The sequence below is a fragment of the Panthera leo genome, chromosome D3 (assembly GCF_018350215.1).
Source record: "Panthera leo isolate Ple1 chromosome D3, P.leo_Ple1_pat1.1, whole genome shotgun sequence".
NCBI classification, from domain to species: domain Eukaryota; kingdom Metazoa; phylum Chordata; class Mammalia; order Carnivora; family Felidae; genus Panthera; species Panthera leo.
The window spans coordinates 25,913,396-26,027,875 of NC_056690.1; the positions used below are offsets into that span (position 1 = coordinate 25,913,396).

Consider the following 114,480-nt stretch of genomic DNA (forward strand, 5'->3'; position numbering starts at 1 on the left):
CTCTTCCCTCCCTGGGCCCTTCCAGGGGGCCAGCCTGGTCTGGCTCAAGGCGATGAGGGAAGTTCATCCCTCTGGGCGTCAGGAACAGAGGGGCCAGTTCTGATCCCGAGGAACGCGAGCCAACTAAGCCCCCCACCATTGTGTACGTGCGGCTCTGGGCAGAAATGCCCGTCACACGAACACGTTCTATGCTGAACACAAGCTTACTTTTACCTTTGGCTTTGGCCTGTAAACAGACGCATACACATTTCCGGGCCCAGGCTCAAAACAGTCTATCTTGTCTCCTTGTTTTTCCTCCCTCTGCTGCCTGGTGGAAATTTTAGTCTGTTAGACTCTCACCACCCCTCATCCCCCCCACCCCCTTCTCTTGTACTAAAACTTCACTCTTGTTTTTTTTTTTTTTTAAGTTTATGTATGTATGTATTTATTTTTAGAGCGAGAGAGAGCATGAGCAGGATAGGGGCAGAAAGAATCCCAACCAGGTTCCATGCTGTCAGCATGGAGCCTGACGCAGGACTTGAACCCATGAACTGTGAGGTTATGACCGGAGATGAAATCGAGTCAGACGCTTAACCGGTTGAGCTACCCAGATGCCTCTCTCTCTCTCTCTCTCTTTTTTTTTTAAAGCACATGTAGGGGAGGGGTAGAGGGGAAGAGAATCCCCAGCAGGCTCCACGCTGTCAGCACAGAGCCCAATAAAGGGTTCGACCTCACCAACCATGAGATCATGACCTGAACTGAAACCAAGGGTCAGACTCCTCACCGACTGGGCTACCCGGGTGCCCCTTACCACCTCACTTTCTAATTTATTTCCTGAGTGCGTATCATGTGTCAGGCACAGTGACGCTACAGGTCAGTGGGGACACAGAGACCATGAAGTCACAGAGCCCGTTCCCATGAAGCTGGCAGTTGATTGCCTTTCTGTAGGCTCTTCTTCCATTCATAACAAGGACGGGAAGTTAGACCCAAACCTCTGACCAGAAGTCAGGTGCACTTTGTGTACTCTAAGAGTGCCTCTTGAATCTTTTCATCATATGGAGGGGAGAGAGTGAGAAAGAACGTATGCAAAAATTAACAGCAAACACTTCCTAAATACCTACAGCGTCGCAGGTACCGTTGGAGCTTACGTATTTTAACTCATAGATCCTCAACCATTTTGCAGAAGAGGCAACAGGCTCCCAGAGGTGTGGGTGACTTTGCCTGAGGCCCACAGCTGGACGTGGCAGAGCTGAGATGGAAACTCCGGAGCCTGTGTGTTCATTGCATCCCTTGAGCCTAGCACAGGGTAGGCAACCAGTACATTTTTATTAGATCAGTGAATGGGTGAGTGTATTTAACAACTGGCTGGAGAGGAAGAGCATGGGGAAGTCTCCTGGAGGGCACACTTGGGACCTCTAAGTGTTGGCCCATTCATTCCTGCACTCTCTCAAGCTTCTGTGGAAGGCAACTGCTCTGTGCCCATGACGGTGCTTACACTAAAGGACCCTCAAGATACAGGAGGCAGTCTTTTTTTCTTCTTTTTCTAAACGTAATTTATTGTCAAGTTAGCTATATGCTATACAGTGTGCTCTTGGTTTCCGGAGTAGATTCCCATGATTCATCGCTTACATACAACACCCAGTGCTCCTCCCAACAAGTGCCCTCTTTAATGCCCATCATCCATTTACACCTCCCTTCCCCCCCCCCCCCATCAACCCTCAGTTTATTCTCCGTATTTAAGAATCTCTTAAGGTTTGCCTCCCTCTCTGTAGCTATTACCCCCCCCCCCCCCCATCTTCTGGGACGTTTCTAAAATTCCACGTATGAGTGCAAACATGTATCTGCCTTTCTCTGACTTATTTCCCTTAGCATTACACCTTCCAGTTCCAGAAACCTTGTCGCAGATGGCAAGATTCCATTCTTTCTCATTGCCAAGTAGTATCAGGAGACAGTCTTGACCTTCATTACTCCCGCTTGCAGGCAATGTATCCCGGCCCCTCTACCGTCTCACGCTGTTCCTTACAACTACCTACCCAGCGAGCTAGGGCTGTATCGCCATTTTACAGATTTTTAATCTCAGGCTGGCAAAGGGAGTCTCCGTAGGCCAAGGTGGCTCGGCCCCGTTCACACCCAGCGGGCGCGGGAGGGAGGCCCGCGAGGCCAGGAAATAAGCCCTCAGCCATTCCAGGCCCTGGAAATCCCCGCCTTCTTTCTTGCATCTCAGCCCCGCCGCTCTGCAGCCCAAGACGCTCCAGCCTTCGGCTGCTGCCATGGCAACCAGCGCGCCGTTTCCGCTGCTATACGTCATTTCCGGCGCGCCGTCCGAGGGCGCATCCGGGTTCCGGCTGCTGTAGTGGCGCGCAGCTCGCCCAGAGCCGGTATCTGGTTTTGGTCGGCGGGACCCGGGAGAGGTGAGTGGGGCCGGGGCGAGGGAAGGGACGGGGAGCGGAGGGGGGGGGGGTCCCCCGCCAGTGGGAGTGTGCGCGAGGGACCCACTGAGCAGGTTAGGGACCGAGCCCCGCCGGAAGCCTGGCTTCAAGCCCACCTGCTTTGGAGCCTGCCAGCGTAGAACCTGGGGCAAGTTGTCCGACGTCCCCGCGTCTCCTTTCTCTTATCGGAAGGGTGGGGACGCCAACTGTACGTGGTGACTTGATTGCTTACGTTAGATTATCGGCTCGAAGCGTCCGGCAAGTACTTGGTACCTGCCAAAGGCTCTGTAACTCCTAACAGTCCTTTGCTTCTTGCCCCGGGAAGCAGCGATATTACTGACTCCCGTGTGTCTGGGACTCCCTGCCTCCCCTGACAACATTTCCCTTCTTTGCACTGCTGGCTGAGGTTGGGACCAGCTGCACCCAAGCAGTGTGCCAGTGAGTAGAGTAAGCAGGGAGAACTTTGTGGTTGTTTTTTTTTTTTTTTTAATCTTTGAATGTTTATTTTTGAGAGAGAGAGCGGGGGAAGGGCAGAGAGAGATGGAGACACAAAACCCCAAGCAAGCTCTAGGCTCCCAGCTGTCAGCACAGAGTCCGACCCCGGGCTCGAACCCATGAACGGTGAGATCATGATCTGAGCCAAAGTCGGAGGCTTAACCGACTGAGCCACCCAGGCACCCCAAGCAGGGAGAACTCTGTCACAGAAGCGACCGGAAGTAGTGAACTCCTTGTCCCTGAGGGCTGCTTGCAGCAAGCAACTGGTTGGTAAGAATCCCAGTTGCTGTCACAGATTGAATGTATACCATGCAGCGCACCACGCTTGGCACTTCGTGTGTGTTTGATACACACTCACTGAGTACCTGGCAGAGCTGGGATTTGAACTCAGGCTGTGATTTTAGCAGTTTGTTAGGTTCCTTCCCTAATCCCGTAATAGCAATGATGATGAAGCTAATCATGGAGCTACTGTCACAGCTATTGTTCCTTGAGCGTTTTTTATTCTGAGCTAAGTGTTTTTTAAGCACCGTCTTGTTTAATCTGCCTTACAAGGCATTGTAAAGCTTGGTGCAGTAGTAATTAATCCATTTAAAGAAGAGATGTGGGGCGCCTGGGTGGCTCAGTCGACTAAGGGTCCTGAGGGGTAAGGGTCCTAAGGGTCCGGCTCTTGAGTTCAGCTCAGATATTGACCTCACAGTTTCTGAGTTTGAACACCGCTTCCGGAGTTGCGAGCCCCGCGACAGGTTCTGCAGGGAGAGCTCAGAGCCTGCTTGGGATTCTCACTCTCTCCCTGTCTCTGTGTGCCCCTCCCTCCCCTCTCAGAATAAATAAATAAACTCCAAAGAAAATAATTTTATGAGAAAGAGACAGCTGAATCTCATCATCCAGCTCTCAGGAGTTGAATTCTCTGTTGCAGTACACAGATGTCTGTTAAGGTAGTGTTTATAATTACTGCTGCCTTCAGAAGAGGTTCGTGTTTTGGGAGGAAATCTAAGTTTTAGGGTCTCACCAAGTAATATAGTTCAGAAAGCATGTTCTAAAAACAATCACTCCTGGGACCGCCAAGGGTCCAGATACAACTTTCCTCAACAGCAGCAACAACAAAATAATCTGGGATCCCGGAAGATGTCCACCCAGGTTCTGAGGCAATAATAAATAGAGTAACATACGTAGGTATTTTTATGTGGTTTCTATATATATGAGTATGTGTGATGTTTTATGACATTGACTAGGACAGAGAAATAGATGCTTAAGAATCACATACATCGTTGGGACTGGTCTTTGAGAAGCCTTTTGTCCCGCCTGTTTAAATACGGATCATTTCCTAAAATATGTTTTTAATGTCTGCTTTATTGAATTGTAGCGACGATTTTAACAAGCTTTGTGTTTGGAGGACGTTCAAAGGGAGCAAGGAGCGGGGACTCAGGGAAGCCTGCTGCCGCTTCCAGAACTCACCACAAACTCCGCGTGCCTTTCTCATCCCTTCCTTCAGTGACCGGCCATGTCGCTGTCCCACCTGTACCGGGACGGTGAAGGCCACATGGATGATGACGAGGACGAGCGGGAGAACTTTGAGATCACCGACTGGGATCTCCAGAATGAATTCAACCCCAACCGGCAGCGCCACTGGCAGACCAAGGAAGAGGCCACGTACGGAGTGTGGGCAGAGCGAGACTCAGATGAAGAGAGGCCCAGCTTTGGAGGCAAACGGTACTGGGCGCGTGGGGCTGCTTTCCGTTGCTTTAGGGAAGTGGGGGGTGATGGAGAGGGAGTTGGGGGGATAACCACTAAACATACTTCTCTCCTGGCCTTCCTGAGTCCTGGAGCTGCAGCATCAGCCGGGGAGGCCCAGCTTCCTCTTTGGGCTGGAGGGCGGCTCTCTGCTGACTGAACCATCGGCAGGTGTTCAGTGAGCAATTATATGTAGCGGGTCTTGGGCCGCAGGTCCATTCCTTGCCTTCTGAGAGCTCAGACACCAGAGCATGGAGACAGGCTGTGACTGACGACTCACACAGTGCAAGTTTGTGATTGACTTCGGACCTGAGAGAGAGGACGTTTGAGAGGACGTTTGACGTGTTCTGGGAGTCGAGGGAAGAGGTCCCTAGAGAGGCGATCCTTGAGCATATATGACCACAGAGGGTGACGGCATGAGGATACAGAGGTCGTTGAGGGGAAGCACCAGGTATCCACGAGGTATCCGGGTCTGAGAGAGCGAGTGGCTGACGTGGGCGCGCTTATGTTTGGAGGAGACCTTTTGGCGTGCAAAGTTGGCCCGGGGCCCCGGTGGAAGAGGGAGATGTGTGGGGCCGAGACTGGGTCCCTGCAGGCGTGGTGGCGGGGAGATGAGGACTCAGGCTGACAGTCTTCCGCCTCAGCGTGAAGTCACGTGGGCACTGGCCACGAGTCGCCTGACCGGCGTGTGTAGCCAGTATGGGTTTGTCTCTTTGGCCTCGACTGTGGCCTGTAGGCTCCGGCCCTTTGAGACTGTGCCTGTTTCACACGGTCTGGGGAGCCTGGGGGGAAAGAGTATGGAGATCGGTACAGCCCCTTCTCATGTGGCAAGAAATCTAAAAGTGGATGACACATGGCTCAGAGGTCAAGGATTACTTAACCATAAGATGATCGTAGCCAAATAGCCAACATCTGTTGGCGCTTTACTTGTTCTGTGCTTTTTACATGGTTGGTATCATTTACCTGTGAGAAGGGTCCCGTTGTTACCATCCCATTTTCCACATTAAGAAACTGAGGCCGTGATCGCACAGCCAGGCTTTGGGAATCTGGGCCTCCCTCCTGAGTTTGGGCTCTTACCTGACTGCATCTTCTAGAAAAGAATCCTCTCAGTTCTGTTACTGCCACGGGGTCGTGCAGTGACTAGGCTGGTCATCTTATAAAGGGAGCTGACGTTTATGACACTGTAAGTACTGTCCTTGTGACCGTCGTGGTCGGCATCGATACTCGCCATCTCACGGAGTTCGTTTCTTCGTTATTACTTTAGTTTTCACATACAAATGAATGTAATGAACGCGAACTTCTTCTCAGAGTTTGATATAATTGTTAATATACTTTCCATTCATAGAATTTCTTTTACTGTGATGATTTTTTACTAGAATTTTTCTCGTTTGGTTTTTGTATTTGAAATAGCCTCCAAGACACATGGTTTTTAAAATAGCTTAATTTTTAAAAATGTAAAAGGAGGGGCGCCTGGGGGCACAGTCGGTTAAGCTTCCGACTCGCAACCTCGGCTCAGGTCATGATCTCACAGTTCATGAGTTCGGGCCCTGCATCAGGTTCTGTGCTGACAGAGAGGAGCCTGCTTGAGATTCTCTCTCTCACTCTCTCTCTCAAAAATAAGCATTTTAAAAAAATGTAGAAGAAAGTTGGGTTATATCATATTTTGCATTTTTTCCTTTCACTTTTACGAAGACGTAACTGATACACATGCTGTATAAGATGACACTTTGCATTTTTAATCACCCTGACACTGACATCGATAACTGCACCCGCAGAATTGACTTGAACCCAGCAGGTAACATTGTTATTGTGATTACAGGATCTGGGGCCCTTTGGGTATAAGTGAATGTATTGCTCTTTTAAAACGATCCCTGGAGGTCCACCCTAAGGGGTTCCCTGGCCAGCACAGTTTCTACAAGGGATGGCTACGGAAGGTTCTTGACAGCCCCCTGGGGGCCTTGTGTTTGCTCGCAGGGCCCGAGACTACTCCGCACCAGTCAACTTCATCAGCGCCGGCCTCAAGAAAGGGGCAGCAGAGGAGGCGGAGCTGGAAGATTCCGATGACGAGGAGAAGCCTGTTAAGCAGGATGACTTTCCTAAGGATTTCGGACCCAAGAAGTTAAAGACGGTAGCATCTTTGCTTCAGGCTTGTGACCTTAGTAACGTCCTCGGAAGGTCATGCGGCCAGGCATCTGCGGGCGGGGGGGCTTGTGTGGGTTTCTCCTCATGGCGGCAGGTTTCTGCAAGGTGTGACGTGGGCAGCGTGGGCTCTTTGCTCTCCTGACGCACCTCACAGAGCTGGTTTTGGTTTGTGTGACACTTTTTATAATGCTCTGACTGCCAGGCCATTTCCCCATCGTCCGAGTAAGCTTTCTTAGATTTTTCTTTTTTTTTCCCTGTCAACTAAGCTTTGGTTTTGTTTTTTTTTTTCCTCCTCAGGGTGGCAATTTTAAACCCAGCCAGAAAGGCTTTGCAGGAGGAACCAAGTCCTTCATGGATTTTGGCAGCTGGGAAAGACACACCAAGGGAATTGGACAGAAGCTTCTGCAGAAGATGGGCTACGTCCCTGGAAGGGGGCTCGGGAAGAATGCACAAGGTAGGGCGCGGGCACCCTGTAGTCTTGAGGGACGGAGGCAAGGCTTGCTTTTTCTCCTCTCCGAGTCCGTGGAGTCTGCGGCCTGGCCCGCTGGCACCTAACGGCTGTGCTCCTCACGGCTGTGCTCCTCGGCTGTCTGCTTTCTCAGACCCAAACGGAAGCTTGTCTGAGCAGGAGGAAGAGGCTCGGTCAGGCTGCAGACGAGAGGCTTCTTTAAGACTGAGCCTGTTGCCAGCATTTACAAATAAGATAATTTTACCTGACATTTTTGACTTTGTCTGGCAGGAATTGGTTTTAGCTGCCACAGACAGTGCTCGTGGCCTCGGGGAAGCAGTCTCCACCCCCTGTGGTCTTTGGTCCCGATACCCCTTACTTTATGTCAGCTTTCCTGGGCCCTGGAGGCATAGGAGTTTGTAGTCCAGGAATATCCATGAAACATTGTGTGTAGCTTTTTTTTTTTCTTAAGATAAAGAGTTTAGAGCATTGGGTTGTAGGCCCCAACTTTTTTGCTATTTTAAAGTTTATTTATTTTGAGAGCATGTGAGTGAGGGAGGGGCGGAGAGAGAGGGAGAGAGAATCCCAAGCAGGCACCGCACTATCAGCGCAGAGCCTGATGCAGGGCTTGAGCTCACGAACCATGAGATCATGACCTGAACCAAAATCAAGAGTCAGACACTTAACCAGCTGAGCCACCCAGGTGCCCTTTCATGTAGCTTTTTTATGCGCCCTTGTGTGGCCGTAAACTTGGCTAAGCAAATCCCACGTGGGGCCCTCTGTCCGCGCTCAGCAGCCCTGCCTCCTGTCCCCAGGCCCCAGCCCCGTCCAGACAGCTCCTCTCACATGTCCCTGTCTCCTTGACATCAAAGCCGCACAAGCCAAGCACTTGGGTTCTTCCTGCAGGAACCTGCTTTCTCTCTCCTTGTCCTGTTTCCCGTGAGCAGGCAGCAACTGGATGGAAACAGTAATAGTCTGTAAGAGTCCAGGCTCCACTCCTACGTAGTTGTTCAGGTTACACCCAGCGTTAGCTGGAGGAAAAGTCATGAATCTCACGGAGCTGGCAGTGGTGACCCAGAAGGAGAACGAGGTCTGACTTGAGATTTCAGCAGTACTAGCTGAAGGGGAGGCTGGGCAGTTTTCACTGAAGTGCGGTAGTCCTGTCTGTTGACTCTTAGAGGAAAATACTTATTTCCAAGGCTTACGCGTGCTATAAAGCAAGCAAAGTCCAGGAGACAGGAGCTACCCAGGAAAACTGACGGGGTCTCCTACTGAACTGCTGCTTCACCTCGCCTCATTCAGTCAGTATATTCTGCGAATAATTCACTCTCCTTACCGGAACCTTCTTCCAAGGAAAGTGTAGAATTTAGTACTCCAGAGTTCCCAGTTACATGTGAATAGTTCTTTTTTCTCCCAGTATCTCAAAAAGACAAATCCAAAGCAGATACGAAAATCTGTATTTAGGACATCGATACGCTGATGTCTGCATCCTCTTGTACCATAAATGCTTAGAAATTTCACATCACAGGGGACTCAGACAGGGTTCCAGGGGCAGAGAAGAGCCCTCCCTCCTGGGCTGTGTTATTCTGTGTCAGGACTGAGGAAGGGTGGTTTCACTGAGTGCCTTGTTCGAATACAGGAATCGCTGTGACCATCTGAAATCTTTTTACCTTTTGCTGAAATCTGTCAGGTATCATTAACCCAATCGAAGCCAGACAGAGAAAGGGCAAAGGTGCCGTGGGCGCTTACGGCTCTGAGCGTACCACTCAGTCCCTGCAAGACTTCCCCGTGGTTGACTCAGAAGAAGAAGCGGAAGAGGTAAGCAGAAGTCAGGGGTCACGGGCGGGGGATGTCTGTGCTGTTTCCCACCGTCGCTCGTTCATTCAGTCTGTCGGCCTTCAGAGGTCTGTTGCACACGTGACGTGTCACGCTGTGCTGGAGGCCGGAGGTTCCTCCACGAGGAACGGCTTAGAGCCTGGCGCCCAGACACATCCAACAAGCAGCTGTGGTGTGGTTGCTGAGAGCGGTAGGTGCTGAGAAGGGTCAGAGTAGGTGGGGAGTGGGGGGCTGTGGAGGGGTGACATACTTAGGGCGGTCAGGGAAGGCCTGTCAGGGAGGAGACGCTTCAGTGGATTCCCGGCAGGAGAAGGCAGCGAGCGTGGGGCCGGTCGTGAGGCCAGAGGCCACCGAGCGCGCGTCTCCGAGCCTGGTGGCGGAGAGGCCGCGGAGGGGGCTGTGGTGGGAAGGCAGCACACGGAGCAGGGAGGGGACGAGGCACATCGACCGGGCGGGTCACGGCACCGGCCCCGAAGGCCACTTGTAGGTGCCGGGCTTTCGTCTCCAGTGTCGCAGGGAGCCAGCTGTGAGCTGGGGGTCGCTCTGCTCTGGCCCCCGAGGGGCCGGCTGTCTCGACACCGTTTTTCCCCTTTGCGTTTATGAGGGACAGCGGGATGCTGCAGAGCCTCGTATTGTCACTGCTCGTCGCCGACCCTCTCCTTTTGCTGAGGCGGGAGACGTTGGATAGTGTGGGACGGCAGGTAGCAGGTGTGCAGCAGAAGCGAGTAGGCGAGCCGGGCGTGAGGTGGACGGGCCAGGGCCTCGCTGTCTAAAGAGGTAGATGCTACTCAGGTCTGGGCGGTTGTTGCCATCGACCTGGCCCAGTAGTGCCTGATCTTTGGTTTTCCTGGAGTAGAAGTCCAGACATTTTTGGAAAAAACGAGTACAAGTTTTAAACCAGTGTAAGAAACAAAGAAGGACATGCACAAAACCCACTTCGGTGGGCTGGACTCTACTCTCCCCGACCGCGCTTCCTTCTCTATCTACCGTAGGCCTTCCTGTGGAAGAGGCTTGCAGACCTTGCTTACAGAAGGTGTCTTGGCCTTAATACTTAGGGACCTGTTTATTTGCCCTCATCTTAGATTAGAACCAAGGTTTCATGTACTTAAATCCTGTATGTTGTTTAAGTTTTACGTGAGGTGAATTTAAAAGTAGCGTAGTGCCTGCCCGCAGTGGGGGTGGCCGTTTCCTGAGTGTCCGGAGTACCTGCTTCCTGAACCTTCTTGTTTCTACGAGGGGCTGAGTGTCAGGGGCGTGTCAGGAGATAGTTTTAGTGTCCCTCAGGCACGCCGCTTGGCGCAGAACCTTGCATATGTCTCAGACCGTGCCTAGCGAGTGTCTGTGAACGGTCTCAGTCACCCCGCCTGCTGTGAAAAGCGGCCTGCCTTGTGTCACTGGCCGCCTCCCCCTGCTTCAGGAGTTTCAGAAGGAGCTGAGCCAGTGGAGGAAAGACCCCAGCGGAAGCAAGAAGAAGCCCAAATACTCTTACAAGACGGTGGAGGAGCTGAAAGCCAAGGGCAGGATCAGCAAGAAGCTCGCCGCCCCCCAGAAGGAGCTTTCTCAGGTCAAGGTACGGGGCGGGGAGGGGGGCGCTGGGAAACACTGCCACACCTGCGTCAAGTCAATCACCCAGCGTTCTCTCGGATCCCGTGGGGTCTTCTGGGCTTGCTCTGTTCTGTTCGTTATCGCTCGGTGGTAGCGTGTGCCCCGCGAGAGCTGTCCCGCCCCATGCTGGGCGCTCTTCGTTACGCGGCAGTGGTGCAAAACCACTTCTCTCCGAAGCGCCCGGTCCGTGAACTTAAAAACATTTCCATTATGGAAAACCTGGCATGAACGTCACGTTTAGTGAGTGTGTGATTCCAGACAATGAAGTACTAGGCCACTTGGTCCTACCTCCGTCCTAGACCTTCAGCTTTTTCCTGGCTCGGTTCGGGCTGGCCGGTTTGTGTCAAGTCTTGTCTTTGTTTCGGACGTTTTGTAAGGATAGATCCTTAGAAGTACAGTCGCCAGGTTAAACATAGGAAGCTTTCTAAGGCTCCCGACTACTGGAAAGGGTGCACGAGCTCGCCCTGACTGGGAGCGCAGGACAGAGTCCTCAGGGCATACCAGCACTGGAGTATCTTCAGTTGTAAAAATGGATGGAATTTTCAGCCGCTGTTCCGTGCATCCAGTCCTGGGTTTTCTGTTACTCCCCTGAGTAGCCAGAGAACGAGGGTGGTGACAGTTGTCTGGTGCAGTTTGGCATAGGACAGATTGTGTGTGTCACCGCGTGGGGTTCTCAAATGTCAGGGCGTCGTGCGCCAGCTGTGGGCGGGGAGGACTGGTAAGAAATGCCAATGTGTGGGTTCTCGTCGGAGATTTGGAGTCCGTGGATCGAGGCAGGGCATGAGAACTCTGTTCATTTTTCTCCAGCTGATTCTAATGCACGTGGTTCTTGGGTCGTACTGTTACTTCAAGTGCTGATGGGTCACTGTGTTTCAGTACGGTTTATATTCCAGTATAGACCAGTTTCCCCTATTTTCTCAAAATGCTCACCTAGGTTGCCTTGGTCCGGTAACTTTTTTTGACGTTTTGTTTTCAAATCAAAATACAACTTTTGTATTATTACGGAGCAGGGTGTGGTACCTTCTAGACAATTAGAAAATACAGAGGCAAAAGTATTCTTTTCCTTCCTTCCTATAGGCGACTAGTTTTAACATCTTGATGCACGTCCTTCTAGATCTGTCTGCCTAAATATGCATTTTTCTTACAGCAAGTGTGATATTTTGATCATACGTGTTTTATTACCCGCTTTGATCAGTACAGCCTCTACTATGCATGGCAATAGATTTTCACCTCAGCTGAGTTGTCTGCACTCCAGTTTCACGGCTTTTCCTAGAAAGCCTTGTCCATCTTGTCCAGAGGGACCGAGTCTGGAGCTGCTGGTTGCGCGCGGTGCTTCCGTCCCTGACCGTCCTGTCTGTGCGGCAGGGGCTCCACTGTGGGAAACACCGCCCTCCTGGCCTTGCCGTAGCGTGTGGTTCGTGAGCACCTGCCCCGGCGCCCTGCCCTCGCCCGGCCTGGCGCGCACTGTCCCAGGGCAGCGATGGTGAGCCTTGACCCGGGTCCCCCCTGCCGCATTCCCCCAGGTCATCGACATGACTGGCCGGGAGCAGAAGGTCTACTACAGCTACAGCCAGATCAGCCACAAGCACAGCGTCCCCGACGACGGGCTGCCGCCGCAGTCCCAGCCGCTGCCGCTGCCCGGCAAAGAGGCCAAGGCGCCGGGCTTCGCGCTGCCCGAGCTGGAGCACAACCTGCAGCTGCTCATCGACCTTACGGAGCAGGAGATCATCCAGAGTGACCGGCAGCTGCAGTACGAGCGCGACATGGTGGTCAACCTGTCACACGAGCTGGAGAAGATGTCGGAGGTCCTGGAGCACGAGGAGCGGGTCATCGCCAACCTCAGCAAGGTCCTGGAGATGGTGGAGGAGTGCGAGCGGCGCATGCAGCCCGCCTGCGGCGACCCCCTCACCCTGGACGAGTGCGCCCGCGTCTTCGAGACCCTGCAGGACAAGTACTACGAGGAGTACCGGATGTCCGACCGTGTGGACCTGGCTGTGGCCATCGTCTACCCGCTCGTGAAGGAGTACTTTAAGGAGTGGGACCCGCTCAAGGTGAGTGGCTGGCAGGATGGGCCCGGCCTGGAAGGGCCGCACGGGGCAGGGAGCTCGGCTGACGGCTGCGTCTCTCCCCAGGACTGCGCGTACGGCACGGAGGTCATCTCCAGGTGGAAGAGCCTCCTTGAGAATGACCAGCTCTTATCTCACGGTGGGCAGGACCTCTCGGCGGACGCCTTTCACAGGTACTGGGCACGGGCGGGGGGACGATCCCACTGGGGAAGGCGGGGACTGGCCTCTACCGCCTCCTCCGCGCGTGCCGGCCCCGTTCCGGGAGTCCGCTCGCTCACAGCGTGCTTGTCACGTGTCTGTCAGGGCCGTGCTGTGCCAGGTGGCGGCCAGCCTCAGTGTGCGGGGAATGGGAGAGGTAGGTGGGGGTAAGGAAGCGTACAAATAAAGCCGGGACACATGCCTCCTTGGGGGCTGGGAGTAGTTGGAGGTGGAGGTCTCTGAGAGGAGGGACGTTGAAGCTGTGACCCGAGAGGTGAGGCGTCAGAGCTCCAGGTGGGAAGGCCTGCAGTCCCTGGAGAGGGGACCCTTGTGCCCCCGCAGCATCGCTGCCGAGCAGGTGAGCTCTGCCGGGGAGACAGGCCTGGGGGGTGAGCAGGCGGCTGGCAGGGCAAGGGGGAGGCAGGCGCAGGTCCGGGCAGTCTGGGGGCTGGCCTGGGGGTTTGCTGTGCCTGGACGTCCGTGCCGCTTTCTTTCTTATTCTGGAGGGCTGCTGGCGGTGGACTTTGTCTGCTTTGAAACCCCATCGGTGCCGCCATCCCGCCCTCGCCTTTCCCCCGCAGGCTGATATGGGAAGTCTGGATGCCGTTTGTTCGAAATATCGTCACTCAGTGGCAGCCGAGGAACTGTGAGCCGATGGTGGACTTCTTGGACAGCTGGGTGCACATTATTCCCGTGTGGATCTCAGATAACATACTGGACCAGCTCATCTTCCCCAAGCTGCAGAAGGAGGTAGGGCCCAGAGCCGCGGGGGGCAGCCGTCGGCAGGGACCAGGCGCACCTCTCCAGTCCCTCAGTGCTGTCGCAGGGCCTGGGATTGACAGAATCTGCTGACGCAGCTGCTGTCCTGCGGGCAACTCTGGCCCTTTTGTCGGCACTTCTCCCCCAGAGTCCCCTAGCAGGGAATTCATCTCTTTGGTTTCTCTAATTAGAATTTGTGCCGTTTGTGAGACCTCCCGCAGTTGTGTGGGTGTGTCAGTTTGGTCGTGCAGAGGGGCCCGTGGGCCTTGGCCAGGGGAGCACTCGGCCTCCGTGCCACTGACCGCACGGCGCATCGTGAACTGCTCCCGCAGGTGGAAAACTGGAACCCGCTGACGGACACCGTGCCCATCCACTCGTGGGTCCACCCGTGGCTGCCCCTCATGCAGGCGCGCCTGGAGCCGCTCTACTCCCCCATCCGCAGCAAGCTGTCCAGCGCCCTGCAGAAGTGGCACCCCAGCGACTCCTCGGCCAAGCTCATCCTCCAGCCCTGGAAAGACGTCTTCACCCCTGGCTCCTGGGAGGCATTCATGGTCAAGAACATAGTGCCCAAGCTGGGTGAGCACATGGGGAAGGTGCGTTAGGTCCAGCGGCCGTGGCACCGCGGTGTCTGTGGCCAGCGGCGACGTGATCCGTGCCCTGTAAGGCCCGCTCTTGGAGCTCCGTGAGAGAGCCCGGCACATGGTGCTGCTTACCACGAGTGCCGCTTCGTGCACAGAGCTGGGATATAAACGTGCCCGGGGTTCTTCTGGCATCAGGGACATCAGAGCCCCCGTGCCTCTTGGTTCCTAACTGGTCTCGTTTGGGCTTCTGGTAACATGAGAAACGTTGGCGTTCTGCCTTTTTTTGTGGTGTTTGATTTTAAATATACAGTATTTCTGGGTTATAGAGGAAAATGGTTTTTAAGAGTTGCCCTATCAAGAGCTTGGGATTGATGTATAGAAATGGATTAACGACCAGCGTTGTCCGCTGGAGAGTTTGCCCTTTGTGCTTCTGTGGCTTTGCCTTAAAGACCGGGCTTCTTTTGCAGGGATGTGTCTTGGGGAATTAGTCATTAACCCTCACCAGCAGCACATGGATGCTTTTTACTGGGTCATCGACTGGGAAGGGATGATCTCCGTCTCCAGCCTGGTGGGGCTTCTCGAAAAGCACTTCTTCCCCAAGTGGCTTCAGGTACACCCTGCTTTGCTGTGTCTTCTGAGGGATGGGCTGGAGGCAGAGAGGCTTCACTCAGTTTTCTGCCAAGGTCTGACTAGGAGCTTGATCCTTGGACAACTGTCAGATGACAGAGCTGTGATATGTAACAGAAATAAGCAGGAATAGTAAAACCAGCATTTACTGGACGCTTGCCATGTGCCAGATGCAAAGTACTTGATGTGCGTCACCTCCACTCCTCACACAGAAACTCGGGGGTAGGGACTGGCGTCTTGTTTAGACGGGCGGATGCGGTTCAGGGAGTTTACGTTCAAAGCACTTAGCTGCCAAGCTGACTCCAAATTCCACCGTCTAAATGCCAGACTGTTCAGCCCCTATAAACCCCTACAAGTGTCACCAGCTTGCAGGACCACAATCAGAACAAAAGTAAAAGGTCCCTTTGAAGTTCTGCCTAATGGATGCATGGTTCCTGTTGTCTTTTTGGCAGGTGCTGTGCTCTTGGCTTAGTAACAGCCCAAATTACGAGGAGATCACCAAGTGGTACCTGGGCTGGAAGTCCATGTTCTCAGATCAAGTGCTGGCACACCCATCCGTCAAGGACAAATTCAACGAAGCGCTCGATATCATGAACAGGGCAGTGTCCTCCAACGTTGGTGAGTGGAGAGTCCGCTTTGGACATCCTGGCCCTGAGCGCCGTGCTTCTGATCACATAAATGACGCGGAATCAAGTCCCTGTGGGCGGCCCGCTCCAACGCGGACACTCGCCCAGCAGACCCTGTTACACGGTTAGCCAGCACACGCTGCCCAGCTCTCCCGGCACTGGGAGGGGCATCTGCCCCTGACCCGAGTCTGACTGTGGCTGGATTCACCGTAGGGGGGCCTACCTCTGGGGCCACCCTCGCGATCACTGCCGTGTGGCTTTTCACGTTTGCCGGCATGCCTCCGTGAACAGCTGTGTGTGCTGTTCAGGCATGATGGCCCCCCGACCAGGAGCCGGAGCACAGCCTGACACGTAGCAGTTGCTAAGCCCGCCTGGCCCATTCTGTTTCCTTGTGAAACAGGCCGAATGCGCACTTCCAGGGATGGAGTGAGCTACAGTGTGCGTGTCACACTTGGCGGGCGGGGTCTCTGCTGTCTCCGCAGCAGGCAGGTGCCTGTCCACTTAATATCCGTCCCCAGCTCCCGACCAGGTCCGTCAGTCCTGTGTCCGTGTGCTTGAGTCTCCACGTGAAGGCCACCGGAGGACCCAGGCCAGCGCTGCCTCCCAGATAAGCTCCTCAGGGCCGAGAGCTTGTTCAAGGTTACCCAGCCAGAGTGACAGCTAGGGTTGTAGTTTCTATTTCCTGAGCCTTTAATCCTTTGACTGAGTCTGTTCCACAAAAATTGAGTTCGTAGGTTATACGTTCTGTTTAATGAGGTGGGTGTACTTCTGTGCTCTTTACTTACCCAGGTCCTTCAGGGGGCTGTTCCCTTTTCCACCCTCTCTAGAAACTCTTCCTCAGCCACCCCAGGCCCAGGCCACCTCCCAGAGCCGTTCCCGTCCACACCCCTCTGCACCGGGCATTTGGGGCCCCGTGCTGTCCTTCAGCAGCTGTTTTGGCTCCCCAGTTGCATTCTGAATCCTTCCGGGGCCGGGCCTGTATGGAGACGTTGAAAATAGAACTAGGCTAGGCCGTGTGCTGTCAAGGTTTCCGGCCCTGGGAGGATGAATCTCTTGTGGTATTTTATGTTCAGCATCTCTCTGGTTATTACACATCATTCCAGTTTTCTTGTGGCGGCGGACAGCTGCCCGAGCTTCCCGGAAGGTGCTTAGTGTCCGTCTCAGTTCTCTGTGCCCCCAAGGCCCCGCCACCCTTCACAGAGTCACAGGCAGGTTTTGCCAAAGCAGTCTCTGTTTCTCTGTGTGTCGCAACACCTGTCCTCACTCCCCCCCTCCCCTCCCGTCTCCCAGGTGCCTACATGCAGCCCGGGGCACGGGAGAACATCGCCTACCTCACCCACACGGAGAGGAGGAAGGACTTCCAGTACGAGGCCATGCAGGAGCGACGGGAGGCTGAGAACATGGCCCAGAGGGGCATCGGTGTGGCCGCCAGCTCTGTGCCCATGAACTTCAAGGACCTCATTGAGACCAAGGCCGAGGAGCACAACATCGTCTTCATGCCGGTCATCGGGAAGCGACACGAAGGGAAGCAGCTCTACACGTTTGGCCGCATCGTCATCTACATCGACCGCGGGGTGGTGTTCGTCCAGGGCGAGAAGACCTGGGTGCCCACCTCCCTGCAGAGCCTGATTGACATGGCCAAGTAGAGGGCAGCAGGCTGGACACATGCACTGGAGACGGACGTGGTTATGAATAAACAGTGTTTGAAACCGGCCTTGAAAGAGTACTTACTCTCCATCCGGGAGTATTCCCTATCGGGTCAGGTTGCCAGCAAAGGACATAAGACACCCGCTCAGGAGGTGCATCTTTATGCCGAGCCCTTCCACAGCACGTCCTCGTCTAAGGGGGAGAACCGAATGGAATATTCCCGGTGCTCTGCAATCTGGCCCACTGCAAAGAAGGGGGCTGTCGGCACTCCCTCCGTGGAGCCTCCCCCGTCCTCTCCGGGGGCAGCTGCTTCTGCCTCGGCTGGCACCATGTCATGGCGACTTCAGGTCAGAAGGACCTCTTGTCTTGTTCCTGATGATTTCAAGGTCCTCACAGTCCCCATAGTCTGGTTCTTCCCGAAATGCCCACGTGTCCGTGGGGAGCTGTTCCAGCTTCTGTACAGGGAACCAGTGGACGGAGGTGTCGTTGAATACGTCCGCGTACTGTGGCGTCTCCGGCAGCCCAAGCTCCTCCAGTCCCTGCATAACCTGAGCAGGAACATTCAGATGTAAAATGTACAAACTGGACGGTCACAGTAAACCCCACGCTCCTGTGCGTGATCTGTTAGTCACCCCATGTTACCTTAAAAAAAATAAAAGGACTAGGATATTTTAACTCAAGTGCTTTTGGTGATGAACCGGAAGGTCCAAGGGCAGTGAGTATGTAGGGCTCGATACTGAGAACGAAGGGCAGGTCATCGCTTTCTGTGACACAGAGCGATGGAGAAAGCTCAGCGGGCGCGGTACCGTCACCGCGCCCTCCGTGAGCCCGTCGTCAGCGTTCTCCCACGCACGTCCAGGCAGAGTTCTTCACAGGAAGGGAGAAGCGGTCTGGTCCCACACCCTTTCCCACCCCTGCCCCTTTGTTTAGATACCTTTGCGACGTAGGGATAATTTTTCTGCAGAATCCTTGCCAGCAACCTAGAAATTAAAGAAAACAAAACCCGTCACGACTAGGAGGAATGAGAGCGTATTATAGGAAGGCAAGGCGGCTTAAAGGCAACAAACGTTTTAAAAAGAAGGGGGACTGTGGAACAGGTGCAGTAATCAGAGAAAGCGTGAGCCCCCCCTACCCCCCCTTTCATCAAGGGAGACGTGGCGGTGGACACCCGGGCGTGTGTAGGTGTGAGCAGCTGTGGGAGAGGTCGGTTTCCCCCACTTTCGGAAACTTGTCCGTCATAAGGGAAGGGAGGGAATCTTGGCAAAAGACTCAACTCGTGCCGCAGCCCGACTTGGGGTTCACGCCCCCCCCCCTGAGCCCGTCCGGGTTCCTACGGAAAAGTGTCTCTGGGCACGAGAGTCATGGCAACGTCTCCCGCTTGCGGGTCCGTCAGGAACGGGCACGTCCCCGTTCCCCACTCACCTTTCCTCAAGGCCCCTGAAGCTGTTCCCGATGACGACCATCTTGGAAAGGGCGTCTACCGACCAGTTGCTCCACAGGACGTTGTTGTACAGGGCCGTCCCGCAGTGGGGCATGTAAAAGACAGTGGGCTCGCCCCACACGCTGCGTCTTCCCTCCTGGGGGCGCCACACACACAGTGTAAACCCCTCCGCTCTGAGCACGAGGGGAGGGGGAGGGGAGGACCGAGCTGAGCGTTCTCACCACAAAGTAAATAAAAGCGGACGAGTGTGAGGGGACACGTGTGGTAACGAACCTCGCTGGAGTCGCTTCACAACGGACACGTGTGTCCGATCACCCCGGACGCCTTCAACCCGTATTCCAGGTTGGGTCAGCCTCGCTGGAAAGAACAGTGAGCTGCGGGGAAGGCAGGCTGACCTATCCCCTGGAAACAGATGCCCCCCTCTCCGGAACACTTCTGTCCTAATGTAGCACGACTGAAATCTATACAGCGACATGGGGCTACAAGTCTGGAAATCACGATGTCCAGAAAGAACCTGTGTCGACTGAATAAATGTGTGTCCTGTAAACGCAGCTCTGGGTCCGCAGAGGGGCCTTTGGGTCCGTGACAGCAAGGGCAGGATGGAGGGCAACGGTTACTGTGCCCGTGGACTGTGCTTGGTGAACTCCAGGCCTCCTGTGTCCCTTTCTGCAGACCCCTATCACAGTCGGTCCTTTCCAGCTGTCCCCCGGGGGATACAACTGTCCCCTCTTTGAGAACCGTGGCTCCATAGCCAGACCCGCGGCAGGGACACAGGCCCTCCCCCTGCTGCCTGGGCCTGCCTCCCCTGGGCCTCTGCGCTCCGTCCTCTTCTCCCTTGTGTTCACGAACAGGCAGTGGCTCCCCAACAGCCGCTCTCCACAGGCGGCCTGTGCCCCTGCCTCAGTCCCTCCAGCAGACACCCGGTGGACCTCCGGTCCCGGCTCGGCCCTGACCCAGGACTCCCTCCAGCCGGCGCGGGGTGCTTTCCCCTCTCGGCTCCAGCATGTGGTGGCTCCCCCTCACTGTTCTGCTCGCCGTTTACTGGTTACAGGCCACACGCCTTGATGGGACCGGGGGCTCCCTGAAGACGGGGCCTGCATTTATCTTGGCCTCCCCCCAGATCTCGCCCAGCACGGGGCAGGCACTCAGAAAAGATGGGGTGAAGGGAGCGGCAGCGTTTCAGGGCCTCGCCAACACCGGCGAAGGATTCTCTTCTCTCAGCCGGGCCTAGCGTTCGAGTTTCGTAAAAAGCAAGGAGATGGCTGTTTTGGAACACAGGAATCAGAGGATTATTCCGTCTGCAATCCCCCAAACAAGGCAAAACTACTTGCAGAAGTCTGTGCCTGTATGCTGGCTTCTGCCCTCTGCCTAGGAAAGGACTGTCTGTCCTCCAGGGCTCAGAAATTTCACATGCCAACCATTTAGGGCATGCAGGGTACAGCATCTACCCGCCACCCAGCCCGACGCTACGGGTGTGATGGCTACAGGTTCAGAGAGAGCTATTCTGTCCCCTTCCATAACCTCCCCTAGGATAGTCAATTCCAACCAGGAGGCCCTCATTGGAGGCACCGAGACTGTAGCCCTTCATTTTTTCATCCCACAGTAAATACCAATTTAGTAAATTACCATAGTTCCTGGACACACAATTCTCACAAGAATTTTGCAAACGGGCGCCTGGGTGGCCTAGTCAGTTAAGCCTTGACTGTTGCTTTCGGCTCAGGTCACGATCCCACAATTCGTGGGTTCGAGCCCTGCATTGGGCTCCATGCTGCTGGTGCAGAGCCTGCTTCGTTCTTGTTCGTTCTCTCTCTCCGCCCCTCCCCTTCTTGCACTCTCTCAAAAGAAATAAAAGGAATTTTGCAAATATAACAGGTTTCAGTTCATGCCACTTGTACGATTTATTTTTCTGTGATGGGTACCACGTAGGCCACAACGTGGGTACTGACGGGTCCCACATTCCAGGCACTGGGAAGGCAAGTGTGTGGTGGGAAGGGATGACTGCTGTCTCCGAGCGAGGGTGTCCACATGGCACAGCCCGGGGTCCCGTCAGTTACACAGCTCCCCCCTCCCCTTCCCCTCCCCCACTCACCTCGTTCTCACTGAGGACAATCACACCGAGGCTATTCAGAACTGCAATTTCTAGTTGGCTAAACACAGGGTCGTACACCCAGCAGTGCCTTCTGGGAATCTGCGGGAGGGAAGAATGAGTCCCGTCAACCCGAAGATCCGTGTGCAAGACCAGCAGAGGGGCGATAAAGAAGAATCCAAAACTTTACCTGGCACTTTTCCAGGAAGAGAAGCAAAAATGTTAGCTGGTTTCTAGCCATGACGCAGGTGGCAAAGTTCCCAAGGCCGTAGCATACACACTTCAGACGGCAGGTTCCTGGCACCACGGTCTCTCCTGGGAGGGAGCCGGGGGCCGCATCCGACTCATCTGGTGAGGAGTCGAGATGCAGGTTTCCAAAGACTTCCGAGAGAGTCCCCACTGGGGCCTTCAGTTGTTCCAGATGTTTTGTCAGACAGCTGTTGATGGTTTCTGAAAGAGCAGGCCCGGAACAGTGTCAGCGGGCATGCTCTGGCCCCGTGAACCCAACCATCCACGTGAGGCCACAGCCCCAGGGAGAAAAGGAGGTCAGCAAAGGCTTCAGCTCCTCAGAAAGAAGGCTGCAGGCCTCGCTCCCAAACATGCCTGGGGCCTGCGGCCACGCCTGCCCACACAGACAGGCTGTCCTGGTCCCTGCATGCCCACGGCCTGCAACCCCACAGATGTTTCCAGCAAAAAATAGGTTTCGTTTATGGGCACAGTTTCCACCTAAAGCTCTAATGGGAGCTCATTCTAATTTGGTGGGAGGTGCCTGGTAAGTGCGGGCTATGCTCTGAAGTACGTACTTTTTTGATGATAACAAAGAACCGAGGAGCAGAGCTCTCAACATCGTGTAAAAAGTTCAAAGAATAAAAAAGGTAGACTGGGGCTTTTGAGTCTAACAAAAAATAATCTGTTTACATCTTCTCCTACAGCAGTGGGTTCTCTGGTCTCTCATTTTACTGGCACTGAACTTACTTGAACAAACCTGCACCCGAAAAACAAAAGGCCCTATGTTTCCACAGCAAGACGGCAGTTTTCACTTCTTAGCAAAGAGATCTGTGAATGAGACCCCCGGCTGGGAAAGGGCACGTGAGGAACTGATTGGTAAAAGAAGTTCTGGAAAAACCTGACAACAGATATCAACTCAGTCACCGCCTTTTCACTGCATAATTCCTCTTCCGGGAAGATGTCCGAAGAGAATCACCCTACATTTGGTAAAAGCTTTATGCATAAAGGTGCTCCCTGCACCGTTATGTAGAATGACTGAAAAATGAAGGAATAAATAACTAAATGTCCCTCCATACAGACTGTGACTGCTGGTATGTTTGCCGCACATGTTAATATTCAGATGGCCACAGGTTCTGTTGAGGAGGAGGTTACAACCGCGTGGGGAAAAACAAGCCTCCACTGCAAAGTCGGGGAAAAGAGCTCGCTAAGTATACATTTCAACAATGACAGTGACAGCTGAACGTATGGTCTCCCATGCACAGGCAAACACTGTTCCAAGCACTTAACTGAATAGCCTCATTTAATCCTCAAAATTACACCACAGGGTGTGTACTTTGTTACCTCTCTTTCAAAGAAAAACTGAGGCTCAGAGTTAAGTGCCAAGGCACACGGTTATAAGTGGGAAGTCAGAATGAGAACCCAGCATGGACACCGCTCTGTGAAGAAAATATCATCCAATGAGGACTACGTTCCTTCCTTTGCCCACATTCAGGCTCTCCTCCCACACCTACCACCCCCAGCCTTCGCCAGGCGGTACCCACCTAGGGCCAGACTCCAGAAATCAGAGAGAAGCAGGTCCTCCCTGTTAAGAAAAAAAAGGCATGGTCATCTCCCAACCTTCTCCAGGCCGCCCCACCAGTGGCCCTCCTCCTGACCATGAGCTGGATGCGGGGATTCACAGTATGCATGTCCAGAGCCAGACCAGCACTGCCGGCACTCCGAGAGGGCAGAAGGGTGGCTGGAGGACGACCCAATTCCCAGGGACTGGTCTGAGTCAGTCCACACCACCGCCTGGCACAGATGCAGAGCTCCATAAATAGTTGCTAGCTGCCCAGGTTTAAGCTCTCTGAGTTTCAGTTTCCTCACCCCTACGATAGGGAAAAGAATCATACCTATCAAGCAGGATTATGAAAGGGATCAAATGAGTCAACACACAGCACTGTGCCTTGCATGCAGCAGGTACTCAATAAACAGTCTTTGCCTTATCACAACTAATTCCAAGGTGGAAGTAAAAGGAGAGACAAAAACAGTGTCTAGGCTTTCTTTATTCAGGTCTACCAGCTTATGCAAACCCAGAGCAAAACACTGTCAACAGTGATTTAAAACAAACTGATGAATTTGTCCAATCAAAAGATATACAATGACTGAAAACACCAACCCATCCATGCGATGCCCACAAAAGACGCACTTTGGACATAAGGACAACACAGACCGAAAGTGAGGAGACAGAAAAGATGTTCTGTGCGAGTGGAAACCAAAAGAGAGCTGGGAGAGCTATACTTATATCAGACAAAATAGAATTTAACCTAGAGGCAGACCAACATTTTTGGGATGCTGCAAAAACGGTTCTAAGTGGTAAGTTTATAGCAATACAGGCCTACCTCAAGAAGCTAGAAAAGTCTGAAATAAATAGCCAAATGTTACACTTCACAAACTAGAAAAAGAACAAAGCCCAAAGTTAGTAGAAAGGAAATAACAAAGACCAGAACAAAAATAAATGAAATAGATTCCAAAAAAAGATAGGAAAAAAGATCAACAGAAGAGCAGATTTTTTGAACGAGGAACAAAATCGACAAACCTTTACCTAGACACACCAAGAACAAAAGAGAGAGAGGGGGGGACTCAAAATCAGAAATGATAGAGGAGATATTACAACGGACACCACAAAAAACCAAAAGATCAAAGGGACTACTGTGAAAATACACAGCAACAATTTGGACAACCCAAAAGAATTGGCAATTTCAAACTTCCAAAAAGACAAAAGGCCAGAACTAGACGGCTTTAATGGTGAATTCTACCATTCAGAGAATGAATACTGATCCTTCCCAAGCTTCCCCCTAACCAAAATAAAAAACAAAAACAAAAAAAAACCCAAAACACAGAAGAGGGAATGCTTCCAAATTCATTTCTGGGGCCAGCATTACCCTGATGCCAAAACCAGACAAGGACACTACAAAAAAATTACAGGCCACTGTCTTTGATAAATTTGGATGCAAAAATGCTCAACAAAATACTAGCAAACCAAATTCACCCACATGCTAAAAGAATCATACACTATGATCAAGCGGGATTTACTCCAGGGATGCAGGGATAGTTCACACATGCAAATTAATGAACATGATACACCACATTAACAAAATGAAGAATAAAAATCATATGATCATGTTGAGAAATGCAGGGAAAGAATCTGACAAAATTTAATATCCATTTATGATGGATATTACCCAAAAAGTGGGTATAGAGGGAACATACCTCAACATAATAAAGGCCACATGTGACAAGCCCAAGGTAACATCACATTCAATGGTGAGAAGTTTCAGCTGTTATTATTTTCTCTAATATCAGGAATAAGATAAAGATACCCACTTTTGCTACTTCTGTTCAATATACAATTAGAATCCCAGCCAGAGCAATTACCAAGAAAAACAAATAAAAGGCATTGAAACAAGAAAGGAGAGAAGTACAACTCGCTATTTGCAGATGACATATATGGAAAACCTTAAAGACTCCCCCCCAAAACCTGTTCAAACTAATAAATGAATTCAGTAAAGTTGCAGGATACAATATCAATACACAAAAGTCTGTTCCATTTCTATACACTAATAATTAACTATCAGAAAAAGAAATTTAGAAGGTGATCCCATTTGAAATTGCATCAAAAAGAATAAAACACCGAGGAATAAACTTAACCAAGGAGGTGAAAGCCTATATACTGAAAACTATAAGACATTAAGGAAAGAAATCGAAAACACAGGTAAATGGAAAGGTGTTCCATGCTCATGCATTGGAAGAACAGTGTTAAAATGTCTATACTACCCAAAGCCACCTACAGACACAACACAATTCCTATCAAAATTCTAATCGCAGTTTTCACAGAAATAGAAAAAAGGATCCCCAAATTGGTATGGAGTCATGAAAGACTGAATAGCCAGAGCGATCTTGAGAAAGGAAAACAAAGCTAAAGGCATCACACTTCCTGATTTCAGATTTCTACTACAAAGTTACAGTAATCAAAACAATATGGTATTGGCATTAAAACAGACACACAGATCAATGGAACAGAAGAGAAAGCCCAGAAATAAACCCAAATATATAGGGTCAAACACCTTATGACAAAGGAGCCAAGAATATACAAGAGGGAGAGGACAGCCTCTTTAACAAATGGTGTTGGGAAAACTGGACAGCCACATGCAAAGAATGAAACAACTATTTTACACCGTACACAAAAATTAACCCAAAATGGATTAAAGACTTGAATGTAAGACCAGGAACCATAAAACTCCTCATAGGAAACAGAGGGGAAAAGCTGCTTGACACAGGTCTTGGTAGTGATTTTCAAAATTTGATTACCAAAAGTAAAAACAAAAGCAAAAACAAACATGTGGGACTACATCAAACCAGAAAGCTTCTGCACAGCAAAGGAAACCATCAACAAAATAAAAAGGCAACCCATGGTATGGGAAAACGTTTGCAAATCATGTATCTGATAAGGGATTAATACCCAAAATATGAAGAACTCCTACAACTCAGTAACAAGAAAACCCAAGCAATCTAATTAAGAAATGGGCAGATCTAAATAGACATTTTTCCACAGAAGACATATAGATGGTCAACGAGTACGTGAAAAGATGCTCAACATCATGAATCACAAGGGAAGTGCAAATCGAAACCACAATGAGATACCACACCACATCTGTTAGGATGGCTATTTTCAAAAAAACAAGAAAGAACAAGTGTTGGCAAAGATGTAGAGAAAAGGAAAACCCTTATTCGCTGTTGGTGGGAATGTAAATTGGTGCAGCCAACTATGGAAAAGTGTAAGGAAGTTCCTCATAAAAATTAAAAATAGGGGCACCTGCGTGGCTCAGTCAGTTTAGTGTCCAACTTTGGCTCTGGTCATGATCTCACAGTTCACGAGTTCGAGCCCCGCATCGGGCTCTGCGCTGACAGCTCAGAGCCTGGAGCCTGCTTCGGATTCTGTGTCTCCCTCTCTCTCTGCCCCTCCCCTGCTCACGCTCTGTCTCTCTCTCTCAAAAAGAAATAAACATTAAAAAATAAAATAAAAATAGAACTACCATATGATCCAGCAATTCCCCTTCTGGGTATTTATCTGAAGAAAATGAAAACGCTAACTGGAAAAGGTACATGCACCCCTATGTTCACTGAAGCCTTATTTATGAATGAAAATATAGAAACAACCTAAGTGTCCACCAATGGATGAATGGACAAAGAAACTATGGTGTATATACACAATGGAATACTACTCAGCCAAAAGAAAGAATGAAATCTTTCCATCTGCAATATTGATGGACCTTACGGTCACTGTGCTTAGTACAACAGACCAAACAGAAAAAGAGAAATATTCTAAATAACTTACATGTGGAATCTTAAAAAACAAAAACAAAACACCGAAACAAAACAAAACAAACAGAACCAAAAAACCGAGCTCACGGATACAGAGGACAGATGAGTGGTTGCCAGAGGTAGGGGGTGGGAGGTGGGAGAAATGCCTAAACGGGTCAAAAGGAAAACAAGTCCAATTATGGCATCTTCTTCCTTTTTTTTTTTTTAATTAAGTAAACTCTACCCTGCAACCTGGGGCTCGAACTCAGGACCCCGAGATCAGGAGCTGCATGCTCCACTGACTGGGCCCGCTGGCTGCCCCCAATTATAGCATCTTTTGATGCTCAATTTTTTGTGAAAGGTTCAAATAATTTAATCTATGGGGGCACCTGGGTGGCTCAGCTGGTTAAGCGTCTGGTTCGCTTTCCGCTCAGGTCATGATCTCATGGTTCCTGGGACTGAGCCCCCCGTGTTGGGCTCTGTGCTGAACGTGGAGCCTGCTCGGGATTCTCTCTCCCCCTCTCTCTCTGCCCTCCCCCCCACTTGTGCATGCTTGCTCTCTCTCTCTCTCTCTCAAAAGAAATAAACATTAGAAAAATTAAAAAAAAATCTTCTCCTGAACATCTGGTTGTTGCATAATCATCACGAGCATTGTCACTTTTCGTATCTGGACAGCACCTCATAGTTCACAAAGCTCTTTTATACACACTCTCTTATTTGAGCCTGGGAGAAGAATTTGTTGTTTCTATTTTACAGAGAGAAAAACAGACTGAGAGAAGGGGTGTGCTTTGTTCCAGGTTGCACAGCTAACAAATCATCTTCTGATTCTCAGTCCAATGAAGGAGGGAAAAGAAAAACCCAAACATTGTAATTCGAGCCAAAGAAGAACATTATGTGATAAAGGAATCGATCTAACAAGAGGATGCAACATTTGTAAATATTTACGCACCCAATTTTAGGAGTAACTAGATACGTAGAGCAAATATGAGCAGACCTAAAAGGAGAAATCGACAGCAGTACAAGAATAGTAGGGGATTTTAACACCTCACTTACATCATTGGAGAGACCATCCAGACAGAAGATCAGTAAGGAAACATCAGCCTCAGACAACAAGTTAGACCAGATGGACTTAACAGGTACATTTAGAGCTCTCCATCCAAAAGCAGTACGTGGAACACATTCCTCTCGAGTGCACATGGAACATTCTCCAAGACAGATCACATGCCAGGCCACAAGACAAGCCTTAATAAACTTGAGACTGGAACTTTCTAAAATGATCACTGAAATCATATCCAGCATCTTTTCTGACCCCAGTGGTATGGAACTAGAAATCAATTCTAAGAAGAAAACTGGAAATTCACAAACACGGAGCTTGCTGAGCAACCAATGGGTCAATGAACAGATCAAAAGAGAAACCAAAAAATACCTCACGACAAATGAAAGTGGAATACAACTTAGCAAAATTTATAGAATGCAGCAAAAGTGGTTCTCAGAATGGCACACCTGGCTGGCTCACAGCGGAGCGCGTGACTCTTGATCTCATGTGGTAGTGAGTTCGAGCTCCACACTGGGTGTAGAGCTTACTTAAAAAAAAAAAAAAAAAAGTAGTTCCAAGGAAGTTTATAGTGAAACAGGCCTACCTCAAGAAACAAGTAGAGTCCCGATAAGCAACCTACCTTTACACATCAAGGAACTAGAAAAAGAACAAAGGAAGCCTAAAGTTAGCAGAAGGGAGGAAATAAGTGAAAATACAGACTAAAAAGACAATGGAAAGATCAACAAAAGAGCTGACAAACTTGTAGCTAGACTCACCGAGGTTAAAAAAAAAAAAACAAAAACAACGGAGGCCTCAAACAAATATAATCAGAAAAGAAACAGATACTACTGCCAATACTATATACACAGGATCATAAGAAACTACTATGATCAGTTTCACCCCAAATAGTTGGGCAATCAAGAAGGGTAAATTCCCAGAAACATACAACCTTCCAAGACTGAATCACAAGGACAGAAATTCTGAACAGACCAATCACCAGTATGCAGACTAAATGAGTCATCAAAATCCTCCCAACAAACAAAAGTCCAGGACCAGATGGCTTCGCTGGTGAATTCTACCAAATCTTCCAAGAAGAATGAATACCAATCCTTCTCCAGGAAGGAAAGTCCTTTTCCAGGACTTTTCCAGGAAAAACAAGAGGAAGGAATGCTTCCCAACTCATTTTATGAGGCCAGCATTGCCCTTGTCCAAACCAGCCAAGATGCCATAAGAAGAGAGGCCTCCAGGCCAATATCTGTCATGAACATAGATGGAAAAGTCCTCAACAAAATATCAGCAAACTTAACCCAATACAGTAAGAGGACCATATGCTATGATCAAGTGGGATTTATTCCAGGAATTAATCAAAATAATATACCACATTAACAAAATTAAGGATAAAAAGCATATGACCTCTCAACAGACACAGAAAAAATATGTGACAAAATTCAACATCCATTTTGATAAAAGCTCTCAACAAAGCAGGTACGGAGAGAACGTAACTCAACATAAGAAAAGCCACATATGACAAGCCACATCGTACTCGATGGTGAACGCCGAAAGCTTTTCCTCTATGACCAGCAACAAGACAAGGATACCTACTCTTGCCACTTTTATTCGACATACAATTGGCCCTTGAACAACACAGGGGTTAGGGGTGCCAAACCCCTGTGCAGTCGAAAATCTGAGTATAACTTCTGACTCCCCCAAGATGTAACTACTAATAGGCTACTGTTGCCTGGAAGCCTTACCAATAACATAAAAAAGTCAATGAACACTACTTTGTATGTTAGATGTATTAAATACTGAATTCATACAGCAAAGTAAGCTAGAAAAAAAACGTTATTAGGAAAATGCTAAAGGAAAACACATTTACAGCACTGTATTTATTGGAAAAAAATTCACGTATTAAGTGGACCACACAGTTCAAACCCATGTTGCCAAGGGTCAACTGTAGTATTGGAAGTCCTTGCCAGAGCAATTACACAAGAAAAATAAATAAATAAAAGGCATCCAGATTGGAAAGGAAGAACTAAAACGGCCACTATTTTCAGATGACATGGTATTTTATAAAGAAAACCCTAAAGACGACACCAAAAACTACTAGAATAACAAATTCAGTATAAGGTGCAGGATAAAAAATACACAAAAATCTGTTGCATTTCGATACACTAATAATGAACTATCAGAAAAATAAATTTAAAAAACAGTCACATTTTGGGGTGCCTGGGTGGCTCAGTCAGGCATCCAACTCGACTTTGGCTCCGGTCATGATTCACAGTTCGTGGGACTGAGCCCTGTGTTGGGCTCTGCACTGACGGCGTGGGAGCTGTGCTTGGGACTCTCTCCCTCTCTCTCTGTCCCTCCCCTGCTTGTGCATGTGTGTGCACACACACGCACACACACTCTCAAAATAAATAAACTTAAAAAACAAAACAACAATTACATTTACAATTGCATAAAAAAAATACTTAGAGATAAATTTAACCAAGGAGGTGAAAGACCTGTATACAGAAAACTATAAGCCGTTAAGGAAAAAAAATTGAAGACAACACAAATAAATGGAAAGACATTCGTGCTCAGGGGTTAGAAGAACAGTGTTAAAATGTCTACACTACCCAAACCATCTACACATTCAATACAATTCCTATCAAAATTCCTATCACATTTTTCACGTAAGACAATCTTTAAAATTTGGAGTCACAAAAGGCTCTGAACAGCAAAGCAATCTTGATAAAGAACCAAGCTGGAGGCATCATGCTTCCTGGTTTCAAACTCTGTTACAAAGCTATAATGATTATTGGCATCCTGGCATAAAAACAAACACACAGATCAACCGAACAGAAGAGAGAGCCCAGAAATAAACCCACACATATATGGTCTGGTACCTTATGACAAAGGAGCCAAGAATATCCTAGGGGGAAAGGACAATTTCTTTAATAAATGGTGTTGGGAAAACTGGACAGCCACATGCAAAAGAATGAAAGTGCACCACTATCTTATAACATACACAAAAATGAACTCAAAATGGATTAAAGACGTGAATGGAAGACCTGGAACCATAAAACTCTTACCAGAAAACATAAGCGGCAAGCTGCTTGACCTAGGTCCTGGCTTTGGATCTGACTCCAACAAAGGCAAAGGCCTGGCTTTGGATCTGACTCCAGCAAAGGCAACAAAAGCAACAATAAAATAAGCAAAACTACACCGAACTAAACAGCCTCTGCCCAGCAAAGAAAACCACCACCAACAAAAAAAAAACGGGCAACCTACTGCATCGGAGCAAAGATTTGCGCATCACATACCTGATAAAAGGTTAATACCTAAAATATATAAAGAACACATACAACTGAATAACAAAACAACCAAACAATGTGATTAAACAATGGAATTATCCAAATAGATATTTATCCAGAGAAGACATACCAAGAGCCAACAGGTACGTGAAAAGATGCTCAACATCAGTAACCATCAGGAAAGTACAAATCAAAACAGTGAGATCTCACCTCACACCAGTTTAGAAGGGCTCGTATCAAAAAGACGAGAAATAACAAACTTTGGCAAGAGTGTGGAGAAAATGGAACCCTGACGCACTGTTGGTAGGAACATAAGTTGGCAGAGCCACTATGGGAAACAGTATGGAGGTTATTCAAAAAATTAAAAATAGAACTACTCTACGACCCAGCAGCTTCTCTTCTGGCTATTTATCAACAAAACAAAACAAAACAAAACCAAAAACACCTATTTGAAAAGATATGTGAACCCCCATATTCATTGCAGCATTAGTTACAATAGCTAAGTATGAAAACAGCCTATGTGTCCAGGGAGGGAAGATTCGAGAAAAAAGATGAAATACTATTCACCCATAATAATGAAATCTTTCCATTTGCAAAAACAGGGATGGACCCTGAGGGCCTTATGTTTAGCGAAATAAGTCAGACAAATACTAGATGACATCACTTAAAAAAATTTTTTTTTTTTTTTTTAACATTTATTTATTTTTGAGAGACAGAGAGAGAAGGAGACACAGGATCCGAAGCAGGCTCCAGGCTCGGAGCTGGCAGCACGGAGCCCAATGTGGGACTCGAATGCACAAACCGCGAGATCATGATCTGAGCCAAAGTCGGATGCTCAACCGAATGAGCCACCCAGGCGCCCCTATATGACATCACTTTTACACGGAATCTAAAAAACAAAAATACTGAGCTCCTAGATAGAGAACAGATTGATGGTTGTGGAGGGGAGGATGGGTGTGAAATGGATAAAGGGGGTCAAAAGGTAAAAACTTATAGGTATAAAATAAATAAGTTATGGGAATGTAATATACAGCATGGCCCCTATAGGTAATAACACTTGGAAGCTGCTAAGAGAGTAGATCTTAAAAGTTCTCATAAGAAAAAAAAAATTTGGGGGGAGGCGCCTGGGTGGCTCAGTCGGTTAAGTGTCCGACTTCGGCTCAGGTCATGATCTCGCGGTTCGTGAGTTTGAGCCCCGCTTTGGGCTCTGTGCCGACAGCTCAGAGCCTGGAGCCTGCTTTGGATTCTGTATCTTGCTCTCTCTCTGCCCCTCCCCTACTCGCTCTCTGTCTCTCTCTGTCTCAAAAATAAATACTAAAAAAAAAGAAAAAAGAAAAAAAAATTTAAACAAAATTGGATTTGAACAGACAAGCCACACACCAGCGTTTACCATACAGAATTGAAAACATCTGCCCGAGGCTGCCCTCATGTTCATCACAGAGGGTACAGGAGAGCTTTAATGTACTGGGAGTGCTTTGGAAACTGGTGAGCTTGCGCACAGAACAGCGTGTAAAGTGCTGGGCTCCTCTCTACTCAGAGCAGTGGGGTCTGCACCACATTTATGGGTACAAGAAGAAGCAGGGAGCTCCCAGGAAGGGAGGGGGGGATACCGGAGAAGCTGAGGAAGAATAACAATGCAAGGTGTAGGGAAAGTGCCTTAAGGGTTTTCCAAATCCCTGGGCACACTCCTTCTCAGAGACGTCTTCCAAGATCCTAGAAAAAGTCGCTGCTGTTTGTTTACTCAGGCTCAATCAACTGGTCAGCCAACTCCTTTCTATTCAGTGGTAACCTCGGAGTCAGCAACTGTCTCTTGACCTTAATTCTGGGGGAGAGGAGCATATAAAATTAGTCTAATTTCCCCCAGTTGTTGATCTGAAGCACTAACAAAAGCTGTTATTTACTGGGCCCTTAAAGGACTGCAAATAAATAATGGCAACAAAAATAAGTAACAAAAATAGGTAACATTTATTAAAGTGCTTCCTCTGTTAGGTACTGTTCTAAACTGCAAGGTGCAGAGCAAAGCATGGAGGGATGAGGGTCTGGGCTAAGCCCAAATAATGGAGAACTTTGAAGCACAGGTGTTGCAGCTGCAAAGCTATGGGTTTCAAATCTGGTTCCATACATTACCGGTGTCTCTAAGACTCTGAGCCCTGACAGGATCCTAGCTGTCTGAGATGTTCAAATTGATAAAGATGTATTAAGTAGAATGCATGAGCCAGCGGCAGGCACACAGCAGCTCCTCAATTAACTAATGATGATCACCATGAAGATGTCAATCACGTTGGTGTTGCTTCCCTGGCGTCAGCAATAATAACCAACACTCGTGTGATATTAATACCAAACACTGTTTCTGCACTTACCCCGCTCCAGGCACCGTGGTTTACACTTACATACATTTACTAATTCACTGAATCCTCAAAACAAGCCTATACGGGTACTATTTTCAGGGCCATCTCTCAGATGAGAAAACTGAGGCACAGAGATTATGGAACTTGCCGAACGTCGCGCAGCTGGAAGTGCAACAAGAGGAATGACGACCTTGACTCCGACTCAGTCTGTAATAAGCTCCTCACCTGCGTAAAACCCTCACAATAACCCTAAGGGTTTGCAGATATGCCCACTTTACAGGTGGCGAGACGGAGGCTCGGAGCGGTCCTCCCAAGGATGAAGACTCGGTCCCAGGGCCAACTCCGCACTCACCGGGCCTCCCGGATGCGACGAAGCACGACTCGGCCGTCCGTCTCTGGTTCGGCGTCCAGGCCCCCCGCCGCCGCCTCCCTCCCTCGCGGACGCCGCGCCGCCGAGCGCCTTTTCCTGCGCGGGGCAGCAGCCCGCCAGGGTTCCAACGCCGCCGCCGCCATGGCCCTCTGACGTCAGCGGAGCGCGCCGCCTGACGTCATCACCGCGCGCCAGCTCTCCGGGAATCGTAGGGGGCGGCAGGCGCTGGCGGCGCGTGATCCTCGGGCCTGTCCGCCTCGCGAGTAGGTACCGGGCGGGAGTCGCTGGCGCCCCGCTGCTGCCCACCCTGCGGGGCCCGAGCCCTGAAACCCCGGGCTGCCCGGCTATGCCGGCGGGTGGGCGGTGCAGGGACACCGAGGGGCGGGACCCCGGCCGAGAGCGCCTCTTGGCGGCCTCTCCGCGCGGCAATCGGCCCCGCTTGACGTCCCCCCTCGCCTTTGCCCACCAATTCCCGGCCCCCTGGAGCTGAGGTCAGACACTGCTCAGTGCCCTTAACCCGTTCCTGATCGCAGTCGTTAGCGCCCCTTTTCCTGGCCCGCTGACTCACTGAGGCCACTTCCTACACCTCACCTTCCTGCCTCCACTTCTTGGCTTCTCCGGGTCGTTACTGCAACTTCCCAGACTGCTGGAGCCTTCTCTGGTCGCATCCCAACACCTGCCCTACCCCGGGGACATTACCGGCCTCCCCTGGACCTTTTAGAGTTAGGAGGGTGGACCTTGGCAGCCTGGGGCTCGGTCCTAGGGGAACGAGGGATGGGGGTCTCAGGCTGCTGTCCTGGATTCCAAGAGCTGACATGCCCCAGATAATGCTTCAGAGAACACCATGAGTATGGCCTGTGGAGGCCTACCTCAAGATGCCTAAAGCTGAGGAAAGATAAGAGGTTTCACAGGCCTCAGAGAGTCAGTGGGGTCCTCTCTAGGTACTTCTAAGAAAAGAGCCTTAGGAAAACTACAGTATTCTCAGGAGGACGACAGATGGTGAGCAAGCAGTTGAAACCCTGTGGCTGAGACATCCAGCTTGGACAAAGTGACAATAGAAATAGAGTTCTGAAGGGACCACTCTAATTCTTGAGGAAGGATTAGAGACCCTGTTTTGTTTTCCTGGTGTGTTATCCAGACCGGCGTTGGGAGGTTCCTGGGAGGCCAGTTTTGGTTTGGTGGCAGGATAAAGTTAACACTACGAGCTGCCTGTGTCTCTGGAGGGAGTAGGCCAGGGACCAGCTAATTTTTGACAGTACGAGAGAGAAGCCTCAGGGTAAGATGCCGGGGTCCCTTCTGATTCTGAAATTCCATGGTGCTCTGTTGCCTGTTCTCTTGGAGTTTGAGAGCCACTTGTTAAACTCTTTTTTTGTTTTGAAAAACTTGCCCAGCTCTGGATTTAACGTTCAGATGACTTTTGAGCTGTCAAGGTGACAGATCCTTAATTTGAGTTCCATGATTACTGCAACAACCACCTTATTTGTATAGCTGTCCTTGTATAGTGTATACAAATAGGGACCTTATTTGTATAGTGTCCCTATTTCACACTACTTGTGTAGTTTTGTCTTCTGTGTGGCAGAACTGTTCAAAAAAAAACTGAAGAACTTACTCTAAAGTCCTGCCCCACTCTCTTTTTTTTGTTCTGAAACACAATTTTCAACTTTCTAGAAGACTCTTTGAAGTATACCGTTTGCCTAACCCTGCTGGGTCACATGCTGTCTCATGGGTTTCTGAAATAATCTATTCCTTGTGTTTATTTTAGGACCAAGGCACTGATGTTTGAACAGGCAGCTTCACAATGTTTAAAAGAATCTTCCAAATGGCTTTGAATCAGACAAACTAGAAAATCGCTTCGGAACACCGCCTTCAGCATGCTTCTCCCCCCTTGGGCTTTCCTGGCCAGGAGCTTTTTGAAGAGTCCATTCTGCAGGGAGCCAGAATGCTGATCCTCATGGAACCAGCTTAGTGGATTTGACTTTTCTGGTAGATTTCTCTCGCTTTATTAGATTCTCTCCCAGAGTTCTAAGAGGCATGGAGGTATTCATGGCACCGAAGAGCCTGCGAGGAAGGAAGTAGCACTTTCATGCTGCGTGAAAACCAAGCAGGTGACAGTTGTGGCTGAAAACACTTAAATCTCTCACGTCTGGCTTTACTGCTGGGGCGCAAGAGGCGATACTGGACAAGAAAACCCAAAAAAGTAGAATGAGGGCCACTGGCAAGTAAATGGCCACTTCTACCTTGACGGAGCCGACGTCAGCCTCCTGGTGAGTAGCAAGGCCTGTGTGGCTTGCCTCCTGCCCAGCTGCTGGACCGATGCCTTGGATGAACTGAAAATCCCCAGCCAGACCGTCTTGCTTTCTCTAAGGGTGGGGGGGGAAAAAGAAGGCATTTTTCTCAGAGCAGCCCAGTCAGGCATGTGAGCCGATGGTCTCTCTCCAGAGCTCAAACCTTGCAGTGTTCGAGCGAGTCGAGCATTACTGGTTGACTGCAGAAAAGCCGGCCGCGGCCGGGTCACGCAGTCAGCTTCGATGAGACCGTGGGCGTTGTAATCTTCGTTTGTAAGAGACAAGAAACGGTTACAGTGCAGAATTACACCACGAGAAGAGGTCTGGCCCGTCTGCCTCTTGAAGGCTATTACACAACGTCTGCTTGAAACTCCGTTCCCTTCTCAGCCCCACACGGGTTAAGCCTCTCTCCCAATTTGGCTCAGCAAACGTTTCATTGAACAATGCAAACAAAAGGGCTGGTTTAACTAGGAGCAGGATTCAGTGACCAGTTATGTGTGTGGAAGGCACAAAGAGGGAGCCGTCCATTATGACGCCCAGGGTGTCTTTTGCATTGCCAGAAAGCGTGAGGGTGCTTTTGCCCCGACGACGTAAGGAGAGGGTCAGTGGGGCCCGGCAGTGGGATTTCTGAATTGGGTTTGACACGTTTTTGAGGCTTTTTGATCTGGGCTTGCCCTGCAGGTGGTTCCGCATCTGGTTCTACAACTCAGGAAAGCAGACTGCGGCTGGAAACAAGAGTTAGCCTTGTCATCAGGAAGAGAAGCTGGGAGCCAGGGAGGGTGATAGGGGGAGGGTGTAGCTCCAGGGAGAAGAGCGCAGGTGGCAAAAGAGTGGTCACAGTTCCTCCTTATGCTCTAGCTTGATGGGTGTGCTTTTGGAGAGGTAAAACCCAGGTTCAGCCTTTGGGGGGGTCTGCTTTGTGGTCTTAAAAAGGTAATTATACTGCAGAGTAGACTAGAAGAGTCCTTAGCAAAGAACAGAGGGTTCTGGAAGGAAATCAGAAGTTTGATGACGGGTCGTGTTGGAGTTAACACACCGTGAGGGCAGAGAGGGGTTTGGGGCGCCTCTGTGAGCTCTCATAAGCCCCATTTTCCTGTTATAGACTCACTGTCCTGTGTTGAAATGAAATGTTTACAGTCTCTCTTTTAGCGCCATGGCCCCAGGGTTGGCAAAGGGGAGAGCACACTGTCGCCCTCATTGTTTGTTAAATGAACACGTGGATTTCTGGTCAAAGGGATATTTCCAGAGACTGTGGTGCCCAGCAGTTGCAGGGCGTGTGGCTAAGACGTCCCCAGCTAATTTGGTTATCAGAGCCTTAAATGACAGTGTTCCAAACCACGTGGTGGTATGGTTAAGGGTCAGTGTCTCAAACAAGAGATGTCCCTGGGCGCTCTGTCTCTCCCCCAGATACACTTTGGTCCTTTGGGCCAGACGGTCTGACGACGGGATAGAGGCATATTTTTAGTTGGACTCGACAGCACTTTTCGAAGTGGTTTGTTATCTATTTGTAGCCACTGGATTTTTTTCTTCTCTGGGGCCACCAGAAGGCTCTTCAAATCCTGAGTAATGAGCCCTTCTCGCGCTGGGGCATAGGAAGCTGTGTTTTAAAATGCCTCGATCGCCGGATGAAAGGAAACATGGCTCCATTCTGTTCTCTTGCCAGGTGGAATTATTTTTTCCTTTATGATGGTTCAAAGGTGAAGGAAGAAGGCGATCCGACGAGGGCTGGCATTTGTTATTTCTATCCTCCTCAGGTGAGCGCCACAGCACGTTATTGTTCGGTGGGGATGCGGCTGCCTCAGCGTGGTGGCTTTTCAGAAGCAGAGCATTTACATCGGGACAGTTTGTAAGCCAGGCATTCTTGACGTTCCCTTGACAGCTCCGTACTTCCGTCCTCTCTGGCTTTCTGCCACCGTCCTGATTTTCTTTTTGGTTTGTTTTTTTTTAAAGTGTGTTTATTTATTTTGGGGGAGAGAGAAAGCGCGAGTGGCAGGAGGGCAGAGAGAGGAGACATTGAGAATCCCAAGCAGGACAGGCACAGAGCCGGACATGGGGCTCGAACTCAGGAACTACAAGATCGTGACCTGAGCCAAAGTTGGTGCGCTGATTTTCTGTCTGCCTCTCCTTGCTCCCAAGTTTTGATCGGCTCTTTTTTTTTTTTTAAGTTTATTTATTTTGAGAGAGAGAGAAAGAGAGCACAAATGGGGGAGGGACAGAGAGGGGGAGAGAGAGAATCCCAAGCAGGCTCTGTACCCGCAGTACACAGCCCAATGTGGGGCTGGAACTCAGGAATACTAAGAATCGTGAGGTCATGACCTGAGCCAAAATCAAGAGTCAGACGCTTAACCAACTGAGTCACCCAGGCACCCCTTGATCGGCTCATCGAAAACACTTCCATGGGGTGCCAGGGTGGCTCAGTCGGTTAACTGCCTGACTCTTGGTTTTGGCTCATCACGATCTCACGGTTCGTGAGTTCGAGCCCTGCATTGGGCTCTGTGCTGACAGCGTGGAGCCTGCTTGGAATTCTCGCTCTCTCTCTTTCTCTCTCTCTCTCTCTGCCCCTCCCCCGCTCACTCACTCTCAAAAAAATGAATAAGCTTAAAAAAATTAAAAACAACGCCAACAACCACAAAACAGTCTCATTCAAACATATACAAAAGCAGAGAGGAGAGTGTCATGGACCCTCCTGTGCCCATCACCGGTTAATTGGTCACAATAATCCCTTAATATCATGTGATACTATATTCAAATTTTGCCTTCCTGTTTTGATCTCTGCCCGATTACTTCCTCGTGGTGGATGTCACTTCAGGTCTTATTTCCCCTGTGTCTCCTTTACGCTCTTAGTAAGACGTAGAGCCTCGAGTAGATTCAAGCTCTTTTAGGCAGGACTTCTTCCTAGGTGGCGTGTACATTTTCTCTTGCGTCACACAGCGTCTGGCTGTCCTGCAGTTTAGTTAACGCTCAGACGGCCTCTGCATTCGCTCATGTGATCGCGTTCCCCCTGGGGTAGTTGGGATTAGTCTAGGCTGCTCTGGCCACTCTGCAGGGGATCTGAATGGGGATGAACGGCTCCTGCTCCTACGTGTGCAAGTGCCCCGAGTCCTCGGAACGAAAACGAAGTTCTGCCCAGTCACCTTATGCACGCAGCCGGGGACGTTCTGAGACAGCTCTGTTATCCCAGGCAGGGGTCAGCACACTTTGCCTGCAGAGGGCCAGAGAGTGAGTATTGAGGCTTTGCAGGCCATGTGAGCTCTACATCACACGTTCTTTGTTGTTGTCCTGACAGCCTTCAAATATCAAAACCATGCTTAGCTCCTGGGCCTTCTGAAACCAGGCAGCCCTCCAGATCTGGCCTGCAGGCTGCAGTCTGCTGTTGCCCCAGCCTCTGCTCTAAGAAATGACACACGAGTGGGGCCGCCTGGGTGGCTCAGTCGGTTAAGCATCCGACTTCAGCTCAGGTCTTGATCTCGCGGTTCGTGAGTTCGAGTCCGGCATCGGGCTGTGTGCTGACAGCTCAGAACCTGGAGCCTGCTTCAGATTCTGTGTGTGTGTGTGTGTGTGTGTGTGTGTGTGTGTCTCTCTCTCTCTCTGCCCCTCCCCCGCTTGTATTCTCTTTCTCTCTCTCTCAAAAATAAGTAAAACGTTAAAAAAAATTTTTTTAAATGAATGATACACGAGTTCAGCGGTTTCACCTTCCCCTCTGGAATTTGCTGCTTTCCCACAGACTCTGCTTGACCAGCAGGAGTTGCTCTGTGGACAGATTGCGGGCGTGGTGCGCTGTATTTCTGACCTCTCTGCCTCAGCTCCCACCCTCGTTCGTCTCCGGAAACTGAAGTTCGCCGTAAAGGTTGATGGAGAGTACCTTTGGGTAAGTTTGCCAGACAGAACCCGTGCCGACAGGGTGGCCATCTGCCTTGGTGATGAGTGTTGTGCTGGTAAGGTGTAGAAGGTAGTGCTTTCCGTGGCTCTGGAGCCTGGGACCCCCTCCACACCCCCAGGTGCCGCATGCAGTACGTCCACGCTTCCTGTGTCCCTCTCTGCAGGTGCCATCATAACTGAGCACTCTCCAGAACGTCTCTTTTTTATTTCTTTATTAGAGAGAGAGCGAGCACGGGCAGGGGAGAGGGGCAGAGGGAAAGAGAGAGAGAGAATCTTAAGCAGGCTCCACGCTAAGGGTGAAGCCCGACGTTGGGCTCGATCCCATGACCCTGGGATCATGACCTGTGCCAAAATCAAGAGTCAGATACTCAACTGACTGAGCCACCCAGGCTCATACTAAACCGTTGAAGGAATCTTACAGTGAACAGTCCTGTGTATTTCCAAGGTTCTGCAGTTACCATTTCATTATGTGTATTATTTATAATTTATTATAGTCGCTTTATCACATCTCTCCATCCATGCCTTCATCTTCTGGCAATCCAGTTTTTATTTTAATGCTTGCCAAAGTTGCACACTCTAGTATACTCCTCCCCACCCGTAGGACCTCATTATGCATGACGTTAATTAGAGCTCAGTAGTGGTTTGTGTTGGTTTTTTGTTTTGTTTTGGGGTAAGATTTACATACCCCAAAACTCACAAATATTGAGCGTGCCACTTAATACATTTGGACGGATGACACCCTGCATGTCACGAATCCCCATCAAGGTGCGGAATGTTAGCATCGCTCCGGGCAGCTCCCTTATGTCCAGCTAATCCTTACTCGCGCGTCCCAGGCAACCATCGTTCTGATTTTTTCCCACCACAGGTGAGCTGTGCCCGTTCTAGACTGTCAATAGGAGTGAAAGAGTACGTACAGTATCCCTCTCCGCAGGCTTCTGTCGTTCCTGTGACCTCACTGGGCATCATCCACAGTTTGTTCTCTGTATTGTGGAACAGCATTGTCTGAATGTCCATTGTCTGAATATATCCCTCCACTCCCGCCCTTGCTTTTTTCTGGATACGTGAACCACCTCTAGTTAGGGGCAGTCAAGAATAAGGTTGCTAGGAGCGCTTCTATACGAGTCTTTTTGTGGACATCACTTTTCATTTCTCGTGGGTAAATATTTAGGCGGAGATTCGCTAGGTCACGGGCTATGTGTAGGTTGATTTTATGAGAAACTTCCAGGCCTTTTCCCGAAGCGGTTGTTCCATTTTACAGTCCTGCCAACCGTGTGTGAGAATACCCGTTCGTGTACGTCCTTGTCAACCGTGCTGTCAGCCTGTTCGGTTTGAGCCACTCTGCTGGGGGTGTACTGATCTCTCATTTTGGTTTGGGTTTCCGTTTCCCTAATGACCAATGCTGTGAAGTCTTTTTCGTGTGCTTAATGGCCACTGGTATGTCTCCCTTCAAGAAGTATCTGCCCAAAGTTTGTTTGCCCATTTTTTATTTTTACTTTTTTAAATTGTTTTTCCTTGATGTTTATTTTCTGAAGAGACAGAGAGAGAGCGCACATGTGCACACAAGCAGGGTGGGGCAGAGAGCGAGGGAGACAGAGGATCCCAAGCAGGTTCTGTGCTGACAGCAGAGAGCCCGACGCAGGGCTCGAACTCACAAACCGTGAGATCATGACCTGAGCCGAAGACAGAGGCTTAACTGACTGAGCCACCCAGCCACCCGTTTGTCCATTTTTTAAATTGGGTTTTCTCTCTTTACAGAGTCCTAAGTCCTGTGAGTCTTTTATATATCCTGGATATCAGCTCTTTGTCAGATATATATTTTAAAGATATTTTCTCCCCCTTTGTGATGTGCCTGTCAATTTTTATTATGGTGTCTTTTGATGCGCAGAACATTGTAATTATGTTTCAAAGTTCACTTACTTATTTAATGTCTACACCCAACGTGGGGCTCAGTCTCATAACCCAGAGACCAAGAGTCACACATGCTACAGACTGAGTCAGCCAGGCACCCCCAGAATGTCTCAGTTTTAATTTAATTTTAATTCCTAACATACCAGTTTTATCTTTTGTGGTTAGTGCCTTCTGTATCCTGTGTAAAACCACTACCTATCCTACTGGAGAAGCTGCCTTCCAGTTTTTTTCTTCTGAGCTTTATAGTTTTAGCTTTGATTGTTTTTAAGTTTATTTTGAGAGAGAGAGCGCGCACATGTGCATTCACGAAAGCAGGGGAGGGAGAGAGAGAAGCCCAAGTAAGCTCCACACTGTCAAGGCGGAGCCAAACACGGGGCTCGATTTCATGACATGACCTGAACCAAAATCAAGCACTGGACCCTTAACCAGCTGAGCCAGCCAGGTGCCCCCGCAGTTGTAGCTTTTAAACTTAGGTCTGTAATCCCTCTTGGGTTATTACTGGTGCGTGGTGTGAAATAGAGTCAAAGGTCCTCTTTTTCCATATGGATATCCAGTGGTTCCAGCACCACTCTTGACAAAACTCTCCCGCTTGGCTTCTTTTGGCTCCTTTGTTGACGATCAGGTGACCACGTCAGTGGGGGTCTGTTTCTGGGCTCTGTTCTTTTCCATTGATCGATTGGAAGATCCCGTACGAGTACTGCACCGTCTGGAAATCAGATAGTCCACGTCCTCCAGCCTTATTCTTTTCCAGGGCAGCTTTAGCTATTTTATATTCTGGGTTTCAGTATGTCAGTTTCTGCCGGTGGGATTGTTAGAGTTGCATTCGATAGGTTAGTGGATCAATGACGGAAGAAATAAGCACCGTGTGCCAGACCGTGGTAAACCCTTGGGTTGCATCAGTGAACAAAGCAAAGATCCTGGCCTCAGTGGAGCTTACAGTCGGGAATTTGTTTGTCTTATGTCAGGGTTTGTTTGTTTCTTGGTTTCTGGTGATTCCCTTTGGAAAGATCCCTAGAGGTTGAATGACCGGGTCAAAGAATACAGACTCTTCTCAGGCTCTTTCAATATGCAGCCGGATTGCTTTTGGACGGAGCACACGTTTCTCTTCTGCGGAACCGAGCACCGCGGCACTCTGGAAGTCTAGAACTGTGTGATGATTGGTTTGCTTCCTCTCCCGAAGCAGTTGGTCCAGCTCGGGAGACGAGAACGCCATTCACGAAACAGTCGAAGTCTCGTCCAGCGTTTGTAACAGAACCCGCATTAAACACCCAGTGTGCGACTAACAGTCCTGATAATATAAGGGGTCAGCAAAGAGGTCTGCATTGGTCAGAGTGACCTGAACGGGCACCGTGAAGGTGCTGGAATCTGCAGTGGGCGCAGAGGGGATGGGTGAGCCTTGGACAGACAGACAGAGGAAAGGAGGACATTCCAGGTTGGACAACTTGAGTAGATACAAACAGCACTTCTTCTCTTGGAGACCAGCGGGGCTGGAGTGGACACGGTAGGCCTGGTGTAGACCCGTCCATTTTCAGCGGGTCAGTACCTTCTAGCCCTGTGGAGCCCTGGATGCCGGGATTCCATGTTTGGACTCAGAGTAAAGGAAGATGCCTGTCTCCTGGTTTCCCTCTTTCTAGGTGCTGGGCTGTGCTGTGGAGCTCCCCGACGTTAGCTGCAAGCAGTTTCTGGATCAGCTCATTGGTGTCTTTAATTTCTACAATGGGCCCGTCTCTCTGGCTTACCAGGTATGAGGATGGTGGTGAGGAGTCACATGCGGACTTCTGCAGCAGGTCCGGGATCGCCAGTGCACAGCATTGCTCTAGGGTCTCTCGTACTTTTCATAAACACGTCACATCCAGCGGCAACGTCAAGGGCCCCGGGAGTCCCTCCTAGGTGCCTTTGCTCCCCAGTGGTGTAGGTCACATCCACTGCAAACGTCCGTCCCCATGTCCTCCTCCCTGGGACGGCTGGAAGACCAGGTTGCCCCCCACCCCCAGCACGAGCGCTGGGTCTGTGGTGGGTGAGTTATCAGGGCTGGGCGGAGGCGGGGGGGGGGGGTCCCGTGTGCCTGGGAAGTTTAAAACAGGCCCTACCTTCTGGCCAGTTTCCTGTGTCAGGAACGATTTTTTTTTTTAAGTTTTTATTTATTTATTTTGAGACAGAGCACGTGGGAGAGGGGCAGACAGAGAGGGAGAGAGAATCCCAAGCAGTCTTCGTGCCACGAGCACAGGGCCTGGCGTTGGGCTCGAACCCATGAACCGTGGGATTGTGACCTGAGCCCAAATCAAGAGTCGGACCCTCAACCGGCTGAGGCTTCCAGGCACCCCATGATTTTCGTAGTAGTAGGGATCCTTGCCAAAGGGGGTGTCTCTCCATATCTCGGATGCTGACCTCCAGTGGTTTCTGTTGTAGAACCGTTCTCCGGAAGACCTGCACGCTGCTTGGGACACCTTCATTGCTCAGGTCCTAAAGAACACCAGTGACCTGCACAAGATATTCAACTCCCTCTGGAACCTGGACCGAACTAAAGTAACACCCTCCTCCCCCTTACCCATTCCGCCTAAAGGAACAGAGCTTCTGGACATTTTCTTCTTCCCTTTCTGTGACCTCTCTATCCAGAGAAGAGACTAGAACGTGTCATTTCTCGGTGGGGAGGGGGAGGGTTATTAAGACCTGTGCTCTGCTTCCACGCTGCCACTCGCCAGCCGTGTAAACTTGGACAGCTCGGGTCTCCTCTCAGAGCCCCGGTTTCCCAACCTGCAAACTGCTGTCAGGATGCCCGCTCCCAGGACTGTTTTGAAAGTACAGCGAGACCATAGCTAAATTGGCACAAAGTAAATACTCAGTAAAGGGTGGTGTTATTTTGCTAGTGCCCCAGAAGTCTTGGACTCTGGCATCTGAAGGTCCCCACATCTTTTTTGATGTGAGTATGATACAGTTGACTTGTATTCTCACCATCAGAAATGCCCAGTGTGACTTTTAGTTTAGTTTAGTTTGAGAGAGGGAGTGCGTGAGCACACAGGGAAGGGGCAGAGAGAGAGAGGGGGAGAGAGAATCCCAAGCAGGCTCCGCACGGTCAGCACACAGGCGGATGTGGGGCTTGAACCCACAACCCATGGGATCTTGACCTGAGCCGAAGTTGGATGCTCAACCAACTGTGCCTCCCAGGCGTACCGCCCCCCCCCCACCCCCCCCCCGCCCCCAGTGGTACCATTTTACAAACAAGGTGTCTCTGTCTGGGAGGGAGTCCTTGGGAGCGTTTTGTCCCAGAGCCGCTCTGTTGGCCACCGGTGTTCAGTGACACATAGGCAGCTTGTGTGGTTGGCCTGACCACCGACGCTGCCTGTTGCTTAGTGGCCTTGATCTTGGTGAACATCACGTCCTCATTGTCAAGGCCAAAGGGAGACGCGAGGCTGTGCCCCCTGAAGAATGGTCCTCCTGCGCCCCAATACCTGAGGAGGTGTGTGGGCCGCGTCTCACCACAGGAGTTAAGAGGGTCCCGTCAACGGGCAGGTGGGGTCGTGGCTGTGCCTTCACAGAGCGTGACTCTGGCTGGAATCGGAGACGGGCTTTCCTGGCTCCGGTTGGAGGGATTTTCAGAGTTGGCCACAGAGCTTTGCGGAATGGCTGGCTGGGACCAGGCACTGTCTTGAGGCTTGAAAGAGCAAACTCAGCTCCAGAGCTTGCTCCCTTGGCACTGAACTCTGACCAGTATGGTGCTTGCAGGTTCTAGCTGTCGGCAGGTAATGGGAAGAAGCTTTTAGCTACTGCTGGCGACTCTTGACCGGGTTCAGATCCTCTTCCGGTATTCTTAGGGACTTCTAGGCAACGAACTCCTTGCAAGGAACGTCGAGTTGAGGATTATTTCCCTGAGTGAGAGACCTTGATGCTTTCATTTTATGTGACGGGACAGAGTTATGGGACTTGGTGGGACACGAAGCCAGCTCTGTGGCTTGTGCTTGAGAGGGAGGGGAGAGGAGGGGGTGTGTGGCTTTACCTGGTGCCACGCCGTGTGTTTGAGGGGTGGGCTCCCCTCTCCCACTGCCTCCTGGTCTCAGCATCCGTAGTCCTTCTCCTGAGGGAGACCTACCTTGTCCCCACGAGTGGCCGTGTGCCGTATTCGCCGCACCTCCTCGCTTCTGCAGAAGCCTCCTCGTTCCAAGAATTGGGCATTTCGTGTTGGCCGGGATTCCGGATGTAGAGAGGTGGAACATAGACCCAAGGCGTGACACGGATTTTACCACGTGGCACATTGCCCTTTTCCCCAGTTTTGGGTTAGGACCTGTCCACGTGTTCTATGAAGCCCCCTGCTCTCTCCACCTTTGCCGATGGTGAGCACGCTGATTTGTGGGTGTGCCTCTTGCCCTGCATAGGTGGAGCCCCTGTTGTTGCTGAAGGCAGCCCTCATTCTGCAGACGTGCCAGCGCTCGCCTCACATTCTGGCCGGCTGTATCCTCTACAAGGGACTGTGAGTAACGCCAGCGTCTCCCCCACACCCCAGCCCCCTGCCGCCGAACCAGACCGGCCCGGCCTCCTCCAGATCACGGGCCGGGAGCCCCATCCCTGGCCCGTTCCAAGAGGGCTGCTTTGGCAAATGTCAGATAGTCGAGATTTGACTTAGGGCACATACCTGTCTTTCGGCCACACTGGGAAATTGGCAATCATGTCCAGAAAAGGGCTAGGAATGTAAAAGGCACGTTTTAGAGAGATCCGCGTGAGTCTCATGATGGGGCGTGCCTTTATAGTCATCAGTCTACAAAGTGCTGACTCGGGGCGCCCCAGCTTGCCAACAGCACTGGAGGTGAAGGGGTGTGGGAGCCTGCTGCAGCCCCCTCCCGCTGCCTGGGGCCCTGCTGCCCTTCTGTGGCCGGTTCTGCACAGCACAGAGCGCCCTCACCTGCTTCTGCTTGGGCTCCTGCCTGCCGCCTGGCTGGGTCCATCTCTTGGCTGGCCTCTGAGATCTCCCCATACCTCTTCATGTGGTTGAGGGCGTCAGAGCGAGCCCGAGTGCCTGAGGGTGTGGCCTGAGGCCACTCTCCTCATGGATGGCCGCTGCTTGCGTCCAGAGCTTTCTGATGCCTGGATGAATGTGTGACTGGAGAAGGTCTGGGGGCCTGACAGCCTGGTGGGTTTCCAGTCCTGGCCTCGGACAGGTTGCTTTTCGAATTTTCTCTACTGGGAAAGCACCTTTGTGGAGAATGAAAAGAGAGGGCAGATGTGGACAGACGGAGCACAGGCCCTGCTTTCCGGTGGCCCTTGGCACAGCAGACCCTCATGCTTTCCCCGTTTGCTCATTATGATGGCTCTTTAAAAAAATTTTTTTTTAATGTTTATTTTTGAGAGAGAGCCAGAGTGTGAGTGGGGGAGAGGCAGAGAGAGAGAGGGAGACACAAATTAGAAGCAGGCTCCAGCATATGACCTGTCAGCACAGAGCCTGATGCGGGGCTTGAACCCACAAACTGCAAGATCATGACTTGAGCTGAAGTCAGATGCTTAACCAACTGAGCCACCCAGGCGCCCCTCTCATTATGATGGTTCCGAACCTGCTTGTGGTGCCCCCAGGCTCACCAGTGGCCTTGCATCAAGAATGGTATTTTCCCCTCATGTTGCATTTCTGGTGTATTTTTAAATCAGACACCTAATGCACGAACGCATTTTTGCTGCTGCTAGCAGTTTGATCTGTATCCTTTGCTTTTCCATGTGGTTCCAGTACAACGTCACATATGTTGCTTCTGTTTATTTTTGCTGCCTCTGTCAACGGACCCATACGGTTCCTCAACGTGTACAGTAGAGATTTATCAGTCCGTGCTGATCCACTTCATTCTTGTAATTGCCGCACGGTTTTTGGTATTACAGCTGTGCCGTGATTCACTTCACTGCGTCTTCTTTTCGATGGACATTTAGGTGTTCATCCATTTTGTGACTATTTTACCATTTTTTTTGTAGCACGTAACTCTTTTTTTTAAAGTTTATTTTTATTTATTTTGAGAGAGATTTAAATTTTTTAATGTTTATTTGTGTGTGTGTGTGTGAGAGAGAGAGAGAGAGAGAGCGTGAGCATGGGAGGGGCAGAGAGAGAGAGGGAGACACAGAATCCGAAGCAGGCTCCAGGCTCTGAGCTGCCATCACAGAGCCCGATGCGGGGCTCGAACCCATGAACCGTGAGATCTTGACCTTAGCCGAAGTCAGATACTTAACTGACTGAGCCACCTAGGCACTCCTATTTTGAGAGAGATTTAGAGAGCGAACAGGGGAGGGGCAGAGAGAGAGAGAGGGAGACAGAATATCAAGTAGTCTGTAGAGTCTGATGTGGGGCTCGAACTCACGAACTGAGATCATGACGTGAACCGAAATCAAGAGTCAGATGCTTAACCGACCAAGCCACACAGGTGCCCCTGTAATGAATACTCTTAAGTATGCATCTTGGTACAAGGCAGGTCAAAGCGTTTGGACATTCTGAAGTTAAGTAGGAATGGCCAGAGTGCCCTCCATAAGGGCTTTGTCAGCTGAAACTCCCACTGGCTGCATCCCCAAGACCCTCGCCAACATGGGGTGTTAAGAATCCTGCAGTGTATTTTGTCTCACGGTGTCCTTGTTTTTGTTCTTGCTCCTGTGACCTAGGATTGTTAGCACCCAGCTCCCACCGTCCCTCACGGCTAAGGTCCTGATCCATCCAGCTGCACCTCGGGACCAGGTATTGTAAAGTCCACCCACCTGGCTGGGATGCTTCGTCCACAGCGTTAGTCTTTCAAGCAGAAAAATAGAATTTTATGTGCTGTGATTTCAAGGCATTAAAAAAAATGCATAACCTTGAAGGAAAATATACCCAAGATTAACAGTATTAGCTTGTGGGTGAGGGAATTCTATGTGATTGGGGAGCTGATTTTTGTCTCAAGTACAATTATATAACTTGAAACATAAGTTTTTTAAAAAGCCACTAAAAAAGAAAGAAAGCAAGCCACCATTTCTTAGGAGCAAAAGTCATACTGGCCGGAAGAGTTTTCGTTTGTTTTTTTGTTTTTTTGTTTTTTTTTGTGGGTTGTTTGGGAACCTTTGGATGAATTGTCTGGAAAGCTCTTTTGAGAAAATTCCCAGTTTCAGAGAAAATTAGGCTTGTCACCTTGACTGTGAATCAGAATAAACAAGAGAGATCTAGCACAGCATTTGGTTTAGGTCACATCCTTTATCATGAGGGTCCCGGACGTTCCTGTATTTGTTATGGTGGAATGTGTGTGCGTTCCACGCCGGGGCTGCGGCAGGCGTGGGAATACCACGGCAGGTGAGTTCTCCCGAGGTGGAAAAGACACCGGGAATCCTCGCCCTCATTCCCAGAGGAGGGAAATAGATCAGACCGTGAAGCCTGATGTGTGTTTGCGGGGAGCCGCGGCCTGGGGAGGCGCAGGTTCTCGCCTGACCCCGGCCGTGGTGGAGAGCAAGCAGCTTGGGGGAGCTTCTGTGCCGTCTGCTTCGCTGCTGGCATGTGGCCGGGGCAAGCGTTCTGGGCCTGGCTACATTTTACGAGCAGATGGCACCACACAGTGCCGATGATTCGGTCCGGAGGAGAAGGCGGAACCCGGAGCCAACTTCTGTGTGTGTTTATTTTCAGAGAATACCTGCAGGAGGGGGTGCCCTGCAGGAACATGGTAAGTAGCAAGGTGCATCGCTGCCTCTTGAGAACATAGCCTTTTATGCCGCCTGTCCCTACATAAGTCACGGGAGAGGCCCAGCGGTCCCGTGCGTTACTTCCTGTGCTCAGAGATTAGGGAAACAGACTAGAGCTTTAAGAACAAAGTTACCCTGGGCGCCTGGGTGGCTCAGTTGGTCAAACATCCGACGTCGGCTCAGGTCATGACCTCACGGTTCGTGGCTTCGAGCCCCACGTCAGGCTCTGTGCTGACAGCTCGGAGCCTGGAGCCTGTTTTGGATTCTGTGTTTCCCTCTCTCTCTGCCCCTCCCCTGCTTGCACTCTGTTTCTCTGTCTCCCAAAAATAAGTAAATATTAAAAAAGTTTTTTTTGAAACTTAAAAAAAAGAACAAAGTTACCCATCAGAATCCTAGTTGTAAAGCTCCTGAGTCTACGTGTACCTTTCCAATCCCTGTTTTCAGATGCTCACCACCTCATTGTTAGGACTGCCCAAACGAGGTCCAGGGGATTATGCTTACAGGAGACCAAGAGAAACAGCAGTTGCCAGAAAGACCTTCTGCAGGATGTAGGGGCATCCCTGAGCGGGTGATTTTGTTTTAGTTTGAAGCATAAGTTAGGGCAGATCCCTTTTGTCAGTTGGAGGAGATTTTTCCAGTTTTTATTCTGTTTTTGTTCGTTTTTTAAGTGCCAGTAGCTTTTCTTCCCCCAAAGTCACCTTTATCCACAGCGAGGAAGAAAGCTGCCCACAAGAGCTCCTTCCCCACCGGGCACAGAACTCTAGCTGCGGTTTTGCGTCTTTTGTTCTGGGCTGAGGAGTGTGTCGGGGGCGGCTCTCCCAAGTCGGCGTGTCGTTTGGATGGGTCACCCCAAGCGTAGTTACTGTCCCTCCATCTTCCCGGCCCATGGCAGAGCCCTGTCTGTGTTGCTTTGTGATTCTAGGAGCGGCACTCCCCGCAAATGTCCAGATCCTGCCTGTGTTCCTGACCGAAGAGGAAGCCATCAGTCTCCACGAGTTCCCAGTGGAGCAGGAAACTAGGTACAAACAGGCCAGCCTTCCATCTTCCCCACGTTCTGCTATGGAAGGGGCACCTGGGGCGGCTGGCCTCGCGAGATGGGTGTGGGTTTCAGGTCCCGGCTCTGCCGCTTACCAGCTGTGTGACCTTGGGCAAGTCCATTCCCTGGCTGTAAATCGGACCCATTAATAACCTACTTCATGGGCTCGGAGTCAAAATTGGAAATAGCGTACGTACAACATCTAGCGTAAGGCTCGACTCAGAGTAGACTTCCAGGCGGGGTGGCTCTCATTCAGCAGGGGTCCTGCCGTTGCCGGTACACGGTCTCGTAGCACCGCGTGAAGCCCCGAGGGCCAGACATCGCCTTACTTTTTACTCCTGTGGATTGACCACGATGGCCTCTTGGGCTCTGTGGCCTTGGGCACCCACTTGGCACCGAGAGCCCTGCTCTTTAGAGAAGCAATGCTTCAGTCTCCCCCGGGGAAGGGCACCTGTCCTGCCCTCAGTCGGGTGCCCCTCCCTCCCGTCTGTCTGGTTTGCTAGCTCGGCTGCCCCGCCGGCCGGACTCCAGGAGCACTCAGCCCAGCGTTGGAGCACATCTGCCCCCACCGAAAACGCCACTGGCCACGTGGGATCTGCGGCCTGGACGTTGGCAACCACTCCCGAGCATCCGGGTCCTGACGTAGCATGGCCAGATGGCAAGGGGGAGAACAGGCGCTTGCCTGGCCATGATCTGGAGAATGTCAAGCCTGCAAGACAGCACAGCCCGGCCAGGGACAAGGGTCCTGGTCTCCGCGGCTCCCTGGCGAGGGAACCTCGTCTGCCCTGGGCGGAGGAGGAACCGGACTTGTCTGAGATCCACATTCCAGAAGCTCGGGAAACAGGAATGTGCCCGGGTTATTTTGCCCTCCCGAGTACGTGCACCCCAGATCGTGGCAGTCCTTGCTTTGAGGAATGTGCCAGTGACTCTGGCAGCCAGGAACCCAAGCCGCCTGATGCCCTCAGCAGCTTCCTGTCTCTATCCACTCCTGAGATCCCCCCCCAGAACGGAGCCCTGGAGCGGCACAACGACCCTCCAGGGGACAGCAGCCCAGCCCCCTCTCCCAGGGAAGACCGCCTCCCTGGAAGGACGAGCAGACCGTGGTCATGGCCTTGCTCAGACTCGAGGCAGGAAGGAACCACGCTTCCCGTGGGCAAACGAGGCACAGAGCAGCCTGTTGGCGTTCGTGACAGCCGCTCAACACCCAGTGGCTCTGACTTGGCAGAGTCTCAGGACGATGGTCCCTCTGCAGACAGAAATGACCCGAGGTCAGCCTCCACATCCCGTGAGGGGCTTGTGCCGATGAACCTCTACACCCACGATGTCAACGGGCTGGTGCTGTCCCTGCTGGCCGAGGAGCCGCTGCTGGGCGACGACGCAGCCATCGAGGAAGTGGTGAGTGTGCACAGACCTGTCTGCTGGGAGGGGACGGGCAGGAAGGTGCTCCCCTCAGGGCGGCGCACAGGTGCCGCATGACCTTGCACCGAAGTCCCGCTCTACGAGGAGGGGATGAGGGTGGTACCTACGCCCTGGGTTCGGTGGGGACGAGTGCGCCCAGCGCAGAGCACAGTGCCGGGGGCTGGGGTGTCCAACAGGAGTCCGTTCTCTGGCCCTTCCCTGCTTCCTCCAGTTTCCCAGAGCGCAGGGCTGCGATGCTCTGGTTCCCCCTCGGCAGTGTGGGGGGTACTGGCAGGTGGAGACCGGGAGCACAGCCGTTGTCGTGCGTCCCCCCCCCCATCCCCCGGGGCCTCACTTCCCAGCCCGGGCACCTGGGGGTTCTGTGTCGGCTGGAGTCTGTCCTCTGCACGTGCCACAGCCCGGGTGTGGAGTGTTCTGGAGGCTGTAGTCTCCCTGCACCGAACCGCGGTGATCTGTAGCTCCTTCCTAAAGGACCTTGGGCATCTGAAATGCAGACTGGCTCCGGAAGGCTCCCCTTTGAGCATTCCAGCCCCTTCCCTGCTTGTAGCAGTGAACTGACCTGCTCCGAGCTTGGAGCTTAGGCCCACGCTGGAGATCCAGTTGCTATAGTAACAGTCTTGCCTTAGTTGGCAGAAGTTGCTGCAGGGCAGATGGTGTCCTGGGGCTTGCCTTGTTTTTGTTCTTAAATCTATATTATTCTAAGCTGATCTCATTAGCATGCAGGGCTGGTGACCCTCCATAAGTGAGCGGGTCACCTTGGAGCACAGAGCAAGGAGGGAAGGCAGCTTCCTCTGCACAGAGCCCCGAGGCAAGCTGCTGTCCCTCTCCAGCCCTGGCTGGCTTATCTCCCCGCTTCACAGACCCCGCAGTACCCAGGGGCGGCCTGTTCGCTTCCCGCACCCTCCTTCCCCACAGCTCTGAGTGACTTATCCGTCTCCTGACACTGCACGGAGACGCATGGTGGTGGTTCTGTGGGCGTCCTCTCCCCGATGCCGTGGTTTTCATGGCCTCTTCTGCTCCGTGCCAAGCCGTAGACAGGTTGTTTTGAAGGCCCAGCATTCGGGTGCAGTGAAGTGGATATGATACCTTTACTTTTCCCCCACCAAAAAAAAAAAGAAAAAAAGAAAAAGAAAAAATAGCACAGGCTGCTCCTGAGGAAGGAAGTAGATTAAAATGTATTCTGCATTCACTATATGCTGAAGCCTTTACATCTGTTACTTCAGCCAAGCCTGAGAACAGCACTGGGGGTAGGCACTGTAATCCCCGTTCTACCAGGAAGAAAACAGCCTCGCCAGGAGACCCGATGGGAGTGGAGGGTCTGGAATTTTTGTTCGTTCCTCGTCTCGCCGCCCCTGCCTGTCTGTTCCCCCACTGATCTGACCCTGGAGGGGTCTGACTTGGTTTATCACGTGCAGGTCCTCCATATCAGGACAGCGGCCTCTGTGGGCTTTCATGCAAAGGAGAAACAGATGGGTGGGCCCCAGGAAAGAGAGGCAGCTTAATGAAGAAGAAAAACTCGTCTTTTCTAAAAAGGGTCAGGAATAACTAACTTTGATCGGCTTGCCGTTTTGAGAGCAGGTTTTGTTAACCAAGCCCAGAGGTTGCCTGTTTTATAATTGGGAGAGATGTTTTATTGCCTTTTTGTCCTGGGCCTGCATCCAAAATACTTGACCTGATTTCCCTCCAGACCCTCTGTTGCTGTCTAGAAAAGCCAGTCCCCTGAAGAATGGTAAACTACAGTTCAGATGTGGCAGTGAGGACACCCCCTCCCCCGCCCTCTTTGAAAGGACTCCTTGGTCACGTTACACACCACCAGGTCATCCTCGTGTCATTTGCGCACTCGTCTTTCAGCAGATGATCTGCCACCTCTTCGTGTTTGCCTCGGCCGGGGGTGGGGAGCAGGTGGAAAGGGGTGTGGGGGGAGCCGCTAAGAGAGGTGGGGAATGGTTCGGAGAAAACGGAGTACGCTCACACCAGGGGGCAGCATAGAGCCACCAATAGTTTCCTTCTCAAAACCCAAGATAATCTCACCGACCTTCAAGTACAGTGATCAGATCAGTTATTCATCGCGACAGTAGGACTTTGAGCTGTCTGTGCACAGTAGATGAGGCTTGAGGTTAGTGCCACGGTGTTAGCACAAAATACCTCATGAAAATGCACCCGTCCCCCGTGAAACTAGTGCTTTGGGTGAGTGCATGTTAGTGCATCATTTCTTCGGCACATTTAGGCACACGCTGACATTCAGGCCCCTTGCTTTACTGTGGATTGGAAGCTGGAGGGTCCAGGAATCAGCCCAGCTTCGTATATCCTGGGGCCGTCGTGGGGATCACGTGTGTGTCAGCATATATCAGGGCTTGGCGAACTTGGAACGTAAAGCAAGACCTAGCACATATTTTCAGCTTTGTACAATTATTCGGCTTTGCTCCTGTAAGACAATGACAATCACAGACAATATGTAAATAAACGTAGTGGCTGTGTTCCAATAATACGTTGCTCATGGATACGGAAATTGGAACTTCGTATGATTTTCATATGTCACAATATTATTCTTTTGATTTTTTTTTTTCCTAGCCATCTAAATTTGTAAAAACCATGCTTAGCTCTCAGGCTCTATGAAAACAGGCAATTGGCTGGATTTGGCACCTGGGCCATGGTTTGCTGACCCCTCATATAGATGACAGCATTGGTTCCCAGTAAAAACTCGTCTGCATATCATTTGACACAACATCGTGTGAATGTGTGTTTTTGCTTAAGTGATTTTACCTTGACTACAAGTTGGGCAGAAAATTCCAGAAGCAGAGTTCAGTACCCACAGGAAAAACTCGGGTTTTAGCACACCTCACTTTCTGTCCCCGTTATCCCCTCCTTTGGGCACCAGCTCAGGATGGAAGGGATGACGGTTACGAGGTTCCTGAGGTCCAGAAACTTCCAGCGAGGCTGTGGTCTGATTTCCTGGTGATGGGTTGTGCGGGCGTGTGCGCCCATCTATTCAGATAGGCTCGTTAGCATCGGTGAAGGGCTGTGTCTGTTATGCTATAGCAATGATCGGACCAGGAGATCCCTGAGTCTGGGTCCTTTGACTTTTTTACCACGCACCTCAGTTTAAACGCAATAGCCCATAAGTGGGATGTGCTTGCATTGGATCTGCCCCTTTATCTGCTCACTGTGTTGATGTTTATCGCGTACCCACTAGGGGCCTGGCACTGTGCTAGGCGCTGGGGATATAAAGGTTGAACCCTTGTGTGCAGATGTATTGCCTTTGAAAATCACTTCTTTTTTTTTTTTTAATTTTTTTTTTTTTTTTACATTCATTTTTGAGAGACCGAGCACAAGCGGGGGAGGGGCAGAGAGAGACGGAGACACGGAATCTGAAGCAGGTTCCAGGCTCCCAGCTATCAGCACAGAGCCCGATGCGGGGCTCGAACTCACAAACCACGAGATCGTGACCTGAGCTGAAGTCAGACGCTCAACCAACTGAGCCACCCAGGCGCCCCGCAAATCACTTCTAAGACACCCAGAGAGAAGAACTAACATGAGCCCAGTACACTTCCAACTCTGTACTTTTCACGTGTGCTTATTTTTCTACACGGCTGTTGAGTAACAGTCCACAGACGAGTGTTGGTTAAAAGTGCCCGTTAAAAAGATCCCTCTTCTTTGACGATAACTTTCGCTTTCTTGACTCTGTAAAAATACCTTTCCCCCAGGGTAGCACTTTCAGAGCTTACAGTGGACTTTTATGTGTGTTATTTTCACTTACTGCACTCAACAGCCCTGTCGTCGTCCCATTTTGCAGATGGAAAAAAAAAGTGAGACACAGAAAATTCAGTTAACTTGCCCCTGATCATCTGGCCAGGATGAGCCACCTGCTTCCCTGGGGCGGCAGCAGCCTTCTCGTGGCCAAAGCAGCCTCAGGACAGGAGCGGGAGGGGTCCCTGCTTCAGACCGAGTCCCTCAGGCTGTGACCGATGTATTTGGTCAAGTCCAAAGCGGAACTCAAAGACTACCAGACAGCCGTTGGAGAATGACATTTGACGTTGCAAGAGAATAGTTTTAAGGACGGAGAGCATAGTTCATGCTGTATCATTAAGCTATAAAACTCATATCAATCGTTATTTATGGTTTGATCCCATTTTTATTCTATAAAGAAAGAATCCTACGGGGCGCCTGGGTGGCTCAGTTGGTTAAGCATCCGACTTCGGCTCAGGGCATGATCTCACGGTCCTTGAGTTCGAGCCCCACGTCGGGCTCTGTGCTGACAGCTCAGAGCCTGGAGCCTGTTTCAGATTCTGTGTCTCCTTCTGTCTCTGCCCCTCCCCTGTTCATGCTCTGCCTCTCTCTGTCTCAAAAATAAATAAATGTTAAAAAAAAAAAACAAGAAAGAATCCTACAAAATGGTGTAGTTCTGTGTTCTCAGCTGTACCTGCACGTGACTCGTCCTGGGAGGTTGTTTTAAAATACAGGTGGTTGGGCCTCCCCTCCCAGACAGCTTTCCTCAGCCAGATTCCTCCTCTGAACCACAGAGCACAGAAATCCATCTGACCCCTGTTTGGGGGTGTGGTTGGTAAACTATTCTAGACGCCCCAGAGAGAGGCAAACTCACTGCAGACGGTCGGGGGGGTGGGGGTGGGAGGGGCTTCTCAGCCCAGGCTCCTGGCGAGAAGCACTGGGGGTGGGACCGGCCACCCGTGCCGTGAAAATGTGTGCCCGGGCGGGAAAGTCACGGTCAGAAGATGTACCGAGATGCCAGCAGCAGCGACGACTGTGTGGTCGGGTTATGGACCATTTTTCTCTGCTTCCTTTTCAGCTTTTCCGTTCACCCCTGTCTTCTGATTTTTCTGCCATTTTAGGAAAACATCAAAACATAAGGGCAAGAGTTAGTACTTCCCTAAAAACCGGTAAAAACGCTGGTCAGAGTCCTTTCTTTTTAAGTTTATTTATTTATTTTGAGAGACAGTGTGTGTGCACACACGTGTACAAGCGGGGGAGGATCAGAGAGAGAGGGAGAGAGGGAATCCCAAGCAGGTTCCGCACTCTCCACGTGGCGCCTGACTCAGGGCTTGAACTCCCGAACCATGAGATCACGACCTGAGCCGAAACCGAGCGTCGCGTGCTTAGCCGACTGAGCCGCCCAGGCGCCGCCCCAAGGGTCGTTTTTGCTCAATCGGATGGCCGCGGGGATATCCCTAAGTCTCCGCTGCCCGTCCGCAGTACCACAGCAGCCTGGCGTCCCTGAACGGGCTGGAGGTCCACCTGAAGGAGACGCTGCCCAAAGACGCCGCTGCCTTCCCCAGCAGGACGTACAACTTCACGCATTATGACCGCATCCAGAACGTGCTGACCAGTAAGGAGAGGCGTGCGGGGCCGGGGTGTCTCCTCGCGGTGGGGGGTGGGGGTGGGGTGGGGGGGGTTCATGCTCGGGGCTGGCGCCCCGTTGTTGGTGCTCTGCCCGGAGCTGTGGCCCGCGGTTAAGAGGCTGCTTTCTCGCTTGGAGCCAGCTCCCACTGAGTTTAGAATCCGCTTGGCAAACACTCCCTTACTCATTTGTCTTTTTTTGGTTGTTTCTCCAACATTTGGAGAGAAGCACACACATGTTCAAATATCTGTGATAAGGTCTGCCTCAAAGCGGTGGGATCCATGGGCGGAAACCCGGCGTCGCTCATTCACAGGGACAGCGCGTGCTGCGTCGCATGGTGGCAGCCGTAGGTGGCCGGCACCCTGGGCCCCTGCGCCCATGGCCGCGAGCCACACGCTCTCCCAGCCTACGGTGCCGGGGGTGGGCCGGTCGGCCGGGGGAGTCCCCTGCCACAACCTCTGTGTCCTCTTCCGCAAGCAAACCTGCCACAGGTGGCCACCGCCCAGGACCGCCGCTTTCTCCGGGCCGTCGGCCTCATGCACTCGGACTTTGCCCGGCTGCCTGCGCTGTATGAGATGACCATCAGGTGAGCGTCCCCCAGGGTCCCTCTTGAAGTCCTGCACCCAGAGTGGCCTTCCCAGGGGTCCGGGCCACAGCCTTACGCATCACGAGATGAAGAACACTCCAGTGCTTCTCCTTGGGTCCGCTCCCCTGTCCGCCGTCACCTCCTGTCACGCTTTCCTACGTCCTGTATTTTCTGGGGACTTGCCTGGGGCTCGGACCTGTTTAGACGATAAGCTGCAACAGTGAGGAAAGCTGAGGTCCCCACCGCCTTGCGGGGACAGGGGGCCTCTGTCCCTTGCCTGGAGCGATGCCTGAGTGCTGTTGCTGCCATCTGACCTGAGTCACGTGCTTACAGCAAAACAGACTGACCCGAATCTGTGAAGTAAAACGTTCGCCTCCCCTCACCGGCCACACACCCAAAAGATCCCCACAGATAATCGTTTGGTGTCTCGTACTCCAGGTTTTGTTGTTTGGGGTTTGCTTTTTTGCTTATAAAACATAGACGGTCAGTATTTTCATTATGCTAATAGCTTTTCTTCTAGAAAACAGGATCACACTAACGTGCTGTTTTTATAAGTTTCTTTTTTCATTTTATGACGTATCCTACCCATCGCCATGTCGGTAGGTATAGCTCCATAAATTAGCATTGTAATTTATAGTATTTAACCAACTGAGTTCTCCTTTCTCTCCCTACATGCTTCTCTTATGAAACCGGTAGGAGAACATAAGGCAAGTTAGAGGGCAGAAGGGGAGGGCCCACTGTGTGTCTGTGATTCCACCAAATCCTGGCAACGATTTGGGAAAGTGCGTTTTTTCCTCTTCATTGTATAGATGCGGATACCGAAGCACAAAAAGGATCAGCAACTTGTCCCAGGGTCACATTCTGATTAAGGGGCAGAGCCAGGATTTGAACCCACGTCTCTCTGACTCTGAAGTGCCCATTGTGTCCCCATATTTCCAGTTCAGGGGCGGGCAGGGTGGTCGAGAGGGAGGGGCGCGGGCTCTGGACTCCCACAGATGCACACGGGGGCCTCGGCCGTCATGGTGACGTGGTGGTAATGCCCTGTACCTGGGGGTCAGTATTTCAGGATATTTTCCCATAATAAATGTGCCTCCTCTGGCTTTAAGTCAGAGCTGCCCCAAGCTGGCAACCTAGAGGGACATTTACAGTCACTGGTTTGGGAAACGATTGTGTCAGGGTGTGTGTGTGGGGAGGGGGTTGTTTAGAGAGGGATGGAAATGAGTCAAATGTCAGCTTGGGATGTATTAACCACCTTGTGGCCCTGCAGTATTTTGGAGCCAAGTGGGGTTTTGTGTTGGCATCCGTGGCTTATTTTAATAGTAACAGAAACAGCTGCCACCATTTCTTAACCACTCACCATGTACTAAGCAGTTTCTGTGTGTTTTCCTCATTTAGTCTCAAGAAAAATCTCAGCAATGGGATTCACTGTTGTCATATCCACTTTGCAGATCTGGGACTTAGAGCTGGGACTCAGGAGGAGTAACTTAGCCAGGGGCACCCAGCTAGGAAGCCACAGGGCTGCGATCATGCGTGTGTGAGCCCAGCTCCAGGCCTGTAGCCACCAGGCCGCGGTGCTCCCTCCGGGTGCCTGTGAGGACTCGCCTGTGACTCATCCCGCTGTCCAGCGAGTGCCACAAAACACGTAGGCCAGGTGGACCCTTCTGGCCCCTTGAGGTCCCAGAGGGGGGAGCTGGAGGAAGACGGGATTCTCCTCCTACCTCCCCTGGAAGCAGCGATCCCAGTGAGCTGGGCCCGGGGGTCCCTGACTCCACTCCCTTTTACTAGACTTGGAGAAACTAAGGCCCAGCGGGGAAACAGTCCGAGACAGGCAGGATCAGGGAACCAGGTGGTTGCCTGGCCCTGGAGTCACTTCCTCCCTAGTGGGTCCTCCTTTGCCCGGGCCCCTCACCCCTCCCTCCGCTTCTGTGACGTTTCCTGTCACTTGATTTCGCAGCCCTCTTCTCTGCCCTCACTGCCCCCACTCATCCAGCCGCCTTCCGTGGACATTGTCCGTGCTCGTCATCCTGGCGGCATCGCCCAGCCCTGCGCCTCCGGGTGCCCTCACCGCTGCTGCGTAAGGCTGGGCGGGGACTGAGCCAGGCTGCCCAAGCGCACTTGGCGGAGCTGCTCTGCCGTCAGCCAAACGTGCACCCGCCAGCGCAGTCCTGCACTTACCCTAACCTCGGGCTCTGTGGCCGGGGCCGCCACGGACGGCGCCAGCCTCCAGTGAGTCAAAAGGAAAGAAGACGGCTCTTGGCACCGAAGCCTAGAACTTGAGTGTGCAAGTCGAACCCAGAACCGCAGCAGCTGCCCTCCCCCCCCCCTCCCCCCCCCCAGCATTTGGTGTCGCTGGGCCCCTGCTGAGCACCTCCTGAGGTCTCTGTGTGGTCAGAGGCCTGCCCAGGCAGCCTGGGACCGTTGTCTTCTTTCTTCCCCCTCAGAAACGCCTCCACAGCCGTGTACGCCTGTTGCAGCCCCGTCCAGGAGACCTATTTCCAGCAGCTGGCGGTGGCGGCGCGGAGCTCCGGCTTCCCGAGCCCACAGGACGGTGCCTTCAGCCTCCCCGGCAAAGCCAAGCAGAAGCTGCTGAAGCACGGGGTGAACTTGCTCTGAACCGGGCCGCGGCAGGAAGTTCATCACCCCAGGAGAGGATGAGCAAGTTGAACAGCACAGAAGTTGCGCCTTCTTGAAAGTCCCTGTGTTCTAGTTTCCTCGGCATATTCCCCTTGTAGGAACATGATGATACGTGCGTGCGTGTCACTCCTTTTGTAGGCTGGGGCTTGAGCGGGTAGTTCTTCGGGGCAGTGGACCTAGAGCACGCGATAAAGGGCTTTGTTACGCTGGCCAGGTTGCGGCCGGGCCGGGTGCTTTTGGCTCCCAACCAAAGAGGGGCAGGGCCAGGTAGTTGACCCGTCACACGCGGTCTTGGGCACCTGCCACTTTTCGCTGCTGTTGCATCTGGACCCTAACTAGTACCATGAGCATTTTCTCTGCAACCCTGTTGTCCTGAGTCCAGGGGGCGGTGTGAGGCAGGGCTGCGGGGGGTGGGATTTGTCAGCCAGCAGACTGAACCCCCACACCCTTAGGTAGGTGTTCTTTGGAGTGGCCCCCCTGGGAGGTCTGGACGCGCAACGCAGGGAGGCAGGCAGGGATGCCAGAACCACCTCGTTTGCATGCTTCTAGAACTATATTCAAAACCAGGAGTTCTGTTCTTTGGAACACCCACAGTGGGGGCAAGTCTTGACAAAATGGGTGGGAGCCTGGGGTTCTAAGGCAGCCGTGAGCCCCGGGAACTGGGTGATGGCACACTGGGCCATGCGGCTTTGGTGCGACATGGGCCATCCAGCTGGCCCCTCTCCAGTGAAGGTCCTCAAACAGGAGTTCTCAAAATGGGGCAGAAGCCAAGCTGTGCTTTCCAGTGGTGGCTGCATGAAAGGGAGCAGCGTTCATCCGTGTTCCCGGGCCCATGCTCCAGGCAGAAAGTTTACAATAATGTGATACAGAACACAGGATGAGATCTTTACCAGGGTCTGAACTGTTTACTGGGAGTACCTGAGACTTCCGTTTGGAAACTGCAATGTTAATAGTTTCATGTCGGTGAACAAGTGCCTAATGTTTGTGACCGTGTCTTGTCTTGAAAGGAGTTGCCCAGGGCTAAAAATAAAACAGCCCCAGATGCTATTGAGTTGTGAGTCATGGTGACCTCTCTAGTGAGAAAGTTAAGGTAAAGATATTTTGTGTGTGTGTGTGTGTGTGTGTGTGTGTGTGTGTGTGCACGCACATGCACCCATTTGGCACGGACGCGGTTTGCCATGCCTGAACCGACGCAGGCAGGTGAGTGCAGGCGCACTTCAGAATGGTCTGTCCGTGAGGGTGACCGGCCGCAGCTGCTGTGTCAGCGTCAGCGTGGCTGGCCCCGCACACCAGGCCCAGCCACCCTTCCTTCCGCCTCTCCCTGGAGTCCCTGCTGCCACTGGCCGGCCTACAAGGGTCCTGTTCCCAGATGGAGGAGGACCATTCCCCAAGCTAGGGCAGACATGTACTGTCCTACTGCTCCGCTAAATTTTCCAAGAAGACATTCACTATGAGCCTCTGTGCCAGCCTGCCAAGGAACCTTCCCATGACTGACAGACACACCACACAGTCCTTTCCTGCTGTGGGGTGTTTTCAAGTAGCCGTGCTTTGCCTCCTGCTCGCTGGGACACCAGAATTCCGAGGGCCCCAGCTCTGAGCTCAGGGGCATCACAACCTGTCACGTATTGAAACGGGGACAGAATTTGGAGCCCGGAACCCATGGTCATCTGCCTCCTCACAGCTCAGCTAACTGCCCGAGTTCAAGGACTCTTCCAGACCGGATCTGTTTCACGAGCAAGTTGCTTGGCTTTCCTAGATGTCATGCCATCTGCAGACCTGAATCTTGCTGGGTTTGCTTTCAGGAACCTCTCTCTCCTTCTACATTCTCAGGGCAGCCATTGAGCCTCAAAAAAAAACACTCTTAATACAAAATGTCTCTGTTTCTGAGAATCCACGCTCGAGGCAGCAGCCAGATGCTCCCCCTTTAGACCTTCCCCCCAAATTAAGTCTTAACAGTTACATGGATAGCCACACGCAATGGTCATTTCAAAACACATCCACAGATGCTTTGCTACAAATGAGGGATCTGCTCCTCCTCCCCTGAGCGTGGGCTGTACTTAGTGATTCGTTTCTAATGAACATGGTAACAACGACAGTATGACTTCTGGGAGCAGGTTACACAACGCACGGCAGCTTCTGTCTCACGGGTCACCTCATTTGGGGCAAGCTGACGTTCAAGCAGCCCATGGAGGAGCCCTCGTGGTGAGGGTCTCCTGCCCACGGCCGTGTGAGGGAGCCGTCTTGCTTCAGCCCCGGTCAAGCCTTCAGATGAGTGCAGCCTCTGGAGAAATTGAACCAGAACCAGCAAGCTAAGCTGCTTCCGGATTCCCAGCCTTCCGAAAGCATGTGACCTAATAAACGTATGTGGTCCCGAGCCACCGTTTGGGGGTCATTTGTTACACGGTGGTAGATGATTAAGACAACTTTTATGCCAATATCCCATCCACCAAACTAGCTTCCGTACTGCTTCGGCACTGCTTTTTAGCCTGATGCTAGACAAAGCTGCAGTTTCTCAGACACCGGGTACCCCCTTTCCCACCTTGGAGAGCCGGGCTGGAAAACTGAGGAACATACTGTGATCACTCCCTCAGCTTTCTCCCTACGGCTCCCAGAGCCTGACACTGATAGCCGGGTCCCCGCTTCCTCTCGTCTGGGCCCTGCCCTGGCCCCTCTTCTTACTCCAGCCACCCAGGTGCCCCCATGCAGGCTACCCTCTTCTGAAAGTGAATGTCCACCCAAATGGCCCCAGGCCCCCAGCCTTCCTGGCCCCACCTGTCCCACTTTTCTGGGAGGCCTGTGATGGAGGTGTGTGGGCACCAGTGAGGCTTTCCCCTGCAGTTTGAGGAAACCCATCAGCTGCAGCTGGAGCATGGGTAGCACGATGGAGGAAGCTGGGAAGGTCCCTGGATGATCATTTCTTGGTCCTAGAATGCGTGCCTTGGAGCTGAGAAGGGGGAGTTGGCAGGAGGCAGCAAGAAGAGGGGGTGAGGGCCAGCCCCCTCACCTTTTTTCTTGTCCAGGAGGTGGGGTCAGTCTGGAGGGTGGCCTCCCACTGCTGACGCCTTGAACGGCTCACCATCACCCTGGCCCAGCCCTCTGGGCTCCCAGCTGCAGCTGCTTTGGCACACGGTCCTCTGGCTCCAACTTGCCCTCAGCCAGTGCCCCCCGGCACCCCCACCCCCAGCACCAGACCGAAGAAGACAGCTTTATAAAGTAATTTGTGCTGAGAACCTTCTTCCACTCTCCACCAAGATGGGACTGTCCAATACGTACCCATTGTGTATGGAAAAGGACCACCCCCCCCCCCCCCGCCACCGAGTCTCATCCACCCGGGATTAATCCAGAAAAGGTGAAGTCCACACACGTTGTACACCCCTTCCCTTTGCTTCTGTGGTCCCGTTTACTTTCTGCAGTGGAGCCTGGCTCAGGGACCTCAGCAGCAGCCTTGATCGTGACTGTGGCCCCAAGGCTGCTAGAAGAGGAACGCTTAACCCCTCGTCTTCCTGTGTGATACTGCAGAGCTTCCGGTGGCTATGAGGACATCACTTAATGACAGCCCGGAGGGCCCCTACCCTCAAAATTAGCCTCTAGACTCGAGGCTCCCCAGAGCAGGGGCCCTTCTGTTGGAGCGGGCCCCATGCCCCCAGGGAGGTGCTCCCTGGTGGCATCTGCAGGACAGATCCTGTCCTGCCTTGGTTTACAGGTGACACCTGAATGCCCCGGTCATCCTGGATGACAGCTTTATGCGAGCGGGGAACACAGGATGAGCAGGAAGTGAAAGGGTCTGTTTGGGGTCAGTCTGCACCTGCTGCCCAGTATTTACAGCTCGTGAACCTTAAGGATCAAGTTCCCCTGGAGTGATTAGTAGGGACAACCAGATTCCTGCTGGGAAAGGACCTCCAGTCCCTAGGGGGGCCCCTGAGCCTCATCAAACTGGCTCCTTGCTGGAGGGAAGCATCTAGGATCACTGGCTCTCGTCACCTTGACAGTGGTAGCACGGGAGGCCTGGCTGCAGTGACTGGCTCCGGGGTCTCTCGAGTGCCAACCCCATGGCGGTCTTTTCGGCGGCTGATAAGCCCTTCGAACCCCCTCTGACACCGCACACCCCGCAGCAAGGGGGTGTGACGTGCTCTGTGCTGTGCTGTGCGAATGGTGGCCCCCAAAGGTACCGTGTGCTCATCCCTGGCACCTGTGTTACCTCGTACGATAACTGCTCTGCTGGCGTGATTAAGAATCTGGAGATGCAGAGAACGTTCTGGATTATCTCAGTGCTACCACAAGTGTCCTCATCTGACAGGCAGAGGAGGACGATCCACACCGAGAGGGGGAGACGTGGAGGCAGAGACTGGAGCGCCACGGTCACAAGTCAAGGAACGCCGGGGGCCGCTGGATGCCCGGAGAGGTGAGGGACGGCTTGTGCCCTAGAGCCTCCGGAAGGGGGGGCCACTCTGGTGACGCACTGATTCGGGCCCAGTGAAACGGATTGCGGACGTGGGCCCCCAGAAGTGCGTGAGAATGCAGTTCTGTTGTTTTGGTGGCAGCTGGTCACAGCAACCACGGGAGACTAACGCGCCCCGCCGCCCTGCCAGCATTGCCCCCATGCAAACATCCTGGGGCAAAGGGGAGTGGGTCCATCGGCTCCTGAATGGATGAGAAGCAGGACAACGGGAGGGGCAAGTCCCCTGGGGCCCCTGCGAGGACACTGGGGAGCCGACACTTGACTACGAGGCCGAGGAGGAAAAAAAGAGACTCTGGATCTTTTTTCAGTGCGTTTGTTGAATCTGGGAAGCTGAAGGGGAAGGTTCTGAGGGCTTCAAGGCTAACGAAAAAAAAAAAGAACATTTCCCCTCTGTTTACTTTAAGTGTCAGAACCTGAAATCAGCTTTCTCCTGGGAATGAAATGCACGGAGCTTCTGGATCCTGTTAGAGCCAAGAAGCTGGCTGCCCGTGTGCCCTCGGGTCCGAGCAGAGAGCCGGTGGTGTTCTCGGCCCTGCTTTCCCGCTCAGCTGGGCCCCGCACTCCCAGGGGAGGGCCGGGGGACCTGAACACTAGACCCCACAAGGCCCCGTGGCCGGAGGGAGGAGGAGACAAGCCGGCCCCCACCTCCCACGCACTGGTGACAAGGCACTGCGTATGTCCTTTGCTCCAACCAGCCCAAAGGGGTTCCTGCCGCAGTGGAGGGACGCGGGCTTTGGTGACAGGGCCGGAGCTCAGATCACACCCCTTTAACTTTACTGCTGTGGAAACGGGGCCAAGTTACTTTATTTCCCGGAACCTCAGTGTCTTCTTCTTGGGCACGGAGAGGAAAGGGTAATTATGTAAAGGGGTGGCATATTGTGGGGACCCTCAGAAAGTGGGGGGTTCGGTGAGTGTCCCAAGAGGGCAAATGGCATCTCCAGGGGGGACCCCGTGCCAGCGATGAAGATGAGAGCTGAAGATACGGGTGGGGTTCCAAATGCTGCCAGACCGTGCGTTTGGTACCTTTCTTCTAATTCCCGCTCCTCTTCCAGCTGGCCACGTGACCTTGTTCCCGGCAACTGCTGCTCTGAGCCCACATCTTCTGTGTTAAATGCACACAACTGTCTCCACTTTACCCTAGTGTTGGCCCCCAGTACTCGTGGGATGATAACACCTGCAAAGGAATCTCTTAAGAGTGCACGGTGCTCTCTGTGCCCAAGGAAGAAACGGACTCTCCCCTCGGATCCGGGGTGGCTAACGCATCAGAAGCGGGGGGACAGGGGGATGGGGAGGCGATCAGAAGTCAGGACCAAGGCGGGTGCCTGGGAAGGAGGCAGAAAGTAAATCAGCTTCTGTGTGTGTCGCCTCCTGCCACGTAATGCTCCAATCTGCTTGAGTATTTTCACTGCCATCTGTCAGCAGCTCGAAAATATATGGCCTTATTCTGTCCCGTTCCCTGTGTTTACATCTGGTTTGCAAGATTTAGCTGGGAGGTAAATCGTAGGGGGAGGTTGCGAGCAGCAGCGCCCGATGGTCCTCACAAACAGCATTTTGTGCTCAGCTTTCGCTTCTCATATTTCCATTTAAAAAATGCGAACGGAGCCCTTCCCATCCACCCAGAACTTGACAGTATTATCTTATTCGAACCTCACTTTATGCCTATGAAAGTAGGCATCAGGCCCGTTTTATAGGTGAACCTCACAGAATGGATCAGGACTTCCTGGTGGCAAAGGACAGCAACCGCAACTCACCCAGCGCCTGAGTGCCAGGGGTTTGGAAGGCTCTGACTGGCTGGGTGTGGATGGTGAGCCCAGTCCTACAGCTGGGGCTGGTCAGATCCTAGAAACCCAAGAGCTGAGAATGGGGGTGTTACATCTTACAAGAGGCTCAACAAGGTACTGCTGGAAGAGTCTTAAAAATAGCAGCCATCTGGGGCGCCTGGGTGGCTCAGTTGGTTAAGTGTCTGACTCTCGATTTCCACTCAGGTCATGATCTCGCGGTCCGGGAGTTCAGGTCAGGCTCTGTGCTGACAGCTCAGAGCCTGGAACCTGCTTTGGATTCTGTGTCTCCCTCTCTCTCTGCCCCTTTCCTGCTCACACTCTCTCTCTCAAAAATAAACAAACATTAAAAAAAACAAACAGCGGCCATCTGGGGCGCCTGGGTGGCTCAGTTGGTTAAGCATCTGACTCTCGATTTCGGTTCAGGTCATGATCTCACAGTTCGTGAGTTCAAATCCTGCATCGGGCTCTGCGGTGACAGGAACCTGCTTGGGATTCTCTCTCTGCCCCTGCCCTGCCTGCTCTCAAAATAAAAAAAAAAATTTTAAATAAAAAATAAAAATAAATAGGGGCCATCTGTTAGAGACCCAGGTTAAGTAGCCTGCCCAGCGTTGCACAGGGGCACAGTCTAGACTTTCACCTAGAGCTGGCTGGTTTCAAAGGCCTTGCCATTCTTGAGTGGGACCCTCGGCCCCAGCTACATGTTAGAATCAGGGCAGGAAGTGAGTTAAAACAAACACTGAGACCTGGGCCCCACCCCTTGAACAAAGAAATGAGTGGCTTTGGGGTGGGGGCGGGGCATCAGTGTTTCTCAAAAGCCGGTGACTGTATCACCGCATCATGCAAAGTTAAGGACTGGCAGATTAGGATCCCCCTTCCCCTCCCAGACCATATGCTGTAGGGCATTCGATGTTACAAGTGTGGTCACTGTACCCAGAACCCAGACAAGCCGGGTGACTTTGGGGGATAATGAGCAGGTGCCTGGGAGACCCGGTACGTGACCTAGTGCAGTCTGGCCTTGAAGCCGATGCAGGCTTCTCATCTGAAGCCGGGCGGGCACACGGGCTCCCCCTTCTCACCTTGAGCATCCTTAGCTGTAGCGTGTAAATTACTTTAGCAATTGCCTAGTTGGCAATGCACACTTCAGGAGAGTGAGAGATGTCTCGGCCCTGGGGCGAGTGGTGCTCCTCCCTCCCGCCTGCTGAGGGAGCCCAGCCAGGACTGCGGCGCTGGGAAGACACCAGGCAGCTGGGCTGTTCTTGGGGCTCCAGGCCACCCGCGTCACCCACCCCTCTTTAAAAGGAAAAAAAAAAAATCAAGATGTAGCTACTGAGGGGCCTGCTTCCTCCCGTGTATCTGCCTCTTCCTTACAAACCCTTCTTCCTCACCTGCCCCCCCCTCCCCCCAGCCCCACCACAACAGACTTGACCACTTCACTCTGGTTTTCGGCAAGATCCTTTATTTATCTCCTGTTCCCCAACCATGTGACATGAGTTCAGGTAGCCGGGTACCTGCGTGGGCTGTTGGCTTTGTAAACGTACAGCAGTCAGTATGTATAGAAATCATGCACCTCGGTGATTCCGGAACAAGATACTTAATGAGTAAAAAGACTTCAGGTGTGTTCGAAATGTCTGCCCTGTCCTGCGTTCTGATCGCTGAAAAACGTCTGTATAGAAAGTTTACCCAAATAGAGACAGGTTTTCTTCGCTCGCGTGCCAGTAACGCCCTACTGCGTTTCGGATCACGGTTCCTCCTGACGGCTGTTCCTCGCAGGCGCTGCCGGTTTCCGTTCAGACACGGCCCCGGCCCTGTCCGCGGGACAAACTGCATCTTCCACACGGCCCCACGGCTTTATAAATCGGACACTGCTCGTAACGCACTATTCAAAAAAGGCGTCTCGAGTATGGCCGCAGGCTACTCTTGCACACGTCGGCTAACAGGAGGACGTTTCTAGAATCGGTGCCTCAAACTGGCCATGTCCTTCACAGGCGACCAAGAGGCCAGCACCGTGACTGTGGGTCTTTCGGGTTCGTGGGTCTTCCCGGTGGCCTCTCTCTCTCACACACACTGGCCTGGGTCGCTGTCGCTCGGCATGCACCCGTGCGGTGACAGGGACACGGGGCCGATGCCTCCACCGTCTCGGCGTCCGGCGCTTGAACATTTATGTACAGACGGATAAATGGAAACACTCATAGGCAACAGAACTCCAAAGCAGAACGGACACTTTTTGGTCGGATCTACGATTCCAGTTTTGCCAGAGGAAGGTGGTTCCTGGAATGTCACTTGGACGAGCGAGGTCTCACCGCACACCCCCCGGCTCCTACCAGCCAACCTGGCGGTCTTGACGTTCGTCACCGTGGACTCGAAACAGCTGCACGGGGAATTTTCCAGGCCCGGTTTGGCAGTAGGGCTTCGGTAGGCAGTGAGGTAAGTGGATCGCACGATCCGCAGCTGATCCGTGGGAGCCCCGACTTGGCTGCCGGGGACACTAGCCCCAGCTCTGCGGGGAAGCCGTGTTTACGGAAAAGCCGCCAGTCCCACCAGCCGGACGCTCCCTGCCGTCAGGGGCCTGACAGGGTTCGGAGTGAGGTGAGCGACAGCGACAGGGTCCCGCTGGGGCCCGGCCGCCACGTGCCGCCCCTGACCGGGTCCACCCTGCCCGGGAAGCCGGCCGGGCGTGGGGGCTGCACGCTCTCCTGGCCGCCGGCCCGGCGTGGCCAAAGGATCCCCTGTGTGGCCGTGACAGCAACAGAGGCCAAGGTCTCTAGCGCTCTGGTGTGCAGTTTTTTGGTCGAGTTTTGTTTTTGTTTTTCTCTTAAGATGACCACAAGAAGTTTCACGTTATTACATTCAGACACATAACCGTTTGCTTACGCTGTTTCAGAGCACTGGGAAAACCGAGCAGCGATACGGCAAGGACAGGGGCACTGAGCCTCCAGCCCCGGAGCAAAGTAATGCGCTATTAGGCAGGAAGGAGTCGCGGGAGCAAATGACTGGAAGGAAAAAAAAAAAAAAAACAAAAAAACAAATCTAAGGAAATACAAGCCAAAAATTTCCCATTTACAATAATCAAAGGAAAGAGGGACCCAACGTGATCTCAAAATCCCAAGTAAGGACTTTCCGTCGAGGCAGGCTTCTGAGCATGGAATCCCAGCACGGGTTGGGGGCTGGACCGGACCCCAGCCTGCCCAGGCTGACCCGCGGCCGCTCTCGCCGACTCCAGCACGGGGACTGTTCTCATCGTCCTGGAGCAAAGATGAAATCCAGAGCCTGCCGTTCGGCCGCTGCCACGTTGGGGTGCCACAAATCCACCATGAAAACCACCCGCGGGCCATCCTCTGCCGAACCTGGGGAGGGGAGGGCGCGAGAGAGGAGAGGTCTGAACCGTCCCGGAGCCAGGAGCCGCGCAGCGCGGGACCGCACACAGTGAGCTTGCGGGCAGGGACCCATCCTGTCCCTTGGCATAGGCGGGAAGATCACCTCCTTTCTCAACAAGGACTCTAGCACGGCTCCATAAGGCTCTGGGCAGAGCGTATAAAGGGAAGCGGGCACAGGGAGGCAGGGGTGAGTACGAGGTAGGTGGAGCACAGAGGACTTTTAGGGCAGCGAGGCTATTCTGTGGGATCCTGTCATGGTGGATACATGTCACCATACATCCGGCAGAACCCACAGGACGTGTGACAGGAAGAGCGAACCCTAACGGAGACTGGAGAGTCTGTTTAATAACAATGTGTTGGGGCGCCTGGGTGGCTCAGTTGGCTGAGCATCCGACTTCGGCTCAGGTCATGATCTCGCGGTCTGTGAGTTCAAACCCCGCATCAGGCTCTGTGCTGACAGCTCAGAGCCTGGAGCCTGCTTTGGATTCTGTGTCTCCCTCTCTCTCTGCCCCTCCCCCGCTCATGCTTTGTCTCTCTCTCTCTCTCTCTCTCTGTCAAAAATAAATATCCATTAAAAAAGACAATAACGTGTCAATATTGGCTCATCAGTTAGGACACACGTGCCACACTAATGCAAGAGGGTAACAAGAAGGGACACTGTGCGTGGGGATGGTGTGTGCTTTCTGCTCAGTTCTTCTGGAAACCTAAAACCGTGCTAAAAACACGCGCCTCTAACTAAAACCACCCCCACCACCACCGCGGGCACTCACCCTCGTGGAATGCAGTGTGCAGGAAAGAATCATCAAAGAGGAGGCAGCGTCCTTCCGCCCAACACTGGGGCTCTCCCCCCACCACCAGCTCGCAGCCACTGGGAGTTTTGAGACCTTTGGGGCAAAAGGAGAGAAGAGACAATGAAGGCGGGTGGGTTCGGGGATGGCCTGTTCTGGGGTGAGCTCTCCATTCCAAAGCACCGGACCTTCTGCCTCACCCCTCGGGGCCCTCTTTGGGGGCGTGGGGGGAGGGGGTACTTCGACCGGGCAAATACAGGCTGCGTACCCTGAGCGTCGCTCCCTGGAGGCACGCATTCCTCCACTGGCTTAATGGGTCTGGGGTCATGGGCTTCTCGGTCAAGGCTCTGCGCCGCACTTGTGAGACCCCCGAAGCCCATCTGTGGGACCCCCCGTTAATCGAGGGAGGCCAGGTTCACAGCCCGCCGTGTCCCGGAACTCTGTTTACTACAGCCCTGTCTCCAGGGCTGTTCTGGCAGAGCTGACACAGTGTCCTCCTCTTTGGGTTCCGAGCTTTAAATGCATTTTGGGGCCTGAGGATAGCATGTTCTTAGTCTCAGTTCCTCCGGCCTCCCTCCGAGAAACTGGAGGTCGCCCCTAAGGAAACGCCTGAGCTCCAAGAAGAAAGAGGCCCACACCTTCGTAAGGGGCCATATGCGCCCAACTGCAAGCGGCCGGTGCCCAGCTCGGTGCGTAACCCCAGAAAGGGGGCCTGGATGAAATGTCGCCGTGCGCGCACTTTCACATCCGAGGGTCTCAGGAAACACTTGGCCCCTGTCAGTGCACGGCCGTCTGTCAATGAAGGCACCACCACAGCCATCTACGATTCACGAGAGGCGGCTCCGGCCCTACGGCTCTCAAGAAGGATGATTTGGGAGGAAACCGGCAGAGGGGGTGGGATCGTGGTGTTCCGGTCTGTCTTCGGTGACTACCGGGACAGCCGTGGCCCAGAACCAATTGGCACCCCCTCCAATTTAGTCTTCAGGACAAGCATGAGACAGAGTTCTCTCTAACGGAGCATTTTAACTCACTCCTTGAACCAGGAATGCATGGCTGGAAACACAGGTAGAGTAGGAAGTCACACAAAGAGGCTGCACAGGGGAGTGACAAGGACATGGGACCTGAGGCCAGATGACTGGCTCTGACCCCTATGTGCTGTATGACTTCGGGCAAGTCACTGAACCTCTCTGAGCCAGGGCCTCGTCATCTGTGAAGGGGAACGTCAACACACTTGCCTTCAGGGCCGCGTGACCAAGAACGTAACGCCTAGCTGGGCGCAGGTCCGGGCTAAGTCAGCACTTACAGACATCACCTCACCCATTTTCCAGATGGAGCCACCGAGGTTCAGAGAAGGTCAGTGACCTGCCGGAAGTTGCAACGCAGTCCTTGCGGGACCTGGGATTTCAATCCAGATCCTCCTGGCTCCGAAGAACGGGCTCTTGTAACACTGGACTCTGCAGCATAAATACTAGTCACCCATCAGGAGTTCTGGTATGAAAGGGACCCTTCTTGTAGTTACCGTTTTGACTATGGATGGGACACTTCATTGAGTGACGGACTCCGGAACCACACTCTCCCATCTCCTGCTACTGTTAATGGCTAGGGAGGGGGCGTTAGGGTTGTGATGGGCCCAGATGGAGAGGGCCCTCCAAGCCACGTCTCTCCACGGGTGCCCCTCACTGAGGGGACTGGCCGCTCTCTGCAGAGACAGTCCACCCCAGGCCTTCAGAAAGCAGCCCTCCTTCCTCTGGGCCACCGAATGATTCATCAGCAGTCACCACGGTACAAGAGAAAAATGGCCTGGCTTGCTGGCTTGCCAGCCCCCTGCTCACTTTCTTCGGGTTCTCCCCTTCACTCTGGCCCCGCCTTCCAGCGGCCCACCATTCCTGCCTCCTGCCCACAAACCAGCTCGGTTGGCAGAAACGATCGATACTCCCAAGACAGAGTGTTCAGGTGGCTCTCGGGGACAGAGACAGGCCCCGCGTCCTCCGGCGCAGGGCTTGCTGCTTTGTCCCCAGCCACTCAGTGAGGCAGGTCAAGGGCAGAGAGAGGGCTCTGTCCACCACCGGCCCCCACTTGAGGATGCTGAACAGGTGGGCAAGGTGAACACCAGCTGGTTCCACCCAGCCGGCCGGCCGAGAGATCCAACAGCGTGCACACGGGAGGCGACGAGAGTCTAACTGCTTATTTACTAGTGTGAATGGGCTGAACACCCTCGTGCGTTTTCACCTGCCCTTTCCTGAGGGTTGGCCACATGCAAGGACAGCAGCCTCCCCGGTAAATCTGCCTAGTTGGCATCAGACGGTGTTTACTGGAGGTCTGCGGTGACGCGGTCGGGACGTCCCAGCCCTGTGCTATGTGCTGTGACACGCTCGGTGACAGCTCGTCCCAGGGCTCTACGTGGGGTCCAGACGGAGTGATGCCACCTCTGGAGGCGGCTCCACGCCGTCCTTGGCAAATGAAGAGACTGGGCGAAGGCGGGGCAGTGGCTGGGGTTTCAACTGTCGGCGGGGACAGCTCCCCTCACCCGACCCAGACGGAAGGCAGGAAAAGGGGACAAAGGTTGGCGAGTCAGGAGCTCGGTTCAGGGACTCCAGGTGCTTCCTGCACTTTAGCCAGGGAAGCTGGCAGAGGCGTGACTGCCAGGGACGTACCCGTCACTCTGCTTCCGACCCTGTTCTCCGGACTCCCTCTCTGGTCACCGACAAGGTCACGTGAGCCTAACACACCTCTGTTTCCTTCCGGGGTGGATGTGAACGTGGGCATGACAGTGGAAAGAAGGAAATGCTGAGCAAACCCGACCACGGAGCCTGCCCTGGCCGTGGGGGAGCAGCCACAATCCAGCGGGACCTCTTCCAAGGCTGCTGGCTGTCCAAGGGAACATGACACGGCCCAGTTTTGCTGGTGGCGAGAACGAGCTGAGCTGAGGAGGGAACGACAGGTCCTAACGAGGGCCCGCGCGGGCACGGGTTACACATGCGCATCTACTGCGCGGACGCACGAGAGGCATTGTGGCCCCGGCCCTTGCTACTCAACGCACCTGCCTGGATTCTGTATCAACCCACAAACGCCCCTCCCTACGTGTCACTCCGAAGCTCTTTAAAAACCTACAAAGCCAACCTTCAAACAAGAAGCCAGCACCGCTCCCCACGGCCCACAGCCTCAATTCCGAAGCCCCGCACGGGGGCCCTCCGCGGTTTGCTCCCACCCAAGCGGTCTAACCTCAGCCTGACCGTGGACTCCACAGCAAGCCACGTGCGGGGGGAGTGGGGGAAGGGGGGTGGCTCCTCCACTCCACCCTGGTGGCCCCGTGAGCTCTGACCCCAGCGTGCCCCGGTGCGTTGCACAGTGACTTTACTGAGATGGCTTAGGTGACCGCCTCACCTCCTGGATCAGGGTGCCCTTTACCTGACTGTCCTCCACCTGCCAATACCTCACACGTGCCACTTCTAACCCCCCAGAGAGCCCCCAGGCAGGTATTTTTACCTCCGTTTTCTCCTTGAAAACGGAGGCTCGGAGTTCCGGGGTCCCGGCCAAGATCACTTGGCAGGTGGGGCCCACAGAGCAGAGTCCAAGTGTGCGTGCTTCCAAAACCTGATCATTTCCCATGGTTTCCTGAGGCCCCACGTCTTAGGCAGCCTTTCTTACACTGCCCAACACGTGTTTCGTCACAAAAGGTAGAGCTGCCTCTTCTGCAGCCGCAGAAGAGACTATTTAACCCGGTCAACGATCCTGGGGAGGTAAGTGCCGCCTCCCCATTTTACGGAGGAGGAGACTGAGGCACGGAGGGACTCAGTTACTTGCCCAGAGTCCCACAGCTGCCCACGGAGCCAGGACACCTCCTCTGGCGCGCCTCGGCCCTGCCCTTTGCTCTTGAAATATTCAAAGAGTCAACTGTTCGAATCTAGCTGTTTTTAGAAGCGGCAAAGCCCTCTGTCCAAGTCACCTCTTCCTCGGGATCCCCACACAGAGGCAGGGGAAGCAGAGGGCTCTGGGGGAAGCAGGGCTGGAGGGCCAGGTGTCTGGCTCAGGTGCCCCCGGGCAGCCCCGGGCTTCCTCTGCAGGACACTCATGAACCCCCTGCTCCAGCCTAGGTCGCCCCCCCACCCCCACCCCCCACGTGTGCTCTCTCTTCCTCCATTCTGGAGCCAAGGCAGCCCGCGCCGCAGACTTCCCGAAGCTGGACCCTGCGCAGGCTCTGGGCGCGCTCCCCCAGTCTGGGATGCTAACTGGTGGCGCCTTCGCCCCGGTAACCGTCCCATTAGAGACTCACCAGGAACAGGGCACCCTGGGGAAGTGACAACAAGGAGTTGTCGTGAAACCCCCCTAAAAGGGTGAGTCCTCGCTCCACATGACTAAAGACTCCTCTTAGCAGACCCTCAAGGCAACTCTGCAGGGGACGATCTTTTCCCCTCCTCTTTTCTAAATGAGGAAACTGAGGCCCAGAGAGGTGAAGTGACTTGTCCAAAGTAACACAGCTAGCTGCCGGTGGGGCCGGGATGCAAACACGGCCACGCGGACTCTGACCTTGTTCTCGAAACCACCGCCACGCAAGTTACCGATTTCCCCAGAAGCGGAACAAAATCAGTGTTAACACCAAGCGTGACTTCGCCCTCCATTCGGGAGGCGCTAAGGCATCGTTCGCGGCCTCCCGGATGTCATCATGAACCTCAGCGACTGTTACAACAGCCTTTGGCTCTAGAGATACGCTGTCCAATACGGTAGCCGCTAGCCACGCGGGCCGATTTAAATTCAGATTAAGTGACAAATTCTGCTCCTCGCCTGCACTGGCCACATTTCCAGCCCTCAACGGTCACCCGCTGCTAGTGGCTTCTGTACTTGGACAGCGCAGATGGAGACCACTGCCATCACCACTTCCGTCCCCCGGACAGAGCTTTCTCTGTATTACCTGTCGGGTAATACCGATCTCAAGTCCCCTTCTCGGCTCAATCTCTGCTGTGAGACACGTTTACATGCAACTCATCAATCTTTGATGGGACAGTGAAGAAAGCGAAAAGGCACAATTCTGGCTACCGAGCTTCTCACGCCGCCTGGGCCGCCGTGAGTCAGGAGACCCCCGTCCCTGCGACATACCTAAATGGCATCGGATGCGTATGTTGGTGGGTCCGTAATGCTCCGTTATCACAGTCCCGGGGCTCAGCACGGAGATGCACGCGTTCCCAAAAACATTGTTCCCAATACAGGTCCGAAGGCTTCCGAGCAAGCGGTACGTCCGTGGGCACTTCCTGCAGTTCCTGGGAACGCAAACCCCCTGATTGACCAAGTAAAAGGTGACCCACTCCCCGCTGGGGGTGCTGTTCATTTTCCATCCTTGCGGGAGGCTGCAGTTTGAGAAAGCCTTGTAGAGGGTCTCAAACTCGCACAGGATGGTCTGGAAGTTCCGTTCCAGCAGTTCCACGTCGTGCTTCTGCGCGTCCCGGGCGAAGTATGGCGTGGTGGGGAGGTCGGGCAGGAAGAAGACCTCGGGCTTCTGGATGGAGGGCCGGCTGTTGAGGTAGCGGCCCTGCTCGCGGATGCCCTTGTGGATGCGGCCCATGCCGGACCACGAGTACCGCTTGGCGTACTCCTGCAGATTGTGGTAGAGCTTCTGGTTGAGGCCCTCGTTGTGGGCGCAGCGCACGCACTCGGGCGACTGGCAGTACACGTACCCGTTCTGCAGCCCGTTGGCGTCCGCACCCTGCATCAGGGAGTTGACGGACACGTAGGGCCGGGGCTGCTCCCGGCCCACGTGGTAACAGTACCACACGAACAGGACCAGCAGGCAGGCCACGGTGACCACGGCGGTGGTGTCGCAGTCCCGCACCGACTGGATGCCCGTGGCGATGCAGTCTCGCAGGCCGTCCAGCGACCAGCTCCAGGCCACCAGCCACTCGAGAGACATCTTGGGGGGCCGGGTTGTCGGTGGGGGTGTGAAGCAAGGTCAGGCAGTCAGTCCTCAGGGGTCCCGGGGGCACCCACACCATGCAGCTTAGCGCGCGGGGGACGGGGCAGCTGGGGCGGGGGGAGGCATGGCGGCCACTGTTCCTCGGAGCCCGCCAAGGGCGGCATCGACAGGCGTCTGGGCTCGCCACTCCACTCCCGGCAAAAGTCACTGCACGGAGGCTGGAAGGAGACGCTTCACGTCACCCTGGCAGGCGGGGTCGGTCACCGTGAAAGGATTTTTTTAGGATGTCCAAACCTGAGATGGGAAAAGGAAAGTAGACCAGCGTCAATTTTTTTATACCTGGGCAAATCCTCTGAAGCGCACAGTCCCGGAGCATCCTGTAAGGTCCCCGCTGGCAGGGGGCACACTTCTCAATCTTGTGTGTCCCCTCCCACTTTATCACAGCCCCCGGGGCCCAAAGGGCCGGTGGCGCTTAATCTTTATCTAGTACTGTCTGAGAAGTACAGACGCCCGGCCTGTTCTGTGTCATCCTTAGGGGGTGTGATTAGCTCCATTTTACAGATGGGGAAGCTGAGGCCCAGAGAGGTTCACGCAGCCAGGACAGGGACCTCAACCGCTGGCTTCAGCATCAGGTCCATCCATTTTGCTCTGCTCTTTCACAGTAGCTATGTCATAAATGCTTGTTTTCCTTTGGTCTCTGTACCTTTACAGAGCGGCCTGGGTTCCAAAGCATCTTTAAAATGGCAAAAGAGGGGGCGCCCGGCTGGCTCAGTCGGTGGAGCACACGACTCTTGATGTTGTGGTCAGGGAGTTCAAGCCCCACGATGGGTGGAGAGATCACTTAAATAAATAAAGAATCCTTAAAAATGGCAAAGGAGCCGTAAATCCCCATTTTACTTTCTCTTTTCATGGCACTTGGGCATTCTTTCTAAATCTCTCTTGCCCTTTGGACACAGACTGGGCTTACACCGAGCTGGAAGAGGACGCCATCCCCATGGCAGACACAGGGTGTTTCTACCTGCTTGGGAGGCTCCTCGCTGGTCTCACCCACAGGTTATGAGAGAAGGGATGGGGGAGAAGGAAACAGAAGCCCTCTCGGGTCTCTTTGCCACATATCCCACCAATGGTTAAGGGCCGGTGCCTAGCACCCTGATTATCCTAATAGCCCAAGAGTATGATCAGAGCCCAGCAGTCAGGTTGCCCGTGTCTATCAAACCCCAGCCGTGTCTTCCAGCTGAAACCCTCTGTCCAGGCTGCTTTTTTTCTAATCCAAGAACAGCCAGGTCTGTGAGCTCCTCCAGGCCTAATACATTCCCTCGGCGCCAGGGGCCGAATAAATTCAGAAAAATCGTTTTGTGCTCTACCTTCTCTCTTCTCTCTCTTGGGAATAGAAGGCAACTAAAACAACTCCTTAAAAACTCTAAAAGCCCTCCCCTTTCTCTGGGGATGACATTTGGCTGGAAAATTCTTGCAAGGCTGGCAGACAGGCCAAGAACCCAAACTGGGGGTGGGCTGGACCCTGGGCGGGTCATTTGCCTTCCTGCTCAGTTTCCTCATCACTCAGACCGGGTCATGCTCATCCCCCTGGAGGGAGGTGAATGATGACAGCTGTAAGAACTTAGGATGTCACGGCAGGCGTTTAATATGTGCTGACGACTGCTTACACATGTGGCACCCCCATGCTGATCAGCCAGCAAGGCAAAGGTGGGGCACTGGGGAAAGGTATCTCAGGACTAGCAACCCTGAAGGCCAATTCTGGACATTGTCACCGCCACACATCTGTTTTGTTTTTGTTTTTTCGGTCCCAGACTTGCAAAACTAAAAATGAAAAAGAACAAACCTCAGGTGCTCATATAACTGCCTACTTGCACATTCCCTGCCTAGGTCGAATTAAGGATCACTTGACTATAAGATTTCCTAAGTCAGAAAACACACATGCTAAATATTCGGGGCCATTTGTATGTTTCTAGGAAAAATACAAGAGTGGGGAGGCTAGCAGCTCAATTTTCTTTGGCACCCGTTCTCCATTTCTTCCCAGGTCTGGGCCCCACGGCATGAAAACAGACCCCTCCGTGCCCCTGCTTCTGTCCCAGCCATAACTGGCACGTTTCCTCTCAAGGAAAAGGGAAAGAAAATCTGGATGGTTTTCCTCTGTTTTGTTTGCAAGCCTGTCTCCCAAACAGAACCCCGGGGTTCCTGCAATTCAGCAGGAAACTGTCATCTGCGTGATAAACCAGCACTTTTACTAAAAGGATTTCCCCCTTCACTGAGCTAAACCTCTAATTGGAACTTTTAAACTGAGTCTCTCAGGAGAAGAGGCTTTTCTTAAATGAGAAGTGAGACGGTGATAATTTAACAAACACCTGTTACGTGTCAGTTCCCATCAGCCCTGCTAATCACTTAACCCAAGCACAGCAAAGACTTGGAAGACAGGGCGGGTGATGAGGGGATCTCTCCACTGGACATACGGGCCGCTTACCCTCTCCAGCGTCATTCTACACAACATCAGCCATGAGCGCTCCCTGGGCTGAGCTATAAACAAAAGGCAGCAAAAGATCCAGATACCCTGAACCCAGCTTCGGACTCTGTCCTCATAGACAGCACTGAGAGCTGAAGTTAGGACTTGTCTTACCTGCTGCCAGTTACTTTTACCCAAATTATGCTGGCAGGCCCCTGAGCCCAAAGATGGATTAAAAAGCTCACCACTGAAATGTGACACTGAAAAAAAAAAACAAAAAAAAAAAACAAAAAAAAAAAACCCAACCTTACATTTGCAGGGTGACTGAAAGCGTATTAAGCACTGGTTCAAACGTTTGACACTCAACAGGACGCAGGAACAACCCCCAAGGCTCCAGTGGGAAGGGCACGGATTCCCCCTCCCCAGTTCCCAGCTCAGCGACCACAGTGACTTTCAGTTTCCTCACACATCTGTTTCATGTCTGTCCTCTTTAGGGACGGGGACCTGTACTGCAGTCCTGCACTTTAAGAACTCCAGATCTTAAAGGTCAGTCAGCTCTGGGGAACAGGGTCCAAATTCATTACCAGCTGGTGAGCGAGTCCAATGAAATATAACTTCTGATATGATGAACATCTGGGGGACAGACTCAGCTCTAACCTGGCTAACGCAGTTTACCTTACAACCTAAGTGGCTGCCCTGTGCTAAAGGGCTTCTGGTCACTCCCAGGGTGTGGCCAGGCCACCCCAGAAGCCCCCCAAGGAGGAGAGCAACCCCAAGCAATGTGTGCCATGCAGGTCACTCTCTCTCCACCCAGGACCCACTGAGCTGCCCAGGACCAGCCCTTCCCCATGGGCAACCGGAGACCTCTCCTCCTCACTTTCCGGGCCACCTTTCTCAGCATCCACCCACTCTGGAGAGTGGGGGCAAACGGGGGAGCAGCGGATGGGTTAACACAGATGGTGACCACCAGGAGGTCAGGGGAGGAGGGGGATGGGGCCACGGAAAGGTGACTATTGACTGGAAAAGTGGGCAATCAACTAAAGATTAGGGAAAGTGGCTTATGGTGATAGCTCATGGGACAGGGGAGGAGGGTCACCGCGGGAAATCTGGGAAGTGGGTGACGCTCAGGGCTGGGGGGAGGGGGGAGAGCAGGCTGGGAAAGAGACCGGGGAGGAGGGTCAAGAGGAGGAGGGTTGGGGGGGGTGGCGCGGGTAACACCGGGGAAGGCGCCGCTACGGGGCAGGGGCTTCGAGGAGGGTGATGCCCGGCACGCCGCAAACACAGCCAGCCCCGGCGGCGGCGCTAAGCACGTAGCGAACGCGGGGCGGCGGGGCCCCTCGGCCCGGCCGGGATGCGGGGCGCGGGAGGGCGCCGGCGTCCGCTAGCATCCCCAGCCGCCGCGCCGCCGCCGGGCGTGGGGACCGCGGGCCTGCAGCCGCCCGTCCCCCTCCTCCTCCCCCTCTCCCCGGGGGGAGGGCGGTGGGCGCCGCGCCGTCCCCCCCGCCTCCCCGCAGCCCCCCGGAGACGCCGCTTACCTGCGCGCGGGCGGCGGGGGCGGACGCTGGGGCCGGGGCGACGCCGTCGCCCGAGGGCGCGGACGCGCAGACGCCCCCTGCCCGCGCCGCGGGGCCACCGCCCGGCCCACGCCGCGGGAGCCCGAGCCGGAGGCGAGCCGGTGCCCCCGCCGGTGCCGACGCCGCGCTGCGCTCCGCGGGGCCGCGCGGACCACAACTCCCACAATGCCGTGCGCGGCCGGGCCGGCGCGGGGAGGGGGCGCGGGCGCGGGCGCGGGTGGGGCGGGGCCGACGCGGGGGCGGGGCGGGGCGGAGCCCGGACCCCCGGGCGCGGGGAGCGCTGGCCGCGCGCGGGGCTGCTCGCGCGGCTTTGCGGGGGCCGGGCGCGCAGGACGCACTGGCCCGCGGGGCAGGGGGGTGGTGCGCGCGGCCGGGCGGGCGTTCATTCATTCGCTGTGCGTTTCTCCCTCTGGGCCCCAATCTGTTCCCCCTCCCCCGGGCTCCGTCCCTGCCCCGGCTTCCCCTCCTACACTTCCTCCTTCCAGTCTCTTTCACTTTCCCTCCCTCTTCTTTCCTCCCTCACTTCCTCTCGCCCGACACCCTTCTTTCCTTTATTTGTTGATTCGCCGCGCACTTAGAAGGCCGCTCAGGCACTTGGAAAGAAACCGTAAATCACACAGGATCCCTAGTGTCATGGAAAACTCCTTCGTTCGATGCAAGCGACTGTTGGGCAGCCTCTCTGTGCCTGGCCCTGTGCTCCGTGGGGAGCGGGGCACACGCGGCGCCTGCCCGTGAGAAGTCACAGTCTGGCCAGGAGTCAAGGGTACCCAAGGAATCACAGGTGTAAATGCACCATCACCTGGCCCGCAGAGTAGCAGAAGAGAAAGTACAGGGAGAATGAGCATGTGAAGCAAAAGGGCAACGTGATGGCGGGGAGGTTCCCCGCGGAGGACTCCATGAGGAAGTGATGTTTGAGCTCGGGCCTGTGGGAGACGGATGAGCTAACAAAGGCCATGGGACATGTTCGGGGCTCCAGGGGGACTATGCATGGGTAGGTTCTGGGAACTCGCGAGTGGGATGGCTGGCCCACAGTCCACGGGTCCTGACCCAGAATCTACTGGTGGCTGTCCCAGCATCCACTTTGTACTTGTCCCAGAACCCACCTCAATCATGTCCCAGAATACCCCTCTCACACATGTCCTACAACCCATCTGATCCCTGACCTAAGAACTTCCCGTTACCACATCCCAGAATCCACCTTACCCTTGTCCCGAACCAACATCTACCATGTCCCAGAATCCACCTCGACCTGGTCAGGAACCCACTTCTCATCCCTGACCTAACAGCCCACCTCCACCATGTTCCAGAATGCACCTCATCCCTGTCCCAGAACATATCTCTCTCATCCTTGTCCCAGAACCCACTTGGTCCCTGACCTGACAACTCACCTCTACCATGTCCCAGAGTCCATCTTGTCTCTTCCCCGGAGCCCACCTCGACTGTGGCTCAGAATCCACATCTGCTGTGGCCCCGAACCCTTTTCTACCACATCTTAGAATCCATTTCATCCCTGTCATCTCTTCCCTTGTCTTTACTCCAAAGGAGGAAGAACCTTTTTCCCCTTCTCTTATTCTACTAAAATAACCAGAATGCATACATTGGGAAACCATAAAATACATCCAGATTTGTTCAACGTGTGGGTAATCAACACAGTCATCCGATTTAGAAACATTAAACAAGATGTCTCTTTTCACTGCCAGCCTCAGAGTAGTTGAACCTGGGTAGGGAAGAGAAAGGGGGAGGGAATTTGGTCCATCTCACTTTCAGGAAGTTGCTCAAACGAAGACTTCTCCAAAGGTGCTTATACATTGAGTCAGAGCATCACCCTGACAGGGTTGAAAAGGAAAGCATTCTTCATAGACTTGTAAATGTGTGTTCCATTCCTGGATCACACCATCTGTAGTGCATTACGAATTAATATCATCTATAAATCCTGTAATTATCTGTGACCGGCACAATTATATTGCTCTGTATTTGTTAAAAGTATTTATTTGTTCAATGGCAGTGTTACCATTTATACATTTTGCTAACCCTGCTTGCCATTTCTGCCTGTGGGAGATACTGGGATGTGGGGAGGGGAGGGGAGTTCTCCCAGAGAAAAACGGTATTCAGGCCTTCCGGGGGGGCTTTTGGATGAGAACTCCACATAAATTGTCATTGCACTAATGGAGGAGCCACGATAAGGGCCAAGTGAGTCTAAATTGCCTGCCTCCAGCTTGGCTGCCGCCCGCGCCCTCCTCCTCCGGCTGTCTCCTCAGGGCAGTCCTTCCCGACCCACTCTGAGGTTGCACAACCTATCATTATGCCATCTCATACACTCATGGAGTCCACCCAGCTCCCTCCTCCTGCAGATGGAGTCACTGGAGGTCCAGAGAGAAACATGCCTTGCTCATTCGAGGTCACTCAAGAAAATGCTTGCTTGGTGCATTAAAGAAACTAATATAGTCCCTTTAGAGAGAAATTGAGTAGTATTTGTTAAAAACAAACAAACAAACAAACAAACAAACAAGAAATGTGTATACCTTAAAAACCAACAATTTCACTGCTCTATATCCATCCTGGAGAGACTCTAGAATAGATTACAAAGTAGTGATGGTTTTCTATTATATAATCCTGTACAACTGTTTAAAAGGAGGAGCTTAGATGTATATGTAACAACGTAAAGCTCCTAGGGGTGCCTGGCTGGCTCTGTCGGTAGAGCACTTTTTTTTTTAAGTTTATTTATTTATTTTGAGAGAGAGCAAGAGAGCACAAGTGGGGTAGGGGGAGAGGGTGGGGGGAGAGAGAGAATCCTAAGCAGGCTACACACTGCCAGCATGGAGCCTGATGCGGGGCTCGAACTGATGAACCGGGAGATCATGACCTGTTTGGAAAGCGAGTTGGTGGCTGCACCAACTGAGCCATGAAGGCACCCCATAGAGCATGTGACTCTTGATCATGGGGCTGTGGTTTTGAGCCCCATGTTGGGTGTAGAGATTCCTTAAAAAAATAAAATCTTAAAAAAATATATGTACACATATATACATACACACACATATATATACACACATATATACACGTGTGTATATACATGTATATATATATACACATATATACATATATATATATATAGTGCTCCTCAACAAATAATAGAGCAAAAAAATTCTGAATTATGCTTGCAGTATGATTACATCTACATAACACATACACACAACATAAAACATTACTCTACTTTATATAAATATACATATATTTATACAAAAGCAGGAGAAAAGCACTAGAGGAATACACTAGTATGTTCTCCTTTTTAAAACTTAAAATTTTACAATATTGGCAAATGCAAAGAATATCCCGCAGAGGAAGCACCCCAAATTCATGAGTTGTAACTTTGGGAGGAGGTCAAGAAGGAAAAAGCATTAGGCACAGAGGACACAAGGAACTCCAGCATTTTCTGGAATGTTGTAATTTGATTCAAAAGGATTTAAATGCCCCTGGAACAAAATGCAAAAAGGATAAATAAATAAAATAAATAAATAAATAAATAAATAAATAAATAAATGGTTACTAGGAGTACCTCTCTCCCTTATCCCACAACCATCCGGTTCCCTTTCCTTGAGACAATCATTATAACCAGTTTTTCATGCATCCTCTAGGAAAATGCTGTGTGTTTGCAAATACTATACAGAAACACTTTAGCTTTTGAAAAGGAAATATTAGTATGTTGTTGGCAGTATTAAAAATGGATTTTTAAAATACATTTCAAGATTACATTAAAAATTATTTTTCAGGAACGAACAAGTGCTCAACACCAGAAAAATCTTTTGATACAATTCATCAGATTAACAAATTAAAGTAAAATACTACAAAATAGGTGCAGAAAAAGCATTTGACAAAATTCAACATCCATTCGTGAGGAAAGACTCTCAGCAAAGTAGGAAGAGAAGGGAACTCTGTCAGTCTGATAAAGACCATTTATGAGGAGCACCTGGGTAGCTCAGTTGGCTAAGCATCCCACTCGTGAGTTCAGCTCAGGTCACGATCTCACAGTTTGTGAGTTCGAGCCCCACATTGGGCTCTGTGCTGTGTCAGTGTGGATCCTGCTTGGGATTCTTTCTCCCTCTCTCTGACCCTACCCCACTCATCCTCGCTGTCTCCCAAAATAAATAAATAGACTTAAAAAATTAAAAAAATATTTTTAAAGAGCATTGATGAAAAACTTGCAACCGATATTATATTGATGGTTAGAGATTAAATGCTTTCCCTCAAAGATCAGACCCAAGACAAGGATGTTCACTCTTGCCACTCCTATCCAACACTGTATTGGATTTTCTGCCAAGGCAATAAGGCAAGAAAAAGAAATACGAGGCATTTGAAAGAGGTACAGAAAAAACTCTTCCTAATAGCAACAAAATTGTAAAGAACTCAGTAAAGAATTTAACTAAAATGGGGAAGATGGAAAAAGTGAAATAAAAATATTGAGGGGCCCAGAATAAATCGCGAATAATGACCACGTATGCAAAATTCATGGATGTGAAGAGACAACATCATAAAGATGACAGATTCCCCTAGTGATCTTTAAAATTGAAACAATTTTTAATGTAAATCCCAGTGTTTTCAGTGCAACAAGATACATTGGTCACCAAGTTTATATAGAAAAGCAAAGGGCCAAGAAGTCTAAAGATCAAATGAAGCTACCTAATAAAAATTGAGCAAAAGGTACAAGCAGGCAAGGCGTGCAAGAGGGAACAAAATGGCCAAGAAACCCAGGGCAAGGTGCTGTGATGCCCGTTCATCACGGGAATACAGAGTAAGTCCCGGGGGATGCCATCTTGCATTCATCATGTTGGCAGATGTTAAAACGCCAACTGATGCCAAGTGTCAGAGAGACTGTGGAGTACTAGGTGCTTTTGCACACACTGGGGAAGTATAAATGAGCACAACAGGTGAGCACACACACTCGTCCCTGCCATCCAGCTTCCTGGCATTGGTTCTAGGGCATGGATTTTCAGACTGGGGGGTCTCACTGACGGGTCTAAAATGAATAAAGTAAGTCGTGACTACGATTTAAGAAATGAAACAGAATGAATTACAATAGAAATTATGAGAGTATTTCTTTTTTTTAAGTTTGTTTCATTTAAAAAAATGTTGATTTGTTTATTTTTGCGAGAGAGAGGGCACACACGTGCATGCACGAGCTGGGGAGGAGCAGAGAGAGAGACAGGGAGAGAGAATCCCAAGCAGCCTCCACGGTCAGCACAGAGCCCAGTATGGGGCTTGAACTCATGAACTGTGAGATCATGACCTGAGCCAAAATCAAGAGTCAGATGCTTATCTGACTGAGCCACCCAGGTGTCTCTTAAGTTTATTTCTTATGTGTTGTTTTTTTTTTCCCAAGTAAACTCTGTGCCCAGTGTGGGGCTCAAACTCATGACCCTGAGATCAAGAATCACATGCCTCACCAAACTGAGCCAGCCAGGCACCCCTATGAGAGTATTTCTGACAGTGTCTTATACTGTATGTCTGTGTGCATGTGTGTGTTGCACAGCTGCCTCTGTGAAATCCATTTCTGATAGTGGGTGGCAGTCAGGTAAGTCTGAAAGCCTTTGCCCTAGAGACGCTTTCAGAGTGGGACAAGAAGACACATTGGGACATGTGCAAAATTGGAGGCGACAAACATTCAAGAGGAAAATGCACATAAAAATTTGAACAAAGCAAAATGTGACAGCAGTTACAGTATGAGGCAGAGCTAAATGTATCAATGTGGATGAATCTCCAAAATACAATATTGAGCTGGAAAAGCAAACTGCAGATTGGCATGTGAAACATAACATAAAGTGTGAACTCATGCAAATAATACAGTATACCGTTGAGGGAATATTATGTGTGTGTGTGTGTGTGTGTGTGTGTGTGTGTGTGTGTTTGTGTATACATGTATGTGTATATATATATATATATATATATATATATATAAAATATAGGACTATATTCCATATGCATGCATATATACATATATATTTGGGGGAAATATATACATTAACGTGTGTTAATAAATGTATTGATACTGAAGTCTTGTGTGGCAATGATTAATACAAATTCAGGGTAGTGGTTATTTTGGGGGAAGGAGGCAAGAGGGGAGGGGAATGGAATTAGGGAGGGGCACATTGTGATATTTTATTCCTTTATAAAGATAAAAGGAAAAAAGCAAAATGTTAAGATTAGCTGAAGGTGGGTGGCAGGCACATAAATGTGTGTGCTATTATTCTCTATGAATGTCTGAATTATGACACATTTATACATTAGAAAAGGCAATTTGAGGGGCACCTGGGTGGCTCAGTTGGTTAAACGTCCAACTTCAGTTCAGGTCACAATCTCGCAGTTTGTGAGTTTGAGCCCCGCGTCGGGTTCTGTGCTGACAGCTCAGAGCCTGGAGCTTGCTTCAGATTCTGTCTCCCTCTCTCTCTGACCCTCCCCTGCTCACACTCTGTCTCTGTCTGTTTTTCTCTCAAGAATAAATAAACATTAAAAAAAATTATTAAAAAAAAAGAAAAGGCAATTTGATCAGGTAAGATGAACTTTGGGTTTGAAAGTTTGGGTTGTGGGTTTCCAACATGACTTGAGCTATTTGAAGATTTGCAAGAACACAGCTGTTTCAACTGTGTTCCAACTAACTGTGAGGCTCCCAGTAGCCCCTGTAGGGCAAATAAAAGTTGGGAAGCTTTGCTCTGGGAAATATCAGGATAAGCCTGCATCAGAAATTGTAGGGAATGAGTTTATAGATTGAAATAGATTTATCACACTGGATGGTGCACTTTGCTTGGTTAGAAAATACACTGAGTGATTCTATCTGTCCAGAAAGCAGAACCACCCTTGCATGTTATCAAATGTTGAATGTGTTCCGGAACAAATCTAAATCACCTTGAGCTGATCCAATAAAGGGCCGAGCTAACACCTATTTAGCCTTTGAACAGACGGTGAACTTCCTGCTTACCGTGCAAATAGCTAGAACCAGGCGTGAGCCTGCTGCTCGTGAAGCCTGGGGAGAGCTTGCTCTGTCGAGTGGAGTAAGTGAATTAATTAAAACTTCTTCCCCAAACCATCACCTGTTTCTGCCACTGCCTTCCACTGGGTCACCTGGCACTGGATTTGGCTCATTACCTACCTCTGGAGTACTCCATTCATTCCATGTTCTCTGGAAGCTTTGGAATAGCTTTGGCTGGGCGTGGAAGGTAGGTGTGAGAACCGAGAATTCTCCGAGATGGGAAGACAGACATGAGAAGCATGGCCAGATTCATAAGGCCAGCCCTCTACATAAGAATCAGCCCTCTACAAAACCTGGAATAGAATTCAACCACTAAATGAATTAGCTCATGTCGTGACAGCATGCTTCCTGTCCCAACTCTAAGAGCCTTTCTTGGTGGTAAGAGATTATGATCATTATATGTCTCCTTTTTTATTTTATTTGAGAGAGAGAGAGAGAGAGAGAGAGAGAGAGAGAACGAGCAGGGGAGGGGGCAGAGGGAGAGAGAGAATCTCAAGCAGACTCCATGGCCAGTGCAGAGCCTGACGCGGGGCTCAGTCCCACGACCATGAGAACATGACCTGTGCCAAAACCAAGAGTTGGATGCTCAACGAACTGAGCCACCTAGGCGCCCCTAGGTTTCTATTTTTTGCACCTAGATTGTTTAGCAACCAGTACACCATGGTGAGAATCATCAGAATGGATGGGGACTACAAGGTGGGCATGACCCTATCAACGAACGCTAAGCCACATCAGCCCCAGACCAAGTGGTATAGAAATGTAATCTTCATGAAATTTCATGTAGGTTGCATCCTAGCCCGAGAGCAGCCATATCCTGAAGTTCCAGGATATGGAGAAACTTCCTCCCATTGTGAACCCACCTTTTCTACCTTTTCACCTTTTTAACTTCCCCATGGAGGGAAGTTGTACTGCTCGTCAACTAGTTCTAAGCTCTGCAAAGCCAGCTGGGAAGACAATTCATTTATCGAACGCCTAATTGTGGAACATGTACTATGTGCTATGCTCATTGTGTATATGGAAATGGTTGAGTGCTGGCAGCCCATGCAGAAAATCCGGCACAAAAATGTGTTCGGCGTGGCCTTCGTGGGGTTTTAAAATTGCCCACATTTAAAAATTAGGACACACTACGAAAAATTCTGGTTTCCCAGCTTCTCTTGAAAAATGGCAACGTCTGGTCACCACGGGGGCCAGATGACTGCAAAACAGCAAACTGGCGGGCAGGTGGTTTGCTCTAGTCTCCTCCCACTCCCTATTGTTCCCCAACACCAAGGACGACTGTCACTTGCCACCATCATTGACTCTGCACCGTGTGTGTGTGTGTGTGTGTGTGTGTGTATAAAAAAGTGAAGAAATTTTTCTCTGTGTGTGTGTGTGTGTATAAAAAAGTGAAGAAATTATTCTGTGTGTGTGTGTGTATAAAAAAGTGAAGAAATTTTTCTCTCTGTGTGTGTGTGTGTATAAAAAAGTGAAGAAATTTTTCTCTCTGTGTGTGTGTGTGTATAAAAAAGTGAAGAAATTATTCTGTGTGTGTGTGTGTGTGTGTGTATAAAAAAGTGAAGAAATTTTTCTCTCTGTGTGTGTGTGTGTGTATAAAAAAGTGAAGAAAATTTTCTCTGTTTCCGTGTCTCTGTCAAAAGTGGGAAAACAAAAGCCAGACCAAGAGGGCTGAATGGTTTTTATTAGCCTTGGCCCCTTGCCTTGTTTATGTTACCTGACATGTTCTGTAGGCGCTCCCAGAACACAATGATGCCGAAAGATAAAATAAATAAAAAATAAAAGTAAAATGAATGTCTGCCTCAGGGAACTTGCAGGAGTTCGATTAAACTTGACAAGTATGAGAATCCACACCTGCCCTGTGCCACCACCGCCCCCAAGACCTGGTAGCAGGTGGAGGGAAAGAAGGAAGGGTGAATGCAAAGGGAAGGAACAAGCTTGACACATTTCGAAGGTGCTAAGAAGCCCACGTGACTGCGGCAGAGAAGAGGGAGCATGGGGTGGGGGGATGAGTTTGGAGAGCAGGCTCAGGCCTCTTCAGCCACGGGAAGGAGCTCGAGTTTTGTTCTAAGCGGCCCGCCATGGGTCCTGCTTGACACTTGCAAGGGCTCCCGAACAAGTCTTTGCTGTCGACGAGCCCCCGTGTCAGTTGGGGTAGGTGGGGATGGCAGCAACATCAGGGGAGGAGACAGGCAGGCAAGGCTGGCTTTCACCTAAGGGGTTAGTAGCACTCAGGTGCCCCGAAAGCAGGCAGGGGATCATTTGAGAGGGTTTTAATAAAGAGGTTGGGCTCAGTTTAAGGCAATCTCAAGGATGGTGCAGTACCTCGGGCTAGTGACAGGGGGCGCTGTTGCCCACTTAGGCCTGAAGGGACAAGGGAGAGAGGGGTTCCCAGATTCTGGAGGTAGAGGTATTTGTTTAGAGAGGTCTGCTGTCTTCTCATAAGGGACACAGTCAGCCTTGGGGACCCCACAAAAGAGGAAGCTGCGACCTCACTCTCCCCCTGCCTTTCGATCTCCTGCTGGGGCTCCCCATGGGCCATACCCAACTGGACGCCAGAGGGGAGGGAGCCCATTGGTGGGGACCACACAGGTCAGCCTCGCTAGAGGCAGTGAACTGGGAGGAGAAAGCCAGAGAGCAGACCTGGAGGGGCGAAAGGAAGATACCGGGTTCACCCTCCAGGACGTGGAAAAAGAAAATCGCATCCCTGCTTGGACTAGGGGCCACACTCAGGCGTGATGTCTACCCACAATGGCTATCATCCGACTTTCACGTTCAGGGCAGAATCGCCTCCGGGCTGCAGGAAGCCCAGAGATCAAAGCAAGGGAACACTTCAGGATCTGGTTTTGAAGATAAGCCTTTCAGATGCAGGCTCAGAACTGCCAAGATGAGGCAGGAGGCACCTTGATTGGCCCGGAGTCCCTCGAGAGATGTCCCTGATCTGCTATTACTGGAATTTGCAGTTCTTGAATAAAGCTGCCGGGGGCATGACTCACCGAGTGGATGTCCAAACCACTGCCTCCACAGCTCACCATCCTGTCCCCCGAGTCTCCTCCCTCTTTCTGCAGCTGCAACCCGAGAGGCATTGGTTCCCTCCAGGGAGGGGCCCGGGGACCTGGCGTCAGCATCCTTGGTGGGCCAGCTGCCTCCGCACACTGCAGGTAGCCAGAATTTCCTGCATTCCAGGGGGAAAGAAGTCTGTCTGGAAGAGACCAGACAGTCTCAGCCTCCTCGTGGTAGGTCACATTCCTAGAGGGAGAAGGTGAGCACCACCAAGTCCTACCTGGAAGTCACCTGGTTCACTGGGACAAGCCCTAGCACAGTAAATCAATTTAGGACAGCTCCACGGCGCTAAGACTTTTTTTTTGCCTTTCTCATTAATTAATTTGGTTCTCATGCATCTGGGGATTTGCACCAGCCTGAACCGGATGCATTAGGATTTAGTTTATTTTTATTTTTATTTTGTAAGCTTCCTTTTGGCTTGTCTTTTTGTCTGCATTTTTTTTTTTCTTGCTTATGCCTGTCTAAGTTGGTAATTTATGGGCCCTGCCAGAATCTATCTAGCTGATCTGGCAGTGGCGTGGGAGGGTGGTCAGGTCGCGATGTGACTGTTGAAAACTCAACTTGCTGGTTGACACATAGCCCTACCTAGAACTGAAAGGCTGTGGACTCAAATTTCCTCTGAGTCTTTAGCTGGCAAAGTTGTCATGATTTCTGTTAACCTGAGATGCACCGTTCAGAATTTTTTTTTTCCCCTTTACAAACTCTCAGTTCACTTGGTGGAAGAAAGCAAGGAGCTTTAGGCTGGGATCTAGAGTTTGAATCCCGGCTCCATCCATCACTGGCCAGGTGGTCTTAGACGTGGATTACTCTCTGAGTCTCAGTTGTCTGTCTGTTAAATGGGCTTAATACGTACCTCACAATACTGTTGTAAGGATTTTTTTTAAATATAATTTATTGTCAAATTGGTTTCCATACAACACCCAGTGCTCATCCCAACAAGTGCCCTCCTCCCTGCCCATCACCCACTTTCCCCTCTCCCCCTCACCCCTGCACCAACCCTCAGTTTGTTGTCAGTCCTTAAGAGTCTCTTATGGTTTGCCTCCCTCCCTCTCTGTAATTTTTCCCGCTTCCCTTCCCCCATGGTCTTCTGTTAAGTTTCTCAAGATCCACATATGAGTGAAAACATATGGTATCTGTCTTTCTCTGCCTGACTTATTTCACTTCGCATAATACCCTCCAGTTCCATCCACATTGCCGCAAATGGCCAGATTTCATTCTTTCTCGTTGCCAAGTAGTATTCCATTGTATATATTATTGTAAGGATTAATGAGATAGCATAGGCAAATCACTAATACGCTGTCTGGTTTAAAGGTGCTCGCAAATATTCATTTCCTCCTGTCCCCAGCCTCCTTCCTGGCCAAAGCATACACATTTTAACCCTTTGTATCCAAGTTTCCAACTTGAGGATCTTGCTTAACCACAAGAGGAGTTAGCAGGATCATGAAGCTCATTGCATAGCTCCCTCCCTCCAGCCATCATGGAACCCTTGTAGGTTGTCATACAGACTGGGATATTGGAAGTACCATGTGGATTTGGGAGGCTGAAAATCCAGAGCAAAACACCTGGAAGCACAGGGGGTGGATAGGTGGAGGGTCGTCGAATGTGCGGGTGCGGGGGAGCCTTGGCGGGCCAGGAAGGAGTGTGAAAAGTTGTGAAAAACTGCTAAGAATGGCTGAGAAACAACCCTAATGAGGCTGGGCATAGGGTGTTGGAGAGATCAGCCTGGCACACGGGAGGCCGGGTAAGTATTGGTGAAGGAATGAATTTGGAGGATAAGGAAGGAGGACCAGGGGAGGGGAAAAGCAGTGAAGAGTCTCAGGGGACTTGGAAGGATCGGGTTTCTGCTGAGATGTCATTGTCAGAGAGGTCCCCCTCGACGTTGGATGTGCAACAGCACTCTGTTGGTCCTCTTGAGAACCTCCCCCGCCTAGCTCCCCGATGGTGCTTGTCACCAGATTACACATTTATTGTCTATCTATCTATTTATTGTTAGTCTCCTCCACCAGGGGTATAAACTCCAGAAGGGCAGGGACTTTGTCTCTTGTTGTCTCGTGCATCTCCGGCACCTAGAACAGAGCTTGGCAGGCAGCAAGGCTCAGTACCTATATTTGAACAAATAATTGAATATGAGAGAGTGATTCCACGCATTGGTGGCAATGGAAGGGCTCAGGAGAAAGGCTTGCGGGGGTTCTCAAACTTAGGGCGGCTCATCACCACCAGGGGCTGGTTCAAAGTGCAGATTCTCTGTCCCTGGTCCTGACCGGCTGAATCAGAGTCTCAGGGTGGAATGCGGGGGCCTGCCTTTACCAGCAGCTTGGGTGGTTCTGGTGCAGAGGTTCTGAACTCCACACAGACATTCTGGCCTTGCCTTATAGAAACAGATGGATCCTCTCAATCATTCTCACTTCTGGAATGGACTTCTCCTCTTCACTTACGTCAGGATCACTTTGTAATATCCGAGCACTCCATATATCAGCTCTTCATGTCTTAAAAAAAATTTTTAATGTTTATTTTATTTTATTTTTTTAAATTTTTTTAACGTTTATTTATTTTTGAGACAGAGACAGACCGAGTATGAACGGGGGAGGGGCAGAGAGAGAGGGAGACACAGAATTGGAAGCAGGCTCCAGGCTCCGAGTTGTCAGCCCAGAGCCTGACGCGGGGCTCGAACTCATGGACCGCGAGATCGTGACCTGAGCTGAAGTCGGACGCTTAACTGACTGAGCCACCCAGGCGCCCCTGTTTATTTTATTTTTGAGAGAGAGAGAGAGAGAGAGAGAGAGAGAGACAGAGAGTGTGAGCGGGGGAGGGGCAGAGAGAGACAGACACAGAATCCAAAGGAGGCTCACAGAGCCCTACGTGGGGCTCGAACTCACGAACTGTGAGATCTTCGTGACTTGAGCTAAAGTCGGACACCCAACCAACTGAGCCACCCAGGCGCCCCAGCTCTTCCCGTCTTTATATATCACCTTGAGGAAGCCCGCCGAGAATAACTTGATGAAAAATAGGAGAGAATGTTCTCCAAACTGTCCATCCCAAGATGGCGCTCCTGGGCTCCCCAAACACTTTTCCTTGCTTGCACGCTATGAAAACACTGAATTTTTACCTTTAGCCTCTTACTGTGTTGGATAGTGTCTAGTCTCTTAATTTTAAATGATCCTGTGTGTTTGGAGCGCCCACTTGAGAGAGTAAGCTTGGGAGACAGGGATTGCAACTTGGACTTCTCTTTTTCCCTTTAGGTCAGCTGTCCAAGTGATGCTCCATGAATGCTCTTAACTCACTGACCAATTAACAGCCACAGCTGGGCACTGAATCTGTGCTTGAAACGTGAACATGACGATGACTGCAGTAATAGTAACAGCTTGTTGGATATGCAACCTCCGTTTCCTCCTTTCCAGAAGCTCGGTGAGTTGATGTAAGGAAAGAGGAATTTTCCTATTGTTACGTAACTTCCCCTTTCTCTTTCCTCCTCTTTGGCTTGCTTCCCTGCCCCACAAACATTAATTACCTGTCCCTAAAGGAATATATCATTGAGTCTCAAGAGCACATGCCCTCAGTATGAATGTTTAGTTGGATTTTCAGGGAAAGCAAAGGCTGGGGTGGGGGTGGGGGGCTGACGCTTTTGCCTTTGCTGACTCACCTTACATTTAAAGCATAAACTGGCCGGACAGATGGCTCTTGCCCTCTGAATTTGTGTAAATGTTATTTTACTCCTAGGCTCATCACTGATGATAGAGTAGGGGCAAAAATGAAAGTTAGGACCACCCACCCTGGCTGTCGGCTGTTGCTGATGGTGGCGGTGGTGGTGTGTGTATTACAGCAAATAGTCTTCTCCTTTAGGAAAAGGCTTCTAACACCTTCCAGCCCCAAACCAAAAACTCTTCCTGTCTTTCCAGTTTCTGTTGCTCGCCCCTGAATCCTCCCAGAGCCTTATTCTGAACACTAGAAGCCAACTTTGATTCCTTCTACCCCTGAGTGCTTGCAACATCCAGTAGACCCTACCTCCCCTGTCTCTTTCCCACTGTCTCTGCTGTCATAGCAATTCTGAGCCACACCATTCCCTAGTCTGCAACCCCCTACCCCCATTCATGCCACACATCATCAACAACTTAAGCTTTCTGAAACAACTCTCCGGTTTCAAAGTCTCCCAATTTATGCACAAAAAGACATGTAGACTCATCAGCTTGACTGTCCGTACCTTCCAAAAGAGGGCCCCAACCTACCTGGCCTAGCCTATCCCCTATACAGTGGCAATTTCCTGCCAATGAGTATTTGCTCAGGCTGTCTCTATGTCCAGGAATGCCTTTCTTCAGTGTCTTATGTCTGTAGAAATCTCTTTCACTATTTTAGACCTCATAAAGTAATCAAAAATGGGGCTTTCAGTTTAGCAAATCCTTATTGAGTGTTCCAGGCATGGTGCTAGGCATTGAAGATTACAGAAATGAGTTCAGTGTCTATTAGAGAGTGATGGGGGCTGTAGCATTCAGTAAAGCTGATCGTTTCAACAATGCAGATATCTGTAGAAGGACACAGAAGGGGTATCTGGCTTGGACCTGTTTGTGGGGTAGGGATGGTGGGGAGACAGGGAAGTTGATACAGAGGAAGCAATATATGGATGGGCAGGTGATGATAAGAGGGTGGGGATAAGCCAAAGGAGGAGGCAAAGTGAGTGAATATCAAGGGGCTGTGAAGAGGTCCAGCCAGTTGTTCAGTCACATAGGATATCTCTGGACAGGCTGCAGAGAAATACTGAGCCTCAGGCCAGTTCACTGAAGAAAGGAAGGGAGAGTCTCTTGATGCTCATTGGATCCAATTTATCCCATGGGGCAAGAAATCCACACACTCACGTGGCCTTTTTGGGAAGCTGCTGGGCAGGCCAGATCCCCGGCCCTATCCTATGGAGCTTTGTCCAAGTGTAGACGTGATGAGAAGAGCAGCGTCTTAAGGAGTCTGGTGTGGTCATGGACCTGGGTGGTGGAGCCACAGCTCCTGCCATGGCAAGTTGAATGGAGGTCATGCCTGACCTCAACCTCACTCCAAAAGAGGCAAGGTAGCCAGCACTGGGGCAGTGGAGGCTTTGGCTGTGGTAGTGGCGGCTGGGCTTTCCAACAGGTAGAGCACCAACTGTGACTAATACAATCCACCCCCTATACTTATATCTTCCCATGATGGCTGGCTTCCCATTCTATGCTATCTGGCCTCAACTTTTGAAAAACAAGGCTAATATAATAGGGCAGATTTAAAGAGGGCAAGTTCAAGAGCAGAGAGATTAGCTAGTAGGCTACTGCAATAGTCTTCGCAAGAGATGATAAACATCTCAACTAGGACAGTGGTAGTGGCAATGGAGAGGAGAAAAAGAACCAGATAAGTATTTGGAAGATAAAATGCACCAGATTTGGTGATTGATGAATCCAGGGATGCCGTTAACTGAATTGTGTTCCCCTATAATGCGTGTTGAAGCCTTAACTCCCAACATGATGGTGTTTGGAGGTGGGCCTTTGGGAGGCAGTGAGATTTAAATGAGGTCATGAGAGCAGACTCTCATGATGGGATTAGTGTCCTTCTAAGAAGGGGAAGAGACACCAGAAAGCTTGGTGTTTCTCTCTTCCTCTTTTTTCTTTTTCTCTCTGCCATGTGAGAACAGAGCAAGAAGGTATCCACCTGCAAGTTAGGAAGAGGGCTCTCACCAGAACCCAGCTGTGCTGGCGCCCTGATCTCAGACTTCCAGATTCCAGAACCACCAGAAAATTCACTTCCGCTGTTTAAGACAGAATACCATCTATGGTATTTGGTCCTGGCAGCCTGAGCTGACTGATACAGGGCGGTTGAGGGAGAAAGCAGAGTCTAGGTTGCTTCCAGGTTTCTACCCCAGGGTATCTGGAAGGAAAAAAAATGCTGATTCCGCCATGTGAAGTGGAGAAGCCAGAAGTTTTCCACTAATGATTCGAATCAGGAGTAAAACCAAGAGGATGAGGGGGGCGCCTGGCTGACTCAGTCTGTAGAACATGCAACTCTAGATCTCGGGATTGTGAGTTCGAGCCCCACGTTGGGTGTAGAGATTAGTTGAAAAATAAAATCTGTAAAGCAAAACAAAACAAAAACGAAACAAACAAACAAAAAAACCCCAAGAGGATAAAGCCACACTTTTCTAATGGTGCAAACGAAATTCTAAAGTCAGAATAGGAAGATGTGGCTGGCGAGTTTTTATACACATTAATAGAGAAGATTTTAAATTCAAGTTTGTCTAGTTATTTCTTTGAACTTACTTCTTAAAAACAAATTGAGTATCTTCTCTAGGGGGTTAAGAGACAATCTCACCTTATGGTATGCCAATCTGACAGCTGTTAAAGGCAGACATTATCTTTTGTTTCACATTTACCGCCTTACAGAGTGGATTGAAAAAATAGATATATAATCATCCGAGCTGAGAAGCTCTTTTTTAGCTCTGAGAGTAGGAGGTAGATTGGCGTGCAAGAAATTCTGGGTTCATTTGGCAAGTATATGAAGAGTCCTGTCGCTGTATTGTCCTGTTACGCTCCGTGAACACCAAGTAGGCTTGTGGCCATAACAAAACCGTGTCTGAGGTCAGGAGCCTGTGGAGCAGTGGATGTGCCTCCCCCAATATCTCCCTTGAGCTTATTTTTAAAGGGACAGACTCCAGACAGGCTGTTGGGATCCACAAACGGTGTCAAGCCATTCTTATGATCACGTATCTTCTTGTGTCTTCTTCGCAAAGTCGCGCTGTTGTGTCTCTTTCAGAGCAGGTCGTAGAAAAAAATATCCTGCAGGCATCGTTTTGGACATCTCGCCTTGAGATTTCCAAGTGGCTCTAAGTGCTTTTTTTGTTTCCATGGAAACCAGCAGTGTTTTGAAGAGGCGGTGACAGGTTCAGCACATATCAGCTACCACGGGGAGCGCGCGTCAGTCTATCGGTGGGAGTCAATGGCAACAGTACCGCGTCCCGAGGCTCTCTCTGACCCGGTCAACTTGACCTTGTAAAGAAAGAGAAGCAGAGTGATGGAGATGAAGTCATTTCTTTCACCCCAGCATTCTGGGCCTGGAGACTGTTCCTCTCTACCTCACCAAGTCGCTCCCACTCATCTCGGTCCTACTTTTAAGCCACCAGCAGAACAGGTGCGGCGGCTGCTGCCTGTGAACGTGTGATCGCGGCGCTTGGACCAGCCGGCTCTGGCAAGGGGCGGTTCCATGCCCATTGGCTGGCATTTCCTTCCTTGTGGAATTCATTCCCGGGAGCCCTAGCTTGTCTTGCTAGGGAGTTTCGGGTTGCGTTAGTTCTTCAAGAATTCATGAGTTTCACATATTGGTGTGTGAGGGTGAGAGAGGGGCATACATTTTTCACAGCCCCTGAGGTCCTGCTAGATTTGGGGAGACATTCCCAGCAGGGGTATGACCCACCTGCCAAAGTCCAATTACGGGTGGCCTGGGGATGGGGCATTTTCAGAGCGAAGCAGTGTGGACCCTCCTCTCCAGCTTCCTAATGAGCTGGGTGTGGCACAGTTTAAAAAAAAAAATAATAATAATCCTCAGTGAGACTCAGCAAAAGACATTGCTACTGTCACAAATGCAAATGGAGGCACCTGTATTTGTTTGGTCTGGATTTTACCAGCCATCTGGGCACAGAAGAAAGGCCTTTGTCTGTCTTGTCTTAGACCTTTGTCTAAGACCTTAGACCTTAGACCTTTGTCTGTCTTGTCGTCTGTACTCTTGTCTTAGAATCTGCAGGAGATGCCGCGTGTCCTCAACGGCCCTTACCATTTCTCTGCGCCTGTGTTCCTTGCCCCGAGGGATTTCTCCGGACAGTCCCATCTGTTGGCACAGGTGACAGGCCAGCAGTGTCGGGGAATTAGCGCCCTCTGAGAGCTGCCCTCCCGCAAAGACTGATGGGAAGGGAAAAGCAATTATCTCTGCTCTCTCCCGGTTTGGGATGCAGAGACTAAGGTGGGTGTCTACACTGGCTCCCAGGGTACCCAGGTGGAAAAGAACAGCATGAAGCAAGTTACACGCTTGTTTGCTGCACCTTATACTGACCGCCTCTCTTTCCCTGCCTCATTTCCCTCCTTACCTGTGGATACGTCCTGCGCGGGCTTTTTGTATATTTATTTTTACTTTATTTCCCCCCCGTTTGTTTTCATTGGCGTGAAATTCACACACTAACATAAACTTAGCCATTTGAAAGCGAGCCATTCAACGGCATGTAATACGTTCACAGTGTTGTGCAACACTGTCTCTATCTGAAGCCCGAGCCATTTTATTTATTTATTCATTTATTTATTTATTTTTATTTTTTATTTATTTTTTATTTTTTTTAATATATGAAATTTATTGTCAAATTGGTTTCCATACAACACTCAGTGCTCATCCCAAAAGATGCCCTCTTCAATACCCATCACCTCCCCTCCGCTCCCTCCCACCCATCAACCCTCAGTTTGTTCTCAGTTTTTAAGAGTCTCTTATGCTTTGGCTCTCTCCCACTCCAACCTCTCTCTCTCTTTTTTTTTTTTCCTTCCCCTCCCCCATGGGTTCCTGTTAAGTTTCTCAGGATCCACATAAGAGTGAAAACATATGGTATCTGTCTTTCTCTGTATTAGCCCGAGCCATTTTAATCACCCCAAAAGAAAACCTCACACCCACTACGCAGCTACTCTACCTCCCCCATGGATTTGTCTGTTCTAGACATTTCCATAAATGGAATCACATAATATGGTACCTTTTGTGCCTGGCTTCTTTCACTCAGGGTAATGCTTTCTAGGTTCATCCACATGGTAGCATGTGTTATATTTCATTCCTTTTCACGGCCGAGTAATATTCCATCGCATGGATATACCAAAATGTATTTAGTCATTTGTCTATCGATGGCCATTTGGGTTGTTTCCACCTTTTGGCTATTGTAAATAGTGCCGTTATGAACCTCCACGTACAAGTATCTGTTTACGTTCCTGTGGGGTTTTTTCAATATTTATTCACTTTTGAGAGAGAGAGGTGGGGGGAGGGGGAGAGAGAGAGGGGGACAGAGACTCCAAAGCGGGCTGTCAGCACAGAGCTTGATGTGGGGCTTGAACTCACAAACTGTGACATCATAACCTGAGCGGAAGCCGGAGGCTCAACTAACTGAGCCACCCAGCCACCCCTGGAAGTGGGTCTGGTGAAACGTGTCAACTTAACATCTTTAATGATAACACCAGACTAGAGTATGGGCGCTTACTAGGGACCCAGGGTTTCACGCACACAGTCTCACCGAATCTCAGGATGACCCTGTGTAGCACAGGCGCCAGAGTCCACAGCCCTCCCTTCTGATGGTCCTCTCAGAAACCACCCCTCACTCTGTCGGCCCACCTGCTGAGGTCGTGCTGGCCCCAGCGCCCAACACCAGCGAGGCACCTGACCAAGGCACCGCAACCAGACTTGCAGTGATTGGCCAGGTCGAGGCACGTGATCCAGGTTGGGCCAATGACAGCCCGCCCCTGGGCTCCCTTGGCTCCTGGGACGGAGGCCTCCGTCTTTGCAGGACTCGCCGTCCTCTTACAGGCCCCCGAGAAGGTACCGCCAGCTCGTTTCGAAGGCGCGTCGTTTGTAAGCTATGCCCTGATTTCAGGCGCGTTCAAATGCGAAAAGAGAAAATGCCTTCGATTGCTGGCCATCTTGCCCTCCCTCCCCGGAGAACAGCCTGTCTGAGGCGTTGGCTGCGTTTCCGGAAGGGAGTTGCTGACTCCCCACACGTGGTTGCCTCCTTTCTAGTGGCCCAGAAACACTCACTGGGAGGCCGCTGGCTGGAGCTCTGGGTGCTTATGAAACAGACCCAGCCTCCCCCGGAGACGTGCTGAAAATAAGTGTCCGTCCTCGCATACCCATCTTTCCTGACAACCAGGGTCTTCTGGTTCCCTGACTTCGCAAGGACCGCGTGGACCCCGTTCCGCAGCAAAGGACAGCAGGAGAGGCAGCGGGGCGGTTCTCAGGGGCCGGCCTGTGATGGATGAGACCTTCCCTTGGGGACTGAGGTGGTGGTCAGGGCACTGGGAAGGAGGTCCCAGGAGCCACGACCTCCCCAAAGACCCCCACGCTCAGGAATCTGACTCTTTGAAGGGTGACCACGTAGCTGTGTGACCTTGGACCACTTACCCAGCCTCTCTGGGCCTCAGCTTCCCTTTCTCTCCTGGTTTGTTATTTTCAGGGTTGCTGGGAGGATTAAACCAGATTATCCTTGCAGAGGTCATTGTGACACCAGGCACAGTGTGACTGTTGGCAGTCACGCTTCCCAAGGTTTTCCAGCCCTTACTTAGATGGCCAGCCTTGAGCCCGGGGATGTCTGGCTTTCTTGCTGTGTTCTTAACATCTCCCCAGGATCTTTTCACAGCCTTGTCCCGTTTCCCCTCTGCGCCCCTCTTGTCACGCTCCTAAACTCACAGCTAAATTGTGACAAGAGGGATTTGTGGCAAATGGCTCAGCAGGATTAAGAGACCACTTCTCAGCACATCTGCTGCACATGTTGACTCCAGAAAACAAAATTGTCACCAGCTCTACTCCCCTCGGTGGTGACAGCGGGTGTGGGAGGGGAACCAGCCAGAGGCAGGTCTGCCCACACAACCCCGGGGCTGTGAGTCTTTTTTAAAAACGCAAAGCCTGGGAGTGGGGCTTTTGTTGCAGGTGCTGCCTGTTCCCCAGGTGGTACTTTGCTCTTTTTGTGGGAATCTCAAAGGTCAAAAGATTTTTCTAGCAGAGGTGGACGGCAGAAAAAATCCAGCCGCGAGAATGTGAGAATGTCGAGAATTTCAAGGCAGCTCACAACGCGAGCAGCCTGACAGCCAGGTCCCTGGCAGAGGGGGCTGGTGCGGGGGTGGGGGTGGGGGTGGGTGCTCCGGTCAGGGGCGGGATGCAGACAGAGACCACGAGAGAGACAGCGAGAGAGACAGAGGCAGAGGGAAAACAGAGACACAGAAACAGGGAGGAGACAGAGGCAGCAAGAAAGGAGACAGAGAAATGCACAGGAAAAGGCAGGGAGAGAAATTGAATGAGATTCAAAGCCACAAAGAGAGACAGAATCAGAAGGAGGGAGAGAGAAGACAGGAAAGCAAGACCAAGAAAGAATAAAAAACAGACCCGAAATGAACTGGGAAGAAGGGATTAAAGTACCTGTTGACTTCACAGGGCAAGACAAGAGGGGCCCCTCAGTGACTCAGTTAAGCGTCCGACTCATGGTTTAAGCTCACATCATGATCTCGTGGTACATGGGTTCCAGCCCTGAGTCAGGCTCCACAGCTGGCAGAGTGGAGACTCCTTGGGATTCTCTCGCTCTCCCTTTCTCTCTGCCCCACCTCGCTTGCGCTCTGTCTCTCTTAAATAAATAAAGTTAAAAAAAATGAATAAAGGGAAAGAGAAGAGAGACCTGAGAAAACAGAGGAGAAAAAAGGTGGGAGAGAACTTGAGAAGAGGCTCCGAGAGCGGGGAGAAAAAGGCCAAACGAAGACAGAAAGGAGGCAGGGAGGAGGAGGGAGGGGTCTCACTCAGGCAGCCAGGCCGGGCACCCCATTTCTCTCTCCTGCATTTTTCTCCTTGCAGGCTGAGGGCCAATGATGATTCCATGCCTCTGCAAGCCCAGGGCCCTAGGGGAGTATCCAGGCTGAGTTGGGAGGTTTCTAGATCTGGTTCTGGACAGCTTTCCGCCTACCAGGTTCTGCCCCAAAGTAGACCCCTCTCCTAGGCCCTCAATGCTTTTTCATAGGACGTGATTTGGGGAAGACCCTGGGAGAAACCTACAGCCGGAATTGGGCACATAATTTGTGGGATGAAATGGAAATACAGGAGCCTTTGTTAAAAAATTATTGAAAATGTCAGGACGGTGAAGGCAGAGCATTAAAACCAATTGTGGGGCTCTTCCAAGAGCAAGGCACCTACCACCCTCACTTAGATACTGTGCAGGGAGCCACAGAGGTGGGACCCTAAGTCCTCGGTGATGGTGAGAGGCACTGACCATATGTCGGGCTTCTCTGTTGATTTCATTCATTCATTCATTCAGACAGAGGAGTTATACCAGCCCCATTTTACAGATGAAGAAACTGAGGCCACTGGCCAAAGTCCCAGGGCAATTCAGTAGTGGAGCCACGCCTGCCTGCGTAGAACCCTCGCCATTTACCATCAGGCCGTTCCTATCGCTGTCCCTCTTCTAAACGGGACAGGAGACAGAAAGTGAGGCTCAGTGGGTTGGGAAGGAGCCTCTCTTTCAGGACTCTTTCTAGTGAGCAGAGCGATCCGTTGGATTGAAATAGTAAGAAGGAGTTTTTGCACATTGAGGGGATGGGCAGAATTAGCAGGAAGCAATAAATCACCGCCCCCCCCCGCCGAGCAAGCCCACCTGTGCCCTAGGGACACGGGCAAACGTTCAGCATCTGATGAGTTACAGGGTTTTGTAAATTTGGTGTGTTTTTTTGAAGCGGGTCACTAACATACCACATCAGGTTGTTCATCAGTGAGCAACTCTTGACAGATGTGTGGTCATCTAGAACAGGGGTTCTTAGTCTGGGGGTGTGGGTGGGCTCTCTTTCGCCTGAGATTGGATGTAGCTTTCCCTGTTGGGGCTCTCCAGAAAGAGATCTTGAGTCAAGAATTGTCCTTCCCTGGGGTGGGGGGCGGGGGCCGGGTGGCTCAGTCGGTTGAGTGTCCGACTTCGGCTCAGGTCATGATCTCACGGTTCATGGGTTCGAGCCCCGCGTCCGGCTCTGTGCTGACAGCTCGGAGCCTGGAGCCTGCTTCAGATTCTGTGTATCCCTCTCTCTCTCCCCCTCCCCGGCTCGTGCTCTGTCTCTCTCTCTCTCTCAAAAATAAATAAACATTAAAAAAAAAAGGGTTCTCCTTCCCAAAGGAAGTGAAAGTTGGGGGAAATTTCCCCAGCTTTAATCCCCAACTCCAACCCTCATTGGTTGAGGGTTGCTTTCAGGAATACCTCGCTGACACTTCCAGACATAGAATATTTAATTCTTGCCCTTGGGTCTTGAACCGTTAGGGGTGTCAGAGTTATTGCTCGAAATAGAATTGTCTGTACATTACATAAATATTGCAATTTTCAGATATATATAAATATTTTGTGACTATGACAAGATTTTTTTTTAAGGCTTTATGCCCAGCATGGAGACAAACGAGGGGCTTGAACTCACGACCTTGAGAGCAAGACTCGGACGCTTAACTGACTAAGCTCCCCCTGGTGCCCTTAAGACTAGATTCTTAATAGCTGTGTGTGTGTGTGGGGGGGGGGGGGGAACACACAGTCACACACATGATGTATTTTCTCAATTCCCTAAAACACAGATAATGTTCGGTTAGTAATACCTCTCAGTTTTGAGGAACAGAAACCCAACTCAGTTGGCTTCATCCCAAAGAGAAGGTTGGGTTTATGTGATTTTGCAAAAGTAAGAGGTAGTAGGTCTCATTTCGACCCAGTTGGATCCAGATCCCCAACAGTGTCACAAGAATCTGTCTTTACCCATTTCAGGGCTCTGGTTTTCTTTTCTTTTCTTTTTTAAAAAGATTTTCTTGTTGAGTAACCTCTACATCCAACATGGGGCTGGAGCTTATAATACAGAGATCAAGAGTCTCGAATGCTGTACTGACTGAGCCAGCCAGGTGCCCCTGGCCTGGGCTTACTTGCTCCTTTTTCTCCTTTATATTCTCATACTCAACCCAGGGGACAGCGAGGTGGCTGCTGGGCAGGTCCAGGCACACTTGCCTGGCGACTCCACAGAGTGGGCCATCTTCCCGTTGGCCCAGCTTGGCGTATGTGACCATCTCTGAGCTAATCATGGAATCCGACTGGCCAGACTGTGGTCAGGTACTCAGAGTGTCCGAAAGCAGGGCCCTCCATCCAAGCACATGGACTGAGAGAGAGCCCCTCTCTTGCTGGTTTCTCAAAAGAAAACTGGGAAGCCGTCGCCAGGAGAAGAGAGCCCGGATTTCCATTACAACCCGCATGTGGAATGTCTGACATGAGCAACGGTCCCTCCTTTTGGAAAATGTTGGGGCGTAAGCCAGAATGGACCAGAGTCTTCCTCAAGAGGCATACAATTGCTTGGCTGTGATATCAGTATAAAAGCTCAGCTCTTATCCTTACTTGGGGGAAATCGTTTTATTTTTATTTACTTATTTAAGTAGGCTCCACACCCCAGCATGGGGCTTGAACTCACAACCCTGAGGCCAAGAGTCGCGCGCTCCACGGACTCAGCCAGCCAGGTGCCCCCGGTGAAATCACTGTAATTATATAAACCTCTCCAAGAATTTTCCAGTAGAAAGTAATTGAAAGGAAGGAGGACCATAGGAGGGAGAGGGGTGGAATGGACGGGGGGGGGGGGGGGGGGGGGGGGGGGGAGGGGGAGGCAGAGTGAGGCTTTAAATATCCATTGTGAAGATGTGCAGGTGGAAGATGTCTCCCTCCCTGGGTGGGGGGGGGGTGCTGGAGTACCCCAGGTTAGAACTTGGCTGCTAAGAGGAGAGGGATTCCAGAGCCCGTGGCAAAGCCTTCTGAGATAAACAAGCATGAAGGTTTCCTACTGAGTGTCCTATATTCTTTTTAGCTTTTTGTCACAACAAACTCGGCCGCGGTAAACAACCTGGCACCGAAATCTTTCCCGTGGTGCCTTGTATTTCTGTGGGATAAATGGCTTAAAGTGTGACGCAGGCAGCACACGGTGGGCTATTCAGCGTCAGGAAAGATGAGTTGGAGCTTTGTGGAATGACCTGCGAGATGTCTGGAAGAGATAGGTCCCCTCTCCCTCTCTCTCTAGATATAGAGATATAAATAGAGATCGAGATATATGGAGATAGATGTACATAGATGCAGAGATAGAGACACAAATATAGGGAGGGAGGTTGAAATGCAGATAGATATATTAAGTTGGGCGGGGTGGGGGGGGGGAGAGGAGGCGGGAAGCCAGGTAGATAATGATTTCTTTTGAGGAACACAAAACCTCTCCTGTGTGTTTTTAAGAGCAAAGGATATGGTGTGGAAGGCTACCCGCTAAACAGTAAACATGAATGTTTCAAGGCTGTGGACCTCAGAGGGCTTGAGAAAGGTTATTGACTTGCTTACCGGCCCAGTGTGGGGTGTGAGTCGTTACAATCTGCAAGTGCGATTTTATTCATGCGTAACACCTCGCAGGCAATGAAGCAACAAGGTTACAAGGGAAATGAATATGTTGCATTTGTGAGCCACCTAGAAGGCTAAACTCTACACTTCCCTCTAACCCTGTCTTCTAGAAAGGTTGAGGACTGAGGCAGATCCTGCAGGCTGGGGAATAAGGGAGTGAAAAGGCACACATGGCTTTCATATAAGAAGGAGGTAGAGTTCACTGATAAAACAGTTAAATTTGGATTTTACACAAAGAAGGAACACATTGTGTTTTTATTTTATTTTTTAAAGTTTATTTATTTATTTATTTATTTACTTATTTTTGAGAGAGAGAGAGACAGAGAGAGACAAAGAGAGAAGGAGAGAGAGAGAGAGAGAGAGAGAGAGAGAGAGAGAATCCCAAGCAGGCTCTGTGCTGTCAGCACAGAGCCAGATGCGGAGCTCAAACCCACGAATGTGAGATCATGACCTGAGCGGAAACCAAGAGTTGGATGCTTAACCCACTGAGCCACCTAGGCGCCCCAGGAGGAATACATTTTAGCATAAGTATGTCCCAAATATTGTACTTTCCCAGTGGTCCAGCTTGGGTCATGGGATCATCTTTGAACTAATCATGGAATCTCTGGCCCAATGATAAGGTGCCCATAGACTCAGCACATAATTATAGCAGAGATTTCTGTGTGTGTGTGTGTGTGTGTGTGTGTGTGTGTAAATTTTTTTTTAATCTTTATTTTTGAGAGAGAAAGAGACAGAGTGTGAAGAGGGGAGGGGAAGAGAGAGAGGGAAACACAGAGTCTGACGTAGGCTCCAGGCTCTGAGCTGTCAGCACAGACCCTGATGCAGGGCTCGAACCCACAAAATGTGAGATCATGACCTGAGCCCAAGTCGGACGCTTAACCGCCTGAGCCACCCAGGCGCCCCTGTGTGTGTGTGTTTCATCTCTGATTTTCAAATGTAACTGGGTGCCCTGCCTTTTATGTTCTAAGTGCAGTAACCCTGTGTGGAAGGAAGGAAAATGTCAGGATAGGGGATGTGGATAGTGAACAGGAGGCCACAGCTTTGGTAACGGGAACGCCCTGAAGTTTAGGGAGGGAGCAGAGACGGAATTCCTCCTTGGCAATGTGGGACCCTTGGGACAGAAATGGGCACAGAGGGTTTTAAAGAAGTTTCCTTGAGTGCCATGCCTTGTGGTATGCCTCCCATTCAGTCCCCTGGAGAGAATATTAGTACCATGTAGATTCTTTTAAAAATCTTCTGGGGGCATCTGGGGGGGCTCAAGTTGATTAAGCGTCTGACTCTTGATTTTTGGCTCAGGTCACGATCTCACGATTCGTGAATTTGAGCCCTGCGCTGGGCTCCGCCGTTATCTGCTTGGGATTCTCTCCCCTGCTCCCTCTGCCCCTCCCCACTCAAAATAAAATCTTCTGTGGGCTTGGCCCTGGTGCTGAGTTGAGGGAGACGCTCTATGAGCCCTGGGTCCAAGGCAAGCCTGTAACATACTTGGCTTTTTGGTTTGTTTTGTTTTTTGCTTTTGGGTTTTTTTTGTTTTGTTTTGCTTTGTCTTTCATGGTCAAGGACAAGGTGAACAGTGATGCTAGTGTCTGTTTCTCTGGCCGGGATGAAGGGCGGCCCGCTCACTTTCAACACGGAATTCCATCGTATGGGAACCAATCCATTTCACCAGAGGATTCTGTCCAAAGAAAATAAACCTTTTGAGGAAGTGAAGGGGGACTATCTTTAGGACGCCAGAGGCCTTCGGGAAAGCCATGCTGAGGCTGCCATCTGGTGGCGGAAAGAGACCCGGCACGCCGGGCCCACTGGCCATACCCTGAGCTGCTGTGTGGAGTGACGGTCGTTCCTTCAAGCAAGCCCTGGGCGCCTCCCGCGTGCCCCACACCACTATTGCGAGCAGTGGGAACGGCATCATTGCGGAATGCGAATGTCTCAGTTGAGTGCAAATAGAAACGTGTACTACTATAAATGCAAAGGAAACGAAAAGTAGGTCTTTAAAACTTTTAAGCCATGCCATTCGTGTTGAAACCAGTGTTTCTATCCTATGCTGTTTTTTAGTGCAAAGGATTAGTAAATCTTGGACAGAGTTGTAACACGGGGAGAGAGAGAGAGAGGAGGGGGGGGGGGAGGAAGGGCGAGAAACTTGGGATGGGAGATTGGTAGGCCACAAGATCTGAAGAGTTGGTAGAACTTTCCAGAAACTGGCATTCATGCCTTATCTTTGTTTTCGGGTTCCCCTTTGAGGAGCTGTCTTCTCTGTGTATGCTGTTGCAGGACGTGAAGAGCCATCGCTGGCATTTCACAATTTGTGGGGCTGATTTCATGAATTATGTTTCATGTTGGGGTCAGGTAGGATGATGTTGGCACCATCCGTCAGAGGCCTGGGGTTTTCTACCCCCGCCCCCCATCTTTACTGTGTCGCTCTCCTTCCCCTGCTGGGCACTTCCCTTGCAAAATGGCCACTGGCATCATGACTAGGTTCGAGGTGTGAGGAACAGGGGAGCTGGTGCCCTAGCCGGTGTGTCTGTCCCCTTTTACCACGAAAACGGTGTCTTGCAGCCTTCCCGGCCACACACGCACACACGCGCGCGCGCACACACACACACACACACACAGACACACCAAGCCAACCTCTGCCAAGGCTCATGGCTCCAAAAGGGTCAGAGCAGCGACCCTAGCAGCCAAGTAAGGATGGGAAAATGGGTAACAGAACGATCCTAATTGAAACCAGCCACGCCCCATTGTTTGAGGACGGGTTCATCGCTGCTCTGAACAAAACCGGGGTTCTGTTAGCAAAGAGCAGGGGAATAGATGTGGGATGGGTCCTTGTTAGTGTCTGCCCCAACATTCTATCTCATGTAGGACAGTCAGCAACGTCTCCTCCCCCTTTTAGGACGTAGAGGCCCCATCCTGGGGCGCTCCACAGTGATGTAGCGATTCTCCCGTCCATCTGGGCTCCTTATCCTGACAAGCTGTTAATCACAGATTGAGCCAAAATCCAAACGCAGAGGTTCAGCCCTTAGCAGCTGCCAAATGCAAACACACTCCTCCTGAGTCCCTGCGCTTAGGGTGTCCACGGGCTAAGGGAGCCCTCTTTGGTCCTGGGTGCCCTGGGTGGAGGCTGGCTTTCCATCCTTCCTACCCTGGACCTCAAGCAGGGGCTACACCTCCGGGGCCCCCGGGCCTCGTGTACCAGAGGTGCGAACTCGGGGGAGGGACGGCCTCTCTGAGCCTCGGGTACCACATCTGTGAGAGGATAGTGATCACAGTGTCCTTACTCTCAGGAATGAGTGGGATATCACAGTGCACCAAGTACCTCGGCCATCCCTCAACTATTCTAAAGGGAAAATTGTATTTAAAATGTAGAAAACAAAACGACAGGAACCAGGGAGCAGCCAGCAAAGGCCAGCTACTATTATTGCTACGTACTATTAGTATTAATTACGATTACTGTATTATCCCGGCGGGGATTCCCTTGGTTGGTTCTTTATGGCTCTGCCTCCTGGCCCCGGGGCGGTCCATCCCACCGTGTGTCTGAAGCATCTCTGCTGGTGAGGGTGGGTTTTGATCTCAAGGGAGGCCCTGTGTTCCCACTATTGTTCTCAACCTACAGGGCAGCCAGGCCTGGGAAGCAGAACCTTGGTTCTCCAGTCACCCTGGATGCACTCTGACCTTTTATCACCTTGCCTTTCCTTCCTGGGACTCTCCATTCTAGAACTGATTGAGTGACAGCCCCACCATGGTCCTTCCAGCCCTGTCCCCTCCCTCCCCTGTCCCCAAGAAGCTTCTCCCCAGGGGACCTTCCAGAAGCCCACCCTTCTGTTTTTTATAATGGAAAACGATAACCCTTTCTCCGTTGGCACTGTGTTGTCCCTGAGATAAATGGCCCCCCAGTCCTTGAGAAGCACCCAGACCTTGGATTGGATTCCCCAGGTGGCCACCGAGGGAGCACTACACACAGACGTCCAGTTGGGTCTCTCTGAGGCTTGCCTTGGAGATCGGCCCCAGCCCCCCTCCTCCCTGCAGCTGCCCAGCTGCGGCCACAAGAGCTGTCCATCAGAGGTGCCAGGTTCCCGTCATCCTCCCTCCACGTGCTCCCTCTTGCCCCGATGCTTTCCCCAACATCCTCCCACCACTCTATTCACTCCCTGGACCCCCGTTAAAAAATCCCCCGCTTGCCGGCTCGGCCCCAGTCACGATGCCGCCTGGCGCATCCCTGCCCTTTTCCTTCTTGGCTCGTGTTCACGTATTACTTTGTGCGGTTCGTTGATTCGGGCCTGTCTTCCCTCGAGATGAGAAGGTCCAAGCGGGTGAGGACCGTGTCATAGCCTCCACCGTAGCCCCAGCCCCTGGCCCAGGACTGGCCGCAGCAAAGACGAAGCTTGAGCTCATCGGCCGGGACAGGCACCGACCTGTGCGGGCACCGACCCGAGCCCTTTGTCTGTATTAACTCGTGGGCTCCCAACACAGCAACCCGTTGTTCTCGTTTCATGGATGGGGGGACAGACGCAGTCGGGGGCTAAGTCCCTTGCTCAAGGTCGCACAGCTGGCAAGCCCAGAGCTGGGCTAGGAGCCCAGCCTCGCCGGCTCTGGAACAGGGGTACTTGACCGTCAGACTGCACCGCCTCTCGTGGACGGGGCGCTCTCCCTCCCTCCCTCATCATCCACGGTGCGTACATGGTAAACTTCTGGCTACTTTGTCAACGACCCTATACGTTTCAAAGACGTCCCTGGTGCATGCAACATGGTTGGTTGGTGAAGCAAATCAAAATGTGACACTTGTACCGTGAGGATGCGGTAAGGTGGGAGCAGTGTTTTCATCGGATTCGGACGTATGAGTCTTCCCTACTTGTTAAATACGACCCCAGTGCATTATGCTCCTCTTGAGTTTCCGTTTGAACAAACCCACCGCCTGGGAGGCATCAGCAGTCCGAATGAACGCACGACAGACGAGGCGACTTGAGAAGAGTGACAGGAGCATCTCTGACTGGTTGGGATCTTTAGGAGGAAGTTCTTCTGAAGGCCACATGGGATGGCACGGATTTCAATTCGTCCTGCAGTGACTGCCTTCGTGGGCACAGAGGGATATCCCCCCACCCCAGCTCTCCTGCCCTGCCCCCAGCCTTTGCCACGAGCCATGAGTTCCACCAGGAAGGTCCTAGGGGATAGAGCTGGGGGCTGGGCACCGACTGGCTTTGTGGCTGGCGTTTCTTGGGATTCTTTTTATGTTTTTAAATTTTATTTTATTATTATTTTTTTACATTTATTTATTTTTGAGAAACAGAGTGAGACAAAGCGTGAGTGGGGGAGGGGCAGAGAGAGAAGGAGACACAGAATCCGAAGCAGGCTCCAGGCTCTGAGCAACCGGTCAGCACAGAGCCCGACGCAGGGCTCAAACCCACGAACCGTGAGATCGTGACCTGGGCCGAAGTCGGACTCAACCAACTGAGCCACCCAGGCACCCCTGTTTTATGCTTTATTTTTATTTATTTTTTTAAATCTTTTGTTTTAAACATTTACTTATTGTTGAGAGACAGAGACAGAGCTTGAGCAGGGGAGGGGCAGAGAGAGAGAGGGAGACACAGAATCCGAAGCAGGCTCTAGGCTCCGAGCTGTCGGCACAGAGCCCGACTCGCACTTTAAACCCACGAACCAAGAGATCATGACCTGAGCCGAAGTTGGACGCTCAGCCGACTGAGACACCAGGTGCCCCGATGTTTTTGGGGTTCTTATGTGTCACCCATGCCACATGCAGCCAGTAAATTTTGTTTTTATTTATTTTTATTTTTTTATTCTTTATTGAGAGAGAGAGAGATTGAGATTGAGCAGGGGCGAGGGACAGAGGAAGAGAGAGAGAGAAAGCATCCCGAGCCAACTCCACACTCAGCGCAGAGCCCGATGCGGGGCTCTATCCCATGACCCTGGCATCAAGACCTGAGCCAAAATCAAGAGTCAGGTAGACGTTCAACCACCCAGGTGCCCCTGAATTTTTTTTTCAAAGCAGCTCTTTGTCTCCTCACTCTTGCCATGGTGGCTTTGCTCCCATTTTCACCGTGCTCTCAGAGACATGAATAGACATGAAACTCCTCTGTTCTAGGAAGGGCTTGCCTCCTTCCAAAATTTCATTCATTTGGGTACTGTTGTATCTCATATTTCTGATGATTTTTTTTAAAATTTTTAATGTTTATTTATTATTGACAGAGAGAGAGAGACAGAGCATGAACGGGGGAGGGTCAGAGAGAGGGAGACACAGAATCTGAAACAGGCTCCAGGCTCCGAGCTGTCAGCATAGAGCCCGACGCAGGGCTCGAACTCACGGACAGTGAGATCATGACCTGAGCCGAAGTCGGACGCTCCACCGACTGAGCCACCCAGGTGCCCCTCTGATGATTTTTTTAAAGCTATGTTTATTTCAGCTCAGCCAGGCTTGTCCTCCCCGTTAGTCTGGTAGCAATGATCTCTTACCCCTTCACCTTCTAACTCGAGGTGAACATTCTAATAGCTGATTGTTTTTTTATTTTAGAGAGAGAGAGTGCAAGTAGGGGAGAGGAGCAGAGTGACAGAGAGAGAGAGAGAGAGAGAGAGAGAATCTTAAGCAGGCTGTGTGCTCAGTGCAGAGCCTGACACGGGGCTCGATCCCATGATCCTGGGATCATGACCTGAGCTGAAATCAAGAGTTGGACGCTCAATGAGCTCAAAGAACTCAATGAGCTCAGTGAGCCACTATGGCACCTCTCCAAGAGCTGATTTTTTTTAAATGTTTTATTTTATATTTGAGACAGAGAGAGAGAGAGAGCGCATGAGCAGGAGAGGGGCAGAAAGACAGAGACAGAATCTGAAGCAGGCTCCAGATGCTGAGCTGTCAGCACAGAGCCCGACGTGGGGCTTGAACCCACGAGCTGTGAGATCATGACCTGAGCCGAAGTCAAACGCTTAACTGAGCCACCCAGGCACCCCAAGAGCCGAGTTTTTAAATAAATAAGCAGGATTCTGACCCACTCATGGGAGTTTGCCATCACCAGGCTCTCGAGGGACATTTGAATGTGTTTTTCCTGATCTCTGTTTCACAACCAATACAGTTACAAAACAGTTGACTTTTCCACTCTCTCTCTCTCTTTTTTTTTTTTTTTTTTTTTTTTTGGTGCTCAGTATTTTGTGGCATTTTGGGTCAGAGGAAAGACTGTCGGTGGATAGAATCATCTTCCATCCTTCCCTTATTCCTCACCCCTTGATCCTCTGCTCAGTCGCTGGAGAGCAAATTGAACTTGAAGGATTCAGGGAAAGCAATTTTGGAGTCACATTTGGGTCAAATTGTCTTCTTTGGGCTCCGTTAGTTTATTTCCCGCCAGGATCTTTCCAGTTCATGAGTAACAATGGAAAACGAATGTGCAAGCAGCTTTGGAACTCAGTCATGGGTAGAGGCTGGAGGGGTTTTGAGATGCAAGCTAGAGAAAGCCTACACCGCCGTGAATAAATGTTAGTAAAAAAAAATGGACGGCCAACACCATTCTCCTGAGCTCTCAGGCAGAAATGAGGACCGTGTTCTCGGAAACTGGAAGAAAGGTAATCCTTGGGATAAAGTGGCACAGAACTCTGCTGGACTGTGTTCTAGCGTTTCCTAGGAAGGTAGAACTTGGAAGCAATGAGGTTGAGATTCAGCTGCAAAGATTTCAGGGCAAAGTGTTGGAGGAACAGCCGGATTCCTCCTGACGTCTTACAGTAAAACGCAAAAGGAGAGGGAAGGAGTGAACGACGGATAAAGGGTGCAGGATTCTCAGCCTGTCCATGTTGCAGAAAAATGAGAACTCTTGGCCGGAAGAGAACGGTATAGGTGTGGCTGAACAACCATTAGTTGAAGAGATCGTGGGCGAGGCTCAGTTTAACCAGTCATCTCTGCAGAAGCCAGGAATGCAGATGATGGCATGATATGTGTAGACACTGCCCGTTTGAACCACAAAGGGGTGAGAGCCAATCGGACGGGATGAAGGAAGGGCTGTGATATTTCTTGGGTTCCACAGGGTCTGACCGTACAGCTACCCAGCTGTTAGAGTGTGCTGTTCCTCAAGGGAAGCAAAGAAGGACCCTGGAGATGATTCAGGGGTCCCCACACTCTCACTCTCACCACTGGTCCAGGAGGCAAATCTGTTTCCCCGTTGGTTTCATAGGGCGGGGCCGTGTCTCTGCTTTCTGCCAGAATGACTCCACTCAGGGCCTCAGGAGTGAGACCACCCCTGTAGAGAGCTGAGTGGATGGGGCTGTCCCCTACCCCCCAGAGCCTTGGGGATGATGCTACCACCCCAGTGGGCCTGTTAGGCAGAACACTGGACCAAAGAAGATTATTCTTGAGCCTTAAAATCTAATGGCATTTGTCTTGCTAAGTTTTGGATTTACTTGGGATCCATCAGTCATCCCTTTCTTCCTTCTGAATTCTTTTTTTGTTTAAAAAATTGTTTTAAAGTTCATTTTTGAGAGAGAGAGACAGCATGAGCGGGAAAGGGGCAGAGAGAGGAAGTGAATTGCCCTTTCTAGAATGGCAATGTCTATCTTATGCCTGTCCCACCATTGTATGGAAAGACATAATTTGTTGAGTTCCATAGCTTCACAGCTTGAGGGGAATTTGCCCCAGGGTGACCCATACCTGATTTTGATATTTAGATGAGACTTTGGGCTTTAAGATTTTACAGCGGATGCTGGAACGGGTTAAGACTTTGGGGGTGTTGGGATGGAATGGATATATTTTGCCTAAGAGAAGGATGTGAATTTTGGGGGGCCAGGGGTGAAACGATGGGCTGAATGGTGTCCCACCCCCAATAAATATGTTTAAGTCCTAATCCCCAATGTGACTGTA

The 114,480-nt window shown here is 51.3% G+C and overlaps 4 protein-coding genes across 8 annotated transcripts; 2 read left to right on the forward strand and 2 right to left on the reverse strand.

Annotated features, from left to right (window-relative positions):
• Positions 1-2,287: 2,287 nt before the first annotated feature.
• TFIP11 (tuftelin interacting protein 11) lies at positions 2,288-17,236 on the forward strand. Of its 2 annotated transcripts, none has more exons than XM_042909824.1 (13): positions 2,288-2,390; positions 4,396-4,613; positions 6,609-6,762; positions 7,074-7,230; positions 8,915-9,042; positions 10,478-10,630; positions 12,189-12,716; positions 12,798-12,904; positions 13,511-13,679; positions 14,021-14,264; positions 14,737-14,879; positions 15,349-15,514; positions 16,813-17,236. In XM_042909824.1, exons 2-13 carry the CDS (start codon positions 4,405-4,407, stop codon positions 17,166-17,168), a joined length of 2,514 nt encoding a protein of 837 aa, XP_042765758.1. In that variant the 5' UTR covers positions 2,288-2,390; positions 4,396-4,404; the 3' UTR covers positions 17,169-17,236. The 2 variants fall into 2 exon arrangements, with proteins under 2 accessions (XP_042765758.1, XP_042765759.1); XM_042909825.1 differs by having other exon boundaries at positions 10,478-10,624.
• Positions 17,237-17,501: 265 nt separating this feature from the next.
• SRRD (SRR1 domain containing) lies at positions 17,502-33,460 on the reverse strand. The gene is made up of 7 exons (XM_042909826.1): positions 33,300-33,460; positions 22,466-22,506; positions 20,887-21,146; positions 20,700-20,798; positions 18,592-18,746; positions 18,104-18,149; positions 17,502-17,717 (listed from the first exon to the last, which is right to left on the reverse strand). The coding sequence occupies exons 1-7, from the start codon at positions 33,458-33,460 to the stop codon at positions 17,502-17,504; spliced, it is 978 nt and encodes a 325-aa protein (XP_042765760.1).
• Positions 33,461-33,502: 42 nt separating this feature from the next.
• Positions 33,503-61,127, forward strand: HPS4 (HPS4 biogenesis of lysosomal organelles complex 3 subunit 2). Of its 4 annotated transcripts, none has more exons than XM_042910400.1 (14): positions 33,503-33,580; positions 35,080-35,581; positions 37,266-37,356; positions 39,327-39,470; positions 43,024-43,131; positions 43,799-43,915; positions 45,760-45,854; positions 48,008-48,080; positions 48,993-49,029; positions 49,971-50,067; positions 50,588-51,479; positions 56,712-56,844; positions 57,334-57,442; positions 59,884-61,127. In XM_042910400.1, exons 2-14 carry the CDS (start codon positions 35,541-35,543, stop codon positions 60,053-60,055), a joined length of 2,109 nt encoding a protein of 702 aa, XP_042766334.1. In that variant the 5' UTR covers positions 33,503-33,580; positions 35,080-35,540; the 3' UTR covers positions 60,056-61,127. The 4 variants fall into 4 exon arrangements, with proteins under 4 accessions (XP_042766334.1, XP_042766336.1, XP_042766335.1 ...); XM_042910402.1 differs by lacking the exon at positions 33,503-33,580 and adding an exon at positions 33,698-33,808; XM_042910401.1 differs by lacking the exon at positions 33,503-33,580 and adding an exon at positions 33,815-34,316.
• Positions 61,128-67,760: 6,633 nt separating this feature from the next.
• On the reverse strand, positions 67,761-77,149 carry ASPHD2 (aspartate beta-hydroxylase domain containing 2). The gene is given in 5 exon segments (XM_042911046.1): positions 67,761-69,660; positions 70,461-70,574; positions 75,573-76,389; positions 76,391-76,677; positions 77,087-77,149. Coding segments are annotated over 4 exon segments (1,113 nt in total). The 5' UTR covers positions 76,463-76,677; positions 77,087-77,149; the 3' UTR covers positions 67,761-69,550.
• Between the last annotated feature and the right edge of the window lie 37,331 nt (positions 77,150-114,480).

Coding starts and splice junctions, on each gene's coding strand:
- HPS4 (XM_042910400.1), top strand. CDS start 35,541: ATGGCCACTTCTACCTTGACGGAGCCGACGTCAGCCTCCTG. Junction 35,582..37,265: donor GAGCCGACGTCAGCCTCCTG/GTGAGTAGCAAG, acceptor TTCTCTTGCCAG/GTGGAATTATTTTTTCCTTT. Junction 43,132..43,798: donor CCGTCTCTCTGGCTTACCAG/GTATGAGGATGG, acceptor TTTCTGTTGTAG/AACCGTTCTCCGGAAGACCT.
- SRRD (XM_042909826.1), bottom strand. CDS start 33,460: ATGGCGGCGGCGGCGTTGGAACCCTGGCGGGCTGCTGCCCCGCGCAGG. Junction 22,507..33,299: donor CGTCGCATCCGGGAGGCCCG/GTGAGTGCGGAG, acceptor TTTTCTTAACAG/GGAGGACCTGCTTCTCTCTG. Junction 17,718..18,103: donor ATTATCCCTACGTCGCAAAG/GTATCTAAACAA, acceptor GTTCCTGCTCAG/GTTATGCAGGGACTGGAGGA.
- TFIP11 (XM_042909824.1), top strand. CDS start 4,405: ATGTCGCTGTCCCACCTGTACCGGGACGGTGAAGGCCACATGGATGAT. Junction 4,614..6,608: donor CCCAGCTTTGGAGGCAAACG/GTACTGGGCGCG, acceptor GTTTGCTCGCAG/GGCCCGAGACTACTCCGCAC. Junction 15,515..16,812: donor GGCAGTGTCCTCCAACGTTG/GTGAGTGGAGAG, acceptor CCCGTCTCCCAG/GTGCCTACATGCAGCCCGGG.